Source organism: Callithrix jacchus, chromosome 7 (genome assembly GCF_049354715.1).
Source record: "Callithrix jacchus isolate 240 chromosome 7, calJac240_pri, whole genome shotgun sequence".
Classification (NCBI taxonomy): Eukaryota; Metazoa; Chordata; class Mammalia; order Primates; family Cebidae; genus Callithrix; species Callithrix jacchus.
In genome coordinates, this window is record NC_133508.1 from 61,602,594 (window position 1) to 61,744,962 (window position 142,369).

Here is a 142,369-nt window from a genome sequence, read left to right on the forward strand (position 1 = left end):
CTCCGTGCCCAGCTCCCCCTACTCTGACACTGGCTTGTCCCGGGAGCACTTTCTTAAGAAATCACTTTCATGTGAATTCTCTTCTCAAAGTCTACTTCTGGGCAGCCCAAGCTGAAACAGGTCCCCAACCCTGAAGCCTGCTGCAGCCAGGACTGCTACACAGAAACCCAGCCCAGGGAGCCACAAAGGGATCTACCTTCCCGGATCTGGTGGTTCCATGATTCATGGGCGATGGTGCTCTGTAAATGGGAAGTCCCTCTGTGAACCCTGGAATGTCTGCCACGCATTCTGCTCAGTTGTTCCCTCTATGGGCAGGCCTTCCTTGACGACCCTGTCCAAGATCTAATCTTGCCCTTCTAGGCTGCTGATCGGCTAGTTCAGGAGTCAGTGAGGGCATGTTGCACTTCTTCCTCCATGCGATGGAGATGACCAACTCTGCCATTCATAGGCTGGTGTGCCAACCTAGGAACCAGACCTGGGCCCCTTACCCCTCTGACAGCTGGCTGCAGGAAATCGCCATGAGGCCACAGGTGTGTGTGGAGGGACGGGTGAAGCACAACAGAAGTGGGTGGCGTGGGGTCTGGCACATTTCTTCATGTAACCCACTTGTGCCTGCTGGACCTGCCAGCCCCAACCCCAAGTATCACTGTAGCATTTCTTTTTTTATATTTTATACAAATATTTATTTTCTTAAAAATTTTATTTTACACTTTGGGAGGCCGAGGCGGGTGGATCACGAGGTCAAGAGATCGAGACCGTCCTGGTCAACATGGTGAAACCCCGTCTCTACTAAAAATACAAAAACTTAGCTGGGCATGGTGGCGAGTGCCTGTAATCCCAGCTACTCAGGAGGCTGAGGCAGGAGAATTGCCTGAACCCAGGAGGCGGTAAGCCGAGATCGGGCCATTGCACTCCAGCCTGGGTAACAAGAGCGAAACTCTGTCTCAAAAAAAAAAAATTATTTTAAGTTCTGGGGTACATGTTCAGGACGTGCAGGTTTGTTACATAGGTAAGTGTGTGCCATGGTGGTTTGTGGCACAGAGCAACCCATCATCTAAGTATTAAGCCCAGCATGCATTAGTTATTTATCCTGATGCTCTCCTCCCCCAGCTCCTCCTGAAAGGCCCCAGTGTATGTTATTCCCCTCCCTAGGTCCACTTGTTCTCATTGTCCAGCTCCCACTTATGAGTGAGAACATGTGGTGTTTGGTTTTCTGTTCCTGTATTAGTTTGCTGAGGATAATGGCTCCCAGTTCCATCCGTGTCCCTGCAAAGGACATGATCTCATTCCTCTTTATGGCTGCATGGTACTCCATGGTGTAGATGTACCACATCTTCTTCACTCAGTCTATCATTGATGGGCATTTGGGTTGATTCCGTGTCTTTGCTACTGTAAATCGTGCATTGCAGCATTTCCGTTGTTCACTGTGTTGCTGCTGTGTCTGCCTCATATCAGGATTTGGTGGATCTGGTCATAGCCAGCTCACAGAGGGTAACTCAGGCAGTATAGCTGCTTGATGTCTCATGGTCAGGCTCTGAGTCTCTGTAGGATGCAGTAGCATGCCAGAAATTGGTTTTCAAAAGGAGAGTAGTTCTCCGCCACAGAAAATTTTAGAGGTCTGCACTGGGACTCTTCTACTGGGGTTTGTTAAAGGCTCCACCCAAGTTCTTTATTTAGCACCATGAATCTTCGCGGTCTTGTGGCTAGCAGAGCAGCTCACGCTGCAGCTTGGACCTGCGCAGAGTTCTCTTTTGCTTTGTCTTGGAACTGACGGCTTTCTGAATCACCCAATAAATAGGTCAGAGTAGCATTCCTAAGTGTGGTATATGCTGTTTCAAAATTCAAAGAGGACAAAGAAGGTGGGCATAAGGAAACAGAAGGACAGTTTCTCACAGGTGGGGAGGTCAGAAGTCTGAAATCAAGATGTCAGCAGGGCTGCGCTCCCTCCCGAGGCTCGTGTACTGCCTCTTTCTGCCTCTGTTGGCTCCAGACATTCCTTGGCTTGTGGTTGCTTCGCTCCAATCTGCATCTCTGGTCATGTGGACTCCTCCTCTTCCCTACGCACCTCTCTTCTGTATGTCTCTTATAAGGACATTTGCCATTACATCTAGGACCTGCTTGCATCATCCGAGATTACCTCCTCCTCTTGAGATCCATAACTGAATTACATCAGCAAAGATCCATTTTCCAAATAAGGCAATATCCATAGGTTCTGGAAATTAGAACATGGACATATCTTTTGGGGGGGCCTTTTTCATCCTACTGTATGGTAGAGGTGCAAAATGCAGCAACTTGTCCTTTTTCTGAGGGGGTGGGGCCTGGCATGCCTCAGATCACAGGTTCCTTAATGTTCATCAATACAGGGGAATCCTGAATTTCCAGAGGTGTTATCGTCCACTCTCTGGTGTGCATATATTTTTGCTTTGTTTTGTTTTTTTTTTGAGATGGAGTCTACTCTGTCACCCAGGCTGGAGTGCAGTGGCATGATCTTGGCTCACTGCAACCTCTACCTCCTGGGTTCAAGCCATTCTCCTGCTTCAGCCTCCCAAGTGGCTGGGATGACAGGAGCCCGCCACTGTGCCTAACCAATTTTTGTATTTTTAGTGGAGATGGGGTTTCACCATGTTGGCCAGGCTAGTCTCAAACTGCTCACCTCGGGTGATCTACCAGCCTCAGCCTCCCAAAGTGCTGGAATTACAGGTGTAAGCCATTGTGCCTGGTCATACATTTTATTAAAGTATCTTGGGTTCTTGCCATTTCTCCTCATCAGATTCAGAGCATCAGAAACACAGGACACCTGCCCAGAGAAGGGGGTCTGCTGAGAGGCTTCCCAACAGTGTCCACTGCTGTGTCCTTGATCACCCTGACACTCACACTACCAGCCATGGTGACATCATGTTGACATCGTGTGAGTGTTAGCTTCAGACTGCTCACTTCTGCCTCCTTCTCTGGAGAATTGCTCTTTGCCAACAGTAGGCATCTCACCATGGAGGTAATGCTCCTTTGGGGGCTTGGCAAGTCTTGCCAACTGATTTATATGAGGACACAAAGGTCTGCTCTCTGGAGGGGACAACTCGATGCTGTAATTCCTGCTCTAGAGGCCCCCATGAGACTAGAATGAGGCTGGCTGCCAGCCCAGGGATGTCATAGATTAGCTTTCTTCCCCTGCTCTGTCCTGCTTCCCTCTTTCCAATTCCCCCGAAAGCTCACCCCTCAAAAATCCTCACCTCTGGATCTGCTTCTAGGGAACCCTGACCTAAAGAGAGTCCTTGAGTGTATTAGTCAATTCTTATGCTGCTAATAAAGACATACCCAGGACTGGGCATGGTGGCTCATGCCTTTAATCCCAGCACTTTGGGAGGCTGAGGCAGGCAGATCACTTGAGATCAGGAGTTCAACACCAGCCTGACCAATGTGAAGAAACCCTGTCTTTACTAAAATACAAAAAATTAACTGGACATGGTGGCACATGGCTGGAATCCAAGCTACCTGGGAGGCTGAGGCAGGAGAATCACTTGAACGTGGGAGGCAGAGGTTGCGGAGAGCCAAGATCATGCCATTGCACTCCAGCCTCCACCTAAAAAAAAAAAAGACATGCTCAAGACTGGTCATTTATAAAAGAAAGAGGTTTAATTGACTCACAGTTCCACATGGCAGGGGAGGCCTCGCAATCATGGTGGGAGAGCAAGGAACGTCTTACATGGTGGCAGGCAAGAGACAATGAGAGCTAAGTGAAAGGGGAAACCCCTTATAAAATCATGAAATCTTATAAGACTTATTCAATACCATGAGAACAGTATGTAGGAAATCACCCCTATGATTAAATTATCTCCTACCAGGCCCCTCCCACAACACACAGGAATTATGGGAGCTACGATTCAAGATGAGATTTGGGTGGGGACACAGCCAAACCAGATCATTCTATCTCTAGCCTCTCCCAAATATCATGTCCTTACATTTCACAACCAATCATGCCTTTCCAACAGTCCCCCAAAGTCATAACACATTTCAGCATTAACTCAAAAGTTCACAGTCCAAAGTCTCATCTGAAACAAGGTAAGTCCCTTCTGCCTATGAGCCTATAAAATAAAAAGCAAGTTAGTTACTTCTTAGATAAAATGGGGGTACAGGTATTGGGTAAATACAGCTGTTCCAAATGGGGGAAATTGGCCAAAACAAAGGGACCACAGGCCCCATGCAAGCCAAAATACAGCAGGGAAGTCAAATCTTAAAGCTCCAAAATGATCTCCTTTGACGCCAGTCTCACATCCAGGTCACACTGATGCAAGAGGTGGGTTCCCATAGTCTTGGGCAGCTCCACCCCTGTGTCTGTGGGATACAGCCTCCCTCCTGGCTGCTCTCATAGGCTGGCATTGAGTATCTGCAGTTTTTCCAGGTGCACAGTGCAAGCTGTTGGTGGATCTACAATTCTGGGGTCTGGAGGATGGTGGCCCTCTTCTCACAGCTCTGCTAGGCAGTCCCCCAGTGGGGGCTCTGTGTGGGGCTTCGACCCTGTATTTCCTTTCTGCACTGCCCTGGCAGAGGTTCTCCATCAGGGCTTCACCCCTGCAGCAAACTTGTGCCTGGATATCCAGGTATTTCTATACATGCTGTGAAACCTGAGCAGAGGTTCCCAAACCTCAATTCTTGACTTCTGTGTACCTGCAGGCTCAATACCACATGGAAACTGTCAAACCTTGGGTCTTCCACCCTCTGAAACCACAGCTCGAGTTGTACCCTGGCCCCTTTTAGACATAGCTAGAGCAGCTAGGACACAGGGCACCAAGTCCCTAGGCTGCACACAGCAGGGGGGCTCTGGGCCCCAGCCCATGAAACCATTTTGTCCTCCTAGGCCTCTAGGCCTGTGATGGGAGGGGCTGCCACAAAGGTATCTGACATGCCCTGGAGACATTTTCTCCATCATCTTGGCAATTAACATTTGGCTCCTCATTACCTATGTAAATTTATGCAGCAGGCTTGAATCTCCTCAGAAAATGGATTTTTCTTTTCTGTTGCACCATCCAGCTGCAAATTTTCTAAACTTTTATGCTTGCTTCCTCTTTAAACATAAGTCCCAATTCCAAACCATATCTTTGTGAATGAATAAAACTGCATGGTTTTTTTTTTTTTTTTTTTTTTGAGACGGAGTTTCGCTCTTGTTACCCAGGCTGGAGTGCAATGGCGTGATCTCAGCTCACCGCAACCTCCGCCTCCTGGGTTCAAGCAATTATCCTGCCTCAGCCTCCCGAGTGGCTGGGATTATAGGCACGTGCCACCATGCCCAGCTAATTTTTTGTATTTTCAGTAGAGATGGCGTTTCACCATGTTGACCAGGATGGTCTTGATCTCTTGACCTCATGATCCACCCGCCTCGGCCTCCCAAAGTGCTGGGATTACAGGTTTGAGCCACCTCACTCGGCCAACTGCATGTTTTTAACAGTACACAAGTCACCTCTTGAACACTTTGCTGCTTAGAAATTTCTTTTGCCAGTTGCCCTAAATCATCTCTCTCAAGTTCAAAGTTCCACAGATTTCTAGGGCAGAGGAAAAATGCCTCCAGTCTCTTTGCTAAAACATAGCAAGAGTCACCTTCACTCTTCCTTTGTTTTCTGCTGTGACTGTGAGGCCTCCCAGCCATGTGGAACAGTAAGTCAATTAAATGATACTCTGATGGAGAATGGAGTGAGGGAGTCCTGAGGCTGGACTGTGAAGGCGTTCTGCTGTCCCTGCCATGTAAACTGCTCTAGTGCCTCTCTGCTGTTGGATATCAGGAAGAAAGGATTTGGTAAATTGGTGGCTACACACCAAATTCCAGAGACAGTGTTGATCTGCTGTGGTCAAGATGCCACATCTGGCATAGTGGGTGAAACTGGGCTGTGCTTGACTATGTTTATGGTAGTCTGCAGTCACCTACTCTGAGAGGCCTTTCCTGACTGCCTTATCTAATGATGCCTTCCAACTCCCGGTCTTCTTCCAACCCATCATCCTGTTTTATTTTTTTATGTCACTGATTACTATCTGCAGTCATGTGACCTATTTATTCATTTATGGGCTTTCTCCCCAGCTAGGATATAGGCTCCCTTCTCACTAGCCGGGGAATAAGGATATTGTGTGACTTGTCTGCAGCTGCATCCCAAGCACCCACCACTGTAATGGGGGCCTAAACAATGTGTGCTGAATGAACAAAAGAGCAGACCAGTGTTCTTTCACTTGAAGTACACGGAGGGGAAGAAATAGGGTTTTCTGTGGAGATTCTAAGGTGGAGGCCATTTCTGGGGGTTGCTGGGGTGGGAGGAGGCAGGTCAAGGTAGGCGGTCTTCCAGGTGGTGCAAACCCCTGGCCTCTGCCAGCTTCTCACTAGCTGGTCTGCTTGTTGGGTCTGGCACAGGCTTCAAGGAAACATAATATTTTAAATAAAACCTCAGAGTCAATAAAGGCGAATGGTCTCTGATACCTCTCCTGCCAGCCCCAGCTGTTGACTTTAGAAGTCAAGAATTGGGTGTTGCCCAATTCTTGTGGAGTACAGCGAGATATAAGCTGGAAGGGCCTGGCCCATTTTATACGAAAACAAAACAAAACAAAACTCACCAGGCCCTGGAAAGATTCCACCACCAGCCAGAATCAAAGGTCCATTCAGAGCCTCAGAACTCCTCACATTCACTGTTAATGAAAACCAAATTTCTCATCCCTCTGGGCACCTCCAGGGGCTACAACTGGAAGGGCTGCAGAGTCTTTGGCCGCCCCTCCGCCACCGAAGGGGCCCCACTGTGTTAAAATAGTTTTATGATAATATGGCCTTGTCTTTTTCTGATTTCAGGCATCAGTGATTTAGGACGAAGTTGTTTTCATGGAGAAAGGAATAGAACCTGTTTGTGGCAGGGCACGACTGCCACCAGGCAGATATTCCCACCATGTGCGTGTCCAGGTAGAGGGGTGAGCCTGCCATGAAGAGGCTTGGACCCAGCTCCGGGGAGGCCTGGTTTGTGAAGCACCCCACTCGGGTGGGGAAGCGTGGGCTGGTGGTTTCCAGACAGATTCAGACACAGTGACAGCGACTTCTGTGTTTTGATTTCATGCTTTGTGAAATCTTAGAATCACAACTCAGAAAGGTAGAGGCATCCCTCTCAGATGCAGAGAAAGGGCCTCCATTTTTTGAAAAAGACATTTTCTCATGTCTTTTTCATTTTTCTCCCCTTTGATCAACCTTTATAAGCAAGCATGTGTAGAAATGTCACTTTTTTTTCCCCTTAAAGTCAACTTGATTATTACTTTAAGCCTCTAGTACTTTTAGTTGGTAGGAAACTTAAAGTCAACCTTTTCAGCGACTGCTCTGCCTTCGTCAAGACTGGGGTGGAATTCTGTCCTTGTTTCTCAGGGTTTTCTGTTGTTGTTGTTTGTTTTCAGACAGAATCTCACTCTGTGGCCCACGCTGGAGTGCTGTGACATGATTTCAGCTCACCGCAAACTCTGCCTCCTGGATTCAAGTGGTTCTCCTGCCTCAGCCTCTTGAGTAGCTGGGATTACAGGCATGTGCCGCCATGCTGGCTAGTTTTTGCATTTTTAGTAGAGATGGGGTTTCACTATGTTAGCCAGGCTGGTCTCAGACTCCCGACCTCAGATGATCCTCCTGCCTCAGCCTCCCAAAGTGCTGGGATTCCAGGCATGAGCTACCACACCCAACCTCAGTTTTTTTCATCTGTAAGATGGGGATAATGACAATGCATACTTTAATGAGAAGGGTTAAAAAATGGCAAAATATTTAGAATAGTGCCTGGCATAGAGTAAGTATTAACTATTATTATTATTCCAGAGATAAAGAGAAGGCATCAAACCCAATATGAGGATATCAAAGAAGACTGCCTGGAAGAGGTGCTGTTTCAGCTAATGACAGATGAGGTAGTCCTTGCACAATCTTGAACTCCTCTGCTTGGATATTTATCAGTCTAGAAGTTTAATATGCTATACCCTGAACAAGGGTGCTCATTTTAGAAAACTATACAGAAGAAAACAGAAAACAGCCATAATCCCATCTTTCCATTGATTTCATTCTAGATTACTTTTATCTCTATTTTTAACTACATTAATTGATAATCCGTATATACAATGTGAGTCTGGCTAGAAAAATGTCTATTTCTGGCCGAACAAGGTGGCTCACGCCTGTAATCCCAGCACTTTGGGAGGCTAAGGTGGGCGGATCATGAGGTCAGGAGATCAAGACCATCCTGGCTAAACAGTGAAACCCAGTCTCTACTAAAAATACAAAAAAATAGCCGGGCATGGTGGCCTGCGCGTGTAGTCCCAGCTACTCGGGAGACTGAGGCAGGAGAATTGCTTGGACACAGGAGGCAGAGGTTGCAGTGAGCCATTATCACACCACTGCACTCACTTCACCCTGGGTGACAGAGCGAGATTCCATCTCAAAAAAAAAAAAAAAAAAAGAAAAAGAAAAGACAAATGTTTCTTTCTAAAATGTATTTATATATTTATAGAAAATAAAAGATCTGGATGGGGAGAAAAGCCTAAAAAAATATTAACAGTAGTTATCTTTGTAAGCAGAGGATTATGGGCCATTTTTCTTGTGTGCTTTTTGGTAATCTGGACTGTCTACTTTCCCTCTCATGATTATGTATTAGTTTCTGTCACTTTAAAATATCATTTAGTCTGGGCGCAGTGGTTCATCCCTGTAATCCCAACACTTTGGGAGGTCAATGTGGAAGATTTGCTTGAGACCAGAAGTTCCAGACCAGCCTGGGCAACATGACGAGACCCTGCCTCTAAAAAAGAAAATTAGCCAGTTGTGGTGGTGCACACCTGTAGTTCTAGCTCCTTGAGAGGCCGAGGCAGGAGGATCACTTGAGCCCAGGAGTTGGAGGCTACACTGCACTCTAGTCTGGGAGACCCTGTTTAAAAATAAAAACTAGAAATATTATTTAAAATGTAGTACATAGAACACAGGAACCACGAATGCAGAGTCTCATAATCTTTACATTTTTAGATCATGAAGGAGAGTGGGGTAGCTCAGCCGGACTCCAAGCGCCCCGGACTCACAAGTCTGAGAGGCTGCATGTGACCTCCGGTGTGGTCAAATGGTCCTTTAAGGAAACTGAGGCAGGACATAAGGCTTCACTGGACACAGTGAAGTGGTCAGGAGGGACAGGGCAAGGGCCAACTGGGTGATAACAAAGGCTATTAAGACCGTGTCCCCAGTGGCACACTAAATGCCACTAACCCCGAGGGATGGAGAGACATTTAAACGTGGGGTTTGGGGCATGGTGGCCTTCCTGTGACTTCGGCACCAGTGATGTCTAAGATGCCTCTTAGCTCCTCCCTGTCATTCTGCCCGGGCTTCACCCTCCTTTGCCCGGACTATTTTAGTCGCCTGTGAGCACGGCTCTGCACCCTAATCCCCAGTCTGCACCATCATGGTGCTCCCCTCCAACACATGTCTCCACTTGGCTCTCCCGTGCTACTGACCCCTGCACGGCTTCTCCCCAACCACTGCTCCGCTTTTCCACCATCCTCCCTGCTCACAGTCCATCCGGCCTTTGCATGTGGGATCCCCTCCTGACGCTTCTCTGCTGGGTCCATTCCTACTCCTCTTTCCATCTGCTCTCGGGAGAGGGCCTTTTCCGGGAAGCTGTCCTCGTTTGCCCTGATCCACACTGGGTTGGCACAACCTGTTTTCCTGTCTGTCTGCCCTGTGAGATCCCCAAGGGCATGGTGTGACTTGTTCACCTTGTTCTTGGTGTCTGGCACCTGAGAGTGGGGTGGGGCTTTGTGTTTGGTGAATGAGTGAATGAATTCTGGCCAAGGCCTCCAAGGTACCCAGCCCAAAGAGCTGAGTGGGACGGTGAGGCCCAAATGGTGTTCTTGGATACCAGAGAGCCCACATTGCTTCCAGCCGTCAGGGTGGGCACAAAGGAGGGTGGTCCAGGCCGGCTCCAGGGCTGCTGCACCCCCCTTCCTATGATAGGTCCTCCAGGCCAGAGCAGGCCCTTTCTGTGGGTGAATATAAATATAAAAAACAAACAGCGCACTCTTAGCTGCAAAACTAAAACTAGGAAGCGTGGGATCCGGCTCCCTAGGCTCCCCCAGCGGCTGGACCACACAGGTGTGGCTGCGGATGTCGGGGCGATGCGGCCCCTCACCCCTCCCAGCTCCAGAGCCCTCATGGGGAGGAATGAGGGGCATTCTGGATTTCCGCCAGGAACAGTTCATTCTTCACTCTGGCCTCCCTCCTGCCCCTGTCCCATTTGACAGCTCATTTCATTTACGACCCCAAAATGAACCGACCCACTGAGGTGTATTCTCTACTCACGTGGCCAAGCTGGGGTGTTTGGTGTGACTGAGAGCTGCCCCCTGGGCCACCCTGGGAGGGGGGCAGGTTTATGGGAGTACCATCTGGGAGGAATTGGGGCTGAGGAGGGAGGCAGGGCTGGGTCTCCATCCAGCCCTGCCCTCCCAGTCACGTTACTGGCTCCACCCCACACCACCTCCTCCAGCCCTCACCACTCCACCACATGGGTATGCACTGTCTCCAGCCGGCAGCCCCTGCTAGGACACCCTTTTCTCAGCATAAAAGCCAAAGCCATCCCCATGGCCATGGCCCAGCAGTGGCCTGCTCCCGGGGGCCAGCAAGATGGGTCTGTCTGGGGCCACTTCACCCCCTTCAGGAGGCCACGTCTGGGAGCCCCCAGGTCACATCCAGCTCTTTGGGTTCACCACTGCGCCAGCCTCAAGCTGAGGGGGCTGGAGAAACTTGAGGGACTCAAAGTCCAGCCTGATTCGACGGGACCCCTAGAGTCTCCAACGTGGAATTCTGGAGTCCAGGGGCTCTCAGACTGCAGAAACAAATGGCGTTCTCAGCCTGGACTGGCTGCTGCATGTCCTAAGCTCCTGCTGGTGGCTCAAGGGACACGGGTGAGGCTGGGCCCAGGGTCCAGGAGGACAGGGTTGCAGGACTATGAAAGTCAACCCTTCCTTCAAGCCAGGTACGCCCCTGTCCCAAAGCAGAGGATCATGGGATGTGGCATCCTACTCCACACCCAGCACACAGCCGGTGCTCATTTAGCGCACGACCTAAAAGAGAGGCTCAGAGAGGGAAAGGGACCTCTCACTGCCACGCAGCTCTGGAAGGAAAAACCTTCCCCCATCAAGACCTTTTCCAGACCCTTTTGGAAATGAGTCGCCTCAGGTTGGGAAGTTCTTCTTAATACGTAACCTGAATTCTTGCTGTAACAGAGGCAGCCTGTCTTCACCCTTGTCTGAAGTGGGTGATGTCCACTCTCTCCATCTCCTGCCCAGCAATGCTCACCCCTGCCGCCACCTGCAGGCCACTGTGGCTACTGCAGTGCTTCCTCCCGCCGCCCTGGGACCTCAGGCAGGTTGGAGATTCCTCTGGACTTTGAGTTTCTGGGTGTGCTGCTTCGTGTCTGCTGGGGTGCAGGTGATAGAGATTTGAGTCAGGGACTCTGGAGGTCCGCTCCTCTCCCATCTGCTGTAGCACCAAAGTATGTCTGATGAGGAGGGGCTATCATTCCCTACAAAGTGACCCCAAATAAATATAAACAGAAATGGTGGGGGCGGGGCAGGGGGCTTTCAAGCCAGGTCCCCACACCATCACACCCATGCTACCAATATTGGAGTGTGGTCCCAGTTCAGCCATGGACAGCCCCAGGGAGACATGGACCCTGATGACACTACTTCTTTGCATCTCAGCTGTCTCATCTGCAAAATGGGAGCACTAAAGTGGCTGCTCTCTCCCAATCCCCACTGTTGCTAGCTTGCCACAGTTCCTGAAACATGAGGCTCAGAGGAGAGCTCTCACCCAGGCAGCTGGATTCTTTCTCTGCCCCTGCTTTGCCCCCAGAAATCTGAGTCTGGGGAACAGGTAGGAATTCTTCCCAACATGACTGGGAAGAATCACCGCCCGCTCATGATTGGCGGAAGGTTTGGCAGCACTTTGAAGACCTATTTGATGCTCTCCTGGGGTTCTGGCCTTACAGGAGGAGGTCTCACTGGTGGGCTGTCCTGCGGCTAGGGTGGTCTCTGTGGCCATTCCTGAAGAAGCTGGAAGCAAGGAGATGAAGGCGCTGGATGTCGCTGTTCCTGCCCCAGGTCCTGCCCAGTTCCTCCTGGGAATGGCAGGAGGTCTCCATCCTCTCCCATCCCCGCCCCGCCTCCATGCATAGCCCTAGAAGCCCAGCACTGGGCTCCTTCAACACATCTCGGACTTATATTATTGTAACAAATCAGTCCAAATTCCATTTTACAGTTAAATAGTACAGAAGACAGTTTACTATACAAGCAAGTTGTGCATCAAAAACAAACACCAAGCAAATGATAGTGCAAAGCAGTTTCCACCCTGCTCCATCCTCTCGCCAGCTCTGGGATGGTTTTGCATCGGATATGAGTGCAGCAAGTGTCACACGTCAGCATGACAATATGTCATAAAAAGATTGGTACCCACTACTGACAGGCTCACAGTTACATTGTATCAAAACATCTTCCTTTCTTCCTGCTTCCTGTATCAGTGTTTGCGAAGTACAACTTTAAAGCAGCCTTGTAAATAAGGACCTACTTTTACCAGCCCGGGCTGTCTGTACCCACTTTGGACCTTACAAACAGACTCAGTATGGCTGCCATCACTTTTTATCAGGGGATGGGGGATGGGGTAGGAAGAGCAATTTATTTCCCATCCCTGCTTCTCCAAGGCTTGAGGATCAGGAAGGGGCAGTAATCTGGGATGAGACTACAAAGTGCTGGGCACTGGGAACCAAAAGTGTCTCCTACACTGACCCAGGACCCAGCTACAACCAAAGATCAGGAGGGAAGAAAGTACAAGGACAATTGACTTGTAGCTGCTTCCTAAGTAGGGGTGGAGAGGCACCTTCGGTGCAGGGAGTCAGCAGCTGTTTTGAAGAGATGGAGACTGTTTTTCCAGTGGGGACAGGCCAAGAGAAACTGCAGTAGGAGCGACTGGAATAGGATCACCAAAAGGACTGCCTAGCCTGCCAGTGTGTCTCTGGTGTATGGTTCTGGCTGTTGCGACAGTTTGGGTGGGGGCAGTGCTCTCACAGAGGCAACACTGAGGACCCTTTTGTAGGGCAGATTTCTGCATTCACAGAGGATGAGGCAGAAAGTTACAGAAACCACGTGCTGCTAGCCTTTATGAGTTTCCTGTCCTTTAACATGTTTTTTAAGCCTTTCTAGGGCCAGAGAACTCTGAGATGAGAATCCACGCCTGGCCCTTGGGTAAGGGCCCACATTTCCATTTTGCAAAACTCAGGGGCAAGACTTCACCTCGGAATGCAGTGGGGCTGAGATGCGGCTGGCATGCCCTTACAGTGCTTCTCTTCTGCCACGCAAAGCCAGTGCTCCCCTCCTCTCCCATCCCACCCACCCCAATCAGAATACCCGCACAGCCTCCTGGACAGATGTCCCAGAGCCACAGAGGACAGCATCTCACCAGCGTTTCCCTTGTCCTCCCAGCGGCGCCTGTGGTGCAGGCTACTGGGATGCTGCCTGGCGGGGACTGTAGCCCCTTGAGGAAGTACTGAGACCCTAATCACCCCACACCCTTAGGAGGCAGCTGGGGTTGGTGAGGGGGGAGAGGCTAGGGATGCTGCTCATCAACACGGAGCTATGCTTCTAAGAGACCTTGTGTTTGAAAATGTTAGATTAAGCTTCTTTTTCTAAAATCAGTTTTAAAAACTGTTTTTTGTTGTTGTTCAGGACCATTCACTTTCAGAGCACAAAACAGGCTAACGACAGACAGGTATGTGTCAGGAGTTGCAAGATTTGGCCAGGTCCTCCAGGGAGGCTTGAGGGACGGGGCACAGCTTGGCTGGACCTGGGTGGGACAGGGACACTGATGTCTGACCCCAAATGATCCCTCACCTCAACGCCTTCTGCTAGGACCTATCGGGCCCCCCTATTCTCTCCACAAATGGAAATTATGAGACTGCCTAGGGGAAAGGGGACCCCCCCACCCCCAACCAAGAGAACAGAGGGTGGATGCCTTGGGCTGGTAAAGTGCATGGAGGAGCCAGTCTGCAGGAGCCTTCCTGGGTTTAGGGAGCTGATGCCATAGCCTCATCTCCTCTGGTGCCTGGGACCATGCAGCTGGGGAAAAGCCAACTGTTAGGGACGGAGGGGAAGCCGGGCTGGGGGGACTGGCTTGGATGTGTTCTCATCCCATCTCTGCCAGCAATGTGCAGGGTCCTGCCCCATCTGTACAATGAGGGGAACCCCTCTCAAAGGTGGCAGGGGTGGGGGTCACTTTCCAGTTCTGACTCCATCTGTGTAAATGCAGAGGGAGCTGGACCCAGGGGATGCAGGGGTGGGGAGGTTTCCTGTGGCCTGAGGCTTATGCTGTGGGCCAATGCCACCTCTCTTTGGAAGAGAGACAGCCTCTGTCCCAGGAGACATGGGCCCCATGCAACACTGGGCATAGCTGGAGACAGTGAGGTCCTTCTGGGGAGGTGGCAGATGGCTGATGAGACCGCCGGGATCTGGGCTGGGGGCCGTGTCCCAGGTGGGGCTGTTCCCCACACCTCTGTACAAGGATGTGCTGGACAGATGCAGTCAGAGACACCCATCAGCTGGAACCGCCCTGGGACTGAGACCACGCTAAAGCACAAGTCCCATTCCTGCCCGGAGCCTCAGAGCTGGCCGGAAGGTTGTTAGGGTCCCCACCTCCCTTGGGAGGAGTCCACTGGGGCGGTCAGTAGGGCCGCCACACGGCCTCATCCATGCGGCCCGGTGTGCTCAGGGCCGTGGGCGAGTTGCTGTGGCTGCCGTCGGCCTCCACGCTGTCACTCTGGCCGCCCAGGCTGGGGTTCATCAGGTTGCTGGTGGCAACAGAGGCAGCGCTGCTGGTGCAGGAGGCCAGCATGCGAGTGGGCGAGCGGTCACCCCCGCTGCTGCTGCCAGCCACCATGGAGAACTGGTAGGAGCCAGAGGACGTGCCGTAGTAGAGGTGGTAGGGGGATGGGTTGGCCTGGAAGGGCCCGCTCTGGTTTTGCGGGGCCCCCGGGTAGGGTGGTGGGAGGTAGGTGTGGTGGAAGCGGCTGGTGGCCGGCATGCCTGCCACACTGAGGCTGCTGATGCTTGTGCCTGAGGGCGTGGCGCTGTAGGGAAAGGCAGCCGGCATGGCCCCAGGGTAATGCATCCTGGGGTCCGGGAAGCGGCTCTCCGTGAGGGCTGGCAGCGTCGGGAAGGAGCGGTCAAACTGGCGGGGGTCGGAGAATGGGTTCAGTTCCGAGGTGCCTGGAGGACAGCAAGGAAGAGGTCAGTGGTAGCCCGAGACGTCCCCAGGCTCTTCCTGAAGAATGACCTTGGGCTGTGGCCCATCTAGGGGACTCAAGATCCATCTAGGGGATTCCTGGTTCTAGACTTCACTCCTTCCCTAGGCTGCCCAGGGCCTCCCCTGCCAGAACTTGGAACACAGATCCACTGGGGAGCAGGTGGGAACTGCCCTGAACCAAGAGGGGCCATGGGAGCCTCCCAGCCGGCAGCAGGAGAAGAGGGGGAGGACCTTTTCTTCTCTTTCAATCCTCCTTCCCGGGCTGGACGTGGTGGCTCATGCCTGTAATCCCAGTGTTTTGAGAGGCCCAGGCGGGTGATCACCAGGTTGGGAGTTTGAGACCAGCCTGGCCAATGTAGTTAAACCCCATCTCTACTAAAAAGAAAAAAAAGTAGCCAGGCGTTGTGATGGGTGCCTGTAATTCCAGCCTCTTGGGAGACTGAGGCAGGAGAATCGCTTGAACCCGGGAGGCAGAAGTTGCAGTGAGCTGAGATCGCACCACTGCACTCCAGCTGGGGCAACAAAGCAAGATTCCACCTCCAAAAAAAAAAAAAAATCCTCCTTCCCAGCCTGGCAGAGGAGAGGCCTAGGATGTGGGGATGGGGTGGTGCTGAGGGCGGGGTCAGCTCAGGTCTCCCAGCAGCCTGGCCCCAGCCCAGGTGGCCTGTGGTAACAGCTGACAAAGCCATGGATGTGAAAAGGGCTCTGATGTGAGGCTGGGAGCTGGAACCCACTTTCGAATAAAAGAAAATGGAGGCAGAGAGAGCAAGACTGAGTCTCTCTGTGGCAGAGAAAGGACTGCCACTCACCACACGGCCTCTCTGTTGGGACACATGCATGTGTGTGTGAGTGCATGTGTATGTGTGTGTGCGCGCGTGTGTAAGTACATGTGTGTGCCTGTGTGTGTGTGTGCGCGCGAGTGCATGTGTGTGTGCCCGAGTGTGTGCGTGCATGCGTATATGCGAGTGTGTGTGCATGTGAGTGCATGTAAGTACATGTGTGTGTGCGCCTGAGTGTGTGTGTGAGTGCATGTGTGTGTGCCCGAGTGTGTGCGTGTGTATATGTGTGTATGCGTGTGAGTGCATGTAAGTGCATGTGTGTGTGCACAGCTGCACACCTGCCTCTCCTGCCCAGGTGCAGCACTCTGAGCGCTCACATCTGGGTTGTGGGCCCTGAGTTCACAGCAGCTCTGCCCTCCACCCTCCACCCTCCACCCTCCACCCTCCACCCTCCACCCTCCACCCTCCACCCTCACCCTGGACCTGTGTCTCTGGAGCTGACTCGGCCACACAGTGACCAGATGCCACCTGCCTTGGCAGCAAAGTGAGACAGCAGACAAACTTGGGTACCGAGACCCTGACCTGGTCACAGTGTCCAGCCCAGACCCTGCCCCTGCTCCGCTAGGAGTGTGGCTTCTCAATGGGCTCCAAGGCAAGGGTGTTCCAGTGCCTGCCCCTGATTGTCATCACAGACCTCCAAAACCTCAGCATTCAAAGGGCTCGGGGACTGAGTCTAACACCCTTGGTGGGGAAACTGAGGCCCAGACAGGGTGAGGCACTTGCTTAAGGGTCACACAGCACACTGGACCTGGCATACAATCCTAGGTCCTGAGCCCCAAAACATGCCTGAGAGGGAGCTGTCCCATCTTTGAGGCAGCACAGGATCAAGGCTTACTGTGTGGCTTCTGGAGCCAGTTATCCTGGTTTGGACACTTACTAGCTGTGTGTCCTTGGGCAAGTCACTTAACCTCTCTGTGCATCAGTTTCTCCATATAACACATGGAGATGATAACAGTTCATCAGGATTCAGTTAATACACATCAAGTACTTAGAATGGCACCAGGCACAGAGTAGGGGTCTGTGAGGCTTTGCAAGGCCACTGTGGCTGTGGTGCCTCTTAACTCTGGGTACCCAGGAGAACTGGCTCCTTCAGGGCCCTGTCGAGATGAGGCCCTGATGCAGGGCCTCCATTGTACTCTGGCAGCAGGGGGAGGCGGAAGAGCCCCCAGAAGTGGTCCAGAGGTGCAGTCTGTCCGGCCTAGCATCCCCTCTGTCTCACCCTCCAAAGGGTAAGGGCTGGCTCTGGCCGGGATGGGCTCTGCCTGCCATGCTGAGGCTTGGCTGAGGATGGAGAGCTCTGAGTGCCTGAGCTGCTGTGTGGCTTCAGCCAGGACTTGGAACTTCTCGGGGCTTTGGGGTCCTCCCAAGTCGGCTGGGGTATGCTTCCCTCAGCAGCAGACTCTGGCCCTGGGCATGGATCAGAGCCGAGTGACGGTCCTGGCTTGAGGTAAGATGTGGGGACAGCAGTCTGGGTGGCGGGGCCTTCTGGGACATCCAGGACTTTCCCTAGGTCACTTGGCTGTCTCGCCCCTTGAGGCTGAGAGCCTCTGAGGTGCCTGGCTGCTGGTTTTCATCTGGGGAGCCCCTCGGGGGAAGAGGTCCTGTGGCAGATGCCGGGTGGGGTGGAAGTGGGTGCTGGCTGCCTGTGGAAACCCCATTCTCAAGATGAAGGAAACACACAGGGACCCCAGGATGCAATAGCAGGACTGTGCCCCTCAGAGCTCACTGGGCTGCTGGGCGCTGGGCTGGGCCTCCCTGGACCTGCCACTGTCCCCTCCAGCCTCTCTCCTCAAGGCCATCACCCTTCCTCTAGGGTGGTGGGGGAAGTACCTGCCCTCAGCACTCCCTCAGGCCCCCCAGCAGCTTCCTCAGAGCTCCTGTACCCCCACCCGGCAGCCTTGCAGCCCCAGGAAACCTGAGCTGCCCGGGCCACTGTCGAGCAGCCAATCCCAACAGTGGAAGGAAATGTTTATTTTCTTCTCCAGATTGCCCCGGCTGCTGCGTGGTGGCTGAATGAGCCCTTTCAGCTGTGAGAAGCCCCCATTGTGGGCGGCTGCAGCTGGGGGCTAGGGCTGGGGTATGGGAGGGGCTGGGGTCTCTGCACTGCTTGCCAGTGACCAAGGTTGGGGGGTCAAGGCAGTTAACAGGCACTGAAAGAAGCGGTGGTGGGGTGTTCCGAGGGGGATCCCCAGGAGAAAGCCTGAGGGCAGGGGCGTCCCTGTGAGAGTGACTTCCCAAGCCTGGGCCTGCCAACACCCTCTCTTGTCAGGGACCTCCTTCTCTCTACTTCACAGATGAGAAAACTGAGGCTGAGTTTAAGTGACTGGTCTAAGATCACACAGCCAATGCCTGGCAGAGCCTGAGTCCCAGCCTGGTCCACCTGACAGACTTCATGCTTCTGCCCTGTCCTGGTTGTCTGAGGCCCCTTCTCTCACCCAAAGAGTTTGGGCCTGGGGATGGAGAGGCCTGGCTGACTGTGGCCCAGTGCTGTGGGTGGCTAGTGAGGGACTGGGCGAGACCTCAGGAGGAAGCAGCCAGAGCAGCAGAGGTCAGCCACTGCCGCACACGGGCCAGAGCCCCTTTCCTTCCAGCCCAGCGTGTAAGCAGCAGCTGTGCCTGCTGTGGGGCTAGGCCTGGCCCTTTGGGGCTGGATGGAGGTGACCACACCTGCCCCAGCCTCCTGCAGGCACTGATCCCCAAGCCGTGCCCACACATCGGTGGATGGGCAGACAGGGGCTCTCTTTTCATGGGGGCTGGGGGACAGGAAGCCACTGTTTACCCCACCTCCTGGATTCTGGCTCCCTGGCCCGGCCCTGATCCCCTGGCCTGGCTCTGTTCATGGCAGGGAAAGGCTGGCTCCCAGGCTACCACACCTCGACAGATGCTGGCCTGTGGGCGGCAGGAGCAGGAGCAGCTATAGGGCAGGGTGGGTATAGCACAGCATTCAGGGCTCCTTCCGCCACCTCTTAAGCTCAGACCTCCAACTCCTGGACTCAAGAGCTGAGAGTCTCAAATGCACTAGCTCCTGGGCTCAGAGAGGCTGGGCCTGGGGCTTCTTCTGACCTTGGTGTCTCAGCAGGACCACAGCTGGAGGTCCTAAACCCAGGCCAGAAGGGGAGGAGTTCTCTCTTCACACTCAGGGCCTGATCAAGCTCCTGGCCACTGCACTACACCCAGAACAACGTCAATAGAGGGACCCAGTTGGACTCCACCTCAGCGTGGCAGCCCTGTTCCAGGCCCCTTATCTGTCCCCTAAGAAGTACAGAAAGTCCTTGGGAACACATACTATGGAGACTCTGGACCTGGTCACAGATGGGCTGTGTGACCCAAGGGTGGCTCTGAACCTCTTAGGCCTCAATTCATTCATCTGCCAAGGAGTTCTAACCAGGCTCTGGGAAATGAGAAAGAACAGGCACAGCCCATGACAGTAGCCAGCCTGCCTGCCTCTGTCCACCCGGCCACCAAGCACCCTTGGCACCCCACCTGGCCCAAAGGTGGGCCATGCACACAGCCTCCCACGTCGCCAGCTCTCTGACTGAGAGAACAGAGGAGAGATGCAGCCCGCAGTCGTTTAGCGAGCCTCTACTATACGCCAGGCACCTTGATACTCCAGAACCTGCCTGAGGCCTGGCTTCGACCATGGTTGCTGTATCCATCTAGGCAGTGGAGACAGAGACCCTGCTCGGCCTTCCCCTCCACCTCAGTTCCTCCTGTTTGGGAGGAGGCTCTGGGCAGGGTGGGAGACCTTTCCCAGAAATGCTGTGTGCCTCTGTAGGGCTGGAACGGCACTTAACAGTGCACACAGTTTGTGTGAGTGCAGTGATGCTATTTGAATGTCATCCCAGCCCTGGGCAGAGGCACCCGCCACCAATCGACCTTCAGATGAAAAATCGGAGGCTGGAGCAGGGGTGGGGAAACTACGTGGCAGGGACGAGTCTGTCATGGCTCCTTAGACAAGTCATGGCTCAATTCTAATAGGGGCACTATGGAATGAACCCATTTCCCCAGGCACAGTGAATTGGTATACAGGGTGCTGTCTGCCCATGTGGATCCCTGGGGCCCGACCCCGGGCATATGTCAGTGTTTGCTGAGTGAATGAAGGACGGCGAGCACACAGCAAGCTCTCAGGAACCATCTGCAGGTGCAAATGAGCACCAGCTGCTCCTCTATAAAACAAGCAGGTGCAGTGACTGATCTTCCAACGGGCTTTTGGTCTGGGGCAGACTGGACCACATCCAGGCCCTCCACCCCCACCTTACCCTGCTGCAGACCCTCCCTCAGTGCCATACCTTGGATGGGGGTCTGGGGCTGGCTGCTGAAGTGGCTTGTGGTGCTGAGTGAGCCTCGGGGGCTGGGTGTGCTCGGTGTCACCCGCATGCGCAGCCGTTCCAGGTCCCCAAAGCGGTCAGGAAATGCCTTGGTCTGGTCCTCCAGTTTCTGCCGGTGCCCTGCAGAGCACAGGGAGCCCATCAGCTGTTGCTTCCCCAGAGTCTTAGTGGAGACAGAAATACTTCACTCTGCTGGGAAGTTCTTCCTGAGGTCTGACCTTAGGCCTCTGCTGGGAGAACCCTGAGGTCACCACCAGCCTCTTTCCAGAGGTTTTCAAAAGACTTACTGACAGAGAACGGTCGCTATGTGCCACCCCACATATCTAAACCTCTACACAGATGGTGATCTAAACCATTACACACAGTGATCTAAATTCTACACGCACGGTGATCTAAACCTCCACATGCACGGCGATCTAAACCTCCGCACGCACGGCGATCTGAACCTGACACGCACGGTGATCTGAACCCTACACGCACGGTGACCTGAACCTCCACACGCACGGCGGTGACCTCAACCTCCACAAGCACGGTGATCTAAACTCTACACGCACGGTGATCTAAACCTCTGTTATAACATACGGTGATCTGAACTCTACAACACAGGGTGATCTAAACCTCTACACAGTTTGGCAGAAGAAGAAACTGAGGGCCAGGTGCAGTGGCTCATGCCTAAAATTCCAGCACTTTGGGAGAGGGAGGTGGGAGGATCAGTTGAACCTAGGAGTTTGAGATCAGCAGCCTGGGCAACTTTTGAGACCCCTGTCTGTACAAAAAAAAAAAAAAACGTAGCCAGGTGGGGTGGACAAGGCTGTAGAGTTCCAGCTACTGGGAAGACTAAGACAGGAGGATCACTTGAGCCCAGGAGGTAGAGGCTGCAGTGAGCTGTGATTGCACTACTGCATTCTAGTCTGGGCAACAGAACCAGGACCCTAGCTCTAACAAAAGGAAACTGAGGCAACAGACATAAGAAAGTGGCTCATGCCCCCAGGGAGAGAACCCAGGAGTGCTGCCACCCTCAGCCTCCCAGCATCCCAACCTTCCTTGCACTCTCTCCCCCATGTCTACAAGAACAATGGGTGGTGGCCCGGGGATGGGACTGCAGGCTTCTCCAGCTCTAAGTCACTCTGGGATCCTCAGAACATGCCTTCTTCTCTCTGGGCCTCAGGCAGAAGAAAAACTCCACCAGGATGCTGGGCAGAGGTGCAGGGGGCTTACATGAGGATCTAGATGGCCATCTCTGCCTGGAAGCTGGGGTCAGGGGGCGAGTGTACCTGGTTTGGGATGTCACACCTGAAGAAAACTGTCAGCATTTCCTACTCCCTCTCTGCCAGAGCCCACACAGGATGGACCCCGGCTTTGCATCTCAGGCCCCAGACGTGCTGGGAGGCTCAAAGTGGCCAGGCCCCCATCCTCCTGCAGCCTGCTGAGGCCAAGGGACACTTCTGAGTGATGTCAAGCTTGCAGGGACCTCCCCCCACCCACCACCATACACACTTTTGTAATTACTAATTTTATATTTCACAAGCAACATATGAATATTTACAAAAATAAAAGCATACAGATAAGGCTCTTTCCACTGCTCTAAGCTCCTCTCCAGCATCCCCACTGTGACCAATTTCTTTCCAGACATTTTTCATCTTCCATGAATGGAAAACGCAGAATATGTTTCTCATGGAACTCTTGTTGAACCGTCTCAGCCTGGGCGTGTCATTCTGTGATTTGCTTTTTCAGTAGCGCACCTTAGAGCTCAAACTCAGTTTCCTCATCTGCAAAATGGGGAGTAACCCAGCCACACCGAAACGACAGAGTTCCCATAAAACCCTGGGAATCTTCCCTGCCTCAGAGGAGATTCAACAAGCATGACAAGTATGACACTGCTCTCCCTCCTTCCTGCTGGCCAATGGAGGCACAGTTCACCCCACAGGCCCCTCCACCGCACCAGTCCTTTCCAAGCTTCCTCTTTAGTTCCCTAACCGGCAGCACTCCCAGGAACGTCCCTGTTCACACCCCCTAGTGGCTGGGGCTTCTCCAGGGCACACCTGAGGAAAGGGTCACTCCCTTGGAGGACTGTGCACCACGGTTCCACTGATCAGCCTAACCATGGGCCATTCTGCCTCACCTGACTTGGAGGGAGGCTGCCAGGCAGGCAGCGTGGCCAGGCCCTCTTTTACAAGTAAGAGAACTGCAACTTCAGAGAGGCGAGGAAGGTTGCTGGAGGTCTGCTGAGGAGGGGGTGGGATTTCCTGGACCTGGGACCCTTTAGAAAAGGTGGGGGCCGGATGTGGTGGCTCATGCCTGTAATCCCAACACTTTGGGAGGCTGAGGAGGGCAGATCACCTGAATGAGGTCAGGAGTTCAAAGCCAGCCTGGCCAATATGGTGAAACCTCATCTCTACTAAAAGTACAAAAATCAGCTGGGCATGGTGGTGGGCCCCTGTAATCCCAGCTACTCAAGAGGCTGAGGCAGGAGAATGCTTGAACTCAGGAGGCAGAGGTTGCAGTGAGCCGAGATTGTGCCACTGCACTCCAGCCTGGGTGACAAAGTGAGATACCATCTCAAAAAAAAAGAAAGAAAAAAGGTGAGGAAGGGGCTAAGGGGGAGAGAAGGTTTGCCTAAGTCCTTGGGTCTAGAGTGACGTGCATTTTCTAGATTGGCAGAGGGAGAAGAGGCAAGATGTAGGTGGGAGGTAGAACAGAACCCCCTGCGCTTCCTGGAGCCTGGACAAGTGATTCCCGGGGACTAGAAAGTGGGAAAAGACTGTCGACTACTGTAGGGCATGAGGGGCCAGAGCCTGAGGCCTCACATGGGCCTGATTTCTGATTTTCAGAACGGGAACACAATGGATTCTGGTACTTGTAGGCCCCCAAGCTCCCTAAGCACCCCTGTTGCAAGCTCAAATGGGCATCTGGGAGCCTCAGAAAGAAAGCAGGTGGCCTGGGAGCTGCAGGTGCAGCCTGTCACCGAGAACCAGAGAGCCCCACTTTCTCCTCCTACGAGGTTCCAGACCATGGGACACTTGGTGGCAGGAATAAGACCATTTGGTTTCTGGCCAGGCCCCACACTGCTGCCTCCTGGGACCCTTGGCAACAAAGGAGAAAACATGGGCTGGGGGTGAGTTTAGCTGGTGCTGGGGCTGCAAACTCAGATGCCCATGGGGATGGGGCAAGTCATGTGAATGAGGCAAGTGGGATGGGTGGGGTCTGGGGCGGATGGAGAGGATGTGCTTTGTGGAAGGCACCTGACTGGTACCTGACTGGTACTCTGGCCCTCTATGGCCAGAGCTTCTGATTCCAGACTCAGTTCTCAGCCCTAATAGGCATTGGAGGAAATGTGCTCCTTGCTGCTGAGGCCGCTGGAAGTGGCAGGGAGATGTGGACAAGCTGGGGGACAAGTGAGCAGAAGAATCTTAACAGGCATGAAGCCTGCCGGAGAGACATGGGGACCACAGGCTGACCCGACAACAGCCTGGGTGCAAGGGATCTGGGTGTTTTAGCCACAAGCCTGAAGGGAGCCAAGTCCTGTTTCTGAGTCATACCATGTACAGTGTTTACAGTGACTCCTGAGGCCTGGCGGAAGAGGGCGGGGTTCACAGCCAGCCTGGGTTCGAGGATGGGTCCTGCCACTTGCAGTCTGGTAGCCTCGCTCAAGTCTTACTCCCTCCCCCCACCCCGAGCTGCGGTGTCCCCATCACACTGTCTTTGTGAGGTGAGGTGCTGCTTAAGGTGTGGACACTTTCCGGCCATGTGGGTCACCACCATCATGACCATCATCTCTGCTCATGCCCAAGGGAGGCAGAACCATCATCCCCATGCTGGAGACAGGTGCGGAGGCCAGGACAGTGAAGTCATGTGTGGAACACAGAGCCGGGACAGCTAAGTGGGATTCACACGTGGATCTCCTGACTCCAAGCCCTGGGCTCTTTTCCTGACACTTTCCCTTTTGTTCCCATTGTTCAGACGGGGCCACTGAGGCTTCTCCAGGAGACCCATATTGAGTGGCTGTCTCAGGACCCAGGCTGCAGGTCAGGTAATCCAGCCCCAGAACCCACGCTCCCACCATATGCTTCCTTGCCTTCTGTAGGGCAGACTTCCTGGAGGAGGGGAATTCAACAGCACTTGGGAAATTGCTTCCTTGTTGCTGTGAATGCTGGAGCCACTGCCAGGGAGGGGCAGAGAGGAGCCAAGGCGGCCCCACGTGGCCAGGGCGCCAGAGAGTCTCAGAGCCACAGGGCTGGGCCCTCACACTGGGAGCAGGACAGAAGTTCCTGCGCCCGAGGAAAGAAGATGGGCCACAGCAAAGGCCTCTTTCATTCAGATACCCAGAGCAAGAGCTGAGTGGGGAGCTCCAGTCCTAACCCACTCCGTCAACTGGGCCCAGTTTCCCTTCTGCACAGTCTGCTCACTGAGGCCCCTTCTTTTTGAAAGTCCCTGATTTAAGAAAGCAAATGAGCAAAAGAATCTTAACAAAGATCAGCCCCTGGTCAGAGGGGCCCCAGAAAGAAAAGAAGGCAGGGCTGCTGGCCCCAGGGCCCACTTACTCCCACATCCCAGGATGTCTCGAATATCCTCTGCCCTCCAGACTTCAGAGCCTCAGCTCAGGACAGCCTCTGCAGCAATGCTTTCCTGTCCTTCGAAGACCATCCAGGAGCCCCTCCTCTAGGAAGCCCCGCTTCTCCCACAGTGGAGCCCCCCATCGCACCTCTGCAGGCTAGGACTGCCCTTAAAAGCAGTCGATTTCCAGGAGTGGAAATCATCAGAACAGCAGCAGGCGCTTCCTGGGCGCTTCCTCCACTGCAGTGTCGAAGCAGCGGACATGCACTGTCCTGTTTCACCTTGAGTGAGCTCTGCCCCCGTCCTATCATATGGGTGAGAAACTGAGGCTCTGGATAACCAGTGAGCTCAAGGTCATGCAGAAGACACACGGCTCTCTCTAGAGCCTAGGTGTTAGGGCCCCAGGCAGCCCCAGGGCCCAGAGCGCTGTCTGCAGGCCCAGGAGGATGGGACTTGGGAGAGGAAGATGAGAAGGTCTCAGTGGACTCCATTGGGGGCCCTTCCCTGCTATGAAATTCAGGGTTGAGAGTGCAATTTCCAGTCATACCCTGCTCTAGCTCACCAAGTCGCTTTCTGCCTCTGGGCCTAGGCTTCCACAGCTGTAAAGTGGTTATCATACTGTTTAACCCCTGAGGGTGCAGATGAGCTGGAGGACAGGCCACATGGTTTTAAAAGCAGAGGATGGAGATGCCTGGGGAAAGCCCCGCTTGGCCTTCAGGGCCTGTCCTGGCTGCTGTCAGCCTCCAGCAGCCTGACTCAGATCAGACAGCTCCTCTAGCACGGCCTGGATTAGTGCCTATGGCCCTCACTTGTGGGAGGGCAGATCTCAGCCTGCCCCTCCCAAGGGCCTGGTGGCCCCAAGCTCACACCAGGCAGCTCTCACCCACCAGTGGTCATGGTCTTGGGCAAGCCACTCTTTCCCTCTGGGCCTCAGCTGTATCATCTGTGAAACCCCCAAGGGCCAAGAAAGGTTTAAAGAATTACACAGCCCATCGGACCCTGGCCTTCAAGGAAGGCATTCTGGGTTCCCATTCTGACTTGGCCATCTGCATCTAGGCAAACAGCTCCTGTGATGCATCTAAGGCGTGGGGGTGACCAACCTCACAGGCTTATGATAAAAGCCAAAGTAGGAGAAGGAGTGCTGGGCCCCAGCCAGGCTGGTGACTCACCAGGGTCACACTGTACAGGAGCTAGAGGCCCAGGGCCAGATTCCGGGTTGGGGGCTCCTTTACCACCGTACCCAGGGAATCCTTCACCACCACCTGGGGGGGTCCCACCCCTGCCAGGTATCTGGTGCTTCTGGGGAAACCAAGAGACCATCAGGGTTACCCCCCTGCCTCCAGGCAGACCCAGCACAAGCCCCCATGACAGGAGTGGCAACCATTTTAGCAGGCATCTATGACGTGCCAGGCACTGTGCAAGGTGGGTCATGCGTGTCATCTCCAAGGGTCACACCCCTCTGACGGGCAGCTACTATCACCCCCGTCCCCCAGATGGAAAAGTGGAGGCACACTGTCAAGGTCACACAGTGTGTAGCGCTCCGAGACTCAAACCTGGAAAGGTCACACGCTCTATGGAGCTCAGCTGCTAAGGTCATGGCTTCCTAAGACCTCCATGAGAGAAATGCTGGGTCATCTGGCCGTGAGGTCCAGCTGGCAAGAGGCCAGCTCAGTGTTTCGCCTCATGGGAGGAGCAGAGTCGGGCAGGGCCACAGAACAGTGTCGTCTGCTGGGGACAATGTGGTCCCCAATGACCAGGCCCTTCACCCATCTGAAGCCACTCAGCAGCCTCCTCGGCTGCCTGGTGTGGCTGTGACCCAGACACAGCAGCCACTGTCTGCCCAGCAGCAGGGCAGGGCGCCGGGCCTGAGGCCGGCTCTGTGGCCTGTCAGGAGATTTACACCCGACTCTTAACAGCCTCGCGGAACAGCAGGCGGGTGCCGGGCCTGGGGTGGTCTGCCGTGAATCGGCCCCCTGTGAGCAGATGAAAGCTGGGTCGGTGGCTGGGCAGGGAAATGGGCTGGCTGGGGGCCAGCGGGCAGGGAGGCGAGCAGCTCCCTCCCAGGGCTGCAAGTGGAGCTTCCAGCGGCCTGGGGTTGATTAGGAGAACCCGGGAGGTCTGCGGTTAACCCCTTCTCTCCTGCTGGGCAGACTCCCCTGGCTCCCCTAGCCCTGCCCCTAGTCCAGGGGACTCCTGGGGAATTGTGGGGATCTTGGGAGCTGGGAGTAGTTGCCTCTCCTCAGCCTGGGAAGAAACTGCAGAAACTCTAAGGCCCTCAAAGGCCCAACTGTGGGCTTCGGGTCAATTCTCCTGCCCACGCCAAACCCCAAACCCTCGGCAGCCACATTCTGCTGGCTGCTCACTTTGGCCCTCGCTCAAAGGTCACTTCTTTAGGAGGCCTCCCCGCCCCACCCCTTGTCCCATCCCCTGCAGGCTCCACTCCTTCCAGCTTTGTTTTTCTTCGTAGGACTTCCCGCTACTCGAAATGACATTAACGGATCATTTGCTTATTCCTCAACGATTTATGGACCAGCTATGAAAGGCTCCTGCCTGCATTCCTGGTGTCTATCTATACCTGGGCCTGGCAAACCAGAGGAAAGAACTCTGTCCTTGTAGAGCATAAACAATAGGGGGCCAGGTGAAGTGGCTCATGCCTGTCAGCCCAGCATTTGGGAAGGCTGAGGTGGGTTGATCACTTGAGGTCAGGAGTTCAAGACCAGCCTGGCCAATACGGTGAAACCCCGTCTCTATTAAAAATATGAAAATTAGCTGGGCATGGTGGTGGGCACCTGTGATCCCAGCTGCTCTGGAGGCCGAGGCAGGAGAATCATAACCTGGGAGGCAGAGGTTGCCGTGAGCTGAGATCAAGCTACTGTGGTCCAGCCTGGGCAACAGAGCGAGACCCCATCTCAAAAAAACAAAATAATACGAGAGAGATGAGTAACAAATGGAACAAATGATCAAACTAGATAGCATCTTAGAAGGTGGTAAGTGCTCGGGGTACGTTAAAGCCAGGAAAAAGAAAGGGGAAGGTGAGGAAGGATGTGTGTGTGTGCCACTTGAGACAGGGGTTCGGCTAAGAAGCGCAGAGGCTCAGGGTGGAAGGAGTGAGCCAGGCATCTGGACATGTCTGTGGAGGAGTGTTCCAGGGGGAAGGAAGAGCAGTGCAAAAGCCCCCGAGGCAGGGTGTGCAAGAGGAGGGCATGCAAGAGGTGGGCAGGGGGTAACAGGCACAGGCTAGGTGGATGTGAGGGCAGTTCCCCTGCCAAGGTCCATGCCAGACTTGCCAGGTGCCACAACCCCACTGCTGGGATCCTGGACCCGGCTCAGCAACCTGCTTCTTAACCAGCCCCCAGTGACTCTGAGGGACACCAGCACTGAGAACCTCAGAAACCAAGGCCACACAGGCAGGAAGCCACCAAGACAGCCTTCAAACCCAGCTGGCCACCTGGCTGCAGGCCGGGCACACTCTGCAGGGCACCAGAGGGGAACGACCCAGCCGCAGAACCCACAGCCGGCCTCAGGGATCTACAGATTCCCAGTCCTTGGCTCCCACGACCAGACCCTAATCCCACTTCACCCCACAGCAGGCTCAGGTTTCAGAGGGTCGGAGGTGGCAAAACAGGAAAAACTGCTGGGAAAGGAAGTCCAGGAGCACCAAAGGCCCGTAACACCCAGGAGGGTGGTGGGGCACTTCCTGGGGCCAGGCCATGGGAAACTCAGTCAACCCTCACGGCGACTCCCGCAGGCAGACACCAATACCACCCATTTCACAGCTGGGCACACTGAGGCCAAAAGGCCCTTCCAAGTGGTCCTCACTTCCCTGAGCCCCCAGAGTGTGCTGATGGTCACCTTGGGCAAGAGGTTTTATGCCCTGGCCTCTGTCTTCTCCTGGGGCTGCCCAAGAGATCAGTTGATGGGAATTTTTCACAGGGCCTGGCACAGGGGAGGGGGTTGCCCAGTGATCAGGAACTGCCGAGCTGGTCCCTTCGCTCTTATAGATGGGGACACTGAGGACCAGAAAGGCCAAAGATTTGTCCAAGGTCAAAGACAAAGGAGTGGGGCCACAAATCAGGCATGAGCAGGACCCGATCTTAGGGCCAGAATATGCCTGGGACAAGAGCAGGCAGGTCCTAAGAATGGGGGACCTGGTAGGCTGCCCCCCAACCCCATCTCTGCTCTGTTCTACAAATAAAACCACTGATCCAGCCTCTGCCGGTGCCCAGAGAGGGAGGCCACCTGTCTCAGGTCATGCAGCAAGCCGGGCCTCTGATGCCGTGGGTCTCCAGGCCCAGCCTCTATCCCTTCCTCTTATTGCCTCGTCCTGAGCCACCGCTCTCCCTCCCAGCTCACCCCAGAAGGGCCATCTCAGGTCTGGGAGAGCCAGGAAGGGAAGAGCAGGAGGGGATTCCACTGGACTCTCCCACAGGCAGGGTTCAGTCTCCATGCTCATCCAAGGGCCCCAGCAGGGCAGGGTGGGCGGCTCTGGGGTAGACTGGGCTGAGAGCATGGAGGACTCTCAGAGGTGCCAACATTGCCCAGTACCTCAGCATCTTCCCACCAAGCATCAAGACCCCTGTCCCCTGTGCCTCTACCAACCCAGTGCTCCCATCTTTCTGGAGTGGCTCCCAAGGGCGGCATCCCCACTGGGAGCCCAACTGCCGCTCCTGTCCATGCTGCTCCTGCCCTGGGAGACGTAGGGCAGGGCTGTCACCTCCTTCAATGGAGACTTGATGCCTACACCTCTAGTACCAAGGCAGCTGCCCTGCTGCTGCCCCTGAGAGAGCCCACCATTGACAAATGGTGGTGGTGGGAGTGCAGAGAGGGGGCTGGGTACCAGGGATGACAGAACACTGTGGACCCAGTGTCTCATGGGACCACTCGGTGCTACAGCCATGTGCTGTCCACATGTTGCCCCTGATCTCCAGGCCTGCAAGTGGGTGATATTATCACACATCACAGAGGAGGGAGCTGTGGCCCAGAGAGGTCGATAACTTGCCCGAGGTCATACCACAGATAACAGCTCTGGGTGGTGACTGCTCACCTGCCCACCCCCACTGGTAAGTGCTTTCAATAGGTTAAGCCACTGTTTCCTCGAAATAGCATCATGAGGCAGCTGCTTGTGTGAATCTCATTTTTCAGACAAGGAAACTGAGGCATGGAGATGACTTGCCGAAGACCCCACAGCCAGGAAGGCTGGCTCGGGACCTGCTCTCTGTGCTATGGTGGTCTGTGGCTCACGAGGGCTCCCAGCCACCACCTCGAGACTCCTACAGTCACAGATGCTGTTCTCAGATGACAAAACTGAGGCCAAAAAGAAGACACGACCTGCCTAGGGCCATGAAGCCCAAGGCCAAGAGCATAGGCCGGTCCATGTCTGATCCCGGCAGGAGGGAACTGGCAGGAGTGTGGCCAGAGCAAGTGCTGGCTGGGAGCTGACGGTGCAGGCTTGAGGATACATGCAGGAGCTCAGGGCTGGCAGAGGTGACCCTCAGAGGCCTGGAGAGAGACTCTTCCGGGGCTATTGGGCTCAGCTCCAAGCCTTTCCCAAGTGGCCAGATGCTGGGATGGGCCCAGGAATCAGATGATGGGGTGTCAGACCCAGCTGACTCCCAAGAAGGGAGGCTTCAACCTAGGGCCAGGCCTCCCGCCCCAAGCCTGTTCAGCCTAGAATCTTGCCTCTGGGAAGACTGAGGCCTGGGGCACCTCCCCACACCTGGCACAGCATAAGGTGCTGTTCAGGTACCCAACTCCCTCAGGCTTGGATTCTCTCCTCCCTGGGGCTTGGGTGACCCCTTTGGCTCTGCTGTCACAAGGATCCCATTCAATAGTGACTGCAAAAAGGTTTTCTAAACTGCAAAGGGTCACATTTCTGAGAAAGAGAGAGGCAGGCCAACCCTCAGTACACCAAGCTGAGAATGCCTCAGGGAGGTGGGATGGAGCTCAGGAAGCTGGCTGGCTCTGTTTCATTCATTTCATTCATTCTGCAGACACAGAGCCTAGGCCTACCCTCCCACTTCCCCAGCCTCAATCTGACCTTCAGCAAGCAGACGAATGAAACACAAACTTGCTTTGATGGACCAGGGCTTCCTGCTCATAGCAGGTGCTCAGCGAATATTTGTGGAATCAAATTTGCAGTCCTGATGTCGCTTGTGTGGGTCACAGGATCCGAGTGCCCGGGCTCTGGGTGACCCGAGCAAGTCACATGCTAAGATTCAAAGACCCAGTTTCCAGGGAGAGGACCTGGCCTCACAGCCAGGCCAGTCCCTGACTTTTGATCATTCCTGCCCTCCATGCATCCCTCAGCTACCGGCAGAGAAGCTGGGAGCAGAGTAAAGCAAGCCTGGCCCAACCTCCACCCAGAAACGCACAAGCACACCACACATGCCACATCTGAAGGCTTTCTCTAAGCTTTTCCTTCCCTTGACTCCCTCAGCAGTCCCCATGGACAGTTGTCCCCACTCCCAGCCTCCTTGCTCGCCTCCCACAGTCTAGGGCTAAGCCCAGAGGGTTTGAGGTTTTCCAGCAGGCGTGCAGTGTGTGGGGGACAGAGCCAAGGACTGCAACGTCCCAAGAGGGCTCCATCTGTCTGATGTAGCTGCTGTCCCCCCACTGGATCCTCCTCCCCCACGCAGGGGCTCGGTGGCACTCACGTCTGGGCTCCCGGGGTCCGTCCACGGTCACCTTGATGGCTCGGTGGTAGGTGGCCACTTGGGTGGGGTTGGTGAACACAGTGATAGTCAGAGTGAAACTCTTCCCTGGGGAGAGTGGGGGACAGAGGCAGGCGGTTGGCACCTGGAAACTTCCACAGCACCCTGATCTCCCACCTGTACCAACCCCTGGAAGCCCCTAACTTTCAAGAAGGGGCACTCTGTCTTCTTTGAACTTGGGCAGGGTGAAGTTCAAGCTGCTGGCCTTGGCATTCAAGGCTCCTGGGGGTCTGACGCCAACTTTGCCACCCTCCACCCCTTGCCGTGGCAACCCTGGCTCATGTCTTCCCTGCTTCTTGGCCTTTCTGCTGACTCTTCTATTCAGAAACACACCATTTTGTGGCGGGGAGCAGGATGGGTATATTCTGTTTTCTGAAAGTAATTGGTGATTTTTATAGAAAAATTCAAGAACACAGAAAATAAAAACAAAGAAGAAAAATTCCCTCCCACGGTTCCACTAGGCAGAGATAAACACCATCACCATTTGGGTGTTTTCTCTTCCAGTTCTTTTTGTATGGGTTTGTATATTTACACAGTAGCAGTGGTACTAAAATACAGATTTTCATACCGTTTTTCTTTTTTATTTAACTTCACATCAGAAGCACTTTCCCACGTCATTAAAACTTCTCCATAAACTTCATTTTTAATGGCTGTAAAATATTTCAACTCACGGAAGCCTCATCTTTTATTTATCTACCTCCTTACTCCCGGGTATTTACATGGTTGCTAATTTCTTATTGATGTGTGCAGCTGGAGCTGAAAAAGGACTGATTTGGGAGCTGTAGACATTTCTTCTGTAGACACAACTGTTATTTCCAGAATGTTTTTCTATTTTTAGATAGACATTTGGCTCCAAAGTCTCCATTCAAAATTCCTGAGAGGGGAAAAAACTTTTAAAATACGATTTTTTTTTTTTTTTTTTACCATTTAAAATAAAATGAAAGTGGCCTTCTATTTATAAACATCTTTGTCTGCATCTCTGCTTATTTCCTCAAAATAGATTCCAAGAAGCGGTGAGTGATTTCACAGCATCAGAGGCTTGGGACATATTACGGGCGTGGATCCCTCTTGGAGTGAGATGACTCTCTGGAGAGATTTAGCCGGCACCCTCGCCTGTGAGGCTGCATCACACCCCAGGGATGTGTCTATCAAGATGGAAGATCTTTTACACGCTCTTGATTTTGTTTGCCTTTTTTCTATTACTAGTGAGACTGAAACTTTCTATATGATCATATCCATCATAATCCAACACTAATTATTGCTTCATGCTCTTTTACTTTCCTGTGAAGGTTTTAGTGCCTCTAAAAAATCACTATACATGAAGCTTGTTAATGCTTTCCATGCTGTATCTGTGGCCATCAGTTCCCCAGGTCAGCCTGCACAATTTCGCCTTCTCACGCTGGGCGGTTTTTCATTTTCACTTCTATTTCTCGTTCTCCTATTGTTTTATGTTTAGACTAGTTTCTCCGTGTAGAAAGCAGTTTATCAAGATTTACTTTCGACAGCATTCTCTCTACTTTCTAGAGTGAATTCTCTAACGTGTCTGAGAGTTTGCTGGTTGGCATGGTAAAGGATAAGGACTTTTCCTCAAAGGGCAATGCAGTCTTCCTAGGGTCTTGGTAAGAGTCCTCCTCTCATCCTGTTCTGTTATGATCCACAGTCTCATGTGATACGATATTAGTGGCCTGGAGTAGGGGGGCGGGGTTTGCGGATCCCCCAAGCTAGACTTTATCCCCCATCCCTGGCTCTGGATCCCACATATGGGCCTGGGAACTCCCTGTCGGTAGGGCTGATGGTCTGGCACATGTCACCTGCACCCCAGGGCTGGCACAGGATGGCCACCAAGGGACCAAGGGAGGCTGCCCAAGTGCAGGAGCGATCAAAATTTCAGTCAGAGGTTAGGGACAATACAACTGTAATGTTTTCCTATTCCTCTCCAACAACCCTCCAAGGTGAGCAGGTAGGTCTCAACATCTGCACGTTGCAGGCGGGAGATGAAGCTCAGGGTGGAAGCCAGGATCTTGCAGTTCTCTCTGCATGGCCAGGTACTTGGTGGCCAACTATCAAGTGAAAATTCCAGCCCCAGAGGCAGGAGAATCTAGAATAAAATTAAACCAGCTAGGCTGCCAGGAGCCACGCCACAGAATGAGAGGTCCTCTGAGACACCAGGGGGAGTTTCAATCTCAAGACCCACTGATGTGTGGCTCCAACTGGGAAGTGAGGGGCTTCTCTGGAAGTCTCTTCGTAAGCCAGCTGGCACTTGCCCCTGGAGCCCCAGGTCAGAACAGACCTGTTCTCCCACTCTTAGGTCACGGGGGCACTTTGCATGATTTCTAGAAGCAGAAAGTGCAGATGGTCTAGGAAAGTGCCCAGCAGATGCCTCAGGCTCCCTGCCCGACCCCTCCTACTGCCTGTCCTCACTCTGAAGTAATTTCTCTCCTGGACCCCTTCCTTCTCCAACCAGCTTGGTACTCTCCTGGGGTCCCTGAGCCTCTGACCCTGCCAGTGTTGCCCAGCACCTTCTTGGTTCTGACAGCCCAGAGCCCTAGGGGCCAGACTCCAGACACAGAGGACGAATGGGCCCCAGTGCCTTTTCACAGGGCCCCAGACCCACAGCAGCAAGTGAAAGTTTACTAAACTGCTCCTTCAGGCCTCTCACCTTCTCAGTCAGGCCTTCCCTGGTCACTTTATCTAAAGGGGGCATCTTAAATTTTAATTTAATTTTTTTTGAGACAGGGTCTTGCTCTGTCACCTAGGTTGGAGTGCAGTGGCATGATCATAGGTCACTGCAGTCTGGACCTCCCAGGTTCAAGCCATCCTCCTGTTTTAGCCTCCTGAGTAGCTAAGACAACAGGTGAGCACCACCATGCCTGGTTAATTTTTTTTTTCCTTTCTTTCCTTTTGCTTTTTTTGTAGAGACAAGGTTTTACTATGTGCCCAGGCTGGTCTTGAACTCCTAGGCTCAAGTGACCCTCCCGCCTTGGCCTCCCAAAGTGTTGGGATTACAAGCATGAGCCATTACACCTGGCAGGCATTTTTAACTTGGCTCCATATAATTGAACTGGGATAGGAAAACATTAAAATGGTATTGTCCCTAACCTCTGACTGAAATTTAGCATCACTCTCAAGTATGAGCATAGGCAACAAATCACAGAGGTATTATCAGCTGTACCCGTGACCTTGTCGCCAACAGACATCACAGATACTTACATCTCACATTACAGCTGCTGCAGGTTTCTCTAAATATCTTTTATGCTCGTCACAACTTCAAAACCATGGTCATCATTAAACCCAATGCCAGATCTTATTTAATACATTGAGCAAAGCAGCATATTTATCACAATTTTTAAAGCATTTTGCCATGTTTTAATAGAATTGGTTTCCATTGCAATACTTTGGATTTGATTTTATACCTTAAAAAAATCCTTATTCTGAGAAAGACGTGTGGGTTTCTTCACCAGATAGCAAAGGGGCCCATGGGGTTAAAAAAAAAAAAAGACAAAAAACAACAACAAAAAACCCAAAAAGGCGAAGCAGCTCAATCTGAAGTATCACAGGCCTCCCACTCCCTTTCTCTATTCCCTGCACCTGCTGGAATTTTCCCACAATGCGTATTGCTTTTAATAATCCATCTACTCATTTTGTTTCCTTCCACTAGATTATAAACTCCCCAGGGGCCGAAGTTTTTGTCTTGTTCATGCTGTGTCTCCAGCCCTTAGGATGGCATCTGGCACACAGTAGGTGCTCAACAATATTTGTAAAATAAATTAAGGGCATAGATAATGGCTCTCATTTTGCAGATGAGAAAACTGAGGCTCAGAGAGGAGCAGTGAGTTGAACAGGTCACAGGCAGGACTCAGAAAAGTTAGAATATGCCAGAGCCTGCCCCTCCACACAGGTACTAAGGTCCTGCTCCTGAGCAGTGAGAAGCCCCCACCCCTACCAGGTAGCAAACCACATGCCACCCCTGAGGTCACCAGCATTCCTCAGTGGCTTCCACCAGCTTCTGGGTCTGTCCCCATCCGTCCTGGGTATAAAGGAGGAATGTGAGGCCTAAGAGCAGGAGTGAGAGGACGGGGCAGGTGTGGGGACCAGGACCACTGGAGACAGGGAGCCTGGGAACCAGGGCTGGGAAAGCGAGCTCTCCCTGAGTGCCCCTCAGCTCCCCCGGCCCTGCCCAGCTGTCTCTCTGCCTGGCAGCGGCAAACCCGTCCATCCCTCTCTCTCAGCCTCTAGATATAACTCCATGCAGGAGCCCTGGTGAACCAGCAGTCCGTCAGGAGCCCAGGAAGTGCAAACTTAGGCTCTTGGAGGGCTGGCCCTGGTTGCAGGGAAGAAGGCTCGGGCTGGGAAATAGGTTTCCTTTAGGGCTCCAGAAACTCGTCCTGGACCCATCATTCAGCAGTCAGGTTGGCAATGCGGCCTCAGGCAAGTCCTTGAGCTTCTCTGCCTGTGTTCCCATGTGTCTAAGGTCCCCTCCCTACTCATCAGAGCTGCATGGGTGGGGGAGGAGACATCTCTCAGTCTCACGGGACCTCAGGGTTTTCTCAACTTCAAGAAGATGATCAAGAAGCCATCCATCTCTCCCCCAACTTCAGAAAGTCCTGGTATTGGCAGCAAGGTCATGTTCAGACTGAGTCCTGCCACTCTGCCTGTTCCCTCTGCTGTGGGCTTCTGTGAGGACATTCATCCACCTCATGGAGTTCCCCTCAGCCTGTACCGGCACATTGCACCCTGAATCTCTTGTCCACACTGTTGCTTTTTAACCAGTTGATCACAGCTCTGGAGCTCGTGCTTTTCATTTTCACCTAGGCCAGTGGCTGCCTGCTAGAGGGCATTTTGGGGATGTGTGGTGGTGTGTGGTCAACTCAGGGCTGGGGTGGGACTGCCAGCATTAGGAGTGGGGTGTGTTTATGTGGAGGGGGATGCCAGTGCCCAGCACTGCCCAAGGCAGTGAAGATTCATTCTTCCTGGGAGGGTAAAACCTGCTTATAAAAGTTCTCTGGCTGGGTGTGGTGACTCACGCCTGTAATTCCAACACTTTGAGAGGCCAAGGCAGGAGGATCGCTTGAGTCCAGGAGTTCAAGACCAGCCTGAGCAACAGAGTGAACACCACTCCCATCTCCACAAAAAATGATTTTAAAAAATCAGTCGAGCGTGGTGGCGTCTGCCTATAGTCCCAGCTACTGAGGTGGGGGGACTGCTTGAGCCCAGGAGGTAGAGGCTGCAGTGATCGCACCACTGCACCCCAGCCCAGGTGACAGAGCAAGACCTTGTCCCAACAAAAAGTAAAAGAAAAAAAAAATTCTCTGAGTCATGAACCTAATTCAGTTTTACATAAAACAAGGGATTTTTTTTTTGGTACTTTTAATATCTACTGAATTTTCCAGAAGGAAAGACAGGTTTTTTTTTTTCGAAATTTTGTTGACAGCTTTGCCAAGGATTGTTGACAACTTCAGAAAGTCCTGGTATTGGCAGCAAGGTCATGTTCAGACTGAGTCCTGCCACTCTGCCTGTTCCCTCTGCTGTGGGCTTCTGTGAGGACATTCATCCACCTCATGGAGTCCTCTGGCCCGGACATTTACATATTCAAAACAGTGTTTTATTATAAATTACTTTCCCTTTTTTCCTCCATCATAGCTATGGAGTAACATAGTTTGCAACTGCCTGTAAATACGTAGGTTACATTATTTACAAATTTCAATGTAAGGTTCAATACAAAATACTATTGTAAGAAAGCCTCCTTGTGTCTGGTGGGGCAGGGACCTCGGCCCTAATCACTGCAGGAGACAGCAATGACCTGGATTTCTTCCCTTCCTTTTCTTGGTTCACACCTTCAGCCCTGTCGTGAGCGCTCTGGGGTATTACTGGGTGGATGTCTTTCATGGAAAGCCATCTTCCTGGAATTCAGACAGAATATAGGACTAAAAATTGAGGAAACAAGCAGAGGTTTCCATCAGATTTCTCAGTTCTGGCAGAAGTCAGAGAGCCAGGCAAGGATTCTGGGTCCCAACCTCTGATCTTAACTCCCAAAGTGTCCCGACTCCTAGAGTGGCCCAGATTGTCACTGTCAACCAGGGACTGTTCTCTCAGGCGGGAATTTCCCAGTCGGCAGGATGGGCACCGCAGATGTGTGTCTGCATGCCAGCGGACCCGGCACCCCCTTTCCTCCCTGCCAACCGCCTCCACCTCTCCCACTCAGCAGTTCATACCTTCTGGGTTTCCCCCACCCCCGCCCAAACCGCATGGTAATCAGAGAATCAGTGGCTGTCACCGCTCAAAGGGACCTCAAAGTCCTCCTCCAGTCCCAAGCATTTGAAGTAACAAAATCTCTAACATGTATCCAGCTCTTAGTATATGCCAGCTGATACGCTTGTATCAATTTCCCTAGCCTTCCCCAAATCTCATGAGGTAGGTCCGATTATCATCCCTACCTCACAGATGTGGAAACTGAGGCACAAAGAGGTTAAGCCATTTGCCCAATGTTATCCACAAGTCATTAGCAGACCCGGGACTCAAAGGCAGGGCGGCTAATACTAGAATGGAGGCTCATAAAGACCTCAAGCCTTTGAAGACTGAACGCCTTAGCCAGAGTTCCTCAGACATCGGAACTCCTCCTCAGAGCACTTCCTGCCTCCCAGGACCACTAAGACTGATTACGGACCACTGAGAGAAGATGGGTGAGAGAATGGTTTACAAACTCAGCCTCTGGCATCTCCCAGAGCCACAACCCCAGCCTTGGCCATGCCTGCTATAAGGACCAGTTCCCAACCAAAGCTTTGGAAACCCATCTTCCTCCCTGCAGGCCTGGTGCCAGGGAGCACAAAGTCTGTGGGCATGAAAACCACACACACAAAAAATCATTCTCAGTGTGCAGATCGGCCAGGCAAGGTCTCCGTAACTCAGAAAATCGTCGCCTCTTCTCTTTCTTTATCTCACCTCCCAGGAGAGGGAGTGGGAAGGGGGAATCAAGTTCCTGATGCCTTGCTGGGCTCCCGGATCCACAGCACCTTCCACCTGCCTTGAGACAGACAGCAGCTATAGTGCCCCCAACACACACCTGAGCTAGCAGACCCAGCCACCACCCACAGTCAGCAGTCAGCCTTGCCTGCCACCAAGCAGGGACCAGTGACTCTCCTCTCAGGGCTGGGATTAAGTTGCAACGGGTTTGAGAGATTGGGGATGACAAAAGGGACTTGAAGACTAATTAGGAGCAGCAATGAAAGCTTAATTCATAAAAGCAAACATTTTCCATCCACCAACCTGCAACCAGTTAAGGGCACCGTTTGAAAGAAATCTGTGCGTGGGGAAGGGAGCCAACAGGAACAGGAAATGTTTGAAAGAATGTAAACTATTTCAGTTTCATAAAAAGTAACAAGTAAACAGTTATTACATGCAAATAATGTCCTGGTTTTAATTAATGCTGAAAAGTCAAAATATGGTTGACATTTGGATGTACACATTGAAAGGCGGGAGAGGGAGAAAATGGTGCCCAGATGCCCGTTTCTGAGCGGGGCTGGCAGCTCAGAGGGAAGTAGAACCTTGAGAAAGTCCTGTTTATTGGTGATGAAAAGCACGGTTCTGCTTCAGCCGCTTCAGCATGGAGTTGGGGAGCAGAGGGAAACCAGCTTACTTCTTAACAAAGCTAGAGGTGGGCCTGGTGCTTGGGAAGGGCAACTCCCACTTCAGCCACTGCTCACAGGCAGGCTGGTCTTAAAGGGGCAGTGGACCCTCAGGCCTCCATTCCACGGGGGCAGGGTTTCTAGGACTTTCCCACTTAACTTTTCCAGGAGTTAAGTGATGATGGGTTTCAGGTCCCAGAAGCCTCCCATTCAACAGCCCCCACCCCTGTCCCACCTTCCTTCTACTGCCCAAGGTCGATCAGACAGACAGGATGGCACACCAGCCTTGACTCTCGAGTAGGAGATGGCAGCCTTTGAGCTGTGCTTTCCAACATTCAGCTGTGTTAGCTTCCATTCCTGACCACCTAGGGCTCAAAGGCACTGGGAAACTGCATCTGGGAGACCACAGCTGGGGAGACAGTCTCCGAGTGTGGGTGAGATTCTGCCCCCTATGGAGAGAGTGGCTGTGGTGCTTGGGCCCTACAGACCAGGGACTCATCTTGCAACCCCGTTGCAGAAAGACCTTTAAGCTCCCTTTTTGAGCTTGTGAATACACAATCTCCTGCCAGCATCTTTTGTGAGATCAGGGGTGCTTAAAGAGGGGTGGCATGAAAGGGTTCAGGAGTTGGTAAACCCTAGAAACTGGAAGATCGTTGTCTTTTTCTGGCAAGAGACTATAACTTTCCTCACCTCCTCAAAGGGATCTGTAACATTCTACGGGATTACAGATCACTGTTTTAGACAAAGCTGTGCCTGGAGACCTGTTTTTCGGGATTCCAAGTCCCCACTTTCAACCTCCTTCCCCACTGCCCCTGCCCTTGCCAATGCTGAACTGGCGAGGCCTCCCTCCCGCTTACCTCGCCCACTGCGTCCCACGAAGCGAAGGTCGTTGAACCTGGCCACCTGGTTCTTCATGACGGCTGAGGCGTTGCGTAGCTCCGCAGAGTAGTTCTCATCATTGCCTGCCATCACGGTCACCACCGTGCCATCCGGCACATCCCCCATTGCCACCACCTGAGGACACAGGGCGGGGGATGCAGGGGGACAGCTTAGAAAGGAAGCAGGAGGCAAGGGAAAGGAGGGGAGGGGCTGGGCCAGGCAGCTCCCCTAGGTCCCAGGCGCACTGCGTATTTCTCCAATGCAGGGTGGAGAAGAGGCTTAAAAACAAAAAGGACCTTCCCCCAAATATCACAAAAAGAAGAAGAGAGAATCCCGAGCTTCCACACCAAAATCCCAGATCAACTGCTTAAACGGTGTCCCAAGAAATCATCCTTTCAACAAAGCCTAAGCCGGAGCTGTGAATCAGCTCAGTCGCCACGACGTGGGGAGCAGTTCCCCTGTTGACTTCGGCAGCAGCAAAAGAGGAATCAACATGCCCCTAGCAACGAAGTCTCCAAGTAAAAAACAATATCAACGATATGGCCGGGCACGGTGGCTCAAACCTGTAATCCCAGCACTTTGGGAGGCTGAGGTGGGCGGATCACGAGGTCAAGAGATGGAGACCATCCTGGCCAACATGGTGAAACCATGTCTCCACTAAAAATACAAAAATTAACTGGGTGTGGTGGCGTGTGTCTGTAGTCCCCGCTACTCCGGAGGCTGAGGCAGGAGAATTGCTTGAACCCGGGAGGCGGAGGTTGCAGTGAGCCGAGATTGTGCCACTGCACTCCAGTCTGGTGACAGAGTGACACTCTATCTCAAAAGAAAAAAAAAGCACATCAACAATAACAACAGGGCTGCCACCCCCACTCAGTTTACACAAGAGCCGTTCAGGGCATGAAATGTAGCCCCAAAATGTGGGCCAGGCCCAGTTTTTTGGCCTCTGCAGAGCCTAAATTCGTTATGCAGAGAAAATGCAGGATGCAAAACTCACTGGTGTTTTGAAAAGGGTCACCCAGAAAACCCCTTTAAAGTGAGATGGGGGTTTTTGATGACAGAAGAATGCACCTGCTTGAAAGTGCAGGATGGGGATGGCGATGTCTTCCTAAGCGCCATCCTCCCCCAGCCCCTCACCCCCAGGAGCACGGAGTGGCAGACTGCCTTTTGAAAAGAATCAGACTTTAAACACAGTGACAGCCATTTAAACGTGGATGCCGCGTGCTGGGACTCAAGATCCAGATGGTAAAAATTTCAAGGAGAAAAATGTTTGGGGTCTGATTAAAAAGGCCAGATTTCCTGTCAACATCCTGTCTTCTTTTAATTTCAAAGACTCCTTTTAAGCTCCAAGTGACAGTAAAACCTCCGAATCTGACGATTCAAATCACATGGGCCTCCCCACTTCCCGGGGAGATTTTCCCCACTGGTATTTTAAGATGTCACCTGGGAGACCTCAAAGGGCCACTCAACCATTTTTTTTTTTCCCAATTTGGAGTCGTCTTAATGGGAGCAGGGACAGCCTCAGCTGCCAGTGGCCGCCGCTTCCAGCCACCTCGGGCAGCACCACCCCCAGCCGCCGGCCTTTCCTGCCCTGCCCTTTTCTCACGGCAGCTGCGAGAGGTTTAGGGGAAAACCGAGGAGTTTTCGTTTCATCTCGTTGCCCCCTTTAAAAAATGAAAATGAAACAGTCGCCTACTCCCTGGCATAAGGAAAAAAGGTCCTCTGAATGACTGGGGGCTGCCAGGGGTGGGGGGGGTCCCCCGATCTCAACCAGCCATTAGGGACGCAGAATACCCCCTAGCAAACGTCTGCCAGGCAGTGCCCCGATTCCGGCCTAGCACCGTCCCATAAAATTTCAGAAGCCCGAGGTGGAGGGTGTGAGCAGGAAGCGTTTGTGAAGCGGCGCGGGAGGAGGGGTGCTGCCGGCGGAGGATAGGCCCTTTCACCCTCCGAATCCCACCCGCCGTGTCCTAACCCGGGTCTGGGTATCCTCTCCTCCGTTGCCCGCAGAGCTGTGTCTGAGCAATCAGGGTTAGGGCGCGGGAAACCCCATCCGCCCGTTTCCGCACCAACGTCTCTACGCAGAGCTGCCCAAAGCCCAGGTGGAGCGGGGCAACCCCCTGAAAACCCCTCTGTGCAGGGCGCATCCGAGACGAGACACCAAGGTCCCCGAGCCCAGCGCGCAGCGAAGCCGACCCGGATGCCCGGGTGTCGCCGCGGGGTCTCGGCCACCTCTCCTTCCCGCGGCACCCAAGGCCCCTTACTGCGCAGCTGGGACGCCCGGAGCCTCAGGGCCCGCGCCCTCCCGCCCCGGCGCCCTCCCGTCCCCGGCCCTGCACTCACCTTGAAGGCGACGGGCAGCGTCTTGTTGCAGCGCCAGTGCGAGGGCAGCACGGAGCAGAGGAAGTTGGGGCTGTCCGTGCGCACGAGCTCGCCCGGGTGGTCCGCCAGCACGTCCACCATCGAGCGCACCTCGGGACGTGCGCGCCCGCCGGGCCCCACGGCCGCTTGCGCGCTCAGCGCGCCGCTGTTCTCGCCCATCTTGCCGCCGCCGCCGCCGCCGCAGGGGAAGGCCGTGGAGGGAGGTGTGAAGCGGCGGCTGGTGCTCGGGTCTACAGGAATACGCATAACAGCGGCCGTCAGGGCGCCGGGCGGGCGGCCGGCGCGGGCGCCTTCTCGGCCGCCGCTGCCGCGAGAAGCGGGAAAGCAGAAGCGGCTGGGCCCGGGGCCTCAGGGTGCAGGGGGCGGCTCCCGGCCAAGACCCGCCGGGACCCGCCCGCTGCAAGCCCTCGCCGCCCCGACGGCCGCCGGCAGCTCGCCCGCTAGTCCCGCATCCCCGGCGCACCGCCCCGCGTGCGGCCGCCCCTCGCGGCGGTCCCGGCTGTCTGGGCCGCGGCGGGGCCCGCCCGGGGCTGCGCCACCGCCGCCGCCGCCGCCTCCCACCCCGAAGCCCGCCCGCGGCAGCCGCGACTCCGCGGCCGCAGCCCCAGAACAAATCTTCCAGAATCAAGTGGTGGGGCCGTGGCCGCCCGCGCGGGGTTACTACCCCCGGGGCCCGCGAGGCGGGGCGGGGCCGGCCCGAGCGACGCGTCGCGCAGCCAATCGGCGGAGCCCCCATCGCGGGCACCTCGGCTGCGTTAGCTGGGAGGAACGGGGCCTGCCGGAGGCTGCCAGCGGGAGGGGCGGAAGGCCCGGCCCCGCCCCGCGGAGGAGGCTACCGAACCACAGCCCAGGGCCCCCGAGAGCGCTGGGAGCCCAGAGCCGACGCTAGAAATTTGCTTAGAACGTCCGGGTCCCACAGAAGTCGCCCTTGCAGCCCTTTCCCGGGTCGCGTCTCCCTAACGCGGGGGCGCAACCCCTTCGCTCCTCCTCCCCGCTGGCCGCGGCCGGGCTTCCCCAGCTCTTGCTGCTTCGGGCCCGTGACTTCTGCACCCCCGGCTTGGGGCCGCGGGGGCCCAGGGCCGGTGACAGCGCAACCGGGAGCCGCCCCAAAGAGGTTACGCACCTCCCTCGTCCCGCAAATTATTCAGACCCAAGCTCCTCCACCCCAAACGGGATTTTGCGCGCCATCCATGCCCGGCCAGCGGGTGCTGCAGCTCCCGGTCCTGCGCGGCTTTGGTCCCAGCCTCGGTGGCCCCTATGCCAAACCGGGGACAGACGGAAGGGAGTCTCCCAGGAACCCTAAGTATCCCGAGGTCAGCAACCACTTTCCCTTGTGCTCTCCCCTAAAAACAAGTTTCGGGATCTCGCAGGCCTCGCGGCGTCGTTCTTCGTTGTGGCGGCCTGTGGCTCTTTGAAAACCACGGCAAGGCCTGCAAAATGCGTTTTCCCGATTTTTTTCTCCACGCCTGTAACCACGGCCCTGCATGGTGAAACAGTACGTGGGTCGGTGGCAAAAGGAAAACTGAACCACTGCTGCAAAGTTAAGGGCCCCGGCTTCCAGAGGACAGAATTAATTGCCTTTCTCCATGCAGATGGAAAGTGGCCTCCGCGGGTCTGACTCCACTTCTTTTTGGGCCCCTGGGCTCCGGCTGCGCTGCAGGGACTGCGGACAGTTTCGCTGAGGCACTGCCTGCCCGCCTGGCTCTGGGTCCCCGCTCCCACTCCCAGCGGCGCGGCCCAAACGCTCCTGGGCTTCACTGTGAACAACCCCTGCCTCTCCCGCCTCCTAAGTCAGTGGAGCAGGCCTAGGGGCCGGCTACAGCTGGGAGGGCAACGGGAAAGGTCAAGCCCCAATCCTTCCGAATTATCGCCCCAGACACCGCCTAGACTCTGGGGAACGAACGCATGCTTTGGAGACTGAGCTAGATTTTCGTTGCCTCTAGCCCTCGACAGGTGCAAAACAATGAATTCCAAGCCTCGGAAGCAAGGAAGCCTAGGATCCGACGGTGGCCGCAGGATCTCATGATGGATCTGACCCCTGCCCATCGCGCACCATTTCGTCGTCGCCAAACGAAATCAACTCTCGCGTGCGCTCCAGGGGCGAAAGACTCTGGCCTCACCTGGAACATCGGGAGAGCTGGCCCCTAGCCCCATCGGGACCTCACATCACATCTTCAGGACGCGTCGAAAGCAAGGACGGCAAAGGTCCCTGCCTGGACCTTTTCAGAGAACCTGCGCCTGGCAGCTGACGATCGTGGACCAAGGCTCGCATGCCTGGCACGAGCAGCAGAACCAGAGGAAGCAAGCGATCCGGCCTGGGCGCTCCCACCTCCGGGAACGTCTCTGGGGAAGGCCCAGCGCTTCGTGGCCAGGTAGGGCCCGGGGCGGGCGACACGTGCTGCCCTCGAGCGGTTGCGGAGCCGCGACCCGCTGTTTCAGGTCGTGGCAAAGTTCACGTGTTGAGTGTTTTCGGTTTGCCTCCTGCCCTTTGCTTGTCCCTCCGCCTGATTTCTCCCTCTCCCTCTAAGCTGGGTTGACAGACGAGTTTTCAGAGAATGGGGGGCTTTTGTGGGTCCGGACACCTGGCGCAGGACCCGGCACGGGCTCCAGTCCTCGGGAAGGCGCTCGCTGCCCATGGTCACCAGACCCAGGGGACCGGGGGTGCAGGCCCTTGGGTCCCCAGCCCGAGGTCGCCGGGCCGCCTGGCAGGCACAGTGGTGGGAGTCGCCGCTAGTTGGCGCCCGCGTCCTACCAGCCGCGGGGGTGCTGGCTCCGCCGGGCTGCAGATGCGTGCCTGCTGGGCCCGGGTGCAGGCGCGGCAGCCTCCTCCGAGGAGCTGTCCTTCCCGGACTGAAGGCCAGTCCGATTCCTTGCCATCGGTGCTGCCATGTTTCGGACAAACCGATGGCTTTGTGTCAAACTGAGGCTGCCTTGCTCACCTCTGATGAGGTGACGCCTTCTGCCTTTGCGTTTTCAGGTGTGGGGGAAGACCCACAGAACTGGCTAGCTTGTTCCCAATTTCCACTGATCGCCAACCTGCTTCCTCCCTATCCCAGACCTACAACCTTTGTCATCTGTTCGATGGGAGGGAGAGCTCCCACTCCCCCATCTGGGGCACGCTGACACCTTTGCCCTTCCCCAACTGGCGTGGACTCTCATCTTTTCTCCCTCTTCCGTCAGATTGAGGGACAAACAGCCCAGTTTCTCTCCAGTGGCCCCTACCTAAGAGCACCCCATGTTGTCCACAGCAGGACAAGAAAGCCTAAGGTCAGGACACTTCCCTCCCCTACCGTAGCTTAGAGCTGGGTAAACCTAGAACCCATCCTGGAGCAAATATAGCCAGCTCCGTTGCCTTAGGAAGGGGATTCGTCTACCTCAGGCATTTAGGAGTGCACTCCAAGTGTGGTCTTGGCAGTGAGGGTGCGGGCTTCCCAGGGCAGGCATAATTCACAGTGCCTCTGCTGCACCTGGGCAGGGATCCCCCAAGTGTACCAGAGGAGGGGCAGGTATGCTCTGGGAAGCCACCTAAGAGCCCCATGGACAGTGGAAAGAGCTTGGGTCTGCAGTCCCTCTGCCTGAGTGTGTCTTCTTCTCTCATCCACAGCCCTCTAAGGAGAGTTGCCTAAATCTCTCTGAGCCTCATTTCTTTCATCTGTAAAATGGGGGCACTCATAGTGGCCCTTCACAGAGTTGTGTGTAAAGTGCTTAGCACAGTCCTGGCACACAGAGGGTGCCCCAGCCACAGGGAGCCATCACTGTCATTATGAAAAAATAAGACCTCTCCATTCTTGCTGGGGCCCTTTGAACCCCCCCTCCCCGCCACCGCCCCGATCTGGGCCTCACACTTCCCATCTGTGATATGTCCAGTTCTCAGGTTCAAAGCTTGCCAGAACTCTGCGCCAAGTCCATGCTGTCCTGACCCCTCAGTTCGCCCACATGCTGCCTGGGGGAGGTAAGGACTGGCTGTGACCTAGCTCCACGAGGAGTCAGCTCATGGGGTGGGGGTTCCAGCAACCATCACGGGGGCGGCAGGAGCTGGGTCTTGATGATTGCCCTTCTGACCATTCCTCTCAGAACCTCACTTTGGCCCCTCCCATAGGCAGACACTTTCCTAAGAAGCAACTGGGCCTCAGCAGACACTGCCAGGGACCCCACTTCCTTCCCAGGAGGCCTCTGTTTCCCATATCCCGAATCACACAGAAGCCTAGTCCAGCAAAGAGGGCAGAGGACTCTTCTAGAACTGAACATTTCTCCCAGCCTGGCCCTAAATCCCCCATCCAGAGGACCCAGGGTGAAACCTATCTCCAGCCTAGTGCCCTAGAACCCAAAGGGGACATTCGTGCCCCTCACTGAGCCTCAGTTTCCTCTTCTGTCAATGGAGGTCATTCTAACCACTCCATTTCACAGGAGGGGGATTAAGGATTCTCTCTAGGAGGGGAGGGGCATCGTGTTTCATTATATTTAAATTGTGATCGATTGTTTGAAGAAATAGAAAATGCTGCTGAGTAAACTAGGACTCATCTTCATCCCAATTTCAGATCATGGTATCTGAATATATAAGGGAGAAAAGTTAATGAAAAATGGCAGTTTATTTGGGTGGAGGGGGTATCTCCTAAAGGCTGGAGGTCCACCCCCAGGGAGTCCAGATCTAGGGTCATCTTTCTGGGCAGCCTCTCTGGAAGGATTCGGAATGTGTGGGAGAACAAGTGTGCTTCTTGAATTACAGAGATCTTTCTTTCTTTTTGGAAAATGTCAGACTTGGAGGGGAAGCAGAAGGAGCAGGGGAGACAGGGTGACAAGGGCGTTAGGACCCAGATACTGCCTGTGAGGTCCGAGACTTTTGCCATGTGTCTACACTCCCCTGAGCCTTGGTCCCCCGCTTCGAAGATAAAATGGGAAGAATGGTAACCGCTGGGGGTGCTGAGGCTTTACATTGTGCCAGCCACTGCACGTGGGTATTAAGCATGGTATTCAATGCCCATGGCATTGTATGTGGTAGGTGGTATGCCCATGCAAGTAAGCAAAGAGGAACATTGCTCGAGGTCAGCCAGGCTAGAGAGGGCTGGACCCAGGTTAAAAGCCTGCTCTGGCTCAAAACATGGGGTATGCAGGCATCACCAGGCCGAGCTAATCAGAGCTCTCCTCCTAGTGGCTGAGTGATGGGAAAAGCTGGCATCTAGATAGACAGGAAAGTGCTACCATGATGGGGAGAGGGAGCTGGGGTGGTAAATTCTGCTAAGCAGCCCTGGGCTTGGAAATCAGCAAACCCTTCAAATCTGCAGGGAGTTGCAGGACTCGCTAGGGTCACTCGGGAGGGTCTTGGGATAGCTGAGTGCACCCACCACCTGCTGTCCTTTGGCCTCAGAACCAATCCGCAGGGAGGCAGCATCTGCAGTAGTCCTCAGTTTGCAGTTGAGAACACTGAGGCCCAGAAAGGGGAGAGTCATGATCAGATCTAGACTGAGCTCCAGCACCGCCAGGGGCGAGCACCGTGAAGCAAAACACCAAGTAGGTGGGAGGCTGCAGCCCCGTCGGCCTCATACACTAAGGCCCAGATGCGACCCTCAGTGCCTCTCGCCCCAGCGAAGTGCTAGAGTCAGTCACGTTTCCCTCTGGGCCTCTGTTTGCATCTGAATGCTGGGGGCGCACTTTCAAGGCCCCTCTACAGGCCGGGTGGGTTCCCACAGGACCCCAGGGTTTCTCGGTGGCCGGGAGCCCAAGGCCCCTCCTTTCTACCCAGCTCCTTACCACCTCCTGTGGGACGCCAGCTCCCTTGCATCCACATGACCTGGGATCCTTCCATGCCCATCCCCACCCTGTTCTGCAGGTAGGTGGTCAGAGGGTACTCTGCTTTGGGGATGGGAGAGAGAGAGGGAGACAAGGACAGAGAAAAGAGAGAACAGGGACCCTCTCTCTTGCGGGGGACAGGGGCGCAGAGCAGATAAACCGGCGGCTCCATCTGTTACCAGGGAAGTGGGTTCTGGTTTCAGCTCCTATCACTTGGTGGGGCCTTCCTACTGCCACCCGTTACTCACTCTTATCATCTGTAAATCAGGGAAATATTTCTAGTAGACAGTTATTTGGTCTGTGACTTTGATCAGTGGTCTATGACTAATAATTGCCCTAATTTTTTGGACACCTGCCGCATGCTGGGAGTTTTCCGCCAATTGTCGCTCACTCTCACGGTGCCTCTGCAGGGCAGAGATTTTATTCTCTCCATTTTACACATGGGGAAACCCAGGTTCTGAGAGTAAAGAGCTTTCCTCCATGAGCCACAGAATCTGAGAAGTTCAAACAAATTCTCAGGAGCCCTTCCAGCAACCCTACTCCTCCATCAGGGAGGGGCTGCCTGTGCTCTGAGGACTGTCCTCAGCGCAGAGCTCTGTCCAAAGCAGCAGGTGAGTGCAGAGCTACCTGTCAGCAGAGCCATCAAACACAGGACTCTTCTATTGGGAGGCCAGAGTGGTAGGAGGGACCTGAGCAGCTTGAAGCCAAGGGAGCTTCTGGAAAACGTGTGCCCTTCCACCAGCCCCAGGGTGGGGGTTCAGCTCTGGCAGGCAGGGAGAGAAAGAGCTCCTCTAAATGGCTCTCACTTTACACACATTTATGCCTCACAGCACTCTTAGGGGGTAGGGATAATTATCACTCCCATTTTACAGGAAAGAAAACTGAGGCTCAGAGAGCTCAAGTAACTTGCCCAACATGGCACTGCTGGGAAACAACAGAGGCAGGCTTCCAACCAGGAAGCCTGGCCCCAGAGCCCACGTTGCTGCCCACTACACTCTATTCTCATGGACCCAAACCTGGTGCTTGAAGTTATAGTCATGGAATAGAATTAGAATCCTGGTAGAACTCTGGGCAGGATTTAGAATTTTACAATGTCAGACTCGAAAGGGCTCTGAGACAGCAAATCCAAATCCCCATTTCTTAAACGGCAGAACTGAGGCCTAGGGAGGAAAAGAGTCTCACTCAAGGTCACAGCCGGTGCCAGTGACAGAGTCTGCACCCCCTCCTTCTCCAGCTACCTCCTGCTGACTCCGTACCTTCCTCTCTTGCAGGCTCCTCTCCCCACTGCCCACCCAGCAGCTTCTGGGCCCCGCCAGGCCCATTAGGGATTTTCCATCTCCCCGAAAAGGTCCTAATGACTGTCAGTCCTTGTGAAGCCTTAATTAATCTCAGAGGCCAATGGCTTGGAGGAGACTGGGGGCTTTGGCCTTACGCAGATGAAGATTACGGCTCTATTTCATGTGGTGGTGAAGGAACGCCTTAGACATTCCTGCCAGCAATAAAAGCCACATGGCTTTCCAGCGTCGCCCTTGGAAAAGAAAAAAAAGTGCAGCCCTTTGCGGAAAGAAATCAGCTATGTGCTGTATGCATGGCATGAGATAAAAATGGGCATAAGGACGTGGGGAACAGTCGGTCTTTTATGCCGCCTCTGATGGCCACTGACGGTGGCAGGGCCGGCAGTCACGGTCCCAGCTGCAGTCCTGGGAGAGGAAGTGGCCCCCAGTGCGGTGGGATAAGCCTCAGCCCCCCACCTGAACTGGATTTGAGCCACCCCAGAGGCAGGGCTGGCTTCCTGGGCCTGTGAGCTGTGCAGTCACAGAGGGCCCTGCTCTCAGAGGGTCCTGAGCTTGTTTTAATGCCCTGCCATTGCTGCCTTGAACTTCTGAGTGCTTATTCAGTAAAGGTCTTGCGTTTTCATTTTGCACTGGGCCCCCTAAATTATGTAGCCAGTCCTGACTTAAAGTCTCCCCAGTTGCCACATCTCTCCTCTCCAGATCACCAGTTGCCACATCTCTCCTGGCCCCTGCCATGTACCCAGTCCTGGGGAGTACGGTTTCCTGAGCGCCTACTAGCCACTTTGCTTATATCACTCTAGATGAACTTCAAAACAACTTTGTGAATTGGGCAGATGTGGAAAACTGAGGCTCAGAGGGCTTCCGTGTGGCAGGGAAGCCTAGATTTGAACTCAGCCCTCCCTTACTCCCAAGTGAGTGATCTTAGCAGCTCTACGTTCTGCAGTATTTCATCTTCACCATGCCCAGGGGGACGGGATGCACAGTCAGAATGCTCTATTCCCAGATAACAGGAGGCATAACTGAGGCTGGAAAAGTGAAGGTTCTCAGGGTCACACACAGTCAGTGTCAAACCTTGGGCCTGGGCAACAGGGGACCTGGGCCTGGATCCATAGGGCTGGGGAGGCGTCCCAGTTTTATAGTTGTTTGTGCCACTTGTACATTTACTAGCTCTTTCTATGCAGGTCACCTCAGGGAGGTGAATGCATTGGCCCACGCCTGAGCCCCTGATGGCCTCTCTGTCTTCAACATTCCAGAATCCCATGCTAATCTACAACCAGTCTGCTCATTTCCCCATCTCATAGCTGGGGAAACTGAGGCCCAGGAAGGATCAGAGACTTGCCTAAGTTCACAGAAAGTGCTTATTGGCAACTGGACTTTGACTAGGAGGCTCCTGTCTGCAGGCCCAGCTGCCTCTGCACAAACCTTCCTGGCCTCAGCATCAGCTCGGCCTGCCCTTGTCCCACCCCCTCTAACCCACTTTGACCTGTCAGGCAGCCTGAGTGTCCAGGCCTGGAAATCACAGCTAAGGATGCTTGACAGGCAATAAAGATCCTCTTCTATGGTTTGAATGTCTCCCAAAAGTCATATGTTAAACTTTCATCCAAGGGGATGAAAGTACTAATGGTGGTACTAAGAGGTGGATGCAGCTTTTGGGAAGTGATTAAGTGGTGAAGCCTCTGCCCTCATAAATGGATTAGGTCCTCTTTGCCCTCTGACTTCAGGACACAACGTTCTGTCTCCTCCAGAGGATACAGCCAGAAGACGCCATCTTGGAAGCAGGGAGTCCAGGACCTCACCAGATGTTGAACCTGCCAGAGTCATGATTTTGGACTTTCCAGTCTCCAGAACTGTGAGTAAGAAGTTTCCATTTCTCTAATTCTATTTATAAATTACCCAGTCTCAGGTATTTTGTTATAGCAACACAGAATGAACTAAGACACTCTCTTTAGAGAAAAGTGGGCCTGGGATGGCAGCAATCCCTTTCTCCCCAATGGCATTTAGACGGTGTTAGCGTTTCCATAATAAAGGCCACTTTTCCAGGGGTTATAATAGCCAGAAAATGAGGAGGAAAGGCCAGACTCCAGGATCTGAGGGGCACGTGAAGTAGGAGGCTAGGATGGGAAATTCTCCACTGGACCCTGGGCACACAGGGTGCACGCACGCACACACACACACACACCTATACCCTGCAAGGGCGCACTCACACAGTACCCAGGCTCTTTCGCACAGTCTCTCATACACTCACTGGCAGCTCACACCCACCCACATGGACAGGCCCTCATGGAGAACGGCATTGTTACAGTGCAGCCACGGGTGTAAACAGTTAAGTGCATGCTTGTGCAAAGATACTCCTAGGAGATGTCTCCATCCGCATCAACAGGCATGGACCTATTGGTGTAGATGCACAGATAGGCCCCACATAGAATGGTGTGGACACACACATGATGCTGTGGAAACCCACATCACAGTTATATAAACAACAGACCGTTGTGTGGACAGACCTGTATACAGAGGCAGGCACTGAATCAGGGCTCAGAGCTTTGGATTCGTTCTACAGGTCAGATCTGGGAGGAGTTGAACCCTGGCTGTGGAAGTTTATGCTTCTCCTCCATTCAGAGACGTAGACTTTCTGGGTGGTTTTCCCCCATGGGGCTGCCAAACCACTCCTCAGCATCTGAGTGTAACCTACCCCCTCATTGCTCCATGGGGACAAGGAAAGCTTGTCCTCCCGGCCTGGAGAAAGGCAGTGGGAGGGAAGTGGTAGGAAGGTTGCAGCTAGGGTGCTGCACGTGATGTGGGTGGAAGGGTAGGGCACTAGCCTACGGGCCCAGAGACCACAGTTTGGATTTAGGTTGAGATGCCCTAGGCCAACATATGGCCTCTCTGGGCTTCATCCTGTTCCCCGTCTGTTAGGGCCATGTGACACCCCCAGGGACCTCAGCGTGGGGAAGAGTATTGAAACCATGTCACATGATGAACTGTTGAAGCAACTGGAGACTTGGTCCTGAAGGAGAGCAGGCTTGGGAGGGTAAGAGCTCCTCTGTCAGATCTATGAAGAGCTCCCAGGTGGCAGGGACCACATGGATGTTGGGGGCTCCATACCAGGAAAAGAAGTAATGAGAGCTGGCTAGGAATAGAGACATATCCCCTCAGAGGTAGAGAGCTCTCCATTATGGGAGGTATTCAAGTTGAGACCAAGATATTGTGGAAGGAGTTCAAGCGTTGGGTGGTGCAGGGGCTGGACCAGATGCTAGTGTCTAGAACGCTCAGCTCACTGCAAGCACATGTGAAATGAGAGAGTGACTGTAGAGCTCCATTTCTAACAGTCATCTGTGATTCAGAGCAGACCAGCTATGGGGTCCCACCTTGCCATCTGTGTGACCTTGGCCCTTTCCAAACCTGTTTCCTCATCTGTGAAATGGGGAAAACAAATTATTTTCAAGAGCTCCAGTAAGTCACATCCCCTATTGTTGGCCTTTCAGGTTGTCCCAGAATTTCTGCTCTTATAAATAGAAATGACAATGAAGGCAAACAGCAGACAGACAAGTAAGAGAATGGTTAATACAAAAATCACAGCTAGGCATGGTAACTTGCATTGGTAATCCCAGCTACTTGGAAGGGTGAGGTGGGAGGATCGCTTCAGGCCTGGAGGTCCAGCCTGGGCAACAAAATGAGACTCTGTATCTACCCCCCAAAAAAAAATCAGGAGAGTGGTTCCCACCACTTGCCACCCTTGACGGGGAGGGAGAGGGATGAAGTTGGGGAGGGGACACTGGTGGGAGCCCTAAGGTCCCACTAATGCTTTGTTTTTAAAAGCCAGGTGATGGGTACATAGATATATGCTTTATTATTCTTTTTAAAACAATACTTATATTTTATACGTTCTTCTGTACATGTATTTTACATGTTTAAACATATTTTTAAAGGAAAGCAAAAGATAAAAATTCAAAAAAGTCCCTCTGCCCCAAACCTCTGAAAAAAATGGACAATATGCTTAAATGCACACAGAGTCATACAGCTGTTCGTGATGCAGCAAAGCTGGGGTGTGTTTATTCTCAGCCAAATCACTGTTACCACCGATGGTCCTGTACCATCACACTCTCGGCTGAATCTCGGCAGGCCCCACCTACAAGCACTTCTAGGTAACAGCCCCTCCTGAGCAAGCTCCCCAAGCCCTCCTCATGGCCCACCAGTAGCCCTCAGGTATGTGTCAGGGGGCTCACTTTACAGGCAAGGAAGTCCCTTGCACCCACATAGGAAGTGGCAGAGCTGGGATTTGAACCAGCTCTGTCAATGCCAAAGTTGTACAGCAACCTCATCCAGGAACCAGGCCCCTTGATTATAGTAACTAATGTTATGTACTGTGACACATGCCATTGAATCCTCGGAGCTGCTTTTGTATTAGGTACATAGTCATCACCCCCGCATTGTAACAGTAGGAAAACTGAGGCAGAGCAAGGTCAGGAATGTGTTCAAGTTCACACCTCGAGTAGAGTATCAGAGGTGAGCCTTGAACCTCAGCAGCCTGATCCCAGTCTGTGCTGCCTGGGCTGGCTGTGAGGGGAGCTCAGACTTCATGGAAACAAAAGACAGAGTGGTGGCTCCAGGGTCCACAGCTGACCCCAAGGAACCAAAGGCTGGCAGGGTGGTTGGCTGGGGTTGGAGGATGCTGCTTGGGATGGGAGATCTGCTTCCAAAGTGATGCCAGCCCCACATGATGAGCTGAGTCCCCACCTCCTTACGGGGTCATGGCTGGTGGGGAGGTGCTGAGGCTGTGGGTACAGCCAAATAGAGGCTAGAATAGGCTTCAAATGCCCTGCCTGGCAAGTCCAGGTGACAGGCTCAGACACTGAGCACTCTGTCATTTGCTGTTGGCATAAGTTTCCACTGGCAGGAATGTGACGTTTATTACCTGAGTGGGCCTCCAGAAGCCCATTGAATGTCCTCAGACCTGGGGTAGGGGGGCTCTCTCACTGCCTCATCTCTGAGCCTCAGTCAAATCCAGGGTGGCTCGATGATCTGAAGGCTGTTTTAGCTCACGGAGGCCTGGACTTGCCCCTGCCCCCATCCTTGTCCTCAGGGGAAAATGTTCCCAGTCCTGTCCTTAGCAGCTCTGAGCTTAAATGAGGGGAGAGATGAGATGGGAGAGGAAAAGGAGAAGTAAGAAACAGACAGAGGAGAAGGAGGAGTTGGCACTAGATTCAAGCAGTTAACACATACTAATTGAGCACATATTATGTGCCTGGGGCTATTTTAGGTGCTGGGGATATAAGCAATGGACAAGAAAGCTATGGAGCTCCTTGGGGCTTTGATTCCGGCAGGGAAGACAGAAGACAGACAAGGAGGCAAATAAATAAGCATGTCAATATTGGGCAGTGTCTTGGGACACTGACAAAAACAGATGGGAGTAAAGTGATAGACAGTGACTGAGTGGATGGAAGAGAGGGGCTCCTTGCCAATACTTTAGATGGGGTGGTCAGGGAAGGTCTGTCAGAACAGGTGACACCGAGCTGAGACCCAAGGGTTGAGAGGGACCCGTGAAGGGAGAAGGGGGCTGGTAGGAGGGCCCACTGTGCAGCGGAACCGGCTTTACCCACCTGCCTTCTCCCCACTCCTCTGCACTGCCAGTATCCCGGGTTCCTCAGACTCTTACTCTCTGTTGTTTCTCCCACAACCGCCCTGAGAGCCAGATGGGGTGAGTCTAAGTAGCCTGACGTGCAGTTGAGGAAACTGAGTCTAGAGGGGGAAGGGGCAGCATCAAGTGATGCCCGAATGCCAGGACCTGCCCTGGGCTCCCGCCTCCCAGCCTTCTGCTCCACGGAGCCTGCCCATTGCGCGGCATGTTCTTCAACCTCCTAAGTCCAGGCAGGCTACAGCTGCTGTGGAGCCAGCTGTGGGCACCGCTCCTGAGAGGTCACAGGGCTGGAAACGTGGGCAGCTGGGTAGGGTCTAGGAGGGAGCAACGGCTCAGGGCTGGGCGGAGGTCCGGAGCGGAAGGCGCCCAGCCCTGATTGGAACAAGGTGGCACCACTGGGAGCTGAGCCGGGCGTCATTGATCTTGCCCGGTGTTCCAGCCACCAGGCGGGGCCAGCGCCGGGCAGACTGCCGGTTTTCCCAGGTGTGGGGACACCCTGGGGGAATGGCTTTTCATGTGGTTGTGGGGTAGGCATGCCACCCAGCACGTGGGGGAGGCCAGGGCTTTGGGGGCACGCTGGCAGTGGAGTGAAGGGGGGTGTCTGGAGACTCAGAATCCCACAGCCAGCAAACGTGAGGCTCCGGGAGACAGGGTCACAGACTTGAGGCTCTGAGCCCCTGAGGATGTTAGAACCTTCTTCGAAGTAGCTCCCACGGGTGGCATTCTCAGTGTGCCACGCACAGTTCCGAGAACTCACACAGTTTAGCTCTTTTCATCCTAGCTCTGTCCTAAGAGGGGTTCTATGATCATCCCCACTTACATATAGGGAAAGTGAGACCCAGCAAGTTTAAGTAGCCTGCCAAATCACACAATGACAAGATTTTTGTCCTAGGAAATAAGAGCCCTGGAGTAGCTGGCCAGTGCTGGGAGGACCCTTGAAAATCTTTGAGGCCAGTCCTCCTCTGTCAGAAAAATAGATCTGGAGAGGGGATGTGATGTGCTGAGGTCACAGGATGATCAGGGGCCCAGGGGAGTCCAGGATCAGGACTCACTCTTCCCCCAGGTCATCGTGGGAGTTCCGCTGGTGGCTGAATGTCAGACCCCTGAGGGCAGGGTCCTCAGCCAGGACCTAGGCTCCCAGATGTTACCAACCTTAACTGACAGTTTTCTGCTAGCACACAGGAAGTTCTTTTAAATGTCTAACCCGAATCCCTCATGTTGCAGGGAAAGCCTCTTCCTTCTCATCTTGCAATACTTCTGAGAAGAGTTTGGCCTTTGGTGTTAGGGAAGATCACCAATTCCCTGGTGGTGTGGGAGGCGAGCCTGTGCCCCTCAGGCCTAAACATTAGCAACTTAGCCCTTAGGGCCTTATACAGTTTCTTACTAAAACGTGAGTACTCTTGGAATGAGTGTCAGCTTAGCAAGACAGGGTGGTACTTGTGGGGCAGGGCTTGGGGGTCGGTGAGGGGCAGGAGAGGGCTGATTCTCCCCTTCCAGCCAGCCTTGATGGGGTTCTACATGACCTGCCACCCTCCACCTCTCTGACCTCATCTCCTTCCATGCTGCCCCTGTCACCCTGCCCCAGCCAGCCTGCCCTCAAATATGCCGATCAGACTCCCACTACAGGGCCTTTATGGGTGTCATTCCCTATGCCAGGAAAGCCCTTCCCATTTTGTCTGCCTGGCTCAGCTCCCCACCTCATTCAGGTTCCTGCTGCCTGCTCCAAGAGGCCTTCTCTGACCTCCTGTGGTAGACAGAATAATGGCCCCAAAGATGTCCACATCCTAATCCCCAAACCTGTGGATATGTTACCTTATATGGCAAAAGGAACTTTGCAGATATGATGAAGGATAAAGATGTTAAGATGAGGAGATTGTCCTGGATTCCCCAGGTGGGCCCCATATGATCACAAGGGTGCTTACACATGGAAGAGGGAGTCAGAAAAAGACAGTCAGAGGGAGAGAGGGCATGGAAACTAGGGAACCCGAAAGATGGTGGTGTGGGAAAAATGTGGCCAAAAGCTGTGGGCTTTGAAGGCAGAGGAAGGGGCTATGAGCCATGGAAAGCAGGCAGCCTTAAGGAACTGGACAAGATAAGGAATCAAATTCTCCACCAGAGCCTCCAGCAATGAACAGAGCCCTGCCCTGACCTTGACTTTGGCCAAGGGAGACTCATAGAGAATTTATGATCCCCAGGACTGTAAGATTATAAATGCATGTGTTTTTTTAAAGACACTAAAAGTGTATTAATTTATGATGACATGCATAGGAAACAAATATATCTCCCTTCCTTGATTGACAGTTCTTCAGCACATTGATTAGCACCTGATACACAATAGCTTGACTTAGAAATTGTCTCTTTTCTCCCACAGAACATCAGCTGCAGGAGGGCAGGGATTTTTTGTTTTCTTGGTGTGACATTTGCAGATAGAGTTGTCAGAGTTAACAAATAGAAATATAAAACACGCAGTTAAATTGAATTTCAGATAAATAATGATTACTTTTTTTAGTATAAAGTTGCCCCAAATATTGCAATTATTTATTATCTGAAATTAAAATAATTTAGGAGTCTTGTATTTTATTTGGCAAATTCATCCCCAGCACCTAAAGCCATTCCTGGGTACATATTAGGATCTCAAAAAATGCCTATTGAATTGGTGAAATAAATAAGCAAATGAATTCACATTAACTTTGAGCTTAAAAACCTTCTTTGGCTTCCAGAATGCCTATAGGGTAAAGTGTAAATCATAGCAAATGATAAAAGCAGATAGTTTCATAGCTGCTTCGATATACCAGACCCAGGCTGAGTGCTTTACACTTATTAACTCACTCTGTTCTTGCAATAATTCAATAAGATGGCTAACCCATTTTCCATATGAGGAAACCGAGGCTCAGGAGGCTTAGTAGCTTGCCCAAAGTCACATACATTGAACAGCAGAGCCAGGCAACTCCAGGCCTTTGACAGACTTGGCTCATGGAATGTTCCAGTGTTATCTTCCCACCCATTCCCCTGAACACTGTGGATCCTCTCTGTCTAACAGCCCCCGGTTTCTTTTCAGGGTGTGCACTTCCCCATTCTCTGACTGCCAAGCTCCTGCTCGTACATCAAAGCCCTTCCCTACTTTTCCCTCTTTGTGAGATATCTCTAATACTCCCAGAAGACTTAGCCCCCTCTCTTTCCCCTCCCCACCATGGCCCCTTGTCTGAACGCATTGTAAGGACGTGCTGTTTCGTCCTTTATACCCCCTGACTATCACCTCCCTGAGAACAGAGATGGGCCCCTTTCAGCTCTTTGGCATGGGACTTCAAACTGAGTCTGACTCTAGGGGGGATTCCCAGAAGCATTTGAGAATGAATGAATGAATGAATGAGTGAGTGAATGAACGGCTGAGTGAATGAATGAATGCTGTTTCCACTCTGGGCCTCAGTTTTAAAGTCTGTAAAAGGGGAAGAACAATCCCGAATCCTCCCCCGCAGTTCCTTAAAACAGAACACATTTTTTTCTGATTATAAAAATAATACCCATTCATTAAAGAAAAATTGGAAAATAATAAAATTATGAGAAGAAAATTAAAACCATCCGTAATCCTGCCACCCAGAACAACAGTTCCCACTCGGTGTTCAGCCTTCTGCTCTTCTTACTGTATGCATAGATTTCGTTTCTTCTCTTCTCCGCCCCGCCTCCCTTTGCTCCTTCCTCTCTTTTAGAGTGTTGGGAACATACAGTATGGGGTCCTTTAAACCTGCTTTTGAAATTCCTCAACGTGTGCGTGTGTGTTCTCCTGTGTCCTTAAAGCCTCCTCAATGGCAGGGGACAAGTGGCTGCTGGGCAGGGCTGGTAGGGGTGGGGTGTGGAAAGCCCATTCCCCCATGCCTCGTGGAATACCTTAGCTCCCTTGTGATGGGCTGTTTAGGGGGTGTCTGGATTTGTCAGGGAACACCCTGCACGGATGTCTTAGCTGCATTGCTGGTTCCTTACTTAGGACAGTTTCTGGACTGGGCTTGCTGAGCCCCATACGGACACTGAGGGGCTCTGGACCCTGCCCCGCATTCTCCCCACAGCTGCTCTCCAGCCCCACTCTCGCCGGCAGCCTGGACTTCTTGGCTTGGCAGAAAGCCAGGGGGCATGATTCCAGCTCCTCCAGAGAAAAGCCCTGTCTACACCCAAGGCCTCACTGATTCCATCCAATGCTGAAAATACCCATTTACTCAGCCTTTTCTCCACATTATGGTCTAAGGCTCAGATGCTTAGTTCCAACCAAAACAGCCACAGAGGTCACTGTGGTCTGAGGGTGCTCCGGACCTCAGGCCAGTGTAGACATCTTACTTGTTAATAATTAACCCACAGAGCTCACCACATGCCAGACACTCTGTGTCTCTGTGTGTCCTCACGGTCACCCTGAAGCTAGGGATGGCTGTGCCCCATCTTACAGATGAGAACACTGAAGGTGTTCTGATGCTGCTCCAGAGAGCTATGGGCCCTGGGCCTTGTCATCTGGGGGTGCAAAGACACTGCCCACTATACCCCCTGCCTGCTACCCAATGGGACACAGTCCCAGCACTACCCAGAAGCAAGGACAAGCTTTGGCTTAGAAGCTGGGCAGACAGGTCCTGTCCCTGTTTTGGCTCCATATGTGCCCTGGGAGCTAACCCTCTTGTCTGTGAAATGGGAGAGCAGAGATTCGGAGACAGCCTCCTAGGCCTGCAGCGGCTCTGTGCAGAGTGGGTACAGATACTCAGTGCTGAGTCAAAGGGAGAGAGAACCCTGCCAGATGGGCCAGCTCACCACAGGTGGCCAAGCCTGGTCTTTGGGGGTTGGAGTGGGCAGGTCTGTCTCAGGCTGGGTTGGGAAAGACCTGTCAGCCCCAGATGGAGGCTGGCCCGCCCTGCCCCAGTAGATGGGAGGCTGGTTTTTAACTGACCCCATAGGAAGAAGAGGACAGAAATGATGCAGGGGTTTAACCTAGGCCCCTGGGGACACTCCCTGCCTGCATCTTCCTTTCCCCACAACCTGGAGAGCTGTGCAGACTTCACCTGGAGCTCCCTGAAGCCTTCTAGAGCTCCCCACAGATCACAGCCGGAGCTGGAAGGGCCTGAGTAGCCCCTGTCTGACAGGGGAGGGACCCAGAGCCCAGAGAAGTTTGACCAGGACTGGCTTCCTCTGCCGTCTCTGCTGTGTGCTTCCACTGGGTGAGGCTGCCTTCTCCGCATATACCTATCTTCCTGGGGTGACCTGGGGAGGCCCCACCCTCTCCCTGCCTCAGTTTCCCCATTTATCAGACAATGAGACCCGTCCAGACATCACTGAGGCTTCTTCCAGCTGGGAAACCTCCTTCTGAGCTGGGGCCCTGACTCTGTCACATGAGTCCTGGATTCCTGGAGGCCTCAGCCCAGGGGACAGGAGCACATGGTAGGTGTCTGGGGAACCCCAGGAAGAGGAAGGATTTCCTGGCCAGAGATGAGAAGACCAGCATGGGTAGAGGCAAAGCAGCCTCCCTCAGACCATGCCACCAGGTGGCCCTTGGCTCCCCCAGAAGGAGTTCCTGAAACATCTGTGTCTGTGGCAGTGGCTTGGCCTCTGAAGTATGTGTATGCTTGTGTGAGGGCAGCGTGTGTTCACATGCACATGGTTGGGATGGGCACACAGGCCGGGAGGCCTGATGTGGAGGCAGGGCCAGACTTTGGTTGCTGAGTTGGGGCAGCTTGTGATAGAGGCCCGCACATTTGCAGGTCTTACTGGAAACCCTCAGCTGGTGGAGGTCTAACCTGAAGGTGGGCATGTGCAGGGGAAGGATACATGCAGGGCAGGGGTGCATGGGGGGGTGCAAGCAAGGCAGGTGCATGGGAGAGAAGGGTTCACAAAGGGCAGCAGTGCATGGGGGTGTGTGCGGGGCAGTTGTGCTTGTTGGGGAGGGGCATATCCAGGGTGAGGGTACATGTGGGGAGGCCACACAGCCCAAATGCTGACAGGGCCTCTGGGGAGCTGGGAACCCAGTGAATGCTTGAGGGGGGCCAACTCTGCCTGACCTCCTCTTATTATTGTCTATTTAAACAATACTGTCAATTAATAAGATTAATTGACTCCACCACCCTGCCCCCTGCCCCCTGCCCCCTGCCCCTGTGATACAAATAATATCAGCACAATGAAAAATCTTGGAAAATAGAGAAAACACATTTAAAAAAGTTAAAGCCCAAAGTCTTATAACCACAGTGAACACCGCGAGTGTGTTTGAGGGCTGGGGCCTGCAGGTCTTCTCGATATAATCCATTCATTCCCACAGACTGCAGCATTTCCCACGGCCAGCTGCGGAGCCGAGCTCGTCAGGTTCATCTCAGTGAATTCTCTAGCAGCCCGAGAGGGAGGTATTGTTATTCTCCCCATTGTACAGATGGAGAAACAGCAAAAAGGAGGTTAAATATCCCCCTCGGAGAGCAAGCAGCATAGCTAAGATTTGAATCCGAGTCTGTCTAAATGGAAAATGCAAATCGTCCCCCGCGTCCAGGGCTGTACTCCAGCTGTGCCTCCCTGCCCTGCTCCCCGCAGACCACTCATTTATTCATTCCTCCAGGAGCATTTACTGAGCACCTCCTGTGACTCAGACCCTGCTCAGCACCCGCACCCGAGGACTTGGCGGATGTGAACAAGACAGAGAGAGGCCCCAATCTCACTCCCAGATAGCCACAAACTGAGTCCCAATCTTGACCACAGCTTAATTCCTAGTCCAAGTTGTCACCGACCCCCACTGGCCCTCATCATTGACTGAACTGTGACCCGGCCTCCTGCCATCCACAGTGGCCTCTAGGAGCTTTTCATTCCCATGATGTGTGTGAAAGCCAAAACCAGGAGCCCGCCTCACCTGGTCCATCATCCACGTGGCCAGGGCCAGGGAGGTGGTCAGGAGCCCGCCCACCACCTCCAGCCTGCTGCTCTGGGCCAGGCATCTCTGGAGCAGGAGTTTAGCTTGACCCTTGGCACCCTGGTAGGCAGAAGGGTGGGCCTCAGCTCAGCGCATGGGGCCACCCCAGGAGGAGTCCACATACCTGAGCTCAGGGTACTTTCGGGAGGGGCTTCCACAACCTGGGGTCCTCACACTGCAGCCTCCTCTTTTTGCCTGGGCTCCAGAATCCCAGGAGACCCCAGGAACCATTGTTCCCTCCTCTCACTGGCAGAAACTCAACAGGGCAGGCCTCCTCTGTGCTCCCCTCCGGCCTGCACTGCACTTCTGGAGGCCTTGCATGTCTCCCCAGTCATCAGGCAGGGCCAACTACCTACTTTATAGGACCCAGTGTGAAAAGAAAATACAGAACCCCTTTTCAAAGTGCAGGGGGAAAAAAGCTTTTCCTTTCTCCTTTGGATTCTCAACCCAGCATGGTGTTTTTAATTTTTTATTCAATGTCACATGTCCTAGGACTTGGGGGGACTTGTATGGAGAGTGCAGACCCTCACAGATGCCCAGGGGCCACTCCAAAACTTGGTGTTTGAATTCCATGCCCCTCTCCTCCCCATGCCTGCCTCAGCGGAGAGGTGCCGAGAACCCATCCCTGGAGGCAGCAGGAGGCAGACTGGACCCAGGCTCCAGATCCTCAGGTGTGCTGTACTAGCCCATTGGACATCACGTACCACACGCCAATTCTAAGCGAAAATGGTCCAGCATTTTCATACGGCAACTGCTGAGCATTAAATCTGAGTGCAGGGGGTGGGGGGGGGCAGGTAGCCCTGGAACACAGCCAATCTCACAGGTGGCTGGGCTTGGGGTGAGCTCTGGTCTTGGAGCCGAGGGCTGTGGAGAGCATCCCTTTGCTTGGAGTATCTGGGATACCTGGACAAGCACAGGGGGCATGAACAGGGCCATGCCTATGTGTCCGCCCCTCGCTCAGAAGGGGGACCTGATTGGAATTCCAGGGCACATCTGCACCATGCCCTGGCAGGAGGCCTGAGCATGAGCCTGGATCGGGCAGACCTGCCATAGGTAGAAGGGCCCCAGGAGAGCTGCGGAGCCTAGAAGAGAGGAACCCAGAGGTCTCTGCCAAAGTGCTTGCCATGCTGTGGTAAGAAGGGCAGTGTGGCCACCTGCCGAGAGAGAGAGAAGCCCTTTCCCTGAATGTGCTGTAAGGACCTGGGCCGGCCAAGGGATTCTGGCCTGGCTCCCTGGGGTGCTCTCTGAGCTCAGCTTTGGCCCTGTCCCCCCCTCTTTCTGTACCTCAGTTTCTCTAACTATGCACTGGGCAAGGAGAGGACCACCACACCTCAAGTGCCTTCTGCATGGGCCATGCACTGGGTTTTGTGAATCTCCCCTCTCTTGTTCCACAAATGATTACTGGCCCATTTCTCAGATGAGGAAACTGAAGTCCAGTGGAGGCAATGACTCACCCGTAAGAAAGTGGTGAAACTGGTTCTGCCTGGCTTCCCCTCACCCCTTGAGTTGCTCCAACCTCTCTAGGTATGAGTGGAGGATGTGGGAAGCAAGCTTGTAGGAGCACCACCAACTCTTCCCAGGAAGGGGGCCGAGAGGAGACCAAGGATGCTCCTTGACCTGAGGAAATGTCCATTAGCTCATAGCTACTGTGCTTTAACGAACCACACAGACTCTGGATGCAGGCTGCCCAGGTGCAGGTGCCTTAAGCTCTCTGGGCTTCAGTTTTCTCATCTATAAAATGGGCCTCATAATAGCTTTTGTCTTATAGGGTTGTGAGGATTAGCCTGGGAGGCAGATATTGTAGTGAGCCAAGATGATGCCACTGCACTCCAGCCTGGATGACAGAGCCAGCCCCTGGCTCAAATACATATGTAAACAAAATGAGCAAAGATATGTAAAGCACGTAGACAGTGCCTGGCTTAGAGTTCAGAGAATGTTTGCTGCTAATAGAACTATTTAAGAGTTGAGTCATCCTAATTTATATTTTCTAGACAGTCAATTATGAATTTATTAACTTCAACATTGTACTTTTCCTTTTTACATTTAGGATCCAGTTGATTTTCCTGTGAAGTCTCAGGACAATTTTCTTGGTCCTCATAAAGATAATTTCCCCGTGCCCGCAGTGCTTGCAGCCCATGGTAGATTCCACATCTCTCTCTAGAGCAGCTTTTCCCAAAGTGGACTTTGCGCACACCAGCCCCTTCCTGATGCATAATAATCTCACCCCAAGAGATAACTCAGTAAACAGCTGAGCATAACTATTTTAGATCTTCCTGGCCCAACAAGGTAGCCATTAGCATATCAAAGGCTCTGAAAAGTCCTGCAGCAAAACACCATTGAACATTGTTTGAAACAACCAATCCCAATCTTGTTTGACCACAGAGCTCCATTATTTCTGTTCAACATCTGATAACATCTGAACACTTGTTTTCTAGGAAACAGGGAGGGGAGCCAGAGCTGTGAGGAACACCATCCCGCAGGAATGAATTGTTCCACCCCTACAGAAATCATCTCCAGTAATGCGAACCCATCGCTAGGCTGGACCTCCTGTTCTCACCTTCTTTGTCTGATTCAATCCCCACAGCTGCCTGGAGAGGTCACTAACATCAATATTCCCATCCTACAGATGAGGAAATTGACCATTCACGAAGGTTAAGTGACCACACAGCCAGTAAGTGGCAGATCCAGTAGACAAACCCACAGCTTCTGATTCTAAACCCCACATACGTTCTCGTGTATGTTGATCGGAAAAATAAAAATAGATCCTATTGTGCCAGGATCAATCTTCCCCCATCAGAGGCTTTTAAAAATATAAAGTATTTTTTTCCCCATAGTATTGAATGCATTAAAAACTTAACATTTTCAGTAGCTTTCTTCTGATTACTATAGCAATACATGCTTGTTATGTCTACAACTTTTCAAACATTTTGAGTTGAAAGATGAAAAACTGCATAATCTCACCCCAAGAGATAACTCAGTCAGCAGCTCAGTATACACTATCTTACCGAGATCTGTGGAGCCCCACGGAGTAACTTATTTAAATGAAAATATTTAAAATGAAATAAGATAAAAAATTCAGTTCCTGAGTTGCAGTAGCCACATTTCAAGTGCTCAGGATTCACGTGCAGCTGGTAGCTGCCATGTTGGGCAGCACCGACATGGGACATTACCATCATCACAGAAAATCCTATGGGATGGTGCTGTTCTAGATTCTTCCTAGACATATCCTGACACCTATACAGGTTGATTATCCCTAGTTAAAAAATCTGAAATCTGAAATGCTCCAAAATCCAAAACTTTTTCTAGGGCCAACATGGCACTCAAAGGAAATGCTCACTGGAGAATTTCGGATTTTGGATTGAAGTATAACGCAACTATTCCAAAATCTGACAAAATCAGAAATCCTAAATTCAGATGCTTCTGGCCCCAGCCATCTTGGGTAAGGGATGTCCAATCTGTGATGACTGTTGATGTTGTTAATGTGTTTTTTTTTGTTTTTTTGAGACGGAGTTTCGCTCTTGTTACCCAGGCTGGAGTGCAATGGCACGATCTCGGCTCACCGCAACCTCCGCCTCCTGGGTTCAGGCAATTCTCCTGCCTCAGCCTCCTGAGTAGCTGGGATTACAGGCATGCGCCACCATGCCCGGCTAATTTTTTATATTTTTAGTAGAGACGGAGTTTCACCATGTTGACCAGGATGGTCTCGGTCTCTTGACCTCGTGATCCACCCGCCTCAGCCTCCCAAAGTGCTGGGATTACAGGCTTGAGCCACCGCGCCCGGCCTCTTGATATTCTTGCTGAGGTTCTCAGACACATCTGCATGGCCTCGCACATGGAGGAAAGAGACCCACAGAAGCAAAAACAAGACATGGGTAAAAATAGACTGGAAGGAAACACACCAAATGATAGCGGTTTCTTCTGGGTGTTGAGATTACCGAGTTTATTTTTAAATTTCTTAGATCCTTCAGGTGTTCTACAAAAAATGCAGACAGGGTGGAGACGTCAGTTGAATTCATGTTTTCCCTGATGTTCTTACGGTTCTAAAATCTTCAAGGCATGCTCTCACCCAAGGCTTCACTCATGATTATTATTTTAAAACTGTGGACTTGTGAAGAATGGAAGCCGCACAAGTTTAAGGAAGGCAGGTGAGGCAGGCAGAGGTTTCTTTCCAGGCCTGTGCAGTTGCACAGGGTCCCTTGCTTAGAAGGGCCTCATGCTTGGTTTTGTGTTCTGTGGTCACCGTCTTGAAATTCTTACTGATTTTTGAACAAGGGATCCTGTATTTTCATTTTACACTGTGTCCTGAAAATCGTGCTGCTGTCCCTAGCCCTGGGATTCTCCCCAGGACAGGTTTGCCTTCGACTGCTCTGAGACTTCGCCCTTGTCCACAGACGTGGCCATCCACAGAGCCCTCTACGTGCCTGAGAACAAGTGCACTTTGGCTGCTCAGATGTGTGTCTAGAGACCAACAAAAATAGGGCTCGAGAGCAGGTGCGGGAGGCGCCTGTGGTCTCTGTTCACACATGTACCTACCCTCAAGGCCACGTCTACACTGACCCCATTCAGAGAGCCACCCTGTGCTTCATGGGATGCTTTGCTGCACATCACGGCCCAGGATCAGTGCTGGACCCCCACGTCCTGAAGCCGTGCCCAACCCCAGGCCTGCCCACCTTCCTCCCGTCTCCTCCCCCTCAAGCCATCCCCAGGACCCACAAACCGTCCATCTCCAGGTTATCCTTTCATGTGGCGCTTCTACCACACCTCCCCATGCTGTTCACTCTGCTTGTACCAGCAGAGTTCCTTCCTTCCCACATCTGCCCTTTCTAGACTCATCTCAGGTTCCACCCTTTCTAGGAAGACTTCAGGAAGTATTTGAGAAGGGCCTGACGATGCGGTGGTTGCATAGAGGAGGATATGAATCACCTTGCCCAGATGTATTAGGGAGGGCTCCATGGAGGTGGTGTCCTCAGGCCAAAAGGAAGAGAAGACACCTTCCAGGCAGAATGGAGAGTCTGATGGGCTGGTTTGATGTCAGACAGACATGACTCAAGGTCCTCTTTCCTCTTCTTGGACGTTAGCTGCAGCAAGACCCATCAACTGAGTTTGCTTTCATCTCCACAATGGAGGTGGTGATGCCCAGCACACAGAGCTGTGATGAGGATTTAATGGGGAATCCAGAGCATTTATAGAAATCCCAGGAGGCTGAGATTCTACATAGGTAGGAAAGTCCTAAGCCAGAGGGATGTGGGTGGCCAGAGGAGAAACCCTACCTTCGTAAGGCTGGGTGGGCTAAGGTCTGGACTGAATCTCAGGGCCCTGGAGCTTAGAACAGTGTCTGCAACTCCCTGGCTATGGGGCTTGGGCAAGGACTGCCTCCTCTCTGAGTGTCAGTTTCCCCATCTATAAGTGGAAAGCTGACACTGAAAAACACTGGGGGGAAGGCAGTTCCTGAGGTGGTCTCTCTCCACACGTCACTGGAATGTCGGTCCCCCAGGGAGCAGGCATCTTTGTCCATTGTGTTCACTTCTGCATCCACAGTGCCCAGAACAGTGCTTGCATGCAGTAGATGCTCAATAAATGTTCACTGAATTAATCAGCAGCAACCAATTCACCCACCTCACATCCTAAGTCCACTGGGGACCTAGGCCCACCTCTCCAGGGAAACTGGAGATTGAGACCACACCTCAGGTCACAAGCATTTCCTGAGTACCTACTGTATACATGGCTCTACCCAGCCCAGGGCAGACCCTTGCTCCACAGCCCGACAGGGCAGAGCCAAGCAGCAAGTGACAGACACAGTGATTTGGGAAGAAGGACAGAGGGCAGGGTGGCCAGCAGGGCCTTGGCTGGGTGGGAGCAGGCGGGTCCCAGGCTGGAGCCCGGGCTGACAGCAGCCCCAGTTTGCCTGCCCCTAGGAGGGTGGGGCTGCCTCTTCCTCTTTCTTTCTTTGAAAAAAAAAAATTGTTTTCCCTTAAATTTACAAGAAATATATATTCAGTATTAAAAGTTTGGAAAATACACAATCATCAAAAGAATGTAAGATAAAGGTGACCTGCCGTAATGGCATACCACACAGCATTAAAGACACATTCTAGTCTTTTTTCTAAGGTGGCCTTGCTCTCAGAGGTGGCTTCCTCTCGCCCTGGGAAGGGATATAGCCGCTCTGCAGGAGATGTGGGGGCACCAGGCTCTCTCTGTGGGCTCCTTGTCACTTCTGACTTGGATGTCTTTTCTCCACCCATCCTGGACCTGGCACCTCTTCCTGAGACATGGGGATGTGCAGATCAGATCTCACCTCCTGTCCCCGCTTACCCCACAGAGATGGGGTGGGACAGAGCTCAGGCTTGAGGAGGGAATACTGGAGGCCAAGCCATGGGTGCTGGTCCTCAGCCCTGGAACCCAGGCAAGTTGGGTTTGGGGACAGGGGCACGACCAAAATGGATCCCTCCTCTCCTCCCCACCCCTTTCTGCTCCATCTGCCTTTCCCTTTGCACTCTCCAAGTGTTCCTTCCACCGGATGCCCTCTGCTTCCTCTACTCCAGCCATTTAACTCCTCTCCACAAAGGCCAAGGAATCAGACCGACTGTCAACACTCAGGTGCGCCTGATGGGAAGGGACCTGTGTTAACAAAAGCCCCAGCCCCACAGGACTGTGTGTACTGGTGGAATCTCAGTCACCATGTCCCACGATGAAGGATGTTTGGAGGGGGTTGACTTTGGTGACTCTTTAAATCATAAGTTATACACGTCTGCCCTTTCCACCCACATGTAAGTCTGAACCTTTTGCCAAAAAACGCTTTTCCCAGACTCGAAAGAAAACCCCAAAGAGGAACCTAAACCTTCACGCTGCCTGCACCGATTGGACTGGAGTGCTCAGGCTCGCGCCAACAAGTGTTTCAAAGAAGAAGCCAGACGGCGAAGGAGGAAGTGGGGGAGAAGGTGGAAACCTCTCGGGGTGACCAATCGTCAGCCCATTCATTCATCTATTCATTCATTCATGCATGCATGCATTCTTCCTTTCCTCTATCCATTCTAGTGAGAAGGGCTGGGTATCACCTGTGAGCCTGCCCATTCTGCCAAGTGCACCCTTTGGACACCTGTGGGGTGAGGAGTAAGGGGCAGCAGTGGCAGGGCACCCCCAACACCTGGAGGGGAGAAAGGGAAGGGCTGGGAAGACTCCCCAAGGGGGTGGCCATGAAGCTGGGCCTTGAGAAGACAGGCCAGGGTTTTTCACCTTCCACATCCTGCTTAGAGTCAGAGAGAAGGTTTTTGCAGAGGAGGAAGAACATTAACTAGTAGTAATTTCTGGCATGCAGGGAGGGCTTGACTGTGCCAGGCCCTGTGCTGTGCACATGATATACACTATCTCAGTAAACCCACTCAACAAGCCTCGAGGTGGGTGCTGTTCATTTTATCCATTTGACAGGTGAGAAAATGAAACATGAAGAGGTGAGGCATCTCTCCCAAGGCCACACAGGGAGGAAGTGGCAGAGCCTGGCTGCAGCTGAGGCTTATAGGCGCATTGTACATTGCTTCCTCTCCAAAGAGTGCCTTCGTTTATCCCTGGGAGCCACTGACAAGAGGTCTGACAGTCCCTCTAGTCTTGTGCCTGCTCAGCCCTCTCTACCCCTGAGAAAACCAGGGCATGGCACTGGAGAAAGGGCAGGAGAGTGAGGTGTGGAAACATCTGTTGAGTGGCAGGGAATCAGGTTGGCACGGAGGGACCCAAGCCAACACAGTTCTCACTGTGCATCAGGTGCCATTTGCGGAGCTTCAGGGCAGGACCACAGTCAATCCTCCCAACCGCCCTTTGAGGTCAGGGTTACTAGCCCATTTTACAGAGGTGGAAACTGAGACTGTAAGAGGTGAATTAACACGTCAGGTCACCCAGCTACCATGCAGTTTAAACCTGGGTTGTTTTGACTCCTAAACTGTGTGCAAGGTGGATGATTGGTCCCCAGGGAGCCAAGGAAAGTCAGTTTTCCTGCTGCTGAATTCAACGTTTCACAAGACCACATGCCTCCTTAGACCTCAGTTTCCTCATCTATGAAATGAGGAGGGGACTCTGTCTCCCAGCTCTGACCTGCTCCTGGACTGATTCACCGTTCCTTGTTCTTGTGGCTTCTCAAGGCAAGACCAGAGTCTCACTCCCAGACCTAGGCCCAAGATTCCCAGCCCCACGGTGTCTGGGGCTCCAGCAGGTGCTATTTCCAGGCAGATGACAAGGGCCTGGGTTGGAGATCCACTGAGGACTAAAAGCAATCCCTCCCTCCCTCCCTTCCTCCCTCTCTCCCTCCCTTCCTTCCTTCCTCTCTTTACTTCCACCAAGCAAGGTAGGGAACTACTTGCTATGTCTCAGGGCTGGCCCAGGGACTGAAGCTCGGAGGAGGACAAGGGTCCCCAGTGGCTGCAGGTGTCCCAGCAATGACCCCTAGCAGAGGGGGTGTTTGGGTTCAGTCTGGAAGATTGGGTGAGATTCCCCAACTATGGGGGAGGGGGGCACACTCTGGGTGGCAGATTTGAGGAAGGGTCTGAAGAGGAGGTGTCCTCAGGAGATGGCAATAAGAGCTACTGTTGGGGCTTCCCCACTGAACCCAGAGCACAGACCTCAGTTTCCCCACCTGTGGAGGAGTCCAGACTGGTTCAGTGGCAAGGCTGGGGTCAGAGGCCGCTGCTCTCCTCCTGCCTCTCACAGCCCTCTGGAAGGTCAGGTTTTCAGGCCCTGCTTCTCAGGGGCATCGGTCCCCCGCCTCCCCCCACCCCCAGGTAACCGAGGGAGTCTTGGCTTTGATGCGGCCACCTCCAGGCCCAGGCGTCAATGGGCCCTCTATATGACCGGTGGGGCTGCTGGGGGCTGCCGGCCGGCCAGAGTGGGTGCGGTAAGGCCTGGACACACAGTCCCCCTGTGTGGGGCCGGCTCATGCCTGCCTAGACCCTGTGGGCAGTGGGGGGCTCCCAGGAATGCTTTTCCAGCCTGGGGGGCACTTTGGACAGGCAGGGTGGTCTGGAGAGATGGGTGTGTGCAGGGCAGCCTCAGAAGCCACCGTCAAAGGGACCCAGCAGACGTGGCGCCAGGCAAGCACCATAGTGGGCTCAGAAGGGCTGGCGGTCAGTCCGTTCTTCTCCCAGGGTTGGCGGGGAGGGGGAGGCCCCATGGACACATGTGCTCAGGGTGACCAGCAGTCCAGGGCTGCCTGGGATGAAGGAGTTTCCAGTGGGGCTTTCAGTGCTCAAACAGAGAGTCCCCTTGTTATTGGAAGTTCCTGGACCTTCGGAAAGGATACAGTGATGACCTCTCTGATCTGGGCAGCCTCCTCCCTGTCCGGTGACCTCTGAGTCAGACCATCTCAGCCAGACCTGCCCAGGGCCATTTTGTTCACCCCCTGCCTCCACACAGGCCCGCCTCATACCCAAGAGTCCTTTCCACTTCTCCCAGGCATCTTCAGGGGAGGAGCTGCCAGCCAACTCCACCCACTGCTGGGGGACTTTGGCCAGACCCACACCATGCTCCCAGCCCTCCCTGGGCCCCCAGGCCAGCCCATTCTTTCCTGCCTCCATGCTTTTGCCCAGGACGTTCTTTCTGCCTGGAGCATCCTTTCCCTGTCTTTGTTACCTCTTCACCCTTAGGGATCCAGCTTCTAACTCACTCCTCTAGAGGACTTGTCCTCTCTTCCCCAAGGCTGGGCCAGTACCCCTCTTTGAACTCAGCCCAGGTTCTTCTCCCATACAACCTTTATCGCACCCCAGGGCAATTTTCTGTTGACCCATCTTTTTCTCCACCAGACGTGAGCTCTTAAGATGGAGATTCTGACCCAGTCTCCTCGAGCTCCCAGCACAAGGCCAGGCTCATGGTGTTCAACAAATGGAAAATGCGTATTGAGCAACTACGCAGTGCCTTTGATGCTCTCTGTAGCCCTGTGAGGTTGGTTCATCCCCTACAGATGAGGAAACCAGCAACAGAGAAGAGAAGTCACTCATGCAGGTGACAGCAGAGGGCAGAGTCAGGACCTGAACCTGGAGAGCCTAACTTTGAAGCCTGAGCCAGAATCTCAATAGTCTACACCTGGATAAGCTTTTGGGAAATGACTGAATAAACGTATGAAAGCCTTTGCTTCCCAGAGCCCCCTTAAAGCCTATATGTGGCAGTTTGGGCTCATTTCCTTGGCTTCCCTCCCTGGAGGGGCAGCCACCTCCAGTGTCCCGGGTGAGCATTTGCCTGTGGGGGTGTGAGTGAGGGTTCAGCAAAGGTGAACTTCGGGGAGGGGGATGCCCTTATGGGGCAAATTCAGAATGAAGGTGCTCGGCCCCGGCGGAGCTGTGCGTGGGCACTCAGGAGTCCTCAGGGCCATTGCCCGTTAATTGTCAGATGGGGAAACTTAGGCCCAGAGAGAGGAAAGGACTTGTCCCTAGTCACACAGAGTGTCTAGATCTCAGCCGTTAGGTCTCAGCTTCCCCATTTGTCACACAGGGGGAATAAATCCCCCTTGTTCTGTCTGGGGGTAGACCCCAAGGTGCCCCCATGCCCTCTCACACCTTCCATTCCAGCTTCTGGAATTCCACCGTCCCTGTGAGCCAGCCTTGGGGGTAAGCGTTGCCTTCTTCTCACCTCCTGCTCACCCCTCTACTGCAGGATGGGAGCCAAATGCCTCTCCACCCTCTTCCCAGACCCCTTCTCTCCACAGTGAACTGAGGGGAATTTCTGATCCCTTGGCTCAAAATGAATACCCCTACTCTTTTAAGCCAGAGAAACCAAGAGGAGAGGGTTCGTTGGGAGCTGTGGGGATGTCACGCTCAAGCAGTTGGACTCTCCAGGAGTCCCGACTCTCCCTTGCTGCCTCGAAGGCCCCTGCGCAGGCCGTGGCACTGGTTGAGTACAAGTGCCCGAAGGCAGGGGCATGGATGGGACACTTCATTCTCAGCCTGTCTTTGTCAGTGAAGACAAAAGGGAAGTCATCTCCTGCTGGTCTATGGGGACACGGCGGTAGTAGATGCTCCGTGATAATTCTAGGGACGACCCTGAGGAGTCGGGTGGGGGAGACAGAGAAGCCCACGTAGGAAGCACCAAATCCAGCTCTCGCATGCCCTTTTACTGATGAGAGAACAGGGAACCAGAGATGTCAAGTGACTCAGACACAGTCCCACAGCACAGGGGTGGCAGAGCCAGGTGGGAGACTGGGCTTTCCTGGCAGCAGTCCTCAAGCCTGCCTGAGAGGCCCATCAGAATCACTTTGGGGAGCTTGCAAGACCACCTGCCCAGGCCTCAACCCTAGAGTGTCTGATTCCTCAGTCTGAGGTCGGAATTGGGAATCTGGTGTTTGAAACTCCAGGGGTGGTGATCTCAGAAAACCTCCATCACACTTTGCTCAGGGACTGAGGTGGGATGGCACTTGGAGGACACAGGTAGGAGGAAGAGGAGGCAGTGGAGGGCAAAGGGAGACCCTTCCCCTTCTGTTAAAAGCCTACGGATGAGAGAACGGCCAGAATAAGATTCTGAGAACACTAGACGTGGATGGACCTGGAGATTTTGCCTTTCATATAATGTAGGGGTTTGTGACATCAGGCTGGAGATGGCGGTGTCTTTCCTACCCCCAGCCTCTAGCTGAAATTTACCATCATGTTCTATTGCGGTTTTCCACCAGTGGAAATCACAGGTGTTCTTGGTCTCACAGGGGTGTCAGGGATTACCCGAAATATCATTCATGCTCATCCTGACTGCATGGCCTGCCACGGGGGTCTTGTCACTCAGTGAGTTCTTGAAGAGACACAGAGTGAGTCACTATGTCACAAACTTGCTTTCTAAGTTTGATAAGAGTATTTCTGTCCATTTCTTTCCCTTTGTAATCCTTTGGATTTTGTCTTATGCTTTTAAAATGCAGCTCCAAGGAGGAACCTGCAGGCCCCCTGAGACTGCCCAGGCTTGGCGGCTCAGAGCGAGTTAGGGACCCTGTAGGGGGCAGCGTGGGGTCGGCGCCCTGCAGATGGGACCCTGAGGATGTCTCCTTGGGGAAGGAATTGGCAGCTGGAGCCCTGTGAGCCTCCAGGGATGGGGTTTGGGAGACAGGCCCCCACAGCGAGCATATCATGAGCAGAACTGGGCAGGAGAGAGGACGCTGGAGCCAGGCCCTCCACAAAAGCACTGGGAAGGCAGTCAGACCCCAGACCCCTGACTCCCGCCTCCCCACAGACCCCAGCCTACAAGCCACCTCTCCCTTGGTGCCTGCCCTTCGTGCTACTGCCAGCCACCTCCTAGGCTCCAAGGATAAGGACCCAGCCCAGGCAGACTGGCGCTCCAGCCCTGTCTCCCAAGGTTCCTTTGTTTTCAAGCCTACATTTCTCCATCTTGCGCATGGAAGGAGAAATACAGATCACAAAGACCCAGCAAATGGATTTTAGAAACTCTTATTTTCTTGCCACAGAACTGCCTTTAATTAGCTCCCAGGACTACAAAGGGAACAACGTTATTATAGCAGCAGCTCCAAGGAAGCAGCCGTGGCTCTCAGCTCCCAGACGTGGAGCTGTGGCTTGTCGCCGGCCACAGCCAGGTTTGGTGGGAGTGCCCCCACTTCAGGGGACAGCAGGTGCCCTTCTCTCCTGGACTCAGTCCCCATCTGCAGCAGCACGGCCTGCCTCAGCCTCACCAGGGAAGAGAAACAGGCCCTGCTCTCAGACAAGCTTCCCAGAAGCCTGTAGACTCGAACACCCGAATGTACCTGGGTCCCTGCCACGAGCCTGCCGCCCTGGCACCAGCCCTGAATCACTTGGTCAGCCAGCGGCACCGAAGGCTGATGGGCAGGAGGGCAGACAGGCAGGCAGACCCACCTCTGCACCTCTGCTGACTGCCTTGGCCGACAAAGGCAGTACCAGCCCCCAGTGCTGAAGTTCTAGATTCCAGGCAGCCCCTCTATTCTGGAGGCGAACCCGTCCCGAAGAACCATCCAGAGGTACTGCCCTTATACATGGTCCACCCCCAGCCTCAGATGATGAGAATCCTACAAGCAGAGGGGACTCTATTTGGAGCACAGAGAGGTTAAGTAACTCGCCTCTAAGGTCTCTCAGCAAGGAAGTCACTGAGCTGTGGGACTTGAGCTCAGGGACTTGATCCCCCGACTCAGGTGCCACAGCCCCAGCTGGGCTCTTGCTGGGGAGGAGGAAGTCCGCAGTGGGTACCTGAGGCCAATGTATGTCAGCCTGAAGTGCCAGAGGCAGGGGAAGTCTCCCCATGAGTCCCAGCCCCATGAGAGACTTCAGGTCGGGGACCCCAGACCCCCTGTGCTTGCTGGTGTACACAACCCAGAACTCTGCGCCCCTGCAGGCCACCACAAAAGGCAAAAGCTGCCCAGAAACACTTTCTTCTCTTCCATGGACAAATCCGCACACTTTCTCAAGGTCTGTCCCCCAGCCCTGTGCTGGTCCAGCTTCAGTGCAGCCCAGCTCTGCGCAGTTTACTGCAAAAGCCTGTGGCTTCCTTCCCCGCCCTCTGCTTCTGAAAATATCCCAGGAGTTATGCTCGAAACGTGGGCAGTGGTCTTCAGGAAGACCCTCGGATCCCACGGCTCTCCCCAGACGCTGCCTGAAGTGACCTCCTGAGCCCAGGTGTGGAGTCCCAGGCAGGACAGGGGCTGGGACTGCAGGCCCAGGAGCCCTGTTAGTGAAGCAGGAAGCTGAGGGTCCCTGAGAGTCCCCCTTGGCCCCTCTGAGGGCTACCCTTTGAGGTCTTGAGGTCTTGGAGTATCTGTCGCCCCCACCGCTTACTGTCCCCACCAGTAAAGGATAAAAGTGCCACAGCTATGTTTCATGCCAAGAGACCACAGAGGCCACCAACCCCTCTTCCCACCTCAGGCTTTCAAGAGGCCAGCGGATTTAGGTAGACAGGCTGTGCACTTGAGGGCAGCCAGGGTGGTCGGTGGAGGGCCGTGGTCCGGGGTCTGGCCACAGCTCCCCACCCAGGGCCCTGGGCAATCATTACTCACCGCGGATGAAGGTCGGCGAGTAGGTCGGGAAGGAGTCGAAGATGCTGTTCGATGCCATGCCCGGCTCTCAAGAAGGCGAGAACTTTCAGCCCTTAAGGGGGAGGGTTGGGATTGACTTGGTTGGCTGTTGTTTTGTTATTTTTTTTCTAACTACTTTTGAAAATAAAAGAGGGGGGTGTTGCTTTTTGTTGCTTTGGGTTGTCTCTTTTTTTTCCCCCTGCTGCTACGAAAAAGAAAAAAGGAAAGAACGCGAGAGTGTGTGCGAGTGAGAGAGAAAAAAATCCCCAAGGAAAGTAAGTTTCTGTTTGTACCCAAGAATTTGGATTCCCGGTCCCACAGGAATGTCTAGCCACAAATTCTCAACAGAAGCGAATGCAGAGTGTATCATTAGATGGCGGGAAGGGGCTCTCGGCAGCCAGGGTGGAGGAGCTCCGAGGCTGACAGAGCACAGCAGGCCCCCTCCAGCGCCACCGGGAATGAATGAATGATGCTTACCCTCAACAGAGCCCAGGCTCCAGTGGGTGCAAGGGCGGCCGGGGGTGGGGAGCACCAGGAGCCAACCAGCTCCTGCGCAGGGCCCTGGAGGCGGCGAGGGCCTGGCCTTGTGGTTCTGTGGTTGAGGGACCAGGCCTTCCCAGTGTCAACCCAACCTCAGCTCACAGGATGCGAGAAGCCTGCTTGCGGCCTTGACTCATTGGCTGGGCCGCGGTCACCTGGGCCGTGATGTCACAGCCTTTTAGATGATCTTGTGGCTGCCTCTCTTTTTGGAAAAGAGAAAAAAAAAAGGAAAAAGAAAGAAAGAGAGAGAGAGAGAGAAAAGTGATGGCTTTTATTTGTGGGGCTGGCCTCAGCACGCGGCCCAAGAAACAGAACTGAAAGCAGTTGGAGTGGGCGCGGTCAGGAGGGTGGTTTGGCTCCTGGGTGGGAGACTCCTTCGTAATTAAGGCCAGCACTGGCCTGGGCGGGCTGGGAGTCCTGTGGGCCCCTCACCGAGTGCCTGGAGCCTGGATCCACCACCAGCAGCAGGAGAGCTCCCTGCCACACCTCGCTGCCCCCGAGCTGTGGCTGACACCTTGCCATTGTCCACCAGCATTGTTGCTAGGGAGAGGGGTCCACACGTGTGGCTCAGGGTACCTCTGGGGCTTTTATGGTGTTGAGACTAAGTACAATGGGAAACCCGTAAAGTGCTATTGCCAGCACTTACTCCCGGCCTCAGCCTGCCCACTGAGAAGGGCCTGCCGGGTAAAACCTGGTGGCCTGGCTGTGCTGGGAGGCCCTCCACAGGGCTGGGGGCTGAGGCCCGACACGTCATTCTGGGCTCTTTGCTCTTCTTGCCCCCCAACCTGTGCATCCCCTTGGGGGTTTCTGCCCTAGCCCGATGCTCGGGAGCTTTCCTGCCTCCAGGACTTTGCTCATGTTGTTCCCCCAACCTGAAGCGCCCTTTGTACCCTCATGCCCTTGAGGATTCAAGGCTCAGAGAGGCTGAAAAGTAGAAAAGTCATGGAAGACGATGCAACCGAAGCCATGTCAGTATTGGAGGGAGGGTGGAGAGTGGGGGAAAGTTGGCAGCTCTTACCATTTCCTTTGCAAGCTCTGCTCTCCCATGTCATAGGCCAGGCTGTCAGGCCCAGGGTGATGACACCAGCTTGTCTACGGCCATGCAGTATTCTGGAATGGGATTGGAACTTCTGCCTCTGACTCATAGCCCTGGCCTTAGGCATGACACCAGAGTGCCCATCCATGCCCTTCATATGAAACCTTCGGCAAGTTCCTTTGCAGCCTGGCCTCCACCCCCTGGCCTCTCCCAGGGATCCCAGGCTTGGGGCTAGACCCTAGCACTGGCCTTGAACTCACAGTGGCCACTGTAGGCCCACAGGGGTGAGGGTGGGGAATCCCTGGAAGAGGAGGGGCTGCTCCAAGGTCCCAAAGAGACTTGTTTGCGCCCCAGCCACAGGTGAGTAAATGCCCTTGGAAACATTCACTCCGAGCCTCATCTGGAGCCTCATGAAGATTCATTCTTCTGTCCCTAAATGGTGAGTCGACTGGTGCTGGGGGTGGGGTGGCAGGGACTGGCGTTCTAATTTGGCCAGAGAGGAAGCAGGTTTATGGTGACAACCACAGGGCTCGAGAGTCAGATTTGGTTTCCAGCCCCAGCTCTGCTAAATCTGAGCGGTGAGGCCTTGGGCAAGTCACTTCCTTTCTCTGGGCCTCAGTTTTCTTCCCTGTAAAATGGGGATAACACCTTCAAAGGGACGAACATGGGGTGAGGGCATCATAAACGTTGGTGTCCTTGGCTGAGACTCCATGACGCGATCTGGGCTCCGTTATGAGTCAGATCAAGTAAGGAGCTATCACAGTCATGCAAGGGGAGAGGCTGCCCCACCCCCACCCTTCGTTGTAAACTCATCAGCTGGCCAGCCTGCGTGGGACCATCAGGGGTCAGTGGCACAGGGGGAGCCTGCCAAGGGGCCTTGACCTCCTGGTTGAATTTGATGAACTTTGGAGTCAGCCAGGTGTGAAATAGATAGGAGAATGACACAGCTGGGAAGACCCCCCCCCCTTATACAGAAGCCGAAACTGAGGCCCCCAGAGGGGCAGAGACTCATCCAAGCTCACCCAATGAGTCAGTGGAACCCAAGCCCCTGCTTCCCATCCCAGGAGCTGTTTCCATTCCACCAACACCACCTCTAGTTTTGAACACATCACGCTACGTGCTTTGCTGTTTTTTCCACACCTAAGAGTAGGCCCCCCTAAGCCCCTATAACTTGATCACCCTGAGGGGCTCCCCCTCCCTGGGAACCTGAGTCCAGGCCCAGGAAAGGGAGGTAATTCACAAGGCTGTGCAGGGCCCAGTGTCACATCTGAGCAGCAAGTACTTCAATGCATGCTCAGGGCAATGTGGCAAGTGAGGGCCAGGCTTGGTCCTTGCCGCTAAGGGGCTTGTCATCTCCACATGCCCCCTCATAAGCATGTGATAGGCTTTAAACAGCCCTGGGGAAGCTGTCTGGGGAAGCAGAAAGGACAAGGAGGCTGAAACCAGCCATACCTGAAGCCTGCTTTGTTTCTCATGAGCTGGGAGATCCTGGGCAACAGGCTTTACTCTGCTGAGCCCTGGTTTCCTAGCCTGTGAAATGGGGCCAATTGTACTCCCCACCTCCCAAAATTGTAAAGAGGATTCAATAAGAAAATAATTGTGAGTGTGTCTGGCACATAGCAGGCGCTCAAGTTCCAGGGACTCCCTTCCCTTGAGATTCTGATTGTGCATTCCCCTGTCACGCAGTGGGCAGCCAGCCTTCCTCTTGTTCTCCACTGAAAAAAACCTTAAATCAGGTTAATTAAAAAATGTGGCTGATGAAGGAAATCATAAGAAATATTATATAAAAATAAAAGGGAGTCATAAAAGTAGTATCTTGAACCCTTCTTTTAGCTTTAAACTTACAAATGTGCATTAAATGACCTTCCTCTTCTAGCTTAACAATTCCCAGTTTGGGTTTCTTTTTTCTTTTCTTTTTCTTCTTTCTTTTTTAGAGACAGGATATCGCTCTGCTGCCCAGGCTAGAGTGCAGTGGTGCAGTCTCTGCTCACAGCAGCCTTAAGCTCCTGGGCTCAAGCAATCCTGCTTCAGCCTCCCGAGTAGCTAGGATGTCAAATGTGCACCACCAAACCCAGCTAATTCAAAAAAGTTTTCCGTAGAGAGAGGGTCTCACTATGTTGCCCAGGCTGATATCAAACTCCTGGCTTCAGGTGAGTCTCTTGCCTTGCCCTCTAAGTTCTGGGATTACAAGTATGCCCTGCCACACCTGGTGTAGTTTTGATTTCTTTAAAGTGGAACGTGAATGTAAAGATGTTAAGGAAGGAATGAGCATGCAGCATCTCCTAGATTGTACTGTTTCTTCCCATCTTTTACAATGTCCTACCCATAGCAAATTCAATTAATTTTTTAGCAACCTGCCTTCATTAACTCTTCTCAAAGTCTGCAACCCAGCTTGCACAGAAACAGAGGCTCCTGTTTGGCATCTCACACGATTAACCTCACAGCATAATCATCATCAGTCAGAGTCCAACCAGGAAACCAGGAGCCACACTGAGTCCTGGGAGTTAACTTAGGGAGTGTTAGCAACACAGCGAGGGACGAGCTGAGAAGCCAGAGACAGCGAGGAGCCCCAGTGTGAGCATTGGCTTAGCCACTTACCCTTTGGGTAAGACGGACACAGAGAGAGGTGGGGTTACCTGGGCTCCCCAGCAGAAGCAGGAACTTGATGGGCCAGTCAGCATTTGCTAGAGAAACAGAGGAGACTTAGCCACATGGAGGTATCACCTGAGACAGAGAATAGAGGGAGACACACCCCAGCTTCTCCCTTGCTTTCAGTTTTCATCTCTTGGTGCCTCCCATTGGTTGAATGTAGTGGGGACCAGCTTGCTGAGGAGCTCAGGAAATGCAGCCCATGCCATCAAACCTTTGTGTGACAGAGCCAAACAGGGAAACAGGCAGAGTGGATTTGTGGGCAAACTGGCCCGGGACTGGCATCATCTCCGGTGACGTTCTGGAGCTATGCAAACCCAGCTGGCACCAACTGGTTGGGACACTTCCAACTCATGTCTGGTAAGCTGACAGTTTAGTGGCGGGTGGGAGCAGATGTGGCATTGCAGAGAAGGGCCTGCCAGCTGAGGGCGTCAATTGGCATTTTATGCGAGAAGTACAAGTGAATCCTGGGAGATACCCAGGGATCAATTAAGAAGGCACCTCCTGTGAATGGTGATGAAATTCATTTCTCTAACCTGTGTGCAGGGCTGAGGTCATGTCACAATCATGAGCATTGGATGCAGGCCCTGCCTCTGAATGTTATGGTTACGATGACAGGACACCCCAAACCACTGGACAGGACACCCCAAACAACCAGCGAAACAGGTGTGGCCCTCCTCACTTTTCAGATGAGTAAAAGACTAATCCAGGAATTAACCCCAAGATTTAGCCTCTAGGAGTCAGCACAGCCAGCTTGGACCAGGCAGGCAGCAGATTTGAGGTGGACACTGGCTTTGGAGTTCAAATTCTGACCTTTCACCAGCAAATCCTGGTGTGAGCCCAGGGAAGCTGCTGGAGTGATATTTGATATCTGCTGCGGGCTGGTGGGGGGGCACTTCTCTTTCAAAGGCCAGCACAGGGGCTCTAAGATGCTACCACTGCAGCCAGATCAGCCCCTCCCTGGGGTGGAGAATGGGGCCTGCAGGGCCATGCAACCCACCCAGGGCCAAGACGCCCAGGCCAAGCCAAGGGCTCATCAGCTGAGGGCCTATCACGTGGGGCGCACATGCTGAGGGCTTTGGGCATGGTCCCTCCAGGGTTGGGCTCTCAGGACAGGGCACCGTGCACCTCAGTGGTCTCACAGCCAGTCTCTGGGGGACAGCCAGAGAAGTGGATGAGGAGAGATGGCTCTCCCCATCAAGCTGCCCAAGGTCCCCCAGCTTGCCGGTGGAGGAAGCAGGATTCAAACCCAGCCTGCCCTTGGCTTCTCTCTTTCCTGTTACTTGTTTTGAAAAACTGCTATCGGCACCCCCTTCAGAGCAAGAGCCCCCTGCCTCGCCCCCTGCCTTGGCCCCTGCTCTTGGTCGAACCTGCACTGCCACCCCATGCAGCTGCTTCAGCATCACTTGCACCTCAGGGGTGGTGGCACAGACACTAAGGACGTCTCCACCGCAGCGACTGCCCCGCCAGGGACCCCAAGAGCTCCACCCGCTGCCTCTCCTCCTGCCTGAGGCTCCCTTAGTGCATGTTAGGGTTTGAACACGTTTCAATGAGAAATCCTGTGTTTAAAAAGCAGATGGAATCGGGAGGAGCAGCCTCCCAATTAACTGGTGGGGGGTGGGGGTGGGGAGAAGCAGGGGGGAGAGAGTGCAGCCTGGGATGCGCCCCGCTCCCCCAGGAATGGGCTTGCTGCCTCCTTTTGCCCAGTGTCATCTTTGCTTAAATAATGGTCAGTGATGCTCCCGTCACCCCACAGCCATCTACGCACAAATGCCTCCCATGGGAGTTTCCAGAGTAAGCGGTTCGGTAGGCAGACGGGGCGGAGATGGCTCTCCCCATCAAACCTGGGAGATGGCCCAGGAAGCAAGGCTCACAGAGGGAAGGCCTCACACACAGTCACGCATGAGTCCAAGGGTTCAGCCACAGGTCTACTGCAGCCACATCCATCGTGTCCCCAAGATACCCTTCCACTCCCCAATTCTCCCTAAAGTCCCCTCCACGGAGGTGGAGGTGCTGGGGCTGTGGAGTCGGGTGGATGAGGCAGGTTCAGATCCCAGCTCTGGACCTCCCCAGGGTGCGCTATTGCTCGGGGCTATCAGAACCTCACGGTTCTCACCCGAAAAGTGGGAAAAACAAGCAACCGTCATCTCCCCAGGTGTGAAGGTGAAGAGGAACCTCCTGGGAAGAGGAACCTCCTGGCGCTCGGCCAGGCTGAGGGCGTGTCTGAGTGTGTGCGTGTGTGTATGTGTGTGTAGGGGTGTGTGTGAGCTTGTGTCTGTGTGCATGCGCATACGTGTGAGCATGCATGAGTGTGAGTGCATGTGCGCATGTGTGTTATGCATGTTTGTGAGTGTGTATGTGTGAGAGTGTGAGCTCGTGTCTGTGCATGTGTGTGTCCATGCATGCGTGACTGTGTGCACGTGTGTGTAGGGGAGGACAGGGCGGAGGTGGGCAATGGAAGGGGGTGTGTGTCTGACTCACCACTTTGCCAGGGCCATGGTGCCCCCCAGCAGATTCCTGCCCTCCCACTCACTTCCTCCAAGGCCTGCTTGAGGGGCACTGAGCTCCCTCCAGAGGCTTCGGGAGGCTGACCCCAGCCAAGGGCTGGCTGAACCTGGGTCCCAGACTGCAGGATGGGGAACAGAAGGAGTCACGCGGTGCATCCTCCCTGGGACGCTGGTCAGCTCAAGGACCTTTCTTGATTTCCTTTGAGACCTGGAAAGTCCTGCCCATAGGAGGCTCCTCTCCCTCAGAGTCCCAGTGCCCTCAGAGGAAGAAGAAAAATCCCAAATTACAGCCCCCTTTGGCTCATAAAATGATCTTTCTCTGGGTCTTTGGGTGGAATAATCTATTTTTAGCATCAAAGAGTTCTGCCAGGGGCTTAGGCCTGGTAAGGGAAGGGCTTTGTGTGACCACAGCGTGGCTTAGCAGTGGGCACTCCTCAGTTGGGATGGAGCAGGAGGGCGCAAGGAAGGGAGTTCCACCCTCCGGCAGACAGAGTGGGGAGAGGGTCAAGAGAGCCCTAGTCTCCCCGGAGCCTGGTCCAGGGCTCCCTCCCATTCCATTCAGCCAGCATCTGTTTGGGGCCAGGCCTTGTGCCCCCACCGTTTCGTCTTAGTGCATTCTTACTACAAACCTAGTGATAATAACTGACAATAATCATAAGCTAGCACTTCCATAGCACCTACCACGTGCTGGGGACTCTTCTAAGAACCTTGCATAAATCAACTTAATTCATTTAACAGATAAGAAGACTGAGGTTCAGAGAGGTCAAATCACATGCCCAAGTCCAGCCCAGAAGAGCCAGAGCCAAGATTTGAACCCAGACAGTCTCTGTCATTATTATTATTACTCCCATTGACAGCAGAGGAAGCAGAGGCTTGGAGAAGCTGATGGATTTGCTCAAAATAACCTAGATAACAAATGTCAGATCAGGATCCATGACAGGGCTGTCTGACCCAGAGCCCTCTGAGTTCACTCCGATCTCTGGGCTTCCATGATGTGGTGCCTATGACCTCAGTTGATTCTCCTAACAAATGATGCGTGTGTGTGTGTGTGGAGGGGAAGTCCTCCTATCCTGCCCTCCCTCATTTTACTGAGAAGGTAACTGAGGCTCGGAGAGTAAAAGGGACTTGCCTGCACTTGCATAGCTAGAAGTCGTGGATTTGGTGTCTGAATCCTGCTGGAATTCCCATACCTTTGCTAGAAGCTGACATTTTCAACCCCCACCTCCCACATTGCTCCCAGTCCCTGCTGCTTTCCTTGAGGGACTGGGTCCTAGGAAAAGCCAGGATTGGGTTGTCATTTTAAAAAATGATTTGATCTTTAGGGTTCCCCCCTCTATCTCACTCTTTTTCTTTTTCTTTCAACAATAATAACCCTGTTTGCCGGGGTGTGCCGGCCAGGAAATTTGCTGACCCAGGCAAAAGGAGGGGGGGATGTCATTATGTGGTTGGGAAATGGTGGGGCATTTTGTATGCCACCGACTTAGCATCCCAGGAATTTCAGCAGCCCTCAAGGAAATGACAGAATGAGTTACCAACAGGATTGCGGCTTCCCGTCTCTCCATGTGTGCATTTTCCTGACATTAAACTAGGATGCTTTGAGCATCCTCACATAACAGCGTGTGGGAAGAGGGGCTTCCCTGCGTGAGGAGAGAGCCCTGACCAATGAGGTGACAGATAAGAAGACTGAGGGTCAAAGAGGTCACATCACATGCCCAAGTCCAGCTCAGAAGGACCAGAGCCAAGATTCGAACCCAGGCAGTCTCTGTCATTATTATTATTATTACTCGCATTGACTTAGGCTTGGAGAGGGGCAGGAACTTGTCCTGGGCCACACAGCTAAGAACTGCATCACCCGACTCTTGGTCCAGTGCTCTTTCCACAATGGCAGGTCTGGGAGTAACCTGCTGTGTGCACACAGACAAGTTCTTTTCTTTCTCTGCCTCTGCATCATTTTCCTCATCTGGGAAAGGAGGATTGAAGTCAGTGCCTTAGTTTGGGTTCCCCCACAGGCAGACCCTGAGTCTAAACAGTTTATCTGGGGGGTGATCCCAGGTAGCAAGGGTGAGGGAGGGGGGCAAGTGATGAGTGACACAGGGAAGGGAAGGCAGCCCACATAGGGCACAGAAGGGGTGGCTTATGGTCCTTGATATCTGGAGCTCAACCCCACCAGGGATGCTCGGAGGTACTGTGTGGAATGCAGTACAGAGCTGCTCCCCGGGGCGAGGGAGCTGGGGTACATATCAACCAGCTCCCATGTCTTGTTAGTCAAGCGTTGCTCTGGCAATAATGACTCTCGGCAATTCTTGCTGCTCACTCAAAGCCGGAGAACATCCTCAGGCCAACCTGACCTTATGGGGAGCAGCTGTCGGGTGTATAATTTATCTTTTATTTTTTGAAATAAAAATTTAAATACATTTTTTAAATAAATTAATTTAAAAAAAAAACTTAAATAAAAAAGGAAAACTCTGCTTGCCCAGGCTGGAGTACAGTGGTGCGATGTCAGCTCACTACAGCCTTGACCTCCAGTGCTCAGACGATTCTCCACCTCATCTTCTAGAGTCACTGCGACTACAGGCATGAGCCACCACAACCTGGCTAACTTTTTAAAAATTTATTTCTAGTTGAGACAGGGTTTCAACATGTTGTCCAGGCTGGTCTTGAACTCCTGGACTCAAGCAATTTACCCACCTCAGCCTCCCAAAGCACTGGGATTACAGGCATGAGCTGGCAAGGGCGTATGATTTCTAAGGCATGTCCCAGCTCTGACAGGTGAGGACACATCATTTCACGTGCATCTTCATTAATGTCCTAACTCAACCCTTCTGAGCTGCCCTGCCATCAGGGAAGTGATATGTTGGTATCATAGATTAGGGACAAAATCACTCCCTCACCCCTGGCCCAGGGCCTGAGATTCTCTTATCCAAGCTTCAGCATGTGAGGCCTTGGTTTTTAAAGAGTGTCCCTGGAACCCTAATCCTGAGGATTAGGCTGGATAGAGGAAAGGGGACTCTGTCTGCTTCACCACTTTGACCAGAGAAACCTGCTTTGTCTATCTTTTCATTTGTATTTTAGCTTGCTTTCTTTCTCTTTCTTTCTTTCTTTCTTTCTTTCTTTCTTTCTTTCTTTCTTTCTTTCTTTCTTTCTTTCTTTCTTTCTTTCTTTCTTTTCTTTCTTTCTTTTTGAAAGACGGGTTTCACCGTGTTGGTCAGGCTGGTCTTGAACTCACCTCAGGTGATCCACCTGCCTTGGCCTCCAAAGTGCTTGGATTACAGGCATGAGCCACTGCACCCAGCCATAGCTTTCATTTTCTACCTCAAAGTTATACATGCTCATGGTTTAGAGTCAAATATTTCTAGAAAGCTGCCCTTCCCAGCCCCAGAGAAAAATCACTTTCAACTCTTTGACTGTTTCTTTTAATATTTCCTTGATTTCTCTAAATAGCATGTTTCCAAAGCTCATCGTGACTTTTCCGTTTTTGGCATTATCTAATGACTTTCCATCATGGAGGAGGACTGGGCTGCTTTTCACCTGGCTCCCTCCTTACCAAGTGTCTTTCTATCCCCGCTGGATAGTTACAGTGTTGTTTAGATTAATGGTTAGTATCTCCCTTTTTGCAGCTGGCTAAATGCTTTACACAGCTGGGCCACGCAGTATGATCTGACTCCATTTTCTTCCTTCCACGGCTTTGTTTTCCCTAAAGTCGTTATTTGTTTAGCTTTTCATTTGCATAATTTTCTGTGTATTTTTCACTCTACATCCCTAAACTCTCTGCTAGCTGTCCAAATCTCCTGTTAAGAAATTCATGACTGAGTGCAGTGGCTCACGCCGGTAATCCCAGCACTTTGGGAGGCTGAAGTGAGAAGATCACTTGAGTTCAGGGGTTCAAGACCAGCCTGGACAACATGATTTTAATTTTTTGGAGGACAACCCTGTCTCTCCAAAAAAATAAAAATAAAAATTAGCCTGGGGTGGTGGCACATATCTGTAGTCCCAGCTACCCAGGAGGCTGAGGTGGGAAGTTGCTTGAGCCCAGGAGGTTGAGGCTGCAGTGAATGTGATTGCACCACTGCCCTCCAGCCTGGGTGATAGAATGAGACAGATGGAAGGAAACAAGCAAGGAAGGGAGGAAGGGGAGGAGGGAGGGAGAGAGGAAAGGGAAAGGAAAAAAGAAATTCAATAACATCAGGTATTCCATCCGTTTCATCTTTTTGCAGCCCTCTCTCCTGGAATCCCCTACCTTTATTTAGTCTGTACTGCTTGCTCTTAAGGAATGTTGCTCATCTGTCAACTTGGGAATTCCATTTGCTGTCATCCTGGGGTTCTCTTTGCCTTCTCTTACACTGAAGCCTCTGTTTTCTTTTCTGGATCCTTTCTCTTTCTTGGTTTACTCCCTTTTTTGATGGAGCATGTCTTCCATTAGCTTGCTGAGAAAGCACACATGAGAGGTGGATTTATTTGGGAGCTGGTTGTATTTGATGTCTTTAGTCATATATCACAAATAGTTTGGCTGGGTATAGAAATTATGATTGAAAGATTTTTCTTCAGGTTTTAAAGGTATTTCTGTATTGCTTTCTTGCTTCTTATGCTGCCATAGATAAGTATAAAGACACTAATTCTTAATATCTGAAAATAGCCTACTTTTTCTTTCTTGAAATTTCAAAGATACTCTCTTTGTCTCAAGTGTTCTGAAATCCCATAGTGAGATACATCCATGTAGTTCTGTCTTCTCCATTGTTCTGGACATTCAGTTAATCTTTTTGATCTAGACATTTATAGTGATCAAACCTGGGTCATTTTCATGAGCTATTTCTTTTATCATTTTCTCCCTGGCCTTTTCATTGTTCTCTCTTTTTTTAGATTCTAAAGAATCCTAAAATTCTTATTCTTTCTTATTTTTTATGTCTTCATATTTTAATAGTCTTTAGGTGAGGAGGGGGATAACATCTTAATTTTTTTCTTTGAATGCTTCTATTGAGTTTTTAATTTCTATTACAGTAATTTGAATTTGTATTTCATTTTCTAATTATTACATTTCAAATTACTTGTTCTTATCGCATAGATGAAGTACCTTCTTTTACTTTCTGAGGACAGCATTGATATAATTTTAAAAAACATTTCATCTCCCTGCATAGTCTGTTTCTTTCAAATTACTTTGTTAAGAAAATCTCTATTTTGTCTTGTCTTTCTGAGTAGAAGCTTTCTTCATACAGCTGATGATTCTTTGCTGTTTGACCATATTTAATAACAAGGTACTAAACTCTGATCAGAAGCTCTGTGTAATTGTGTGGGACTGCCAAACTCCGGACTTCATAGGGGGGGTCTGGCTAGGTCATTTTCTGGTCAGTATCTTCACATCTTTTGTCTTATTCTTCTCAGATTCCCTAGGGTAGACTCTTCTGATCTGTTTGGAAGGTATTGGACTGACTGTCAGTGATCTGGGATGAAAAGATTGTGAAGATACGTATGTCACATTCACCAGATCCTTCATCTCAGCAGAGTAGCCTCTGTCTTTTTTTTTTTTTTTTTTTTTTTTTTTTGAGACGGAGTTTTGCTCTTGTTACCCAGGCTGGAGTGCAATGGCGCGATCTCGGCTCACCGCAACCTCCGCCTCCTGGGTTCAGGCAATTCTCCTGCCTCAGCCTCCTGAGTAGCTGGGATTACAGGCACGCACCACCGTGCCCAGCTAATTTTTTGTATTTTTAGTAGAGACGGGGTTTCACCATGTTGACCAGGATGGTCTCGATCTCTTGACCTTGTGATCCACCCGCCTCCGCCTCCCAAAGTGCTGGGATTACAGGCGTGAGCCACTGCTCCCGGCCAGCCTCTGTTTTTTTTGATGGCTTGTCCCCTCCTATCCAGACTCCCTCTGTTTTTCTCTCTTTAGAAAATAAACCTCAAATATTCCACCAGGGTGGGGAGAAGACCTGGGGGTCTAACTGCTTTCTAAGCAGGCTTTTTCTGCTGTCAGCCCCATCTTCACCTCCATTTCTGGATCTATCGCTTGAGCTGCCAATCCCCAAGTCTTTATAGGTTTTGCAGGGTAAGAAGCTGAATGGCTTTCTGGCTTTCCCCACTGCTGTCTGCAGGGACTTAGGTCTCAGATCTGCCAAGTCTGTGGCTTCTCCTGCCATTGCTTTCCAGGTTCCTATACTTTGTTGCTGTTATCTTTCCCCCGTTCTTTTTAACTTTGCAGGTTTATATCTAAAATGACACAAAATGTCACTGCCAACAATGGTGCTTTATAGATAGGAAGCATAGGTGAATGCCTGCGTTCAACCCATACCTTTCTGTTTTCTCCATCATGGGGAAGATTTTGTTTGAGGTAAGAATTCCTGATGTATCTTATGTTAGGGAAGACAATTTTCAAAACATTCTCATTCTTCTCCAATTAATTTATAAATTATATTAGCAACTCAAACGAAAGCCTCAACAAGATCTTTTATAGGAGTTGACAAATTGTTTTTAAAGTTTATGTAGGAGGCCAGGTGTGGTGGCTCATGCCTGTAATCCCAGCACTTTGGGAGGCTGAGGAGGACAGATCACTTAAGGCCAGGAGTTCGAGACCAGCTTAGCCAACATGGTGAAATCCCGTCTCTACTAAAAATACAAAGATTAGCTAGGCATAGTGGCAAACACCTGTAATCCCAGCTACTTGAGAGGCTGAGGCAGAAGAATCACTTGAACCCGGGAGGCGGAGCCTACAGTGAGCTGAGATCATGCCACTGCCTTCCAGCCTGAGTGACAGAGAAAGACTCCATCTCAAAAAATAAAATAAAGTTTATATAGGAGAATAAATGGCCAAGAAAAGCCAGGACAGCTCTGTAAAAGCGAAGTAAGGAGGCCGCGCACAGTGGATCACACCTGTAATCCCAGCACTTTGGGAAGTCAAGGTGGGAGGGTCGCTTGAGGCCCAGAGTTTGAGACCAGCCTGGGCAACAGAGTTAGACCTCATCTCTACGAAAGAAAAGGGGGAACAAGGAGGGGAGCAGATCTCTCCACCAAATCCCAGGATCTAGACTAACTTATAGTAATGAAGTCAGAGAGGTGCTGGCAGGAGACTACACAATAAGCAATGAACAGAATAAAATACCCCAGAACTGATACTTCTATAGAATGTATCTCAGCATCAGTGAGGATCCCGCAGGGAACAGCAGGCACCCTCACAGGGCTGACAAAGGGGAGTTTGATGAAGCAGCTCTTTGTGAAGCTGAAGGCAGGGTTCAGAAGCCAGTGGGCTGCTGCTGCACCCAATGTCCAGAAGCCATTATTCCCAGCCTGAAAGGGTGAGGAAACATGAAGAGGGAGCCTGAAAGGGAGGTGCCATGGGAACTCAGCAGTCCTAGGAGAGGGGAAGACTCACGGAAGGAATGCAGGCACTGCCCAGATCATAGCTGGCCAGGTTGGGAAGGAGCACCTCCAGCCAGTGCCTCCCACTGTCTGCATCCCACCAGGAGGCCAGAGGGCAAGGAGACCAGATGACACAGGCCACACACAGAGGCTTCTAGGGGCACAGGGCAGGGTAAAGGGAGGTGAGGAGCAGATCTGAGGGGCAAATTGAGAATAACCAATACACATGGAGATAGCAGGTCCTTCGGCTCAGAGGGCCTGCAGACAATGCAAATGCCCCAGCTCCCAGAGTAGCACCCAACTCCCCACAGTCCCTGATTCCATGAATGGTGCTGCCGTTGGAGCTCAGAAAACGATAGCCAAAAATATAGGCTTGAGGCTGGGTGCGGTGGTCCATGCCTGTAATCTGAGCACCTTGAGAGGCTGAGGCGGGAGGATGGCTTGAGCTCAGGAGTTTGAGACCAGCCTGGGCAACACGGCAAAACCCCATCCTACAAAAGATGGGAAAATGAGCCAGGCATAGTGGTGCACACCTGTAGTCCCAGCTTCTTGGGAGGCTGAGGTGGGAGGATCACCTGAGCCCAGGAGGTCGAGGTTGCAGTGAGCCAAAATTGTGCCACTGCACTCCAGCACAGGCAACAGAGGGAGACTCTGTCTCAAAATAATAATAATAAGTATAGCACCGTGATGTGCTGAACTGAAGAAGCAGCCTGGAGGTCTCTCTGACTTCCCCGCACTTCCCGGCTGTCAAAGTCCAGGTCGAAGTCATTCTCTGAAGTTCCCTTATCTCTCCACAAACTGGACCCCCAGAAAGAAACACAATTGCCTTCCATCCCTTCTCTGAAATTTTATTAACCAGAGAAGATTAAACTTTCTACCAGAGAGAAAGCCACCGAAAACTAAACGCAACACCTAGAGCCCAAACTGAACTTTGGATTTTGTCCCAAACCGTTGCTTGCTTTCCTGTTCCATTCAGTTTCCAGAGAATCATTCACAAAATAATGTCTGCCTCCTGTGTCCATTCATTTCATTTCCCCTAAAAATCATTTACTCCTACACCCCTGTCCCTTCTTCTCCCATGAAGAAGGGCAGATAAACATCTGGACCTCACTGGGCTATGGGGTAATCATTCTCCTGCGATGCCCTCACGATACCCACGTTCAATAAATCTGCATGCCTCCTTCCCCTGGTAATTTGCCTTTTGTCGGTTCATTTTCAGTAGCCTTCGGAAGGTGAAGGGGGAGCCTTACTGAATGGCACTCATTCTGTCACCAAGCTAGATCCTCCCTCACTGTCCACTCCCCATTTACTGCCTCTTGTCCGGTGGTGTGAGCAACTCATTCCCCACCTCTCATCCAGATAGGTGGACAATTGGTTAGCACCCCACTGAAGCTTTCACAGCCTCCACTTTCTGCAGGAAAATCCTGCTCTTTTCTCCACCCGCCCCTCCCAGCCCCAGCCCTCCAGACCATGCGTGGTGCCTCCAGAGCTCCAGACTTCACATCTGCTGACTTGAACCCTGTGGAGGCCAGGCTTGTCCCTGCACCTGCTTCCCAACCATGGCGGACCCACTGTCTCTAAACCTCTCCTCATTCAGCCTCCTCACCTTCTCTCCAGGCCTGTGGTTTGTAGCAGCTTTTGTTCCCATGTCTGGCTTCCTCCACCTGTCTGTGAGTGTCCTGAGAGCAGGAAGTGGGTCCCCAGCTCCCAGCACAGAGTTTCGTACAAAGCAGACACCCACAAATGTTTGTTGAATGAATATTTGATTGATTGACCTGGTGGGAGTTCAAATGAATGCCCTGCTTTTCTGAAATATTGAAGAAGAGAGCGCTCAGGTAGTTGGGCTTGGCATTCATTTCATTTCTTTGATAGCTGTGTACCGTGTACTTACTAGATGTCAGGCTCTGTGCTTGGTGTTAAGGATAGGGCAATTAACACTGTGGAGGGGATCTCTCCCCTTGTGGGACTTAGTGTCTAACGGGGGAAACAGATTGATGTGGTTCGGCTGTGTCCCCAACCAAATCTTACCTTGAATTGTAATAATCCCCACATGTCCAGGGTGGGGCCAGGTGGAGATAATTGAATCACGGGGGTGGTTTCTCCCATACTGTTCTGGTGGTAGTGATAAGTCCATGAGATCTGACGGGTTTATAAAGGGAAGTTCCCCTGCACACTCTCTCGCCTGCTGCCACGTAAGACGTGCCTTTGCTCTTCCTTTAGCTTCTGCCATGATTGAGAAGCCTCCACAGCCATGTGGAACTGTGAGTCCATTAAACCTCTTTCCTTATAAATTATCCAGTCTCAGCTATGTCTTTATTAACAGCATGAAAATGAACTCATACACCAACATTCAACGAGTAGCTTCACAAAGTTATTTAATTTTAATCATGAAGGCTTCATGAATGACATGACATTTACACAGTCAGGACTGTAAAGGACCCAAGTATGGGGACGTGGGTGAGGTCTGGGAAGAGTGTGCTTGGTGGAGGGAACAGCATGGTCAAAGGCTCAGAGGAGGGCAAGAGTCCAGCCTGGTTTAGAAACTGAAGAAAGGGGTCAGGGGGAGCAAGGAGAGGACAGACAGGCAGGCGGGGCCCGCGTGGCCAGGCGGGTCAAGTTGCCACAGGTAAGCGGGCATTGGTAAGCTCCTGATGGGTTTAATTTGGTCTTGGGGTACAGGCACAACATGATCAGAGTTACGTTCTTAAAGTTCTATCTGGAGAACTAGTTGTGGGGGCCTGGGAGGTGGGGTTGGGGTGTCCACACATACACAGTAACAGCCTGCATCAGTCACTATGTATATATGGACACTCCTGACCCCACCTCCCTGTCACCAAGGGCAGAGGGCAGGTGACTTCCATCTCCACCCCTCCCCTGGGTCCCCCAGTGTCTTCTAAGGGCTTACTTTTGTTGTCTTTTTTCCCCTTGTTGTGGAGAATGGGGTCTGGCTATGTGGCTCAGGCAGGGCTGGAATTCCTGGGCTCAAGCTGCCCTCCCGCCTCTCCCCCGCCTTGCCTCCCCAAATGCTGGGATTATAGGCATGAGCCACCATGCCCCATGTAAGGGCTTATTTTAAGGTAGCTCTGGGCTCCTGTCCCCACCACCTCAGAAGTAAACTTATCTTTTCTGAACCCCCTTGCTCCACATATCCCTCATGAGCTTTCCCAGGGGCCACACACTCTTGGAGAAAGGGGTGGCCTTTCCCAACTTGAATGGTGACCCTAAAATGATACATTCACATGCTAAATTCTGGAACCTGTGAATATTACTCTATATGGCAAAAGAGTGAATATTACCTCATATGGTGGCAGATGTGATTAAGTTGGGGATTTTGCGGTGGGATCATCTGGAATTATCTGCATGGGCTGTAAGCACCATCACAAGGGTCTTTATAGTGAGAGGCAAAGGGAAGTAACAGACAGGAGGCGGCGGCGACGTGGTGGTGGAGGCAGACATCGAGAGGTAGGGCCTCAAGTCAGAGGATTCTCCTCTAGGGCCTCCAGCGGGAGCGAGGCTCTGCCTACACCCTGGTTCCAGACTTGAGGCCTCCGGAGCCAGGAAGGAGTCCACTGCTGCTGTTCCAAGCCGCCCAGCTGTGGTGTGGCACCGCGGCAGCCCTGGGGAAGGACCGTGCAGGCTGAGACCCCGCTCGCTGGCTGGAGTTTCTGTTAAATGAGTGTAATGTGTCGTGGAGCTCGCTGGCTGAGGCCTGGCAGGGCCGTGTCTGGAGTGCCCGGCCCGGGGCTTGCCGCACCCCCGCTGCTCAGAGCACGTGTGTTGAATTGGATTGAGGAGAGTTTGCAAGTGGACAAGGCTGGGCTCATCAACCAAGCGACCTGTATTCAAATCCTGGCTCTACCGGGTACTTAAGTGACATGAGCCACCGTGAGTGACAACACCTCACATCTGTAAAATGAGCGTGACGCCAGCATCTGTCTCCTAGACGAGGTGGGGAATGGGAGGGCCCAGGCCCTGAGGAGGGGCGTCTGCTTCTGGGGTAAGATCATTATATCACCTTTGGCAACAGACCGCACGGGCTTTGAATGTAGCTCTGCCGCGTGCTGGCTGTGCTTCTGAGGTCAAAGTCTTACCCTCTCTGAAGTCGTGTGGAAGGCATCAGGGAATTGGACAGGGGGCAGCTTTCGGCAGGTGGTTTCAACAGTGTCCCTGACTCAGGGAGTGGCCCACAGGCCTAGACTTGGCCATCAGCTCACCCCAGACGTCTCCTCCCTTGACTTCAGCCCCTCACAGGGCCTAGAAGCGAGGGACCCCCAGAAAGTGGTCCTGTCACTCACGGGGGAGGTGCCTTCCAGGATTCCTGTGGCGACTGAGGAGAAGTTCCTCCCCCTCCTGCCTGTTCCTAACCCCCTCCCCCTGCCCCACTTTGCCCCCACTGCTCACAGAAGTTTGATTTCCCCCTTTCGAAAAAACAGATCAAAGAACCTGAAGTCCCCTCCCACGAAAGAAAAAACCTGCCAGCTCTCCTCTGCCCCAGACCTCACCTCAACTGGGTGCCTACATGTCCCCTCTTACCCTCACCCTTGTCCTCACCCTCACCCTCCTACCCTCACCCTCACCCTCACCTTCATCCTACCCTCACCCTCACCCTCACCCTCACCCTACCTTCATCCTACCCTCACCCTCACCTTCATCCTACCCTCACCCTCGCCTTCATCCTACCCTCACCCTCACCTTCATCCTACCCTCACCCTCACCTTCATCCTACCCTCACCCTCACCTTCATCCTACCCTCACCCTCACCCTCGCCTTCATCCTACCCTCACCCTCACCTTCATCCTACCCTCACCCTCACCCTCACCTTCATCCTACCCTCACCCTCACCTTCATCCTACCCTCACCCTCACCTTCATCCTACCCTCACCCTCACCTTCATCCTACCCTCACCCTCACCTTCATCCTACCCTCACCCTCACCTTCATCCTACCCTCACCCTCACCTTCATCCTACCCTCACCCTCACCCTCACCTTCATCCTACCCTCACCCTCACCCTCACCTTCATCCTACCCTCACCCTCACCTTCATCCTACCCTCACCCTCACCTTCATCCTACCCTCACCCTCACCTTCACCTACACCCTCACCTTCATCCTACCCTCACCCTCACCTTCATCCTACCCTCACCCTCACCTCACCTTCATCCTACCCTCACCCTCACCTTCATCCTACCCTCACCCTCACCCTCACCTTCATCCTACCCTCACCCTCACCCTCACCTTCATCCTACCCTCACCCTCACCCTCACCTTCATCCTACCCTCACCCTCACCTTCATCCTACCCTCACCCTCACCCTCACCTTCATCCTACCCTCACTCTCACCCTCATCTTTATCCTACCCTCACCCTCAACCTCACCTTCATCCTACCCTCACCATCACCCTCATCTTCATCCTACCCTCACCCTCACCTTCATCCTACCCTCACCCAGACCCTCACCTTCATCCTACCCTCACCCTCATCTTCATCCTACCCTCACCCTCATCTTCATCTTACCCTCACCCTCACCCTCATCTTCATCCTACCCTCACCCTCACCTTCATCCTACTCTCACCCTCACCCTCATCTTTATCCTACCCTCACCCTCACCTTCATCCTACCCTCACCCTCACCTTCATCCTACCCTCACCCTCACCCTCACCTTCATCCTACCCTCACCCTCACCTTCATCCTACCCTCACCCTCACCTTCATCCTACCCTCACCCTCACCTTCATCCTACCCTCACCCTCACCTTCATCCTACCCTCACCCTCACCTTCATCCTACCCTCACCCTCACCTTCATCCTACCCTCACCCTCACCCTCACCTTCATCCTACCCTCACCCTCACCCTCACCTTCATCCTACCCTCACCCTCACCTTCATCCTACCCTCACCCTCACCCTCACCTTCATCCTACCCTCACCCTCACCCTCACCTTCATCCTACCCTCACCCTCACCCTCACCTTCATCCTACCCTCACCCTCACCCTCACCTTCATCCTACCCTCACCCTCACCCTCACCTTCATCCTACCCTCACCCTCACCCTCACCTTCATCCTACCCTCACCCTAACCCTCATCTTTATCCTACCCTCACCCTCACCCTCACCTTCATCCTACCCTCACCCTCACCCTCACCTTCATCCTACCCTCACCCTCACCCTCACCTTCATCCTACCCTCACCCTCACCCTCATCTTCATCCTACCCTCACCCTCAACCTCACCTTCATCCTACCCTCACCCTCACCCTCACCTTCATCCTACCCTCACCCTCACCCTCACCTTCATCCTACCCTCACCCTCGCCTTCATCCTACCCTCACCCTCGCCTTCATCCTACCCTCACCCTCACCCTCACCTTCATCCTACCCTCACCCTCACCTTCATCCTACCCTCACCCTCACCTTCATCCTACCCTCACCCTCACCTTCATCCTACCCTCACCCTCATCTTCATCCTACCCTCACCTTCACCTTCATCCTACTCTCACCCTCACCCTCATCTTTATCCTACCCTCACCCTCACCTTCATCCTACTCTCACCCTCACCTTCATCCTACCCTCACCCTCACCCTCACCTTCATCCTACCCTCACCCTCACCCTCATTTTTATCCTACCCTCACCCTCACCCTCACCTTCATCCTACTCTCACCCTCACCCTCATTTTTATCCTACCCTCACCCTCACCCTCATCTTCATCCTACCCTCACCCTCACCTTCATCCTACTCTCACCCTCACCCTCATCTTTATCCTACCCTCACCCTCACCCTCACCTTCATCCTACCCTCACCCTCACCCTCACCTTCATCCTACTCTCACCCTCACCCTCATCTTTATCCTACTCTCACCCTCACCTTCATCCTACCCTCACCCTCACCTTCATCCTACCCTCACCCTCACCCTCATCTTTATCCTACCCTCACCTTCATCCTACCCTCACCCTCACCTTCATCTTACTCTCACCCTCACCCTCACCTTCATCCTACCCTCACCCTCACCTTCATCCTACCCTCACCCTCACCTTCATCCTACTCTCACCCTCACCCTCATCTTTATCCTACCCTCACCCTCACCTTCATCTTTATCCTACCCTCACCCTCAACCTCACCTTCATCCTACCCTCACCCTCACCCTCATCTTCATCCTACCCTCACCCTCACCCTCACCTTCATCCTACTCTCACCCTCACCCTCATCTTTATCCTACCCTCACCCTCACCCTCACCTTCATCCTACCCTCACCCTCACCTTCATCTTACTCTCACCCTCACCCTCACCTTCATCCTACCCTCACCCTCACCTTCATCCTACTCTCACCCTCACCCTCATCTTTATTCTACCCTCACCCTCACCCTCACCTTCATCCTACCCTCACCCTCACCTTCATCCTACCCTCACCCTCACGTTCATCTTACTCTCACCCTCACCCTCACCTTCATCCTACCCTCACCCTCACCCTCATCTTTATCCTACCCTCACCCTCACCTTCATCCTACCCTCACCCTCACCTTCATCCTACTCTCACCCTCACCCTCATCTTTATCCTACCCTCACCCTCACCTTCATCCTACCCTCACCCTCACCTTCATCCTACCCTCACCCTCACCTTCATCCTACTCTCACCCTCACCTTCATCCTACCCTCACCCTCACCTTCATCCTACTCTCACCCTCACCCTCATCTTTATCCTACCCTCACCCTCACCCTCACCTTCATCCTACCCTCACCCTCACCTTCATCCTACCCTTACCCTCACCTTCATCTTACTCTCACCCTCACCCTCACCTTCATCCTACCCTCACCCTCACCCTCATCTTTATCCTACCCTCACCCTCACCTTCATCCTACCCTCACCCTCACCTTCATCCTACTCTCACCCTCACCCTCATCTTTATCCTACCCTCACCCTCACCTTCATCCTACTCTCACCCTCACCCTCATCTTTATCCTACCCTCACCCTCACCCTCACCTTCATCCTACCCTCACCATCACCTTCATCTTTATCCTACCCTCACCCTCACCTTCATCTTACCCTCACCATCACCCTCATCCTACCCGCACCCTCACCCTGACCATCACCCTCATTTTACCCTCACCCTCACTGTCACCCTCATCCTCACCCTCATCCTACCCTCACCCTTATCCTCACCCTCATCCTACCTCACCTTCACCCTTACCCTCACCCTTGTCCTCATCCTCGCCCTCACCCTCACCCTCGCCTTCGCCCACACCCTCACCCTCATCCTCACCCTCGCCCTCGCCCTCACCCTCATCCTCGTCCTCACACTTACCCTCACCCACATCCTCACCCTCGTCCTCACCCTCACCCTCACCCACACTTTCACCTTCGTCTTCACCCTCACCCTCATTCTCACCCTCACCCTCTTTCTCACCCTCACCCTAGTCCTCACCCACACCCTCACTCTCACCCACACCCTACCCTCGCCCTCACTCTCATCCTACCCTTACCCTCATCCATACCCTCATCCTACCCTCACCCTCACCCTTACCCTCACCCTCGCCCTCGCCCTCGCCCACACCCCACCCTTGCCCTCGCCCTCGCCCTCACCTTCACCTTCGCCCACACCCTCACCCTCACCCTCATCCACACCCTCACCCTCACCCTCACCCACACCCTCACCCTCGCCCTCGCCCTCACCTGATGACTGAGGCATCACCGTCAGTCCCCATCTACCAGGTGGGAAAACTGAGACTCAGGCCGAGTACATCAGTGACCCCAGGGGCTGGGGCTGCTCCGCAGGCGTGAGGCCAGCAGCTGGGCTCCGACCCTCATGGCCTCCCCAGGCCTGCCCTGCTGCTCCCTCCACCAGTTTTCCTCCCCTCCCAGTGGTGCTGTCTCTTCTCCCTGGAAAAGTGACGCGTGGTTCATGCTGAACAGCTGAAAAGACAAAAAAAAAAAAAAAAAAAATCTTTAAAATCACCCCTGTCCTGTTACCCAGAATGAAACTCTGTCAGCGTTGGGGTGTTTCTTCCTCTTGAGCCCAAACTGTCTTTTCATCTTCCCTTCTTTCTTTCTCCACGTATCCCCCCATCTTTCCAAATGTCCCCCCATGCATAGATCTTCCTGACTCCTGCCCCACAGAAACACTCTGTGTTAACACAACTGGCAGTCTTGCCCAGAGCACACAAGCTTCAGGGACCCCTGAAAACCTAACACCAAAGTATGAAATGTGCAGTCTCCAGGGAGAGGGTCTCTGACTTTCATAAAGTTCCCCAAGGGTCCGGAACCCAAATAAAGGTTCAGAACCCCTCCTCTGCCTGGGTTGTTTTGGGATGGGCCCCTGCTGGCCCAGGCCACAGACAGAAGCTGCGAGGGCCAGCTGGACCAGCTCACTCTACGGGGTGATTGTCACTCAAACATGGCCATGGTCATGCAAGGCGGTTCTCTGCAGTATGAGTCTGATGACAGGAGTGTGTTTCTGGGACCCCCTGCACTTGGCATTTGTGAAAATACAGCTTCCCGGAATGGCAGGCCAGCTTCTGCCCACTCAAGTGTGACCCGCACCCCTCCAAGATGCTCCACCTTCCTGCACTTGGAGAAGTCAGAAACATGCCCTCTGACTTCTGAGCTTTGCGAAGTCACGGAGGCACGTTGGCCCCTTCCCGAGTGGCTCCCAGGGCAGTCTGAAACACAGATTACTTCCGTCTGCTTGCAGTATTTGTTTTGCACCTATTATGTTCTAGGCATAAATCTCAGGTCTAAGATTCACAGTGAACCAAATAGGGTCTCTGTCTGGAGCTGGAGCCAAGCCAGGGCTGATGAAGAAGGCAGGAGTGTGAGCCGTGACAGGCGGCGATCTGGGGAAAATAAAGCAGGATAAGGGATGGACTGAGGGAGGGCCTATTTCAGATGAGTGATCTGGGACACTTCTCTCAGCAAGGGATGTGTGAGCAGAGACCCAAAGAAAAGAAGAGGTGAGCCTCATACATGGGGTAGAGGGGTGCCTTCCAGGGAACAGCAAACACAGCACGCGTGGAGGGACAGGAAGAAGCCCTGTGTCCCTGTTTCCCAAGCCCGTGGTCAGCTCCAGAATGCTGGGGGTCTCATCTCGCCAACCCTCAGCTGAGGCCATGGTGGTGGTTTGGGGACACAGCTCAAGATGACTTTGGACCTGGGGTCGGCTGATTTGGCACATAAAAATGTGGGACGTCAAATACTCCCTGGGCCATACCGAATAGTTCTTGCCTTTCTGAAATGCTCACTTACCTGGGCTTTCTGTATTTTGTCTGGTAATGCTCTCTGGACCTGGACCATGGACAAAGGTTGATTTAGAAGGGACAGCTGCTGTTCCCTGACACAGCATTTGTGCTTAGCCCTGGGCAGGCAGTAGGGAGTATTGAGCAGGGGAGAGGCAGCCTCTAATTTGCATTTCAGAAAAGTCACCTGGGTGACTCGGGGGGGGGGGGGGGGGGGGGGGGATTGGTCCAGGCTTTTGTGATGTCCAGGACTGGGGCTGAGCGTGAGACAGGACAGTGGTTTCATGGAAAGTGGAGAGATGGGTTTGAGAAGGGTTTGGGAAGCTGAGTTGAATGAGTCGAGGCTGGCCTGGGGTTTGCGTCCTGGAGACTGGACGGTGGTGAGCACAGCAGGGCTGTTGGGGTGTGGGGAGATGAGGGTGGAGCCTTTAGGGACCTGGGGGCGGAGCCTGTTAGGTCAGAGCTGAGGGGTTCACACCGGCCCTGCCATGTCTTGGGGGGTATCTCCTACAGCTCTGGAGCCCGAAAGAGAAGACAGGAGTTTGGGCATCCATCACTCGTCCAGACATGGCCTTGGAGACGTTGTGCGTAAGGAGAAGGGTCAGAGGGTGGGAGGCTGGGAGGTGTCAGACTTTAAAGGTGGGGCAGGGTGAGCCCAGAAGGTGACTGGTTAGGTTCAGGGACGAGGGGAGTTCGGGAAGGCCTGTAAGGAAGGGGTCATCAATAGGCTGAATGCTGCATCAGGATCAGCTGGGGAGTAATCGGGGGCACTTTCAGGTGGGGAGTGGGTCTGCAGGAGAGGCCGGCAGAAGGCAGGCGGCATCACTTATTCACTCACCCGTCACGCCACAGATGCGCTTTTTCCTTCATGTTGAGATTCTCTCCGGGTGGTTGGCAAAATATTGAAGGAAGTACTAAGGAAAGTTGTAAGATTATTAGTCTCAAACCTTTTGGAAGGCCAAAAGGTTTTTATTGACTTATGGAAGAGGCTGAGGGCAGCCAGTTCCTACCTTAGAGCGTTAAGTCATAGGGTAAGGAATAGGGATAATGGAGCTTCCCAGTGAAGTCTGTTCACCCCACGCTCCTTTGTCTCCACTCTGTTTGTTGTGAACTTTGTGCAGGTGGCCCTCTGGGGAGGGGCTCGAAGGGGGTTTACCTGTTGATGGTGTTTGTTCTGGCCCAGAACCCAAACCTTTTCTCATTCGTAAAACCACTCATTTAACTGTGTTGACTTAGACCCTCTTTTATTAAATCCATACTGAATAAATGCGAGGAGAAACGGCTAGAGGGGTCAGGTAGCTGCCCCGATGACCTCCCTAGCCCACTCATCCCTGTACCCTAGCGTGTGAGTGTATTTTATTCATCCACTGCTAAGTCAAAGTCTGCAAGACAGACCCCCTCACCCCCACAAGTAGTGATCAACGTCTCGCTTTCAGCCTGGGGGCAAAGAGGAACATGGCCTTCCAGGAGCCCAGGCCTGGAAGGGCTGACAGGGTGTGGCCAGGGGCCTGGGGAGTAGGGATAGAAAGGGAATGGCCGTGAGAAACAGAGGGCTCAGTGGGAGACGAGAGGGAGAACTGTCTGGGGCAGCTTTTGGAAGCTCTAGACCCTGGGGAGTGGATGCAGAGCAGCCTCTCCTGGAGGGCTGCATGGAGGTGGTGTCCTTCAAGACAGCCAGGTTCAGGCAGGTGGGATGTGAAAAGAAACTTCCAGAAGACCTTGAATCTTCAGTACACTGGTGACCATGGCCTGGGGACCCAAGATGCTCTACAGCAAGGTTTGGTGTGATGGGGAGAGAGGATGTCAAGGTACACGAAGCTCCAGTGATGGACAGAACTCTGGGCCAAAGAGGAGTGTGGCTGCTGAAGTCCCAGGGCCCTGAATACGTCCCTTTTCCTGCCTGATGCCTCCTGTCCGCCCCCCCCCCCCACCCGCCCCCACAATCCCTATGCTTTTCTATCCATTCCCTGCCGGAATCCATTCCCAGAAAACAATGCAATGCCTTCCCTGTGAGACCTGCTGGACCACAGAGCCCCCTGCCCAGTCCTGCACTTGCATCCTTGTGAGGGTCAAAGCAGGCACTGGGCCAGGGCAGGCAGCTGTGCTGGCAGGTTCCAGGCAATGGGAAGCAGAGGACGGAGAGGTCCTCCTAGCAATGCAGAGCTGGCTACTGCAACTGCATTAAGGGCTGATCCCCCCATGTAATTCTGGGGTCCTGCCACACCAGGTGACCCGATAATGACAGCAGAGTACTCGCCCCAACCCTCACCAAAGCTACAGTAGCATTTCCAAGGCACAACAGCCAGAGCAAGAGAGAAATCAAGACTCTTCCCTCATGGCTCTGCAGACGCTGCACATTAAGGCACATCAGATAAGCTTTTCTTGTATGTGGTCAAGGTGTCAGACAGGCTGGCTGCCGTCTGCCTCCCTCCGTGGTTCTCACTGCTTGCCTGGGCCTCCGAGAAGCATGGGGAGGACATAGGCAGAGACCACTCACCATGGAGCCCGGCTGGGGTAGAATCTTCAGCCCCATTAAAGCCCCAGGGAATGCAAAATACCTGGTCCTCTCCTGGTCTACAATCTCCTGTGGCTCCCTAGGACCACAGCATCACCACTATACTCCTCAGCCTGGGATTGGGGTCCTTCTAGGTAACTCTCTTGCTGCTTCTCCCCATGCACCTTACCCTGACCGGGATGGAATGTGCTCTGGGAATTTCAGCCTCTAGGACATGGCCCCCAGGGCCCTCTCCTCTCAGAAGTTCCTCCCTCCCCTGCCACCGTCTAAATCCTGTTCACCTTTCATGCCCAGCTTGCATACACCTCCTCCAGGAAGTCCCCAGGCTCACTGTAGCTCTGTAACCCAGGCTGGAGTGCAGTGGCGTGATCTCATCTCACTACAACCTCCACCTCCCAGGTTCAAGCAATTCTCCTGCCTCAGCCTCCGGAGTAGCTGGGACTACAGGCATGTGCCACCATGCCCAGCTCATTTTTGTATTTCTAGTAGAGATGGGGTTTCACCATGTTGGCTAAGATGAGCTCTATCTCTTGATCTTGTGATTCGCCTGCCTCAGCTTCCCAAAGTGCTGGGATTACAGGCATGAGCCACTGCGCTCAGCCAAGATGTCAGCTTCTAGGAATCTATTTGCCCCTTAGTGCCCCACACTGTGTGGTATGTAGCAGGGACACCCATAAATGCTTGTGTTGAATTCTTTACCCTGTTCAGCTCCAACTCACGTGTTAGGCACCTACTCCAAGCAGGCATCCCTAAACGTCACATGCTGGATTGGGGAAAATTTAAATTTCTCTAATGATGTGGTGATGTCAGTATCACTGCCTCTACCCTCAATGTCAGGAAACTGAGACTCAGAGAGGCCAGGGGATACCCCCTAGTCACATCGCCAAGAAGTGTCAGAGTGGGCTTACGTGGAGGCCTTTCTGGTTCAGAGTCTGGCTGTTTCTATTCCCTGCTGTGTCTGTACATCTGGGACATCTTGTAGCTCTTCTATGTAACTTGGTCTCGGAGGAAAGAGGGGGTGGCCTGCTGTTTCCATGCAGACTTTGATTTCAACCACTCTTTATTATTTCTTTTCTTATAATAAAAGAAATGTACATTCAGGTCTGACGGTTGAATCCAGTGCTCTTTCAAAGATACCCTACCGCCTCTGTTCCAGGTAGTCCCCCTGAGTCAGAGAAGGCGGGGAAGGTGACCTGGTCCACGCCGGTGTCTCCAGGCAACCGGCTGTATCAGTCAGGACCGATCTGGTTATGGCAAGTAACAAAAACCCAACTCTGATGGTAATTTCATGTGTCAACTCGGCTAGGCCAGTGTGCCCCAACATATCACCCAATATTAGTCTAGACACTGCTAGGAAGGTACTTTTTCGATAAGATTAACATTTAAATCAGTTGATTTTGAGAAAAGCAGGTGACCCTCCATACTATGGGTGGGCCTCATCCAATCAGGTGACAGCCTTCAGAGAAAAAGGACTGACTCCCCCAAGGAAGAGGGAATTCTGCCTGCAATCTGCCTGCAGACTCAAGCTGCAACATCGGCTCTTCCCTGGGTCTCCAGCCTGCCCTGCAGGTTTGGGACTTGCCAGTCTCCACAATCGCATGAGGCAATTCCTTAAAATAAATCCCTCTCTGGCCCTGGCTCCCCTCCACCCCTTTTGTTCTGCTTTCTTCTCTGCTGGCTTCATTCTTGAGCAGGCTCTTCTTACAAAGTGCAAAGAAGGCAGCCACCAGCTCGAACTTACTGCCGAAACTTGGCAAACCAGAGAAAGGGAGGGCCTCTTTCAATAATTCCGGCAAAAGTTCCAGGGCTGACGCTCATTGGCTTGGCTCAGTTCACGTGACCATTGATTCCTGAGCCAATTGCTGTGACTCTGGTGGGCCAGGGGGCCAGATAGCCCTCCGTTCTGTGGTCTGACAATGATTCCTACATGTTTTCCTTGAAACAGATCCCTGGACTTGGACCAGCCTGAAAGGGGAGTTGCAAATCTGAAGGAAAAAAACAGGAAATACAGTGGAACCTGGGATTGGTGCATGGAGTTGGGTGGAACCAAGCTTTAAATATCCCTCCACGGAGTTTGCTGAAACCGAAACATCCAGGGACTGGTTCATGCCCCCCCCCGCCCCCCACCACCCTCCAGGCTCCAGGGACTAGCTCATGCCCCCCGCCGCCCACCCCCACCCCCACCACCTTCCAGGCTCCAGGAACCTCAGGGTTCCTTTAGTTTTTGTCTTTGCTTAATGCATGAACTTTCTCTATAGCACTCTGAAGTGGCCACACACTTCTGGTGATGGGGAGCTCACTACCTGTCATGGCAACCTATGCCATTTTGGGCTAGCTCGGACTGGGAGAAAGTTCTCTTTTATGTCCAGCTGAAGTCAGCCTCTGTATCTCTACTCATCCGTCCCAATTCTGCCCTCTACCTATCCCCTCTCCCTCCCTCGCCCCTTTCTCCCTGCCTCAGCCCAGGCACCAGGTTAATCCCTCATCCACACTATTCAGGCCTCCAAGTCAGCTCTCCCATCAGCTGCTCTCCAGACAATGCACTGAGGACATCACTCATGTGATCTCATGACCTCCTGCCTGAGGCAGGCACTGTTACTGTGCCATTTTACAGACGAGGAGACTGAGCTTCAGCGACATGAAGTGACTTGCTCAAGATCACCCAACTAACACAAGGCTGAGCAGGAGGCCGGCTCTCACTCCAGAGCCCATGTTATTTGCCACCAGGTGCCTGCCCTCAACTGTTCTTCGAATGACATGGTTTTGAGAACCCCCTGCTCCCTGAAAACCTTCTTCTGCTCATGGTCCAGTAGATCAAACTTCTCAAAGTAAGGTGCCCACAACTGAATTATAATGGTCAGGATTCTTGTAGTTCTGTATTATGGAAATTTCTTGCAAACTGGCTTAATCATTGGCTCATATAACTGAAAATTCCAAGGGTATATGGCTTCAGGCATGGCTGGATCCAGAAGCTCAAACAACGCAGTTAGGACTTAGATCCTCTTTTTCTCCCTTGCAGCTCTCCACAGTGCTCTACTCTGCCTTAGCCTCACTTTCAGGCAGGCCTCTCCCCTTAGTGGCCCTCAGCAACGGAAGCTTTATATTTTATCAGTTCAGCAATTCCAGGGGAAAGAGCTTCCCCTCTCCATCCTTGTAGGCAAAGTCTCAGGACTGATTATCATTGGCTGGGCTTGGGTCATGTGCTCTCCCTTACACCAATGATTAGATACAGGATCCAGTGCTGATTGGCCAGGCCTGGGACAGGCGCTTATCTTTTGAGCTGGGGAGTGATGTCATTCATGGCAGACACGCACACCGAGGTCTACTCCTGAGCCAGAACTTCTCTATTTCCCTGGGGACTGGGTGCAGGTGTGGGAGCTAAAGGTAACGCTCACCTCCTTTGCCTGGGTGCCCTTCTTTTAGTAATGCAGTCGAGAATCCCAAAGACAATTTTAGCAGCCGTGTCACCCGGTCGCTGCCCCTCTAAGTACTGACTCTGCCCTAGACACCACAGCTCAGCCCAGCCTCTTCCCGCTGTGGTTTGGACGCAAGTCCAGCACTTGTCCGTGGGTCCCTCTGACATCCTATCTTGTTACACTCCAATGAAAGCCTCATGGCCGCCAAGGTCTTTGCCTGCCTTGTTCACTGCTGTGTCCTCTGCACCTTGAACAACACCCGGTCCATACACTCAATGAATGTTTGTGGAATGAATGAATGAGACCAGCCCGTGGCACCTTAGCCGACCCTGCTATGTGGTCACTTTGGGCACCTGTAGGCTTGGTGCCAAACAGACCCTGCCTTCACAGAGCAACACTGGTGAGGGAGTCAGAGAGAGAAAATAAACTACAAGGCACAAACAAAAATGGAATACGTCAGATGGCAGAGGGCATTAAAAAGGAAACAGTACTCAGGATAAGAGGATGGAAAGGCACGCAAGTGTCAGGAAAGGTCTCTCGGATAAAGGGACCCTTGAGCAGAGGCCTGAATGAAGTGAGTGAATGGGCTGTGCTGTCCTCTGGAGGAAAGACATTCCAGGCAGAGGCAGAATGTGTGCAAAGGCCCTGAGGTGGTAACAGGCTTGGCAAGTTCTGGGAATAGCAAGGAGGCAGAGGGGGAGGGCAGGAGGAGAGGAGTCAGAGAGAAACAGAGGCCGGGGTGTGCACGGTCTGAATGAAGCCCGCTGTGAGGGGTTTTACTTGTTTTTCCTTTTTTCCTTTTTGTTTTCAGACAGGGTCTCACTCCTATTACCCAGGCTGGAGTGCAGTGGCACAATCTCAGCTTGCTGCAACCTTGACTTCCAAGGCTCGGGGCATCCTCCTGCCTCAGGCTCCCCAGCAGCTGGGACTACACACATGAACTACCATGCCTGGCTTATTAGTTTTTTGTATTTTTAGTAGAGATGGGGTTGCATTGTGTTGCCCAGGCTGGTCTCGAACTTTGGGACACAAGTGATCCACCCTCATCAGCCTCCCAAAGTGCTGGGATTATAGGCATGAGCCACTGCTCCGGTCCTTGTTATTTCTCCCATGGTAGTGGAAGCCATTGGAGGGTTTTCAGCAGAGGAGTGACCTCATCACACCTGATCAGGTGGACCACTTGCCTAATGTTGACACTGGACTTCAGGAACATGTGTGGGAGCAGGGAGAACCTAGGAGGCTCCCCTAGTAACGCAAGCTGATGGGGTGATGGGGGCCAGCCAGGGAGGAAGCACTGAGGCAGGGAGAAATAGGAGCTGTACCTTGAAGGTGGAAGCAGCAGGACTTCCTGACTGCAGGGACGGGGCGGAGGCTGCAGGTGGCGAAGCTGTAGGGAGGTTTCATTTTGAGCAAGGGGAAGGATACAGTGGCCACTAGCTGAGGAGGGAAGACTGCGGGAGGCAGGCTTGGGGGAGAACAGTCAAGAACTGTCTTTTGGCCACGATCTGTTTGAGATGCAAGTGGAGACACAGGGCACAGCTGGAGACGAGCCTGGAGGTCAAAGGAGGATAGGTGGGCTAGAGACAGAGGAGGGAGGGGTCAGGGATCAAAACCACTGGAACACAGGCTCCATTTCAAGTCCCAGCTCTGTGGAGTTGCCCAACTAACCCCCTCACCAGCATGGTCACATCCACCACTCGGTGATCACACCCACGTTACAGGTGAGAAACAGAGTCTCCAAAGGTGAAGCGGCTTTTCCAGGGCCATGCAGTGAGCCCAGGGCTGAGTCTGAAAGAGACACAGGACATTAGCAAGGACTAGGGGACCCCCTGTGTCAGGACAAGTGGCAAGTGACAGAAGAAGTGACTGTCAAGCTGGCTCTCACAAAACAAAGCAAAATAAACAGGCAATAGGAATATTAGATTGGTTCATAGAACTGAAAGGTCCAGGAGTAGGGCCTACTTCAGGTACAGATGGATCCAGGAGCTCAAATGATATCATCAGAAACTCCCTCTGCCCATCCATCCATTCTGATTTTGTCTGCTTTAGCTGCTTCTCAGGCAGATTTTTCTGACCCAGTGTCATAAAGGATCACCATCAACCTGGCTTTCATCCTGTCAGCCTCCACCCCAGGTGAAAGAGAACACCTCTTGGCTGACAATGCAGCCAAGGCCCCAGGATTGACTGTCACTGGGTAACCTGGGTCATGAGCCCACCCCTGGAACTTGAGGGGACAGCTCCCTCCCACACCACAAGGAGGGAACACGGGGAGGGGCGGTTCCTCACAAGAAAATCCAGATGTTGTTTTTAAAGGAGGGAAGAATAGAAGCTGGGGTGCCCGAACCACAGACGGTCATTGCAGAGGATGGTAGCTGCCCAGCTCTGTAGAAGAGGGTGGGCGTATATAGAAAAAGGGCTGCCAGAGACAGTTCTGGTGTCAGGGAGCACAGGCTTCAGGACCCTCCTCCTTCACGTCCTCTCTCTCTTCTGCCAGTTTGTGGAAGCCACCCTGCTGGGTGATGGAGAAACATCCTGCCCCAGGCATTCAGGGATCTGGCTTCTCTTTCCAGCTTGGGCTGTTGATCCCACCCTCCTCTCCAGCCACTCAGCCTCCTCACTCCTTCTGAATATGCTCTGCCTAGTCCAACCCCTGGGCCTTTCTTTGCTCATGCCATTTCCTCTTCCTGGAATGCCCTCCTTACCATCTCCAGGGATTGCAATCCTGCCAGCCTGCAGAGGGGGTGGCCCTGCCCTGGAATTGGCTGCCTGCGAGCCTGTGTCCTCTCTTACCTGTGAGCTCCCAGAGGGCAGGAGAAACACATGTTCTGTGTCCTTATCTCTTCGCCTGGGCAGATGAGTGGGAAATACTGGCTGAAGGAATGAATGATGACTGAATTCATTATAACTGATTATGAAAGAGAGAGGTGAGAGATGGAGGGAGGGGAGGGGACGGGAGAGGAAGGGAGGGAGGACAACCCAGTTCAAATGTTACCTTCCTTGGGAGCATCCCCTGAATCCCGTTTTCAAAGTCTGACGTGATTTATTTCTCAGCACCAGTCATTTCTGGATGTGCCACCTCATCTCTCTGTCCTGTGATTCCAGGAAACGTGTCTTAATTGGCTCTTTTCCTCCTGCCTCCTCTTGACCTCCTGTGCCCTCCCTGGTGTGCTGTGCCTACAAGGGCTTAATGACTGCTGACTTAAGAAGACTAAAGACCTCAAGACCTACGAGTGTCCTCTTCCTCGGGATGATCAGCATTTTCCTACCAAAAGAGGGCAAGGCTCAGCTCCATGTTTCTCGAGTAGGAGAAGCTCAGGCTTAAGGGGAAGTGAGGAGGGTGAAAGAGGAGAGGCTTGTGAGTTCTCCAGGGAAGAGCGGACACTGGCTGGGTGCTTGCTGTGTGTGGATATTCCGTACACACTCTGAGTTGATTTTCCCTACAGCCCTGTGAGATGGCTATTGGTCTTTTAATTGTACAGGTGAAGAAACTGAGGCTCAGAGAGGCGGAATGATAAGATCAAGGTCACACAGCTGTTCAGAGACATGGCTGGAATTGTACTGCAGGCCCAAGGCAATGAATGCTATGCTAGTGGCAAAATGGCTCTCAAAAACAAAACCAAAAAAGCTCCAATTTGTAGTGTTTGCCAATTCCTGTGGTGTAAATACTCCCACCCAGTCCATTTGCAAGCTACCAACGCGGGCCTGTAAAATTCCCAAATATTTCACATTCGCCTCTTGCAAACTGGTAGCAACCCACTTACAGTCTGTCTGACCCCGTAGAGAGGCTTCTTCGCACCGTCCTGGAAGGGGTGGGGGTAGGAGGACTGGCTGATGTTGCTGTGACGATGCTGCTCTGGGCAGAGGGAGATGTTGGGGATGGAGGTGGCTGGGGACCTCTACCAGCCTCAAGCGTTCCTGTGCTGCTCTGTGTCTCCCTGGCTCCCCGTCCCTCTGCCTCTGCAGCCCTCTCTCTCGGCTACTCCCCATGCTTCCCTGCACCAGGTACCTATCCTGGAAGTCCTCCCTGCTAGGCCTCTCCTTCCGGTTCTTCGTCCTCCTGCTGTGTTTCCCTCCCGTTTCTATCTACAGGTTTCTCTACTGTTCCTTTTCTTGAAATCTTCCTCCCTCTCAGGAAACATTTCAAAGTCTGTTTAAAAAACAACACAGTGACTGAATTTACAGGTTTTTTCCCCCCTCTTCTTGAGAACAGGACGTGAGAAGGCCAGGTTGAATTTCCTGTGTGAAATGGTGTGTGGGCTTTCTGAGCAAAACAAGGGTCAGGCTGTGGTCCTAAAGGAAATGCCAAGGTCACTGGGAATCAAGTCTCCAGCAGTGCAGCCCCCTGGGATGCCCAGGCCACTCCTGCCCTCCCTGGGGATGAGTTTTTCCAGACATGAGCTGGAGAGAGAGCTGGGACAGGCACAGAATGTTCCACCGCACCCCACAGTCACGCCCCATTTATCCAGGTCCACCACAGGGCAAGAGGCCCCCCACCCGACTCCCAGCTCCTAAGTCCGGGCCCTGCTCCACCTCCTCCCACTATGAATATGACCTGGGGCAAGTCCCTGTGCCTCTGTGAGCCTCAATTTCCTCATCTGTGAAATGGGGATGATGAAGCCAACTTGGGGGTCTTGCCAGGAGCACTATAACCTAGCAAAATGCCTGCTAGGTATTGACATTGAGGTAATCTTAGTCCAGAGGGGAGTGAGTGGAGAGGCAGAGGAAAGGGAGGTGTGCCCCGTAAATGCTAACTGAAGTCTTCCCCCATTATATGGCAAATCATGATAAGTGAGTCTTTCTCAATGGAAACTTGCAATCATTAGCTGTGGGGCCCTGGGCGAGTTAACCTACGTGTGCCTTCATTTCCTAATCTGTAAAACAGTTTATACTAGAACTGACCACACAGGAGTATTGCACATATTAGATGAGCTAATAGATGAACGTGCTTAGGACAATGCGTAGCTTATAGTAAGTGTTTAATCCGTGTCAACTATTACGATTATCAGTTATTTAAATATTCCTAACAGCCATTCAGCAGGAGAACATGTAATCATTCTCAGTTAAGTTCAAGGAGGCCTCTGATGGGGACACTTGCCACACATCTTGGTCCAAGACATCATGATTAAGCGTTTTTTGTTTGGTTGTTTGGTTGGTTTGTTTTGTTTTTGAGATGGAGTCTCGCTCCGTAGCACCGGCTGGAGTGCAGTGGCACAATCTCGGCTCACTGTAACCTCCGCCCCCTGGGTCCCAGTTCAAGCAGTTCTCCTACCTCAGCCTCCCAAGTAATTGGGATTACAGGCACAAGCCACCATGCCTAGCTAATTTTTATATTTTTTAATAGAAATGGGATTTCACCATGTTGGCCAGTTTGGTCTTGAACTCCTGACCTTGTGATCCACCCACCTTGGCCTCCCAAAGTGCTGGCATTACAGGCATGAAAATTAAGGGGTTTTAACCTCCGGTCCTCCCCTGGTGTTCTCATCGGTGATGTGGGCTGGAGCAGTCCCCACTTGATAGTGAGTATCTGGGCGTGAGCATCCCTGGGCAGTGCTTAGAAACCATGGCGGGGATTATGTGCTTTCTCGTCCCACGGGTGGGGGATGCACAGGGCTGTGTCCCTCTGTGGGTATCAGAGCCTGGAGATTGAGTCCCTGAGGCTCAGGGATCTGCCACCCCCCCCCCATCTGCAGGTGGCACCTGACTCACTGGAACTTCCTGCCCCCTGGCCAAGGTGATTGATTTGTGGAGGGACATGTGACTCAAGCTGGACAGAGGCGAGCCTGGCCTTCCTTGAGCGTGGGTTGTGTGCTGGGCGCTGTTGCAGACACACTGGGGCATGACTGCAGATCCTTTGCCGTGTTGCTCTCCCCATGGTATAGATGAGGAAACGAGTCAAGAAGCCTGATTCCAGCCCCTGGTTCTGCCACTGACTCACTGTGAACTTGGGGAAGCCCTTCCATTCACTCAACAGACAGTTGTTAAGTGCGGTGCTGGGGAGTCATCATGGCCTCAGCATGGAAGCCCCACTGCGCCTCTCGGTTCACACCTGAGATAAATGCTTATTCCCATCTTACCGGCAGGAAAACGGAGGCACCAAAAGTTCTCAGGGCCAATAGGAGCTGCAATTTGAACCCAGCCGTCTGCTTCACTGTCCGTGCTCTTGAACTGCTGACTCTCCGACCCCTCCTGAGTGGGGACGGGGTGTCCTCACTGAGCAAGGGTGCTAAGGGTGCTGGCCTTGGCCTCACTCTTCAGCTTCCTGGTTGGCTCTGGTCTTGAGGCACAGTGGGAATCCCAGCTCTGAGCTCACATACATGAGACCCTGGGCAGGTTATGGCTCCTCTCTGAGCCTCAGCTTTCCTAGTTATGGAGAGATGGGTTCTGGTGCTCCAAGCTCTTTGCACCTTCTGGGAGTGCCTGGGCTCTTAGCAGCCCTCCAGCCGCCACTCCTGCCCCCGAGGTGTCCATTCCTCCCCGCTCCAAATTGTAACCCCTCCTCTGGCAACGTGCCCTTAGAACCAGCAAGCTGCGTATCTCCTGGCCTCCCTCCTCTAATGCGGGAAGCGGGCAGTCTGGGTGGGCGGGATCCAGAGGTCCGGGGTTGGTATAGATCCGCTGCCCACTGGCCACACAAGGCTGTCTGGCCTGGCGAGGAGCAGGGCTGTTCCTATCGATCTGCACTGTCAGCACGGGGAAAGTAGTTGTTTACCTCCCAATCTGAAATCAATGGGACCTGGCCTAGTAGATGGGGGTGGAGGGTTTGGAGCCATGAAATAGCTCCCCTTGAGTTTTAGAAACATCAGCCAGAGCAGATCACACTGGGCTTGCTTCGAGGGTCAGCTGGCAAGGCAGGGCTGCAGAGCATGCAGGGAAGAGGCCCAGGTCAGGGTCCCCTTCCGGGCTCAGGGCCCACCTAGATGCTCTGTGCTACAGCTCATGGCTGTCCCCCTCCAGCCCTGGACACTGAACCTGGTGGTACAGGCTTGACATCCCTGGGCTAGGTCATCAATCTGGCTCAAGCCCCTCCTCAGACACTGACCTGGTGTGTAGACGAGGGGAAGTCTCTGTCCCCAGGCATTAAAGGATGAGGTCAGACCAGTCGTCAGTAAGGACAGTCACCTCTGGCCTGAAGGATGGTGGTGACAATATTTCCTCCTGTCTGGGCATGCTGAACCCCCCAGTGATGGCTCATGGGGTAGGGATGGCTCTTGGGGGCCCATTTCACAACTTACCCCTGCCATTTCAGTGTCAATTACTGCCCCTTCCCACACACTTCCACCCCCTCCTGGCAAAGTTCTTCTCCAAAGACCTTATGATATGCCCACCACATTCCACACACATTCCCAGGGCCTTCCTGTCTCCCAAGGAAGCTGCAGTTCTCCCAGGGTCAGGAAAGAGGCCCTACATCTTTGGCTTTCTCTATGGGGGCAGGGCTGTCCCCTAGGAGGGGATCTCAGTGTTCAAGAGGGGGTTTGCTCCATGGAGGCTGGTGTCCTCTCCCAAACTCTGAGAGACTGTGGGGTCCCTGAGGGCAGGGCTGGGCCCACAGACAGGGGCTATGCAATGGCCCCTGGAGCTGGGCTACGATATTTGTTGCAGCAAGGGGCGCTGGGGTTCTGCGTGGGCTCCTAAGCTCTGGGCACAACCTGATCTTTGGCCCTCAGGGTCCCCATCTGCAAAGGGGCACCCTGAGCTAGGAAGGGTGGAAGAGGCCTTCCAGGCTGCTATTCTCACATGCCCTCTTCTCTCTCTCTCTGCTCTTCACATGTCCTTGATTGCCCCCATCTTCCCCCCTCCATGCTGCTCCTCCCTTCTTGGCCCCTCCTTTTGGGTCTCACATGCTGCCGGGCCTCCTGGCCAAGGCTGGCCCTTCTCCCCCCATTCCACTCTCTTCTTTATGATGAGCCATCAGAAGCACATGTCTGATCCACCCCCTTGCCCTACTCAGCAACCTTCCTGGTTCCCTGGTGCCCAAGACACAGAGATCCAGTCCTCCACGTAGCATTCGAGGCCCCCAGCCTCCTCCCTGGGCCTCCAGCTTCCAGCTCCAGCACACATTGTCAGTTAGGCCCAGGGCTTCCCCACTGCAGACTCCGTACGTGTCCCTCCGTACCTGTGCCAACAGTGCTTTCCCACCCCTTTCCCTTGGTCAAAACAATTCTCCAAGACCCACACACGTGCCATGTCAGTCATGGACCAGTGTGCTCTTCTAGAGCTCCCACAGCACTGGTTATGGCCACTCCCCCTACAGGCCTGGGTCAGATTCGAGGTGAGCCCCACAAGAGGGACTTTGCACCATGGAGGCTGGTGTCCTCTCCCAAACTCTGAGACTGTGGGGCCCTGGTTGTGCCCATCACTTCCCTCAGGGGCTCCCTTAATAAAGAAAGGTAGCAGCGCAAGAATAGTATGGGGGTTGGAACCTGCTGAGGTGCTCTTTGTAGGGAGAGCAGGGGTAGTTTGTTTGGGACTGGGCTGGGTAAAAGGAATGAGCTGGGTTCGGAGGATTTATCCTAAATGTGATGGGTTTGAGTTGAGTTAGGCCCAGCCACCCATGATGGTTAGGCAGGGCTCCACTGGATTAGTTAAACTGTGTTAGCTAGATTGGGCTCGTTCGTGGAGTGGGGTTGGATTAGCTGGGTTATCCTGGTTGGGTGAAATGACCCGTGCGGTGGAATTGGTTGGGTTATTTGGACTGAGAGAGCCGTGTTGCTTTGAGCTGGGTAAAGTGAGTTGGTTTGGTCTAGTCAAGCTGGATTTTGGGGTTGGCTTTGTTTGGGTTAGTTCAGTTGGGTTGGTTTAGGCTGGTTTAGGTAGAGTTGTCTGGTAGCTGCACTCAGCTGGTCAGTTGTGTTAGTCTGAGTTAAGCTGGGTTGGCCGTCGGGCCGGTTCCGTTGGTTAGGCCGGGTAGGTAGCAGGGCAGGTATTTAGGTTGGGCTGGGTGTCTGGGTTTGGTTACATGGGCTGAGCCCATTCTTTGGGTTGGGTTAGTTGCTTGGGTGACTGGTTTGGGTTGGCAGGGTTAGTTGGGTAGAGCTAGTGGGTTGAGACAGGTCACTTGGGTTTCTAGAACTGCACTGGCTAGACAGGTGGGGTTGGTTGGCTTGTCTGTTGGAGGAGGCTGGCTTGGTGGGCTGGGCTATGGCCTGGCTGGGTTCTGGGTTGGTGGGGGGTGGCCGCAGGCCTCTGAGCTCTGCTTAGTCTCCAGCTCTGAGCCAGAGCAGGGGGAGGGGGTGGGCGTCGTGGCCACAAATAGCTGTGGGGAACACAAACAGTTTGGTCTTCAAAGGCCTCAGTGGTGGCGGCTGTAACTTTCCACACGGCCCAGCAAGCACGTCTCTAGGCCTTGTGTTCGGGCCCAGCTGCTGCTTCCTCTGTGAGCAAACCACAATGTGGGGGGCGGGAGAGGAGGGGAGCGTGGGGGCTCCGAGTCTCCCCACAGGAGCCAGGCAGGCCTTGCCAGGCATCTCCCAGCTTAGGTGCCAGGTACTCTCTGCCAAGGGGAGAGATACTGACCCTGCAGTAGGGGGGATATCCCCTCCCCTACGGCAGCCCCTGCACGCTGGCCAATGTGCCAGGCCCAGCAGGGGGTTGAGACGAGGAAGGGCTGTGGGGAGACAGGAGCAGAGGTGGGGGTGATGGCTCAGCTACAGGCTTAGGAGAGTCAAGAGTGTCTGAGACCTTGGTTTCTGCACAGCTGTGGCGGGATCTGGGTGGACATTCATTAATTCATTCATTTATTTATTCATTATACTACTTCTTGAGTATTCATTAAGTGCAAAGACCTGAAGACAAGGGTCAAAGGAAGGAGAGAAGGGGATGGCCACAGAGACAGGCTGAGGCTTCCTGGAGGGCGCTGTCACCACGCCACCCCCTGTATTCTCACTCCCTCCACTCAGCCCCTTTCTGTTGCTCCTTTGAAGGGACCCACTGTGGGCAGTTCGGAGCCCGCCTGTGTTCAGACAAGGTGTGCCCTGTGGGCAGACATGATGATGGCTGAGCCCAGACAGCAGGGCTGGCCACTTGCAGCCCAGCGCCCTCCCTTCCCCTTGCCCAGCCCTCTAACTGCCCTGCCTCTGGTCTGCGCCCCACCCTACTTCCCCACCCGTTCCAGCTGGGGTGACTCTGCTCTGTCTGGGAAGGCAGAGCGGCGAGACCCAAGGGGCCTCAGAGGTTGTCAAATCTAAGCTCACACTGTAGAGATGAAGAAATAGGGGCCTAGAGTCAGAGCATGGCTTGCCTAGGACACATGGTGCTTTGGAGGCAGAGCCAGGGTTCCCGTCTAGATGTCCTGACTGCCCACGCCAGGAGTAGCCACCTGACTCCATGGGAAACCCAAAAGTCCTAGGCTTGTCACTGACATCTGAGTGGCCTTGGGTAGGTGTCTTCATCTGTCAGCTTCAGCTTCCTACAAGGCAATGGTGCTCAGTCCTCGGTGATTTTTTCCCCTTGTGGGAACATTTGGCAATGTCTGGAAACATTTTTGTATGTCACAACTCAGGGCGTGCAATGGCACCTGGTGGCTAGCAGCCAGGAATGCTGCTAACATCCCACAGTGCACAGGCCAGACCCCTACAACAAAAACAGTGCACAAGTCAGCCCCCTACAACAAAAAACTGTCTAGTCCCAAGCATCAGTGGTGGGGAAGCTCAGAAACTGTTCTATGCTGACCAGTTGTCCCAGTTAGTCTGGGACTGAAGGGTTTCCTGGAACATGGGACTTCTAGCACTAAAACTGGGACAGTCCAGGGCAACAAGGATTGCTGGTCACGCTAGCTTCTTCCTCTGTCAAATGAGAACATCGTTACCTTCCCCACAGCACTGCCACAGGCTTACGTGAGAACCTGGGGGGTGATGGCTCAGCACCATGCCAGACCGGGGCCAGCACTGAGCAAACCCAGTGGCGATGATTCCCATGACACCAGTACTCACCAGGCTTCCTCCTTTTGCAGTCTTTCTCCTGCTGGCCACTGCTTTCCTCGTTTCTAAGTCTGGCCAACCCTCCTAAGGCTTCCAGACCAAGCACATCCATCTACAGAGACCTCTCCCTCCTCTGACTTTCCACCACAACCCCGTCTGTCCCTCCCAGCCAGGCCCTGGCCCATCACAGGTTCCTGTTTAGCCACCAGGTGTTCTAAGGGTTGAGAATCTTCTTCCCAGGTAGTTTAATGTATTCTCTAGCAATTCTCTGATTCCCTGCCCATGCCCCAACTAGACTGAGAGCTCCCTGAGGGCAGGGGTCATGGCAGGTGTATGTCTGTGCCCCGATGCCCAGCCCAGTGAGCATCTGAGCCCTTGCCAGGGACCATGCTGCACTCTCTGAGAGTCCTGGACACACTGTCGCCCCTGCCCGTCACCCCTGCCACATGGTGCCTACAGTGGTGCTGGTACACAGCAGAGACCTGATGGAGACCTGGTCTTGCACCCTTGAGAAACATCAGGATGGAAACCAGTAATGTGGCGAGAGGTTTTCAGTTCACTGAGTGCCAAAACTGATGACAACACTGTGCGGTGTGAGTACATGGGGAATGATATTCATTCGAAGAACATGGTTTTTTGTTTTTGTTTTTGTTTTTTTGACACAGAGTCTTGGTCTGTCCCCCAGGCTGTAGTGCAGTGGTATGATCTTGGCCTTCCAGGTTCAAGTGATTCTCCTGCCTCAGCTTCCCGAGTAGCTGGGACTACAGGTATGCACCACCACACCCGGCTAATTTTTGTATTTTTAGTGGAGATGGGGTTTCACCATGTTGGCCAGGCTGGTCTTGAACTCTTGACGTCAAGTCTCCCAAAGTGCTGGGATTCTAGGCATGAGCCACTGCACCCGCCAGGCAAGTTTTCTTGACTTGAAATGCACTTCGGCTCTCGAGGGCAGAGGGGACAGTCTGTCATTGGCCTCAACCACTTCCTGGCTGTGTAATGTTGAACAGGTTTCTTAGTTTCTCTGGGCCTCAGTTGCCGTGTAAACTGGGCATTGTAACCACTCCTCCTTCCCAGGGCTTTCAGGGAGGATCTGGTGAAAATAGGCTGCAGGGAGACCACATGGTCAGTGCTCAGCGGTGTCACCCACTCTGGTCATTAACGCTTTGGGAGACGCTCAGGCCTCGTGAATTCCTCTCCCTTTCCCTTTCCATCCTACCTCTTCTTCCTCCCTCCAGCCCCCATCCCAGGCCCTCCCCAGTCACAGAGCACCTCCAGAGACCCAGCTCTGAGCATTTGTGGTCCCTGGAACAGGATGGGGCCTGTGGGTTTGTGCTTGGGCACCTGGACGAAGCCACACCTCAGCCTCACTAGCATCTGCCTGGGTTCCCCCAAGCCACCCCTTCTGTGTCCCCTGCTCTGGCTGCTGCCAGCCATGCCCCCAAGAGACAAGCTTGGGCTGGGCACGGCTGGATGTATTTACTCTTTGCTGAGGCTGGTTTCTCTGCTGCTGACGCCAAGGCCTGCTGGGTGCCCATGTTTCCTGCCTGGGTTTTCCCTGCCCCGTGCTGGGTTGCCATGTCTTCCAGCCACCCCGCCCAGGGCCCCTCCACCTTGGCCACAAGCTCTCCCTCCACATACCCTCCCTGGCCAGCGGAAGTCAGACTCAGAAGCCTCCAGGGGCCCTCAGGTTCTCCCTCAGCAGGAAGTTGGCGCCCAAGGGCAGCTGGCCTGGGCCAGGTTGTCCTTCGGCCCAACTGGGAAGGCCACAGACTACACACTGGTCAGCTGCTCCCGAACTCAGGAGAGCCACCACCTTGCAGCCCCTGGGTCTACAAAGAGACGTTTTCTGTCTCAGACACCTCTGACCATTGTTAGGGATGAGGATCCTGGATTGGGCTGGGGAGTTGGGCTGGGGGCAGTGACCCATGTGTTAGAGACCCGTGTTAAACTCCGGCCTCTTGGCTTGATGACTCAGGAGGAAACAGCCACAGCTCACAACCTTGGGCGCTGGGGCCGCTCTGTGGTGAGCTGTCCTCCCAAAGATGTTTTTTCCAAATTTTAATCACTACGGTAACAACTATGAAGTTGTTTTTCTTACCCTAAATTCATATTGTGCATATAAGTATATTATATGTTCTATTATAATATATAATATAGTATATATTAAATATTATAATAGAGCATATACATAAAGTAAGGAAAATATGTTATATATTTAATATAATATGTTATATATTATATTACAACATATGCAATATATGTAACAATATGTAACCTAACAAAAATATATGTTACATTATAACATATTTATGTGTTAAATAATATATTATACATATATATTACAATGTAACATATATATTAGTAAATTTATTCTTTCTACTTGAATAAATTTCTCTTCATCCTAAGAAACCTTACTGGTGAAATCACAGTGTACACACCCTAGAGCTGCTTTTCTCCTGAAGCATACTAGATAACCATGAAAACAGCAAATTCTGGTCGGTGAACCATCTGTCATGCTGTCCTTGAAGAGTGGCTTGAAGGGTTATTTGCATGGAGGATCCCTGAGCCCATTTCTTCTCAGGCCTCTGAGATGTCACAGCCCAGTCTCTTCAGAGCTACCCGAAGCTACAAGAACCCTGAAAGCCACTCAACTCATGCAGGTTGATGGGCTCTGCTCTGCTCTGTCTTTATGAGTACCCAGAGGAGACACTGAGTCCAGCTTGGCCTGCCTCAGGAGGCAAGACGGATGATAACAGCCCCATATATTGGCACAGCGCTTTACAGTTTGGAGAGCCCATTCTCAAATCCTAGGCTCACAGTGATCAGCCTAAGACCACGTGACCAAAAAGAATGGAGGTGAGCTTGAAAGCCAACGTCTTAGGATCTTACTGGAAGGGCCTGGTGGTTATTTGGCCTTATGCTTTCTGAGGCTGGTCTGCGGGGTGCTTTGGGGCGGCTGCTGATGGGCACTGACTCACGGGGTGGGAATGGAGTGCCCTTTTCAATTCTTGCTCGTGGCTTTGATTAGCATCAGGGCAGAAGTTCCAGCGATGTGCTGAAGGGTCCTTGTACCCTTGTACTTGCTAACCTCCCACCTAAGCAGAGCCTCCCAGGCAGGGGCTTCAGTGGATGACAGCGTCTAGCTGGAGGCTCATCATGGTGTGGTTGGCAGGACTCTAATTTGCCCACCTCCCACAGCTGCTGCTGTACCTTCCATGTATAATTCCAGTCCCTTTCGTGTGGGCAGAACCCAAGAACCTCACTTAGAGTGAGTCACAAGGGAATCTATTCTGGCTGGCCTGATCTCATCAGAGGAAATCTTGAAAAGGTGAAGTGTCCACAGGTGTGATCCTGCTGGCCTGGAAGACAGCCAACAGCCTTGTTATGAAAAACCCACGAGGGGGCCATGTGGCAGGGAACTTTGAGTGGCTTTTAGGAGCTGGGGGTGGCCTCCGGATGACTGCTAGCAAGGAAATAGGGACACATTTCTACAGCTATAATGAACTGAATTCTGCCACCATCGAGCTTGAAAGAGGACTCCGAGAACAGGTGAGATTACAGCTCCATTGACACCTTAATTTCGGCTAGTGTGACCCTTAGCAGAGGACCCGGCTGACTCACGCCTGGACTCCAGACCTGTGGGAACCGTGAGAGAGTACGTCTGTGTTTATTTAAGCTGATAAACTCATACACAGCAGTAGGAAAGTAATCGTGCTTTTGCTTTTCATCTTAGCTCACTACAACCTCTGCCTCCCAGGTTCAAGTGATTCTCATGTCTCAGCCTCCTGAGTAGCTGGGAGGTACAATGTAACTGACTGGCATGTGCCACCACACCCAGCTAATTTTTGTATTTTCAATAGAGACAGAGTTTAGCCATGTTGGCCAAGCTAATCTCAAACTCCTGGCCTCAAGTGATCCACCTGTCTTAGCCTCTCAAAGTACTGGGATTGCAGGCATAAGCCACCGCACCCCGCCACTGATATTGATTCTTTATGCAGTATGAAGATAAAAATTTTCTTTAACATTAAAAAAAATTCATTGGCTGAGTACAGTGGTTCATGCTGGTAATCCCAGCACTTTGGGAGGCCAAGGTGGGCAGATCACAAGGTCAGGAGTTTGAGACTAGGCTGGCCAATGTGGCGAAACCTCATCTCTACTAAAAATACAAAAAAAGTTAGTCAGGCATGGTGGTGCACGCCTGTAGTCCCAGCTACTCAGGGGGCTGAGGCAGGGAAATCGCTTGAACCTGGGAGGTGGAGGTTGCAGTGAGCCGAGATTGCGCCACTGCACTCCAGTCTGGGCAACAGAGTGATACTTTGTCTCAAAAATAATAATAATTATTAATTCAATTTTAAAAATCCATGGGTATATCCAAACATGGGCCAAATTCTTTGACAATCATCTCATCAAGAGGTGGGCTTTAAGCCCCCTCCCATGAATCTGGGCAGGCTTGTGCTGCTTCCACCAAGAGTATCATGAAAGTGACATGGCGTGGCTTCTGTGGTCAGGTTATAAAAGGCTGTGCAGCTTCTGCCTGGGTGTCTTGGGACACTCCTGCTTGAGAACCCAGCTTCCACTTAAGACACCTGAACAGGCCTGAGACCACCATGTGGAGAGGCCACGTGTGGGTGCCCCAGCTGCCAGCTGGCATCAACTGCCAGCTGTGTGACAAGTCAATTTAGACATCCAGCCCAGCCAGGCCTTCAGGGGAATGCAGCCCTGGCCAGCCTCTCATAACAACTATAGGTGACCCCACGCAGGAGAGTCCCTGCCTTGCCTTTCTTGAATTCCTGACTGTGACATCACGAGCCAAATAAAATGGTTTTTGTAAGCCGTTATGTTTTACAGTAATTTCTTCTGCAACACACTGGAATAATGACGATTCATTCATGTGGTTCAAAAATAAAAGAGTCTAAGACTATCTGGGATCAGCCGCAGGTGAAGACTGCCCAGAGATGGTGGCTTTGATGAGATGTCACAGTGTCCCCACCCATCCTCTCCACCTGTAGCCTCACCAGCAACAAACATTTGCTGAGCACCTACTGGATACATTGCATTATGCAATTTAGACATTCCTAAAAGAGGCATCAAGGAGGTGAGTCGGGGGAGGTCCCAGCCTAATTAGAGGAGAGGACGTAGATGACGCTAACACATCCCAGCCAGGGTACACTGCATGTGCTCAATCGATGTTTCTTGCAATGATCTGGACCCCTCCTTCATTCATTCCCAAACACCGATGGAGCGCTGTGTTAGGCACTGTGTGGCAGGGGAATTGGAGAGGTGGTTCCTGCCACGGCAACACTTGGATCCCAGCGTGGCCTGAGTGCTGAGACATGCAGGAGGGAGGTGGCAGCCTCGGGGGCTGAGTGGTCAGCAGAGGCATGCTTTCAGTGGAGCATTTATGTACTTTATAATTATTTAATAGCTAACATCTTAAACTTAACACACAATATATACCAGGCACCATTCTAAGCATTTTAGAGCATTTAAATCTCCTCAAAGCCAAGGGTTGCTATTACTATTATCTCTTCAGACAGGGAATTGAGGCTCAGAGAGGTGAAGTCAGTTGCAGGCAGGAGGCAGAGGCACAGCTGGAACCCCGGCCTTTCCGAGCCCAGAGACCCACCTTGAGCCACCACCCTCCTCTGCTTCCCCAATGAACAACAAGATTGAGCTGACAGAAAGGACACTTCGGGTGAGGGAGGCTGCAGGAGCAAAGGCTTGGAGGCTGGACTTTGCCTTCCAGAGCATGGAGGTGGAGAGGAGAAGGAGCGGGGAAGTGGAACAGGGCTTGAATGTCCAGTCAGGACATCTGCAAGTGGCTGAGATGTCTTTGGAGGTGCCAAGATCATCAGAGTCTGGTTCCCCTCTCTCTGTCTCTATTTCTCTGTCTGTCTGGAATGGAGCCTCCCCTTCTTTGCAGAACCTTTTTATTTTTATTTTTGCAATGTAACTGACTCTAAATAAATAAATATATTAACAAAGTAAACATCTACAATGAGAGTTGGCCCCCTCAAAGGTATTTCCGTTTGCAAAATAGGTGGAGAAACCAGAGCTGTCTTCTGGTCTTCACTTCAGGCATTGCTCTGGCCCAGGAAGGCCCCTGTGACAGCTGAGGTTTAGAAGAAACAGCCTCCAAGGCAGCCTGAGACAGTCAGCCCAGGAATAGGGGACTCAAGCACTAGGACCAAGAAGCCAAGCCCTCAGAGCACAGCAGTGTGGGCCTCTTCTCCACCCCCAGGAGACAGTCCCACGTCTGCCACTCTCCTGGGAGGCACGGAGGAGCCGTGTCTGTTAGTGCAGGAGGGAGCCTTTGATCTCTCGTGCAGGTGAGCCCAGGGACAGCAAGGGGCACGTCCAAGGCCATGCAGTCACAGCATGTGACTTAGACACCCCCAGTCCAGGGGCTTAGTCAGAGCTCTGAGGTGTTCTCGTGTTCCCCGTACCCCACTGGAAAGATTGACATGTGAGTTGATAAATGCTGGGAACCAAAGTATTGGGGAGATGACAGTGGCAGGGTTTGGGCCATGGCCTTCCTTCTAGGCTTGCTTCCTTCATTCCTGGGTCCCACAGCCAGGCAGTGGCCAGATCATGCTAGAAGGGAAATGGAAGAGAAGGAGGGAGGGCAAAAAGGGAGGTTTAGCTGGCCCTGGGACTCCATGAAAGAGCTGATGTGAATGAAAGAGGAATAGCTGGGGTGCTAGGAGGAGCACTAGCCAGGGAGTCCGAGGCCCCGAGTCCAGGGTGAGGAGCTCCCTGCCTTCTTCTGTGCTTGTAGACATTTGTTTCATTTACACAGTAAATACTGGCTAAGGATCTACATGCCTGGCCCTGTGCCAGGAAAGGGAAAGGGAAAAACCAAGCCCTCCTGGTCAGTTACAGAAGCTCACTGTTCATCAGGGGAGAGAACACATGGGAATCTTGTTAAGATATAAAGTTTGATCAGGACTGCAAGGAAAAATAGAGACGGGAGGGCTGCAGGGTTTTAGGGTGGGGGTGGTGGGAAGAGGAAGCCCATTAGGCAAAATGTGGGAAGGGCATTCCAGGCACAGACACTGCGTGAGCAAAGGTGGGGAATAGGGGGTGAGCATACGGCCCCACTCAGCTGGAACCCAGTCCTAGGGAGAGGAAAAAATATCTGGAATGTGTGCTTGGTACCAGATAAGAGTGGGTCTGGAATGGCCAGCTAAAGATTTTGGACTACATTCTGCAGGTGGCAGGAGCCACTGAAGGTTTTTGAGTGCATACAAGCCAATAAGCACGTGAAGCGGCAAGTGGCACATTTTGGAAGTTTAATGCCCCTTCTTTCTTTCTTTCTTTTTTTTTTGAGACAGGGTCTCACTCTGTCACCCAGGCTGGAGTGCGACACAATCACAGCTCATTGCAGCCTTGACCTCCTGGGCTGAGGCAGTCCTCCCATTTCAACTTCCCAAGTAGCTGGGACTACAGGTGCATGCACATGCAGCTAATTTTTTTAATTTCTTTTAAGAGACACGGTTTTGCCATGTTGCCCAGGCTGATCTTGAACTCCTGAGCTCAAGGGATCCACTTGCCTCTGCCTCCCAAAGTGCTGGGATTCCAGGGGAGAGCTACCATGCCGGCTGCCCTCTATTTCTTTAGGGATCACCTTCCTTATCAGTAGATGAAAGGAACTGGACTAGATTAGAGATGGCAAGTGTCTGACACACATATCATTACTTCCCAGTCTGTACCCATAACAGGCATCACTAGTCGATCCTTGCACTTTTCTCCCCCCGCCTCCCCCCAAGCTCTGATTCAGCTCCAGAGTGCCCCAGCCAGTCTCTACCAATGACACGGAACTGGCCTGAAGGATGGTGCTAATTGGCTGTCTTTCAACTAGATGATGATGATGGCGGTGGTGCTAATTGCAATGAAGCCTGCAGTGCTTTTCACTTTTCATGTTGTCTTCTGTCTGATTCACCACTCAGGGCACCCATTACTGGCTACAGTCTCCCTAGGAGGAAAACTGAGGCACAGAGAGGTTGCCAGGCTTACCAAAGGCCACTCGGCTTTCTGCAAAAGTCTCTCCTCCGTTTAAGCCCCAGCACCAAGGGCTTGACCCCACTTTTCAGCTAAACTCCAAATGTCCACCCAGCCCTGATGAAGGTGTCTGATGTGGAGGAACGCACTTCAGCCTTGCCACTGTCCCAGAGAAGCTGGGCTCTCTCCTGGCCCTAGCCATAGCACTGGTGGTCCCAAATGCAGAGCATGAGGAGCTGCTAGAATTGTTGGCACAGGGCAGACGCCCAGTTAGTTAGAAAAACATGTGGCTTACTCTTCCCTCTCCTGCCCCCTCCAGCCACCACCACCTTCTAATTCAATTTCCCTTGAAAAACAATGGTTTCAATGAAGGGAGAAACAAGATTTTCCGAAACTTCATAAAGTTTTGCAAAATAATTACCCCCCAAACTGGCAGACTTCCTCCCCCTTTCTCCTCAAATGAATGTCTCTGGGACATTTCCACAGGCTTTAAATCCCAGCTGGATGCATGCCTGGGCTCCCCCTGAGGCTGCCTAGCCCAGATCAGACCCTGGACATCCACTGGGCATGGGGGCCATTACCCTCTCTCTGGTTGTCCGCCTCCTCCTCCGGTGAGGACTGGCCAGGGGGAAAGGAGGGAGGAGGGGATGTTCCCTGAGCTGGCCATCGTGGTGCCCCGAGCTGCTCCACAGATGGGAGCTGGGAATCAGGGTGGGGAAGGAGGCCGAGGGCCCAGCACAGTGCAGTGGAGGACAGAGCCAGGTCTGGACCCTGGACCGCCGGCTCTTGTTTCCAGCTGCCTTGCCTGGAAGCTTCGGGTCAGCCTTGGGCCTGAAGCCTTGGGAGGCCTCTGGGAAATGCATCTCTCGGTTGGCCACACTCCCAACCCCAGCTGTTGCCAGCCCACATAGGCAAAGGGGGATTCTCCTTCCTTCCTCACTTCCCCTGGAGCCTGGGGTGGCCCAGCTGCTGCATCTGGCCCTACTGGTCACCAGTGGGCCTGCAGACCACCCCTCAATCAGACAGACCTTCAGGCAGCCAGGCACATCCTGACAGGCTACCAGGCTCAAACCACCTGGACCGGAAGTTTCTCTTTGCTATGCTCTCCTGATGCCCTCACCTGAGTACTTGTTAATTCCCATGACCCTCAGCAGTGGGCAGCCTCCCAGGTCCTCCTCTCACCACTGGCTTTCAGGGGGTCCCCCATGCGCTGCCTGAGGTATTGCCCCTTTAATCCTCCCTCCAAGACAGTCCCCTCTGCCATTCCCTAGAAAGACTATTCCTAGCCACTTCCTGCTGGGGACTGCCACCAGGCACCCTGCTCAGCCCACCCTCCTTACAACCTTGACTCCCCTCTGCCCCAGCTCCCATCCCAAATCCCACACTTTTTCTGCTGCCAGAGGTGAAGGTTGATGAACTCATTCACACTAAGGTGTGAATGACTGATCATCTGCACCCTCCTAGAGACAGATTTTGCTCTGGGCTGAGATTCTGGGGTGGGAAAGCTATTCAGAAGACACAACCAGGTGCCACAATGAGAGACTCTGAAGCAGAGCCACGTATCCCAGGTGTAGCAGTTGCAAGCAGGTGAATAGGAAGGTGCCTGGGCAGCAATGCAGCTGAAGGCAATCCCTGCTTGCTACTGGCACCAACTCCAGCCTCTAGCTCAAGGGACCCTGAAGGTGCCCAGCGCAGGAGCCAGTCTCCAAAACTGACAAGGCTCCTAATCACCTCCCTTACGAAGTCCCCACCCACAGTGGGCAGGGCTGACTTCTGTAGCCAATAGGCTATTGCAGAAACAATGGGGTGTGACTTCTGAGGCTAGGTCATTAAAGGCATTGCTACTTTTCTGCTTTACTTCTCTCTGGAATTGATTACTTGCTCTGAGAGCAGCTGGCTGTCATGCTGTGAGGACACTCAAGCAACCCATGGAGAGGCCCGCTTGGCAAGGCCAGCCAACAGTCTGCACCCCCTTGCCAGCTGTGTGAGAGCACTACTTTGGGAGCAGGTCCACCAGCCCCACTCAAGACTTCAGAGGAATGAAGTCCAAGCTGACACATGATTGCAGCCTCCTGAGAGACCCTGAGCTGCTACTGAGTTCCTGGTCTGCAGAAACTGCAACATAATAAATGCTTGTTATTTTAAGCCAGCAGGTTTGGGGGTATTTACACAGCAAAAGATGACATGCCCCCCAGCCCCTCCACTGCCAGAACTCTCCTGCAGCATCTCACTGCAGCCATTTGCTCCAGCTTTGTTGAGAAAAATTATCCAAAACTCGGAAATAGGCAAGAAGAGGGCAGTGTGTCTGTCCAATGTCGTATCGGGGGCGTTGTTTAACAGGGTATCTGCTATGGTCTGAATTCCTATGTTGAAACCTATGAATTCTGCAACGACACAAACTCCATCCCTAATCACCAATGGGATGGAGTTAGGAAAAAGGGCCTTTAGGAGGTCATTGAGTCATGAATGTGGAGCCCTCATGAATAGAATTAGTGTATTTATAACAGAGGCCCCAGAAAGCTGCTTTACCCCTTCCACCAAGTGAAGCTTGAAGGCACCATCACACAGCAGGAAGGCACCATCTGTGAGAACACAGGCCCTCACCAGACACCTTGATTTTGGACTTCCCAGCCTCCGGAACCGTGAGAAATAAATGTCTGTGGTTTATGCATTACCCAGTTTAGGGTATTTTGTTATAGCTGCCCAAACAGACTAAAACAGTATTTAATTACCTAGAGGAAGATATACCTTTGACTTAGTATGAGCCATTGAAAGACCAGATTTTCGAGACAATACGTCCAGTAGAACATATAGCTTTCAACAGATTTCTGTCCAGTAGAAAATCCCCCAAAAGTTATGGACTCCTGACCCATCAGGACATTAACCAGTTTTGTATCTCACTGAGCTGCTGCGTTCCAGGATTTCTTTCCCAGAATCCTGTGCTGTTCCTCCAGTTCTCCTTTGAATCAGCCTTATCTTCTTCCTGGTTCCCTCATTCAGGACTTAAACAAAGTTTGACATGTGTTCAACCTATATTTGAATGAGAGTTATGCTTTTACTCGATTTTTTTTTGAATTATACTTTGACGTTTACATGTATCCTAGGAGTGGGGAGCTCACTACCTATCAGGGAGCTTGGGAATCTTAGAACAGCTCCTCAAACAGGCTTAGGGCTTCTTCCTTATCCTCATTGCGGCACTCTCTATCCCTGGTTCTCCCTTTGAGAAAAACCTCAAGAAGTGAGCCAAATCCCTACCTAATTCCCACAGCAGCCCTTCGGATTTGGCAATTTCCTATCGCTTTACGCTGTAGACTATATATTTTGTATTCAGAAAAAGAAGTTATTAAATAAATAATAAAAATTTAGACCTACATTTTACTTCCATGAGTTGAAGAAGAATGAATTCAAGGACAGAGTCGTTTATTGATGCTGCTGTGTCCAGGCCTGTGCAGTTGGAAGAACTGGAGATTGGCAGGGGTCCACTCTGACCCTCCACCCATTCCCTTCTCCCAATGCTCTGGGGGGATCTCAGGTGAAATCTTTAGCCCCAGTCCCTAGTCTCCTTCATGGCCTCTGGCTCTTGGGAGGAAGGTCAAATCCCTGCTGCAACCTCCTCTATGGCCCGGCCCTGCCCCCTCCCTCTTGTCTCACACCGAGCTCCGCCTCCGCCTCTGGATTCCAGGGGCACTGTCACTCCCTCAGGTTCACAATCCCTTGCCTTGCCTGACCTTTGTCGTGCTGTTCTCACTCCCCATGCAGTGCATCCTTCATCTCCAGGAGCACTTCCTTCTTGCCTGGATCATTCTCTGTCCCCAGGAAGGCTCTCCAAGCGCCTGTTCTCCACCCCTCCTGCCCCCCACCCCGCGCCCCTACACTCATTAGGTGGCAATTTGACCTTTGCTTGTGGGATGATTGGGTAGTGTTGTCTTCTGCTGGACTGCGGGTCACAGAGGAACGGGGACCGCTTCCGCCTTGTCCTACCTTTTGTCCCCAGGATTCACACTAGGCACAGTGAGAAGTGGATGCTAGGAGCCCCTGGGGTCAAGGGCCTGGCACCAAGGAAGCACCAGGGGGACTTTGCTGAGCAAGCAAATAAACGTTTCACCACAAGTTGGGGCACAACGGGAGGCTCATACCTTTGTCCTCGGCTCTGGGGCCAGCGTTCCTCCCGCAGCCCTGAGCCTGGAGCACCCAGTGAGGGCCAGGTTGTTTCTTGTCACTCTGAATGGAAAAGCACAGCCCCTGTGCACACCCATGAGCTGTGACTCAGATCATATGAAGTACAATCAAAATGCCCACTCTTTTTTTTCTCTAAAGAGAGCAACTTAATAGCCACAAGAGACCTCTTGACACCCACTCACAACCAGCTCAGAGAGTTTTCTTTATTCAAAAAATACATATCACAACATAGGTAAAAATGGAAAACGCTGCTGAAGTGTGGTTACAAGGTGGAAGCCTCCAGCCACGCCATTCCCACAGTAACCACTGCTGACCATCCCACGTATCCCATCTACACTTGACAAATCCCCACATGAACTTCCACAGCCCACACTTACCTGGGGCCTGCTCTGGGCCTGGCTACTTGATATATTAAGCATTAAAATAGCCCCTAAGGCAGGTACTTGATTTTTTTTTTTTTTGAGACGGAGTCTCGCTCTGTTGCCCAGGCTGGAGTACAGTGGCACGATCTCGGCTCACTGCAACCTCCGCCTCCTGGGTTCAAGCGATTCTCCTGCCTCAGCCTCCCAAGTAGCTGGAACTACAGGTGTGTACCACCACACCCGGCTAATTTTTGTATTTTTAGCAGAGACAGGGTTTCACCATGTTGGCCAGGATGGTCTCAATCTCTTGACCTTGTGATCTGCCCACCTCAGCCTCCCAAAGTTCTGGGATTACAGGTGTGAGCCACTGCACCCGGCCATGTACTTGATTTTTAACCCCATTTCATGGATGGGGAACCTGGAACACACAGAGAAGTTGAGTCAGTGGCCCAAGGTCCTATAGCCAGTAAGCGGCAGAGCTGGGATTTGAACCCAGGCAGCAGGTTCAAGAGTCTAGGTGTCAGACCCTCTTTGTTTCATCCAGGTGTCTACACTTGAGGTCGATGGCACAGCTGTTCAAGGGTGGAGTCTGGACTTTAACGGTAATTCTCCGCCTTCCTAGCTTTGTTACCTTGGGCAATTTACTAGACCTCTCTGTGCCTTGGCTTCTTCATCTATAAAATGGGGATGTGGTAGTTCCTGCTTTCTAGATAGTTGTGAGTTAGTGGATAGGAAGTGTCTGGAACAGAGGCAGGCAGGCAGTAGGCGCTCAGTCACCCAGAGTCATGTGTCAGGTGACACATCACCATCACCACTGCTACCCACACTGGGCCTGAGGCATTCTCTGGACCTGAAGACTCACACTTCCTGCTGTCCTGCCACCAGCCTGGGTCCCACGCAAGCGGTGACACCTCAGGTCCTCTTTACTGACAGCCCAGGGCCTGCGCCCAGGCTTTCTAGATTCTGACAGGCGTAAGCTCCCAATGCTGCCACCACTGCCACCTGCACAGCAGATGCCTCACTCCAGGAGCCCTGCCAGGGCCCACCTGCCCATCCCCATCAACCCAGGGCTCTGAGGGCTTAGAGCTCTGGTGTCTGATGCTCCTGAGCGCAAATCAGGCTGTGGTTCTTGCTGCTGTGACACCTGGGCACTTTGCAGGTGCTCAGTGAACAAAACAGGCCTCAGTGTCTCATCTGTGAAATGGGGATGCTTGGTGCTGGTGTTGATAAGCCTCGTAGGATGGAGAGGACAAACTGAGATGATGTTGGCACGATGCCCATCTGGCAGCACTTGTCTACGCGTGTCGGCCGTGAGCACCATCTCATTTCTCCTTGCCACAGTTTCCTGAGTAGGGACTTACCAGCCACGGTTTACCGGTGAGGAAACTAAGACTTACCGAAGACGGTAACCTGTCCAAAGTCATATTTCTGACATTTGATGAACTCAGGTGGGAACTCAGGAGGATGCTACCCCAGTCCCCATCCTCCCCTTATACCTCTTGGCTTCTGCCCCTCCCCCCACGGCTTAGCAGCCCCCTCCACAGGGACACCAAGGCCAACTGGGAGGGCTCGGGGAGGGAGATGCCACAGATGCCAAGAGGGAGATACCTGGAACTGGCCAAAGGGATTCTAGGCTCCCCAGACCTTGGAGTGGCAGCCGCAGACATTCTCAGAGATCATGGCCCCAGAGCCCATGTCCATCCAACCTTCTGAGCAGGCGCCTGAGACAACTCACCCAGCTTCCACTAAGCGGGGCCTCAGCCCCAACCTGCAGCCCCCCACTGCACCACGGGTCAGCACTGCTCGTGAGATCCCACAGGGACATGGCCGCAGGGGCTCGGGCAGGTTGGTGGGAAAGCATCTGGCCCAGGAAAGTCCAGGAGCAAAGCCCACTGTAGCCTCCCCATTTTCCTGGGGCAGTTGACCAGCTGAAGCCCCCTTACTAGAACTGACATCCTACTATTTCCACACAGGTTCAGCAAGTCCTGCCTCTGCATGTGCCAAAACCATATACAACCAGGACATTTAATCTTCCTGACAATGCCCTGCAGGGAAGGCTATGATTAGCACAATGGAGAAAATGAGGCACGGAGCCGTGACACGGCCTGCCCAGCCACATGCGTAACCCCCATACACTAGTGAAACATCAGTATCAGAGGGGCCCTGACACAGAGTCTGGCCCAGGGACCCTCCCCTCCAGCTGCTCAGTTGAACCTCTGAAAGCATTTAAATTGTGTCCATCCAGAATCAATTTAGTATATGTTTCAAAAGATCCCCGGGCTGGGTGCCCTGTCTCAAGCCCGTAATCCCAGCACTTTGGGAGGCTGAGGTGGGCAGATCACTTGAGACCAGAAATTCAAGACCTGCCTGGCCAACATAGTGAAACCCTGTCTCTATTAAAAATACAAAAATTAGCCGGGTGTGGTGGTGTGTGCCTGTAATCCCAGCTACTTGGGAGGCTGAGGCAGGAGAATTGCTTGAACCCAGGAAGCAGAGGTTGCAGCGAGCCAAGATCATGCCACTGTACTGCAGCCTGGTGACAGAGCCAGACTCCGTCTCAAAAGTAAGAAAAGTAAAAATAAAATATCCCCAGTGCAGCTGGGACTGAGAACCACTGACAGAGCCAAGACTCTCATTTTACAGGTGGGATGACAAAGGCCCAGAGAAGGCAGGTGAAGTGTCCAGGGTCACACAGCAAGACAGTGGTGCTAGACCTGGCTCTTGCAGTCCCTCTGGCACTTTTCAAGGTCGGTGCTGAATGAGTTAATTGCATCTGGTTGGTTGACCTGCTGCCCACCTTCAGCCTGGGCCCTGGTCACCCCGGGCCACAGCTCCCCAGCCCCCAGGCTGATTTCTTCTCCAAGTTAACTGGTGCCTCTTCATTCAGAGACAGAGGGAAGATCCACCAGGGGAAATGGTAGCAGGTGTGGGGTGGCTGTGCCTCTGTCTGTGGGTTTTTCTTCCTCTTACCTCTCATGAGATGGCCTAGGGGGTGAAGAGACCAGCGTTCCTGGTGGAACGAGGAGAGCTGCACTTGTGCAAAGACTCTGGGGTGAGGGGTGAGGGGCTGGCATGGGGCCGAGGCGTGCTAGGGGCCACCAGCCTGGGCTGTGTGAATGAAGCCAGTGGCACAGCACGGGGGCACTTGGTTTGGTGCTCAGCAGCTGGGTTCAGACCTCACCACTTCTATTTGCCGGCTGGGTGAGTGCAGCCCTAAGCTCCCACCTTGGTGGTCAGCTGACTCCGGGAGGATTCGATGAGAAGAGGCATGAGGGGGCTTCCCACTGGCCCAGTACCTCCTGGCTGTAATCACCAGGCACCGTCCCCAGGCAGCCCTGTGCTTGCAAGACCCCTGTTCTGGACCGTTCCCACAGCCCTGTATGACTGTAGCCAACTCCCTTCCCCTCCCGAAGCCTCAATTCTCTTCTCTGTAAAATGAGGGTGGTGATTTCTAGGGTCCCTTCCTGCCCAGTTGTTTGGGGTTATTTTTTTCTGTTTTTAGAGAACCCGAGGTCACAAGGTTGGGGCAGGCAGGGTCAAGAAGAGCAGCACCGGCTGGGCACAGTGGCTGACACCTGTAATCCCAGCACTTTGGGAGGCAAGGCAGATCACTTGAGGTCAGGAGTTCAAGACCAATCTGGCCAACATGGTGAAATCCTGTCTCTACTAAAAATACAAAAATTAGCCAGGTGTGGTTGCACGCGCCTGTAATCTCAGCTACTGGAGAGACTGAGACAGGGGAATCACTCGAACCCAGGAGGCAGAGGTTGCAGTGAGCCAAGATCGTGCCACTGCACTCCAGACCGGGCAACAGAGCAAGACTCCATCTCAAAAAAAAAAAGAGCAGCACCCGGTTATCTGACCCTGCTGCTTAGACACAGTCAGTCAAGCAGTACTAGCCATGCTCCCATGCTGGGCTGGCACAGAAGGGGTCTCCAGCTGGCTTCTCATCCCCCACCTGCGGTGTCTCCTGACCTGGGGGCCCTGGGGCCTGAAGCCATTTCTGTCCACACTATCTCTGGCTCCTGCTTGTTGACCACCTACTGTGTGCCATGGCCCACACAGTCCTCACAGCTGAGGACTCTCTGTGGGTGGCCCCTGAGTCTCTGTGTTTTGCCACACACTCCCAGACTTGGCTAAAATAATACTAAGGCGACCTTTTATCAATGCTTCTGGGAGCCTGTGGTGGTTGGTTAAAAGCATGAACCCTAGAACCAACCTGTCCAGGTTAAGTCCTGGCTGTGGACAGCCTGTCGCCAGCATCCCCACCCCACCCGTGCAGAGTAGCCTTTCTCCTGGCCTCCAGGTGGTTCTCTTCCCTGTCTGTGGGGCGAGATTGGGCTCTGAGCACAGGTGAAACCCAGCACTGGGGACACATGGCTCTTTTGGCTCCTTTAGATGTCAAGTCAGAAGGGGTGATGACTTCCAGTGGCTTCTCCCCGAGGAAAGAGATGGGGTTGTCCTGGGGCACAGGGGGAAGGGGGTAGGGCCGTGCCAGGCAGAGGTGGGTGTGAAGAGGACTTCATGGGGTCAAAGTGCCCCAGCTCCTGCCTCTGTCCACCCCAGAGTACCGGCGCCCAGCTCTTCCCTGGCCCATCACAGCACCCACAACCCCCGTCAGCAATCCTGTCCTTTGGGTTTCAAGTCCATTTGATCTTCTACAGCCAATTCATTGTATGAAACTCCTGGGCCTTGACCTTGGCCACAGACCAAGCCCTCATTTCTGACACATGGCCCCGGCCACACACAGCCCTGACCCTGGTCTCAGATGGACCCATAACCACAGCAAGAGTCCTGACCCTGAGCAGCCACTACAGCGAGGGAGAGGCAGGGCCGCACAGTCCCTGAGGCTAGCCTGGCAGGTCAGAGTGTCATCCCACATTGGTTCCAGGACCCACACCACAGAGCCCCCGCTGGCCCTCAGGAGATGTGGCACCACCTCACTGAGTGCCGCTGGGTATGTCCCCTGGCCTTGGCCTCAGCTCCCACCTCTGAATGAACGGATGACGTTGAGAGCCTTCCTGGCTCAGAGCTGGTGATCTAGGAACTCGGAGGTACTCCTGGAGGTGTGGCTTCAGGCCGTTCCCACTCTCCACTGGGCTAAACCCTCTCTACTCTCCTCCCAGCCTCAGCCTCACAGTCCTGTGGTTGGGAACAGCCCCTGGGGCCACATCCTAGCCGAGGGGCCTCATAAGTTTCCTCGCCTCTTGGAGCCTCAATCTGCTGTCCGTGAGGTGGGGACTGCGTGTGTTGGGAACTTGGTGCAGGCCACATATGGGACGCTCTCGGTGCCAAGCCCAGCATAAGTAAAGGGTCAGGAAGTCAGAGCCAAGCAGGCCGGCCTTCCACAGTGCTTCCAGGCTTCGCTCAGCTCCAGAGGAGATTGAAAATACTGTAATTCCCTCTTCTTCCCTTTCTCAGCGGGGAAACTGAGGCCTAGAGCGGTCAAGCCCATGCCAACAGAGTGGGAGAAGCGGAGCCGCATGTCTCTCTTTTCACCCACCCCTAGCCTCCTTTGAGCTCCATGGAAGCCACAGAACTCATCCTAACCCTGAGTAGGTTGCCACCCTTCCCTGAGCCTCAGTTTCCCCTTCTGTAAGAGGAGGGAGCAGGACCAGTGGGATATCTCCTGCAGGAAACCTCACAGCTAATGAAGAGGACAGAAGCACTCTGGTGTGGGAGGTCACGTCTGCATGGCAGGCCCTGAGAAACCTCTGGAATGTGGGTTTGCAAGTCTGGGGCCTGCTTTTGCTGCAAAGGTTCCCCCTCTCCCTCCTTTCTTTCCATGACATTTCACCAACCGTTTCTTCCCTTAATCCAAACCATTGTTTTTCCAGGGTGAAATTTAAATGAAAGCCACATGGCTCCCCCAACACACGTCCTTGCCAAATGCAAGTGTGTTCTGGGGATGCAGCAATGACCCTGCGGAAAGGGTTCTGATCCATCCACGAAGCTCACCAGGCAAAGCTGTGTGGCGTTGAGAAGACTTGGGGGCTCAAGCTGGCCCAGCTGGGGTAGGCTTGGAGGTATCCAGGCCCAAATATGGCTCAGTCCAGGAGCAGCAGGTGAGCCTGAGTTCCTCCATGAGGAGGCCAGGAGGCCTTTTCCCAAGCCAGGAGCCTCCATCCTATGAGCCATGGATATGGGAGGTGCCTGAACCCCTGGGGTCCATCTGGGGAAGGGGCTCCCTCGATCCCCCCAGTGAGGCTCAGCCATTGAAGTGACTTAAAGCATGGTAGTGGTGTGGCCTGGGAAAGAGACCAGGATTTGGATTCTTGTTTGTGTCTGATTCTCACTCACTTAATGTGTGACCTTGGACAAGTTCCTTAACTTCTCTGAGCTTCAACTTTCTCATTGGTAAAATGGGGCTCCTGCCAGAAGCTCTCTCTGTGGTAAGCATGAGGCAGGGGAACGGCCAGGGCCCAGCACCTGGCACATGGTGGGACTCCCAAAAGCTGCTTGGTGAAGCTGTGCAGAAGCCAAGGGGGCCTCAGAAAAGAAGGAGGGAGATGCCAGGCCGGTGGTTCCAGAGGGGCTGAGAGCATCGGTGGGAGGGAGGGCAGGCAGGGACATCTGGGCATCTTGTACAGCCCCCAGACATCAGAGGAAGCCCCGGAGTGGAGAGTCATGGGACTTTGGAAGGGGCAGGAGGCTTTACTGAGGGGAAGGGCACCCAGAGAGGAGGGGCCTAGAAGTCCCCAGGGACCACTTTGCAGGGGTTTCCCTGGGCCTGGCCTCTGTTTTGCATAGTCTGGTGCTCTCTGGTGGGCTCACAACTTGGAGCCCCTTGTCGGCAAGAAGAAGTCAGGAGAGCAAGGGGCAACCTCCCATATACCCCTATACACAAAGAATCAGACACCTCACTCCAGACCAGGTCTGGACACCGGTGGGGTGGGCACACTCATAGCTATAGGCCCTCGCATCCAGGCACACAGACTGAGACGTACATGCAAATGGCCACACACCAGATCTGTATGCAAAACACAGACCCAGACAGACCATGCACACACCCACATTGCCACACTGGGGCCAGATATGCATGCAGGAGTGTGCAGGTGTATGGATGCCTGAGCACACTCCACACACATACATGCCCGTGCACACACACACGCCTGCATGCACACATGCCTGCACACACACACCCCTGCATGCACACATACATGCCTGCAAACACACCTGCACACACACATACATGCCTGTACACACACACCTGCACATATACACATGCCTGTACACACAGGCACCTGCACACACACACCCCTGCATGCACACACACATGCCTGCACACACACACTTGCATACACACACATGCATGCCTTCAAACACACACCTGCACACATACACATGCCTGCACACACACACCTGCACATACACACATGCCTGTACACACAGGCACCTGCACACACATGCCTGCACACACACACACCTGCATGCACACACACGCCTGCACACACACACCTGCACACAAAGCATCTGCACACACATACATGCATGAACACATGCCTTCACCTGCACACACACACATGCCTGCATACACACACACCAGCTCACACATACATGCCTGCATACACACATGCCTATACACACACACACCTGCATACACACACATGCCTGCACACACACATGCCTGCACACACCCTTGCACACACACACTCCTGCACAAACACACATGCCTGTGCACACACACCTGCACATACACACATGCCTGTACACGCAGGCACCTGCACACACACATGCCTGCACACACACACACCTGCATGCACACACACACCTGCACACACACCTGCACACAAAGCATCTGCACACACATACATGCATGAACACATGCATTCACCTGCACACACACACATGCCTGCATACACACACACCAGCTCACACATACATGCCTGCATACACACATGCCTGTACACACACACACCTGCATACACACACATGCCTGCACACACCCTTGCACACACACTTCTGCACAAACACACATGCCTGCGTGCACACACACCTGCTCACACATACATGCCTGCACACACACGCCTGCACATATGCACATGCCTGCACACACACACCTGCTCACACATACATGCCTGTACAAACATGCACCTGCACACACACGCACACACACATACATGAGCACACACATGTGCTGAACAAGGCCCTCAGAAGCCTCCAGCACAGTTGGAGAGAACGGCTCCCTCTACACTTGAGTATTCACTCCACAAACCAGCTGAGCACCTACCGACGTCAGGCACCACCTCCAGCCCTGGAACTCACACTCTAGTGAGAAAAACGTCAATCATGCCTATCCAAATCATGATTATTGCTCACTCATTCACGAGATTGTGCTCATTTAACCCTCAAAGCAGCCCTCTGGAGTCGGGGGTTTCTGCTGCACAAATGAGAAAATGGGGTTCTGAGAGGCACGGCGCCATGCTCTGCTTGAAGCCCCAGACCCCCGAGTGGCAGCCCCACTCAGAAGGGTCTGGGGAGGGCTCTCTGCTTCCTCTTGGTGATTCTGTCTCCCCGTCCTCTGCACAAGCAGAGGCTGTGGGGCTGTGGCCCCTGGGACCGGGACAGGCCTGCTGAGGGGTCTGGGTGCTCCCACTGCAGCATGGATGAGCCTTTCTCTCCCCACTCCCTCCGAGCCTGCTCCTATTGCACAAAGCAGATGTGGAGTCTAAGAAGACAGTGGTCTTGTCAGGTGGCCAAGCTGGGCACTGTGTGCAGGACCAGGTCCTCTTAGCTACGAACGCCAGAGACAGGGAGGGGGCAGCTCCTGCCACCCACATCCCCAGATCAATCAATCCATGAGTCCTCACTGAGCCTGGTCCTGGCTGCTCGCTGTGCCAGGCACACAGGGACAGCCCATCCCAGAGCCTCCACGTTGCTTCCCATGTTACCAATGCCACCAAACGTTACCAGGCCCGGGAGGACCAAATTCCTCATGTGCCAGAAAAAGAGCCGGCACGCACCTGGGCTGCAGGCCCTAGCATCCCCGCCTTTCCCAGCCTCATAATCTCTGGACAGACAAGAGACCCCCATCACCCCAGGACCTGCACCCTATAGAGGCCTGGAACCACCCAGCCTGGGCTGCTGGGACCTCAGGGAGGGTGCAGGCCAGGCCCCTAACACCAGGCAGAGCGGTCCACAGCAGGATCGCCCACCTATTGGCTTCCTGGAGCATGGCCACCCTGTCCTGCCTGTGAACTCAGGGGTGGAGACAGCAGAGAGAGGTGGGGGCCATCATTCAGCCTCTCGGAACTCCTCTCTGCCATGCCGTCATTCCTGGAGGCCTTTGTGTGCTGGGCCCTGTGTACAGGCAGAGGTTGGTGCGGGAGGGGAAGGCTGGAGTGTGTGCCTCCTGCTGGAAGCCCCTGGAACCCCCTCCCCTCCTGCAGGGCAGCCCCTGCCTTCAAGTTCCTTACAGTCTGTTCCAAGCTTCTTGATCCATCAGATCAACTTGAGGAACTTTATAAAATGCAGATTACTGGGCTCCTTCCCAGCCTGCTGAATCCTAATCTTGGGGCTGGAGCCCTGGAATCTGTATTTCTTCAAAGCCTGGGACCTGGATGAGAAGGCAGCAGTGGCGCCTCCTGGCCCAGACTCTGTGACTGCTCATGATTGTTTTTCGAACCTGGTCTGTGGGATGCTGTCTTCTTTAATCCCACCTCTCTGCAAAGGATCCAGTAGATGTGAAGTGAATGTCTGCTGGTGGTACTGGTGGGTTGGTCACAGTATGGACCCGTAGAGGTAGGCCTGGCCCTCCCCTGGCCGGCGGCAGGATCCTGGACAAAGCACTGCCCTCTCTGGGCCTTGGCTTAGAGGTCTCCAAAGGCAGGTATTCAGTGAGCCACTGATGGTCACCAAGGGCTGCCTTAACACCCAGGAGGTGATCTTACTCCCAGCCTGGGAGGGAACCAGAGTGGCCTCTGAGGTGTCTCTGGGATTCCCTGTGTGCCTTCTGAAAAATGGGCCCAGGCCATGCAGCCATCGTGGACTGCATGGTCTCACACAGAGGACAGACAGGGCATTCTTCCACACCTAAGGAAAAGAACTTTTGCCAGCCCGGGGCTGCCCCTGAACCCTGGCCGAGGCCTGAGGGCTGAGTTCTGGGATTATGAGGACCCCCGGGGGCTCCTTTGCCCCTCCCCTCTCCTGCCCCATCCCCCACCCCACACTACCACCCACCCTGCCCCACCCCCTGCTGTGGGCGAGGAGCAGGTGTTTGGCTTCCACTTCTTAGAATCCCTGTGAGGCCCTGGGGTGGGGGTGAGCTCATTTACGGGAAGGGGGATGGGGGGCTCTCTTCTCACCCAGCCCTGCTAGGGGGGCGGCAAGTGCGTCAGCAGCCCCAGCTCCCAGCCTGCCTCCGGAAATGCCGCCCAGGGCTCAGTCACGAACCTAGCCGGGCAGGGGGCACAGCTGGAGCACTCAGGGGTGTCAGGTGACCTGCGAGGAAGCTTGGCTGGGGGCCTAGAGGTTGTACTGGGGTGCACTGTGAGGTCAACTTCCCCCTTCCTGGGCCTGCACCCTGACACGGGGATATGCACCCCACAGCCCAGCTGGATGTCTCCCCCGCTGTCTGTCTGTCTGTCTGCTGTGCCCTGGCCCACTGTGGGCGCTGCGCCTCTGCTGGGCTCCCCTGGCACCCACGGGGCCTGGGTTCTTATCAACAACCTGCTTCAAGGGGTTTGCCTGTCAGGGTCCTGGGGTGTGGGGGAGACCCCAGCCAGGGCCTGGCCTGGACAGCCCTGCTTCCCTACTCTCTCTCCCCTTCCCTCCCTCCTCCACTTCTCTCTGCAGCTATTTAAAGCAAGTGGTGGCCGTGGGAAACTGCTTCAGATGTGTGGTTTCATCTTCAGCACAGGGCCGGGCCTCTGCTCGCTCTGGTGACTCATCCAGAGTGAGAAAAGCCTTTTTGTTGTTTGATGCTTGCTGCAGCCTGAGAGCCTGGCCCGATGGGGCCTTCCCTGCTGGGACTCCTGAGGCACTGGGAGTGCCCAGGGCAGCCCTTTTGTTCCATCCTCAGACCCAGGGAGCCCAGGCCCACGGAGCAGCTGTGGCCAAAATGCTCTGCTCAGGATGAGGCTGCCTGATTGGCAGCCGTCAGGGGATACCCATTCTCAACACCCAGCTCGGCCACCACCTCCTCCAAGAAGCCTCCCTGATTCCTCCAAAACCTCAATCCATCTCCATCTTAGAGGCTCAGTCCTCTAACCATCAGTCTTCTCATCTATGAAACGGAGCAATGGGTCCCAGCTTACAGATCTGAGTGAAGATGAACTGCAGAACACGCACAGATGCTCAGCAGGTGGGACTCGTGCTAAGATTTGTGTGCTAAGTGCTTTACAGGAATGGTCCCGCTGAGTCCCAACAGCTCTGTGCAGTGTTGGACTTCAGCAGGACCATTCACGTAAAGTAATATTCCCATTACACAGATGAAGAAACTGAAGGATGGGGAGGGTCAAGTTATTTACACATTGTCTCACAGTTAGTAAGCAGCAAAGTGAGATTCAAACCAAGGCCATGTGATACCAGAGCCCCAGCCATTAGCCACGGTGCCAACCTGTCCCTGGCAAACATCAGCTAATAAAGATTTGGACTCAAGGCTGTAAAGGGCATGCCCCTTCTGTTCAGAGGCTTTGCACATGCTGTTCCCCGCCTGAAGCACTGACCCTTCTCCACTTGCCTGATTATCCCATCCTCAGAGATGGGCTTGAAGGTCACTTCCTCCAGGAACTTTCCAGAATTTGCCCTGTCAGGTACCCTGGTGACCCATAGTATATCTCTGCATACTCACTACCATGGCAGCTAAATAATTGTTTCCGCCTGTGTCCCGCCCAGACTGTGGATGTCCCAGGGTAGAAATGGGTCTAGCTTCCCATTGTCCCATCCCCACGGCAAGCATAGTCACAGTAGGCCCCCAAGGTTTGTGGACCGAACAAGCACCACCAATAAGCCAGAGGCTGGGAGAAGCCTGGAGGTGCAGTGGCCATAAAAGTTTTCCAGAAGCTTCTTTGTTATTATACAGAAATGCCTTTGATGACCCCTGGAGGATGCAGGGCTTGAACCTGCTGCCTGATGAGACAGGAGGTCTCAGAGGGGCCTGCTTTCCCAGGGCAGCAGGGCTACCCCTCCACGGACACGGAGATCCAGGCTATTTGCAATGGTCTTGGAGCATCATGGGAGCAGGGAGGAGGGTTCCCTGTCCTGCTACCACTCCCCACTGCCCTGAGGTCCCAAGAGGAAGGACCACTTAGCTCCATCCTTGGGAGTCGAAAGATCACCAGGGCCACAGAGAGGTTCTGGGAAGAGGTAGGCACAGAGAGTCTTGGGTGTCCTTGGTCTTGGAGGAGCTGGGGTCCCTTGAGTGATGGACTTCAGAGTGAGGCTGGGCTGCCCCCATTGAAGGAACAGCAGCTGCCATCTAGAGATGTCCAGTGAGTGCCTTGAGG

The 142,369-nt window shown here is 53.2% G+C and overlaps 1 protein-coding gene across 2 annotated transcripts; it reads right to left on the reverse strand.

The window, feature by feature from the left end:
* Positions 1–12,266: 12,266 nt before the first annotated feature.
* Positions 12,267–76,702, reverse strand: RUNX3 (RUNX family transcription factor 3). Of its 2 annotated transcripts, XM_017974413.5 has the most exons (6): positions 76,221–76,702; positions 42,580–42,848; positions 40,218–40,374; positions 31,682–31,786; positions 20,436–20,594; positions 12,267–15,270 (listed from the first exon to the last, which is right to left on the reverse strand). In XM_017974413.5, the coding sequence occupies exons 1-6, from the start codon at positions 76,276–76,278 to the stop codon at positions 14,726–14,728; spliced, it is 1,293 nt and encodes a 430-aa protein (XP_017829902.2). In that variant the 5' UTR covers positions 76,279–76,702; the 3' UTR covers positions 12,267–14,725. The 2 variants fall into 2 exon arrangements, with proteins under 2 accessions (XP_017829902.2, XP_054114910.1); XM_054258935.2 differs by lacking the exon at positions 31,682–31,786.
* Positions 76,703–142,369: the final 65,667 nt, after the last annotated feature.

Excerpts from the sequence above, each read along its gene's own strand:
- RUNX3 (XM_017974413.5), bottom strand. The coding sequence starts at position 76,278 with ATGGCATCGAACAGCATCTTCGACTCCTTCCCGACCTACTCGCCGACC. Across the intron at positions 40,375-42,579 it reads CGCTGCCCGTCGCCTTCAAG|GTGGTGGCAATGGGGGATGT; the intron begins GTGAGTGCAGGG and ends CTGTGTCCTCAG. Across the intron at positions 20,595-31,681 it reads CGGACCCCGGGAGCCCAGAC|GGCACCGGCAGAAACTGGAG; the intron begins GTGAGTGCCACC and ends TGTGCTCTGCAG.